A 144,179-nucleotide genomic window follows, 5' to 3' on the forward strand; every position below is an offset into this window, starting at 1 on the left:
TCTACCCTCCCAGTTTTATTGCTGAACATGACATTATATAGAATATAATATCAGTTTGGTCAATTTGTGTCAGCTGTCCTGGCTGTGTTCTCTCACACCCTCTTGTCTACCCCAAAATACTCACTGTAGAGCAGAATAAGAAATCAAGAAAACTAAATTGTCTAAGCACTGTTCAGAAATATCTAAAACATCAGTGTGCTATCACACTGTTTTGGTCACAAATCTAAAACTCAGAACCATATGGGCTGCTATTAAGAAAATTAACTTCATACCAGCCTGACAGTACAATCTCACATGGAAGATAAATGTGCCTTAGATTTGATCAAATATTAGATTTGATTCTTAGGAGATTAGGACCTCAAAAGAAATCCATAGTTCACATCAAAATAAAGTCTAAACAAAGTTAAAATTCCAGCCTCTCCTGGATGTTAATCATAGTAGCTGCCTTGCTATGTGATACTGCAAGTGCTATTAAATATCATTTTGATCTTATGTGGAGGGGAAGGAAAAGTTGTTCTTTGTGGAGGTCTGATCTCAGTGATTAAGATCTATCAGAATTTTCAGTGTATGACATTTTATTTTGCTTTAAAATTTCAGCATCTGTCTAAACACGTGCACTTTTGCAAACAAGAGAAACCTCTATTACTCTGCTTTCCTAGGCCAATTAATAAACATACAGGGAATATGCACAGAGGGAAAATAAAGAAATATTTTTGCAATCCTGACTTTACTTTGTAAATCAACAAAGTCATGCTGTTTAGACAATGCTTAAGAAAGTCCTGAACTAATTTTGATGCACTTTGCAGAAGTTTTGCCAAAAATACCTTCTCCCTCTGGTAAATATTTGCACATTCACAACCTATTCCTTTATTTGCCAAGTTGAGCTTTAACATATTTTTTTAACACATTTTTTTTAACATATTTGCTTATATAGTAGTCTTAATGTGAAAAAAAAAAAAAAAGTTATGTGTATTCATGTATCCAGATCAAATTCAAGTATTTGCATTTGTTGCAAATACCCTGTCCATTTTAGAAACAGAAATAAAAAGCAATCAAACAAACAAAAATCTTTCAACTCTTGTCATGTGTACTAAATGGCATACCTTTTCAATAATTTCTACATGAATCAATCTGTATTCTTGGAAGACAAATCATTTTTCCTTCCATATTATTTTAATGTTTGAATTTTCATTTCACTGAGTTAGGTTTTAGGCAAGTATCACATTCCTTAGGACAGGGATACATTATTATATGAACGCTTTTACAATAATAATATTGAAACTTCCTTTATCATTTTTTTTTTCCTGATACCTATCAAGTTAATATTTTTTGATTTCAGTTTAGTGACTCATCAAACCATCAATCAGTGTAACAAAATCCTTCATGGCTTATGACACCACTTCACAGAACAGATTTCTCTCCTTTCTCATATAATTTTCAGTCACATCTTCAGGCATATATCAAGATGCTATGCAGAATTATTTTTTTTAGATTCATAATATTCCTTATGGCTGCCCTAACTAGACACCCTTCAGTTAACATTTCCTCTCAGATGTTTTAGTCTATAAACAAACTTGAAACAATTTATATTATCACTGAGTTAGGTTTTAGGCAAGTATCACATTCCTTAGGACAGCTTTTTCATAGTTCCTTCCTAGCTAAATGTCTGGCCAGGTCATTTTGGAATCTACAATATGTACATCTGAATAAATGCAATCTTCGATGTCAGCAACATTGACAGTGGTGCTTGTCAAGCTAGAATTAATGTAATGGAGAAGAAGAGGAAGACCTTTTTAACCATATGTTTATTCTGAACATTTACCTTAGGATAAGACAAATAGTTTTCTACAAATACTTATTTTTATTAATGCTGGGAAAGATACATGAACATAAATATGAAATTTGAATATATACAGAATATATTTGGTTACAGAATATATTTGGTCCTGAAGGGCAGAGGGGTCCAGGAAACCTGGACACCCCTCAGAAAGGAAGTCTTAAAGGTGCAGGAGCAGGCTGTCCCTACACGCTCTAAGATGAGCCAGCAGGGAAGAAGACCAGCGTGGCTGAACAATGAACTTTTGCTGAGTGTCCAGGAGAAAAAGAGAGTATGTGTCCTGTGGAAAATGGGACAGGTAACTCAGGAAGTGTACAAGGAAGTTGCCAGCATATGCAGAGAAAAAATCAGGAAGTCCAAAGCCCGGTAAGAGCTCAACCTGGCCAATATGGTTAAGGATAACAAAAAATGTTTTTACAAATATATTAACATCAAGAGGAGGGCCAAGGAGAACCTCCATACTTTACTGGACACAGGGAGGAACATGACTCCTGAGGATAAGGAAAAGGCTGAGGTTCTTAGTGCCTTCTTTATATCTGTTTTTACTAGCCAAACCACTTATCCTTGGAGTACTCAGCCTCCCAGTTTGGAAATCTGTGATGGGGAGTAGAAGAAACCCCCCACAGTTCAGGTGGAAACAGTTAGAGACCTGCTGTTCCACCTGGACTGTCACAAGTCCATGGGGCCGGATGGGATCCACTCGAGGGTGCTGAGGGAGTAGGCAGATATGATTGCTGGGCTGCTTTCCGTCATCTATCAGCAGTCATGGTCATCTGGAGAGGTCACAGGTGACTGAAAAGTTGCAAATGTGGTGCCCATCTATAAGAAGAAGGGTCATAAGGAGGACCTGGGGAACTACAGGCCTGTCAGCCTGACCTCGGTGCCAGGAAAGGTGATGGAACAGGTCATCCTGAATGCAGTCAGGTGGCATATGTGGGACAACTGGGGAATCAGGCCCAGTCAGCATGGGTTCATGAAAGACAGGTTCTACCTGACCAACCTCATCTCCTTCTATGACCAGGAGACCTTCCTGGTGGATGAGGGAAAGCCTGTTGATGTAGTCTACCTAGACTTCAGCAAAACCTTTGTCACAGTCTCCCACAGTATTCTGGAACAGCTGGCAGCCCAAGGGTTGGACAGGTACACTCTTTGCTAGGTTAAAAACTGGCTGGACGACTGGGCCCAGGGAGTAGTGGTAAATGGAGTGAAATCCAGCTGGCAACCGGTCACCAGTGGTGTTCCCCAGTGATTGGTATTGGGGCCCATCTTTATTATCTTTACTGATGATTTGGATGAGGGAATTGAGTTTACCCTCAGTGAGTTTGCAGATGACACCAAGTTGGGGGGAAATGTCGATCTGCCAGAGGGTAGGAAGGCCCTACAGAGGGACCCGGACAGGATGGGTTAATGGGCAAAGGCCAATGGGATGAGGTTCAACATGGCTAAGTGCCAGGTCCTGCACTTTGGCCACAACAACCCCATGCAACACTATAGGCTTGGGGCACAGTGGCTGGAAAGTTGTGCAGAGGAAAAGGATCTGGGGGTGATGACTGGCGCTTGCCTGAACATGAGCCATCAGTGTGCCCAGGTGGCCAAGAAGGCCAAAGGCATACTGGCTTGTATCAGGAATAGTGTAACCAGCAGGACCAGGGAGATGATCGTCCCCTTGTATTCTGCTCTGCTGAGGCCGCACCATGAGTCCTGTGTTCAGTTTTGGGCCCTTCAGTGCAAGAAGGACATCGAGGCACTGGAACATGTCCAGAGAAGGGCTACGAAGCTGATGAAGGGCCTGGAACACAAGTCCTTTGAGGAGTGGCTGAAGGAACTGGGGTTGTTTAGTCTGGAGAAGGCTCAGGGAAGACCTTATTGCTCTCTACAACTACCTGAAAGAAAGTTGTGGGGAGCTGTGGTTTGTCCTCTTCTCACTGATAACTAGTGATAGGATCAGAGGGAATGGCCTTAAGTCGCGCCATGGGAGGTTTAGGTTGGAAATTAGGAGATATTTCTTCTCAGAAAGAGTACTCATGCATTGGAATGGATTGCCCAGAGAGGTGGTGGAGTCTCCGTCCCTGGGGGTGTTTAAGGAAAGGTTTGATGTGGTGCTTAGGGACATGGTTTAGTGGGTGACATTGGAAGTAGGGTGATGGTTGGAACAGACTGTTGGACCAGTATTGGACCTCCAATACTTGGTTGGAACAGACTGTTGGACCAGTATTGGACCTCCAATACTTGGAGGTATTTTCCAACCCTAACGATTTTATGATTCTGTGATTCTATGATTAATAAATTCAGGTGAAATACTCAGATTATGTATCTATGAAATGCTCTAAAAAGATGGGGTAAGACTAAAAAATATATGTGAAAGAGATGAGACTTAAAGAGACAAAGACATAAGCCATTTCTGAACAGAAGGTGTGAAGCATAATGGTGTATGAAATAAATTATAAACTGTAAGAGGAAGATGTTATTTCATTTGTTTAATCTATTTTTCTTTAGTGCATGAGCTATAAAACAAAAATAAGTGAGCCCATGTAAGCTTTCCAAGTTTTCAAATGTATAAATGAAATTATTTTAACATCCTTAACTTGTACAAAATTAAATCAGGTGACAAAAAATTAGTATATAATTAGCATCTCATGTGAGAATCAACCTAATTGTGCTAAAGTATTTGGAATAATTTTATTGAAAATAAATTAGCCAATAAGAACTCTTTACAACCATTTGGTCACGTTGTAACTAAATAATTTTGTTACACTCAGAAAAGTAACCATCTAATTAATTATTTTGTTTACAATTAATGAAAAAACATAGTTTGCCTACTTACTTTAGAGATATCATAAATTATATTTGAACATGTAGTTTGATTTAAACATTAGATCCAGAATGAATTTATGTAGGCATAGTCATTAACTTTTTTTAATTGAACTTTTTTTTCCTTCTTTTCACATATTCATACTTAAAACTCAAAAAAGACAAAGTCACTTCCTTTAAGAAAAATGAGAATCTAACATCTTTGTACAGCAGCCTTTAAACTTTTTTCAACAATCAAATAAAATGCTTGAAATACTCATTCAGGTTGTACATCTACCCCATTATCCAAGTCAGGTCTATCAGATGAATATATAATAATTTATTGCCTTATCTTGCATGAAGAGCTTGATTCTAAACTGACAATGTAACAACAAAGAGAATATAAATTAAACATAGATTGTAAGTCTTTTAGCTTTCCATTGTTTCTTTGGGGTATCAGGAAGTTTCATAATTTAAGCGTACATAGTTTGGAGTGTTATCTATCATTGTATATAATATTTTAACTGGGAGTGATGCAACTGCTTTTATAAATTTGAACAATGTCTGAAGACATTAATTTCTATAGCATATCTTACCCAGTCTTCTGTTGGCTTTTCAGGAGATCTCTCTCTTTTTTAGGATTTATGTTGTGCCTTCCAGTCCCATGTAGATGTCTGAGATACCCTATGACAACTCAAACAAGATATTTAAGCAGGTGAATGATATCCATGATGCGTTTCATGGCTTTAGTCTTAGTCTCAGACCTGTTCTGAGAGCAAGCACAGATCAAGGTATAGAGCCAGGCTACACTGCAGTGAGTTCAAGTGAATAAAGCCAGGCTTAATACAGTAAAAATTGGTCTTTTGTACAGAAGACTTTCTGCAGCAAGTCTGATTTATGAAGCAGTACATTGCATATACCAATTATGAAGTCCCTTTCAAGCTGCAGAGCCTAGATATATTATAGCAGCTTATGCTTAGAACTGCCTTGCTCTTCCTCAAAATACATAAATAAATAAATAATAATAATAATAACCGTACAGTAAACCTCTCAGTCAAAGTCCTGCTGTTAAAAATCTTATATTTATGAATTGTGACATCACAAATTCTGCTTGAGTAATCATGATTAATTCTGTGTGATTATTCTTTTCAGACTGAGGTGGAAATATTGTAGGTAAAATTCATTGGAATTATTTTTGTGGTTTTTTTTTTTGTTAGTTTGTTTTGTTTTGTTTTGTTTTGTTTTGTCTTCTTTTCCCTTTATGAAATTTTATGTTCTTTGTTCAAATATTCTTTAGGTTGTCCAGAAAGGATGCTGTTCATCCCTTCGTGATGTTTTTCATCTTCCTTGGAGACCATAAACAAAATTAAGCCATCAGATTAAAATACTTCAACATTTGTTCTACCTGTGTGGCACTTGATATGCAGACAATTATACTATATTGACTCAATTCTGTTCACAAAGTTTCTCTTTTTAAGACAGATTTCATATTTTGTATCTCCTCTACATTCAAAGGATGTTTGTCTGTGGATGCAAATCTTTAATGCAGAATTTAAATTGCTTTTTTATGTGTTTTTTTTTTTTTTTTTTCCTGTTTTGGCAGTCCATCCTTTCATTTGGCCCAAGAGGATATAACAAAACAGCTTGATTAACGGTGTCATCAAAAAATGTTGGGCCTACATTCATGTGTTAGAAAGAGAACTAATTACAAAAATATGTTACCTAAAAAAGATAGTGAATGAAAACACCAAATCCTGTCTTGAAAAGCAGAAATAAAAAAAAAAAAAAAAAAAAAAAAGTAAACAAGAATTTCTCCAATATGCAGCAATTAACAAAAATATAGCTATACAGTGTGATTCATTCATTGACAATTATAACATTTATTAAACCAGAAGTTTAAGTAAAATAAGAAATGATTTGCTAGAATAATTCTAAAGAGAAATAGTATTGAGAACACTGACTGCCAGCAGTCAGTCAGAGCTTATAAAGCAGACAACCTGCCCTTGACAGATAGCTATTCTAATGTATTTTTCAGTCACATATCCTTAATATTACAAAGGAATTATTTTTGTCTGATTATCATATGTACAAAGTAAAGCATATTTTTATAAGTCAACAACTAAATAAAAATAGTTTCACTTCTTCTTCAATTATTCTGTCATTTAAAAATGCTCTATTCTGTAATACTATAGTAATATGGAGTGATTGAACATCACCAAGAAAAACAATGTTGTATTTTGTATTTTTTTCCCCATAGCACATGACGTTGAACAAAGAACAATAAAACAGAAATATCATAGGAACACTTCTGCAAATGGATTCCTTGTGACAGAACTATTGGGAAATATCTGATCAACACTAGTAGAAGGCACAGCTTTGTAGAATTAACAGGTAACAAAAGAGAGAGCTTTTGATTAGATGGGTGCATGGAAAAAAAACTAATTTGACCTTTGATTAAATGATCTCACTTTCCTGGCACCATCACCTACATCTCAATTATATTCTTCTAGAAGAAAAAGTAAATTTGGCTATTATTTTAACTGACACAAAAGGGCAGAATAGTTTCAGCTTTCAGTAGCTCTTGCAGACAGTGAAATGGGAAAATGAGTGGCCCCTAGAATTTCCAGCCTCTTACTTATTACAGGCTGTGACTACTGCAAGCACAGAGGGGATAATCAGCTTGTCAAGAGCCTGCCACAGAGAAAGCGAACATCTAATCACTTCTACTGCTTGAGAAGACTTCTTAGGAAACTGTGGCACTGCATTTACATTTAAAAAGCCATGTTGTACAATTGTGAAAAGAGTTTATTTCAAAAAATACTGTAAAATAGTTCTTAAAATGATTAATTCATTCTTTCCCATGAATACTGTATAAAGAGACTTAAAAGCTGATACTGTTGTATTGAAACGTTGGGTTAAAATCATTAGACTAGCAAATATTTGCAAGAGATAAAATCCATTCATTGCTGAGTGTTGTTTCTTGCACAGAAGAAAGTCTGTGTTATATTTATGCAACCACAAAGTTCAGCTGAATCAAAACACATGTATATTTTTCAGAACTTCAGAATGCATATAACTATAGCAATTGTTAGCGTCTCTCAATTGTACTTATGCTTTGTTGTGGTGATGAGAACCCCTTAAATCAGAGAAAGCTCTCTTTCACAGACCTAAGCCTTGAACACTACTTGTCTTCAAAGTAGAAACCCTGTAAGAGATATAAAATAAAAGTAAAGGTATGAGGAATGTTATCAGATCATAAGGCCTACAAAGAGGTAGATGCAAAGTTTTAGTAAAAAGTTCCAATAACAATTTGTAAGAAAATATAAAAAGAGAGATCACCGCAAGTTACTGAAACTCCACTGAAATGAACCCAGGATATTACTGGAATTCAAAACAAATATAAAGTCTGTTAAAATTTTGAGGGCAAGTGAAAAAATAATTCTAGGGCTTATTTAAGTAGAAGCCATATAAATTCTGTAGGAAATTCCTGGAACCATTTGGAAAGCATAATCAAAGAAGAGCATTGAGAGGTTAGAAGATATATGAAGGGAATTAGAGTTATGAAATAGGATGCTAATCTGTTTTAGCATCAGCTGCTATATAAAGATTAAAAAGAGGATAAAAAACCTTAAGAAGGATGAACATTGTGAAAACTAAAGGGTGAGATCAAATATTAAACCATGCATGATTAACATGCCTGACCTAAACCATTCAAATGTGAAAGCTAGGAGTAAGTGAATTATAAGCAAATTATCAAAGGACAAGCCAGATGCTGTATTTCCTCAGGAATGCTATTATACCAGAATATAAACTGGCATGCAATTAGTTTGTGCAAGTATTACTTTTCAGTAATTAAATTAAAAAATAATAAAAAAGAGTAAATTTATATCAAAGAAACTGACACATTAAAAGAGATTAAATCTGATATAGAGCAAAGCTTTGTAGCAATAAGGGAAAAAAAAATAACTAGGTCAATCTAGAGCCCTAATTTCAGGTATGTTGTTTTTATTTTTATTTTTTTTATTTTTTTTATTTGTTTAGGTTTTTGTTTAACATTACGAATTTTGCAACAGGGAAAAATCATACATGAAAGAGATATCAACAGCACATGACATTCTCTACAGAGGATGCAATTGGAAATACATATTTAAAATTATGTTGAAAAGAATACCATGATTTCACAAGCTTAAATTGCAAGGAAAAATAATAATAGAAATTATGCTTCAGAATAACTGAAGTTATTGTGATCTTGTCAAATAATACGTTTCTTTTCTAGCTCCATAAATGTATGTATCATGCTCTGTTGCATCTTGGTTTTATTGACTTTGGGTAAATTTCATAAAATCTACACAAGTATCGTAAAGAAGATATCTCCAGAAGCACCTGTAATACTGCATTCAGCTCATCACAAAGATGATCAAAAGTCTGGAGCACCTCTCCCACAAAGACAGGCTGAGGGAGTAGGGGCTACTTCACCTGGAGAAGAGAATGCTCCAAGAAAACCTTGTAGTGGCCTTCCAGTACCTAAGGGGGAACTACAGGAAATCTGGGGAGGGAGTCTTTGTTAGGGATTGTAGTGATAGGACAAGGAGTAATGGCTTTAAACTAAAAGAGGATAGGTTTAGAATAGATATAAGAAAGAAATGTTTTACCATGAGGGTGCTGGAGCACTGGCCCAGGTTGCCCAGAAAAGTTGTGGATGCACCATCACTGGAAGTGTTTAAGGGGAACCTGATCTAGTGAAAGATGTCCTTGCCCATGGCAGGACGGGTGGAATTAGGTGATCTTTAAGGTTCCTTCCAACCCAAATCATTCCATGATTCTAGGAAGATGTTGCAGTGAAGACAAGTAAGTAACTAAGCAGAGCCAGGGGACTGAAAAAAAAAAATCCACCATGCTCAGTTTCAGTCTGGCATAGAAAGGTAAGCAAGGCTAGAAATCAAAGAACACCATTATCATAGAAGTAAATGTTGGAAGTAGAAAATGTATGTGAAGACAGGCAAGACACATTGGTCTGAGCACAAAATCTGCACACCTGTGTCTTTCAGACACAACTGCTTTGTTTGCAAAAACAACCACTTCCATCCCTGGAGGTGTTGAAGGTCAGGTTGGATAAGGTCCTGGGCAACCTGATCTAGGGGGTGACATCCCTTCCCATGTCGGAAGTGTGGAACTAGATGATCTTTAAGGACCCTTCCAACACAAGCCATTCTATGATTCTACGATCACCAATAGATTCCCACAGGAATCCATGTTCTGTTCCATTCAACATGCTTATAAATGATATGGAAAAGGTCCGAAGAATGACGTGATAAAGTTTGTTTACTTTAGTAAGCTATTCGAAGTGATAAAGACAACGGGTGACTAAGAAGAGCTCCAAAAGCACAATATTTTGCTGAATGGTTTGGAGAATAAAGTTGGAGATGAAACAAAGAAAATAGGTACAGTGATGTATATAGGACAAAAACAAAAACAAAACAAACAAACCAACAAAAGAAGACAAAAATAAATTAGCAAAAAGAAGAAAGATAATGCAGTTATAATAATTTCTTTCTTATTTAAAATCATTATTTATTAATGGTAAAGTGCAAAGTAAAATATAATTTTAAGAATTATTAAGAAAAAATAAAAAGAAAAAAAAAAGAAAAAAAAGAAAAGTGAGAAAAGAGCATGCCACTGAATAAGCTTATGGTATACTCACAACTTTAGTAGTATATGAAGTTCTTACCTTAGCATCTGTAAAATTTTAAATGAGAATGAATAGACAGTACATTCCCCTTTATGAGTAGAAGGACATAGGCTTTGTACTGACCTGACCCTTCAGGATCTCAGGATTTGTCTGGGTTTCACTTGACCTAAGTTGGTTTTAACTTGTAATAGTTCCGTACTGGTCAAATGACTATTGCCTGACATGCTGTAGCTGGGAGTACTGCATGTGGCAAAGGTTTGTCACCCCAAGGTAGAAATAGATGGTAGCTCTTTGTGTAAACTGAGTCTGGGGAATGTGCTATGCAACTTTCAAGACCTATTTTTTTTTTTCTCCATAAAAAGAAAATATATTGGATTTCTGTGGCAAGGTTTTAGTAGCTGGGGGCTGCAGGAGTGGCCTCTGTGAGAAGAATTCAGAAGCTGCCCCATGTCAGATATGGTTCATTTCCTGCCAGCTCCAAAGGGACACACCTCTGCCCAGAGCTGAGCCAATAAGTGATATTGTTTGTGCCTCTGTGAGAGCAGATTTGGGGGGGAACCTTCTGCACAACAGCAGCTGGGAGAGCGGTGAGTGAGAAACAGCCTTGCACACACTGAGGTCAGTGAAGAAAGGAGGTGGAGGAGGTGCTCCAGGAACCAGAGCTGAAGATCTTCTGCAGCCCATGGTGTACCATGGCAAAGTGAATTTCCTTCTGCGGCTCATGTGGAGCCCGTGGTGTAGCAGGTGGATCTGACCTGAAGGAGGCTGCAGCCTGTGGAGAACACCCACTGGAGCAAACTCCAGCCTGGACCTTTAGCCTGTGGAGAGGAGCCCACGCAGGAGCATGAGATATGGCAGGAGATGCTGCCCATGGAAGACCCATGTTGGAGCAGTTTGCTCCTGATGGGTGGACCTTATGGTATGGATGCATACTTGGAGCAGTTCTTGAAGAGCTGCTACCTGTGGGATAGCCCACACAAGATGAGTTTGGGAAGGATCACATCTTGTGGGAGGGATCCCACATTGGAGCAGGGGAAGAGTGACTGTGAAGGAGCAGTGGAGACAAAGTGTTAAGGACTGACCACAGCCCCCCTTCCCCTGTGTTCCTCTGGGGGAAGAGGGTGAATGGGGAGAAAGTGTTTTCAGTTTGCTCTCTTTGTTTCTCACTTCTCTAGCTTGTTAGTAATAGGTAATAAATTTCTCTAATCTCCTTATGCTGAGTCTGTTTTGTCCATGACAATAATTGCTCAGTGAACTCCCTGTACTTATTTCAACCCTTGAGCCCTTTCCATCATGTCCCCCCCCTTTCTTTCATATGAAAATGGGAGGGGGGAGTGAAAAAGCAGCTGTGGTAGAGCTCGGCTGGTCAGCTGGGTAAAACCACCACAAAGAGACAAGAAAGCATACAAAAAAATCCATGCATGTATAAAATAGAGGGGCAAAAACTTCCACCTACCAAAACAATACTGTAATCCTCATGGCATAAATTAATAAATATATAAAAATTAAAAAACATATGAATGTTGACAAGTGGTCTCCTTCTTCTTGAGGGAGACTGAAAGTTTCAATTTTTCAGTGATCCACAGCATCATTGGAATGGTGACAATGAAATGAAAGAAAAGAGTTGGTCGCAGTATGGCATTTTTATGTAATGATATGTATTAATGTAATTTTTCTGAATTAATTGGATAATTTAGACTATTAGATGGTTAAAACATTAGTTGGATTAAAATTGATTTCTGTGCTCCATAAATATACTGTGTTCCCTTTTGCCACTAAGAAAATTTTAGGTTTAAGAACAGGGACAAGACAGTAGACACAATCAATTATTAAACAGAGTAGATCATTCTCGTAGAGGAAAAATGAGTGATGGAGAATATAGTGAAAATATACAAAGCAAGTAATGGCAGTGGAGATAAAGACACATTATTTCTTCCCTTTCTTAAGGTAGGAGAGGTCATAAATAAATAAATATAATTATTTATTTATTTAAATGTGGGTATCAGTTTAAAAAAATAAAAATAAAAATAAAACAATCATGTACCTGAGTGGCAAGATAAATTGTCACATGACACTATGGATGCATGGCATATCATAGTGTCATGACACTATGGATGCTCAACCTTCGCATCATCTGAAGAACAAAAAAACTTAGGAAAGAAACACCCTCAAAGACTTTAAATACAAACATATTATTTCTTGTAAAGGAAGTCCAGAGCTACAAAATCTTGTATATATCATGGGGTTGCATGTGTTGCATGCATGGTGACACCACTTAACTTTTTTTTTTTTTTTTTTTTTTTTTTTTGTCATATCTCATCTGTCCTTGGATCCTTGGCACACTGGTACGTAGGCAACTACACCCTATCGGATGGCAGGGGATAGAGAGAGAGAGTTACAAAGAAAATAAAAGAAATGCTCTCTTGGAGCAATGGGGAAGATGTGAGAAGGTCATCTCTTCTTACATATTCATATATGTATTTATTTATTAAAGGAAACTGTTATAAAACTCTACATTTATACACATAGAGAGACAATCCCTGAGGTAACAGTACCAAAAGAAGTCACAGAATCACAGAATCGTAGGGGTTGGAAGGGACCACGAAAGATCATCGGGTCCAACCCCACTGCCAAAGCAGGTTCCCTAGAGCAGGCTGCCAAGGTAGGCATCCAGATGGGCCTTGAATATCTCCAGAGAAGGAGACTCCACAACCTCCCTGGGCAGCCTGTTCCAGTGCTCTGTCACCCTCACTGTGAAGTTCTTTCGTATATTGGTGCGGAACTTCCTGTGATCCATTTTGTGGACATTGCCCCTTGTCCTGTCCCCACAAACCACTGAAAAGAGGTTGGCTATATCCCTCTGTCTCCCACACTTAAGGTATTTATAAATATTAATAAGATCCCCTTTCAGTCTTCTAAATGCTACAGATACATTTTAAGATGAAAACTAGGTGAGAATATAAACACTACATTCACCTCCTCAAATTAACTAATGTTTTTGTGCTAAAACCTTAAATGTCCTTTGATCCCTATAAAGTCTCCATAAAGTAAGAAACAGTTGTCTTTGATGGGTGTATTTCCCCACCTGAATAATCCTGTGAACAGAACCATCTGATCTGACCTATGCATCTCAAAGTCATCAGACTAATCATAAGATGCTCCAGTTATAGTCAACAATAAGAACCATATACTTCCATGACATAGTTATCTCTCAGGTATCTTAAGAAAAGAAAAATTCTCATGACAAGATTTAAGAATTTATATAAGTCAATTCATACTCATGTTTTCTTTCAGACCTATGATTCCTTAGTTCCCTGGGCTTCTTTCCCTTGTGGTTGTCCTATATTTGAAGAATTGGCTACAGGTGTTTACATTCTCCTGTAAGCCCTTCACAAACATTGTTAGACAGATCTCTGATTTGTTATATGCCTAATAAAATCAGATAGCCCTGATGCACAGCTGTCTTTAAAGGTGATTAAAAAAAAAAAAAAAGTGTAATTCTGTAATACACCTACATACCTATCTGTTTTTTGTTTGTTTGTTTGTTTTGATTGTTGAATTTTTATTTTTTACCCAGTATTCCCAGAATATAACTTGCATAAGAGGAAAAATTCAACATTCACCCTACTCTATGCTTTAATAAGAATTTTCCAATTTAAGGAGATTGCTGAAAAGCGGGTACATCTAGGCAGAGATCATTCTGAAGGGTTTAATTTGGAGTAAAGAATGTAATGAACATTTCTAGCTTGCTTAATAATTCACATTTTTTCTTGAAAAAAAAGACACGCAGAGGAGAAAGAAACTGATTATGATATTTCTAAATAAAAATATAATAATTATTACAGTACTGATTTTAAAATAAAAAATATGTCTTTAAGAAACTTTTCTGAAAGGCCATTACTGCTACTCTGTAAGGTAGTTTCTATATGTAGCCTACTCTGTAGACTAGTCTTATATGATATCTTAAAATGAGATAAGGAAAAAAAAAAGATTTTGAAAATTGTAAATTATATATATATTTAAAACAATTGATTTTAACATGTTCAGTCTTTTGACATTACAGAAAGATAATTTTCAGTTTTTTCAAATGATCAAAAATAGTATTATGGGGAGACAGTTTATGATATTATTTATGAAATTCTTTTAGGAACCACGTATACATATCATGAAAGCCCCTGACATTAAATAATATATAAAAAGCAAATACTGTGTGAAAATTATTAAATGGGTGCAACAGAATGTAATAATATAATTTGAATAAAAATATCCTTAGATAAATGTTTCATTTGGGGAGGGGGGAGGGGAGGGGAGAGGAGAGGAGAGGAGAGGAGAGGAGAGGAGAGGAGAGGAGAGGAGAGGAGAGGAGAGGAGAGGAGAGGAGAGGAGAGGAGAGGAGAGGAGAGGAGAGGAGAGGAGAGGAGAATTATTTTTATTTATTTATTTATTTATTTTTGTTAGGTTTTACTAATGTTACACTTTCTCCTTGAATTTCCAGATCAAATTGTAAACAAATTAATAAATAAAAAATAATAAAAAAAAACAATAGGAGAAAAGTAATTAACTAGTAAAAATATATAACTATAATAAATTAAACTGAATGAATATGACATCATTTCACAACACTTTTTACAAATTTCAGCTGTATATTAATACTGAAATTAGCCCAGTCAGATATTTCAATGTAAAACCTATTGAAAATGTTTGTTCTTAGACACACATTTGGGACAGTTTTGCTTTTTTCTTTAAATCACTAACAATCAATTGTAATGCAGTTACTATTGGAGACAGTCAAGTGTAAGGAATGGATTTTGAAAGCAACCATTGAACCTTTACAGTTTAGTAACACCTCAGAAAAAGATTCATAGAACTTCATGAACTTATGCAATCTCTTGTTGTACCTCACCGATTTGCACCTCCCAGGAAATTACATTTATTACTAGACCTTGTAACGTACTTTTAAACTGAAAACAGCAAGTAGGGGTGAAAGAGAAGCCTGAAGCTGATTGAAAATCTTAATGAGTGAAGCCTCCTTGAAAAGACTTTCAGAAAAGATATTAATCATGGAAAGGTCTCATAATAATTATAGTATCTTGAAACATGCAAGTTATCTGGGCAGTAAAATGGGGTCTACACAATCAAATTATTACAGGTATAATATAAAAGTGCCTCCTTTTTGTGCTTTGCTCCCCCTATTAGCACGTTCTCATTAGCCAAGTTAAAGTATTTCATTTCTACAGATTTTATAGTAGATAGGTTTTATATTGTTCTTCAGGGGCTACAGGACTCCTAACATCTCTTCAAAATGCACATTGAACCAGCAGTTTTAAGTACAACATGCATGCATTCCTACATTTTAAGAATATCTTTAAATCAAACACACTTTGAACACATAACCAAGTTTCAGAGATTCCCATTCCACAAAGAAAACATAGCTTTCGATGTGTTCTTCATCTTCTTCTTCTTTTTTCTTTTTTTCTTTTTTTTTCTTTTTTTTTTATTTTTTCGTCATTTCCTTTCCTTTCCTTTCCTTTCCTTTCCTTTCCTTTCCTTTCCTTTCCTTTCCTTTCCTTTCCTTTCCTTTCCTTTCCTTTCCTTTCCTTTCCTTTCCTTCCTCTCCTCTCCTTCTCCTCTCCTCTCCTCTCCTCTCCTCTCCTCTCCTCTCCTCCCTCTCCTCTCCTAGAGTCTCCTCTCCTCTCCTCTCCTCTCCTCTCCTCGAGTCTCCTCTCCTCGAGACTACTCTCCTCTCCTCTTCCTTCCTTCCTTCCTTCCTTCCTTCCTTCCTTCCTTCCTTCCTTCCTTCCTTCCTTCCTTCCTTCCTTTTCTTTTTCAGAAAGAGGAATAAAAGTGCATGTTAACTGGTAAACTAGTGTAAGTGGTTGATATGAGTAGCCCGTAGTAGTACCTTGTGCTTCCTGATTAAAAAACAACAACAAAAAAATGTTAAGTTGATGACTTATCATGATGAAGTCCATATGGAGATTTATGGTCAGATCAGATCACTGCTGTAAGTTTCTCCTTACTATTTCTATGTGGGAAACAGGCAGTTGAAAATACTTTTTGTTGTTGTTGTTTTCCCACAAGCTACTTGTCATACATAAAAGAGTACCTTTTTTGTTCTTTTCCCCAGAAGGTAGGAGTGAAAGTAAAACAAGTTTTAGTTAAGTGAAAATGTGAAACAATTTAGCCAATTTTACTATCAGCTGCAATTTATTCCATTGTTCTCTGTTTATTTTTTCTCCTCCCTGCGATAGCTGCGTATGTTATACTGAATTCTACTTTTTCCCAGCTGTACACCACTTATGCTTAATCAGTCTTCCTTTATCAGAACATTAAAAATGTTCAGAAGGTACTGAAGACAGATTTTTTTTTTTTCCTCAAGCTAGGTCTCAAAATCAGGTTATTTTCTGTAACCAAAAATAACCATTATTTCTAAAAATCTTCTACTGTGATGAAAAATTGCAGAACAACTCTAATAAGGTTTTTATACATTATTGGAAGCTGACAAAGTTTCTTTACTGACCCGTGTATTGCACAATTTCAGAAAAAATAATCAGTTCTAAATTACAATATACCATCATTTGAAAAAAAACTTTCTGTAAGGATGATTTTGTGTTTTGTTTTAATCTCTTATCAATTATGACTAAAATATATTGATTTAGAAACTTGGAAAAATGTCTGTTAAAAATGTATAATATTATGTCTAATGTCATCTGCTATTAATTACTCTTGCTTATTAACCAAAGTTATTTCTGTTCAGTTCTTCTTTTTCAAAGTAAGACCTTACAAAGACCTTTAATCCCCCCGCCCCCACTTTTTTTTTTTTTTTTTTTTTTTTTTTTGTGAGTTTGTATTGGATAGACTGTAAATAAGAACAAGATATTTCAATTCAGTTATAGGTGTTGGGTTTAACTGACTGGGTTTAACTTGTGCTTTAAGGTGAGGCCTTTGGATGGACCATTTTGTTCAAAGTGTGGTAATCACAGTGTAAGTTAGAGCTACAGGTCAATAACTAGTGATATTCTTCAAAAGCATCTAGAACTCCTCTTGCTACAGGGAAAGATAATGTTTAAAACCTTCATTAATAGTCTGGATGATAGGAAGGAAAGCTCTTTCAACAGATTTGTGGATGATAATGAGCTTGGTTGTGGTGGGGGATGCAATTGATATGCTGGAAAGAGGAGCTGCTTTTCAGATAGTCAGGACACAGAACCTCATGATGTTCACAAAGTAAAATGCAGCTGAGACAGAAACATTTCACACAGCAGTATAGGCTGAATACTCACTGGCCAAGCAGGGACAGTGATGGGGTTGGACCCTTTTACTCAGGGTCTAATCCAATCCGGAACTGAAAACCTCTGGGAATGGAGATTGAACAACATTCCTAGGCAACCTGCTGTATTATTTGGTAGTCATCGTGGTCAGCAACTTTTTCCTTATATCCAGTCTGAACTTGTCTTTTTTCAAGTTATGCTTGCTGACTCTCATTCTCCTACCATGCACTCCTGTGAAGTTCCTGGACCCTTCTTCCTGACAACCTCCTCCTAAATACTGTAGGGCTGAAGTTAGCTGCTTCTGAAGCCATCTGTTTTCTAGTTTCACCAAACCCCACTCCTTTATCCTCACAGAACAAATGCTCCAAAACCCAATAATCTTGATGTCCCACTGATGATCTTTCTCCAGTTTGTGAACTTTTTTTTTTTTTTTTTTTGTATTGGAGATGGGTGAAATATCTCAGATGTAATAAGTGCAGAGTAAAAGTTAATAATCACTAAAGTTCACATTAAGTACATGAAGAACATTATGTTCACATTAAGTAGAACAGGTTTCAGGATATACCCCAACTCTGCTACATTTGTTGCCATCCTGCAAGTATGAAATACATGGTATTAGTTACTATGTAGTTACTAAGTATTAGTTACTAAGTAAGTTAGCCACTACTACCATCTGATCCCAGTTTTTCACCCATATAGTTTTCTGCACATTCAGACTCAGACAACCTAACCTGAGTACAGGAATACTATCAGAGATGGTTCAAAAGCCTTGTTAAAGTCAAAGTAAATGTCATCCATTATTTTCTCCTTACCCACAGATCCAGACTATTCATAACAAGAGGCAATTAAGTTGGTAACACATGGTTCACTTTTAGTAAATTCATGCTGTTTTGAACCACCCTTTTTATGTGCCCATTTTAAGAGATCTCAGTCAATGATTTACTCAAGGAACACAGTGAGACTGATCATCCCGTATTTCCCTGTGTTAACCTTTTGGTCTTTTTTGATTATGTGTATAAAATTTGTTTTTGTACAGTCCTTAGGGACCTTTCCTAGTCTCCACAACTTTTCAAAGACATCCTCATAAGGACATTGCAGGTTTTTTTTTTTTTTTTTTTTTTTTTTTTCCCAGCATGCTTGGATGCAACCTGTCAGGTCCCATGGACTTGGGGAGCTGAGCTGCCTTAAGGAATCCTTGATATGATCACCATCCACTGCCATTGATTCTTTTTCATGAATCTTTTCACTAAGTGCAGAGGCCTTGAAGAACTTCCTGGTGAAAGCTGACACAACCAAGGCACTGAGAAGACAGAAAAATTCCAGTTATATTTTTAGGAAACATTGTGCAGTGAATGCAGTCTAACAGGTTTTCCAGAGAAGCAGTGGACGACCGTCTCTTGAAGATATTCAAATCTTAATGTGATAAGAACCTGAGCAATACAATTTGTTTTGCTTGGACCAGATGATCCCCCCTCCAGCTTCAATTGTTCCATGATTTGTGGAGAAGAAAATGAAAAAAGACCTTCCTGTCTTTTAGCTTTTGTTGAGGCCAGATACCTGGAGTTCAAGTTTCTCTTCTGTGCGGATGTGTCTAGAGACACAAGTCCCCTAAAAAAAGACAGCAAATTTATGATGAAAATACACTTTACTTTCCCTATTTTAAGTGACAGCTAATTGTGCTGTAGTGGTTATATGATGACAGAATTACCATTCAAGAACATACTATCATATCCTTGTTTTAGACAGGATAGCGTTAATTTTCCTCCTAGTAGCTGGTGTGGTGCTGTGTTTTGGATTTAGGATGAGAAAAATGTTGATACCATGCTGATGTTTTAATTGTTGCAGAGCAGTGCTTACACCAAGCCAAGGACTTTTCAGCTTCTCGCTCTGTCCTGCCAGCGAGCAGGCTGGGCATGCAGCAGGAGTTGGGAGAGGACAGACCCAGGACAGCTGACCCAAACCGGCCAAAGGGGTATTCCATACCATCTGACGTCATGATGAACAATTAATATGTGGTGGCTGGTCAGGGTAGGGGGGTACCGACTGCTCAGGGATAGACTAGTCATCAGTCAACGGGTGGTGAGCAACTGCCTTATGCATCACTTGTTTTGTACACATTATTATTAGCAGTACTATGATCATCATTATTATTGTTTTCCTTTCTTTTACGTCCTAATAAACTGTCTTTACCTCAACCCACAGGCTTTCATTTTTTTCTGATTCTCTCCCCCATCCCAGAGAGGGAGGGGGGAGGGTGAGTTGTGTGGTGCTTAGCTGCTGGATGGGTTAAACCACAACATATCAGACTTTAAAAAAATAAAAATAAAAATAATATTTTATTTATTTTTGTTTGTTTGTTTTGTTTTCCCAGGTAATTCAATGAAGGTTTTAAGGGAAAGTTCAAAAATGGTTGTTATAGACAAGACAAATGCAATCATATTACAGATTGAATTCTCTCAGAGGATAGGCATTAAGAAATCTGCATCTATCTGTGCATAAATTCACACTAAGTGTATTAAAACATTCCAAAGGGTTTACCAGAATTATTTTGAAATAAACTATTTTACCTCAGAGACAGAAAACTGTGTACTATTCTCTGTCTCCTGGCTTGTTAATTCTGAAGTCAGATTTGTACCTGTTCAAAGTCAGCCAAATTAGAGTTTGTCCCAATGATCCTTATGGTCTCTTCCAACCCAGGAGATTCTAGGATTCTATTAAATATCTAGGAAGATCCTTACAAGAAAGTGGATGTGTGGACAACATGGATTAGATTCTTGTTCAATCTCCTCAGTCAGCTCATTGTCATAAAATATTGTCATAAAATATACATATCTTATATATTTAAAAACACAAATATTTTGCAAATGGAATGTTTAAATGGTGTAGCAATGATACAGAAAACAATTTATTATAGTTATAAGCTAAAAGCTCTGCATTACAGTTCAGAGAAAGATGTCTTTTTAATTAGTGTTTTTTACAGTGTTGAATGAGCTAATGTCTGAACTTAGACACAATCTAGAACCAGTTCGTGCAAACTATTTACTGGATTATAGCTGCTAATGATCTGTAAATGAAAAGTCTATTTACTCCTTGATAGAGATTAGTGTACCAAATGTAGCAAAAAACTATGTGAAATGTGGTATGTTTGTTACTTAGTAGGGAAAAGATACAATTAGTGTGTCCGGTTTCATTTTCTGGGACAAGAAAATAGGTGTGTCTTCTATTAATTTTCAAATCAAAGACACACAAGATATATTTTTCTTGCTGTTTATTAGCGAAAACATTATTTTAAATTATGAATATATTATTCTACATACAATTTCACAGCTCCTTTCAGCTGTATTTCCAACCCTCTAGATCAATATACTATTTAAACGATGAAAAAAATTAGCTACCATGGTTGGAATACCATCAGGCTAGATAATTTTTTTTAAGTACTGATGATATTCCCACATACCTTGATTGGTCTTCATTTTATTTACAATTTTTCTTCACATCTGCTAAGCATACCGTGTTTCTTAGCACTAAAGAGAGAGTCTTGAATTTTTTCTTGCAGTAAATTCAAGAAAAATATATTCTGTGTTTCTCTCTTCTCACATTGTCTAAGTACAGATTTTAATGATTATTTGTTGTTTACTATAAGGGAATCTTGTACTGTCTGGAGATGTGAGGTAGGTGTGATCACAATATTTTCTTCCAGAGAACACTATAAAATATATTAAAACAATGTTTCAATCTTCAAAACTAAGTTTTTGTTTATTTCTTTTTGCTTTTATCGGAGGGAAGGAAGAAAAACACAAGGAAGAAAAAAAAAAAAAGTTTTCAAAATAAAGAAACAGAGTAAAAGGATAAAAGAAAACCCTCACGAAGGGGCCACAAGCCCTGCCTAGCAGACACCTCTACCCAAGACAGATCTTTGGAGACAGATCTCCCAAGGATCGAACAAGCTGCCCAGGCCATCTGTCGCAGGGAATTCCAATAACTGGACGTCCCCCTATCTCCCTAAGGCCTGAAGGCAGAGTTGGAAGTTGTGGGTGCATGTCTGATCAGATAGATACACTCTCTGAGCAAGTTGCCAGGTTTCAAGAGGATCTTGGCAGGCTGTGGTGCCTCCAGGAATCCGAGCAAGAGATCAACATGTGGTATCATGCACTGGTGTGGGCTGAGCAACAGGCTTGCCTTAAGTCCTTGCAAGGGGGTGGTAAAATGACTTCCATCCTGAAACTGCCAGAATTGACAGGCTTGCAAGACAAGGGAGGCTGGACCCTCATGTCTGCTCAGAACAGAGTGAGGACTCTCCCCCTTGACCCTGAAGTGCCCCTACACAACAGATATGATGTTCTGGGGCTCAAAAAATAAAAGGGTGTCAACAACAATAATGGTAGTGGTCAAGACCCAGGAAAGGGCAATGGCAAAAAGGTAGACCATCAAACCACTTGTTTAAGAACCAGGTCCACAAAAAAAGCGTGGAGGGTGTTGGTAATTGGAGATTCCCCTCTGAGAGGCACCGAGGCACTCATTTGCCATCCACACAATCTCTTGAGAGAGGTTTGCTGCCTACCTGGGGCCTATATTAATGACATCATAAAGAGGCTACTGAGCTTGGTCAAGTCAGAGGACTATCACCCATTCCTGCTCTTTCACATAGGGACAACTGAGGATGTGACAAGGAGACTTTGAAACACCAAAAGAGACTTTATGTCCCTCGGAAAGATGCTAAAGAGATCAGGAGCACAGGTAGTGTTCTCCTCAATCTTCCCAGGTGGAGACTGGAACCCAAGGAGGAGGTAACATATGGATCAGGTGAATGACTGACTGCACAGCTGGTGCCATGATCAGAGTTTAAGGTTCTATGATCTCAGGTGTGCTTTTGAGAGAGTGGGTGTGCTGACGTGGGATGGGGAGTGTTTTGGGCAGCAAGCTGGCTGGACTCATTAACAGGGCTTTAAAATAGATTTGGAAGGGAAAGGGATGTATGTACCTGTAAGCAACTCAAAAGAACCCCTGAATGCCAATACTTAAAAAATCAGCAGAGAATAACCTGGGAATAGTCGTTTAGGAATTAGGAAGGACTTCTCTAAAAAGGTGACATGGCCCATAGTCCATATGAAGTACCTCTACACTAATGCATGTAGCATGGGAAACAAGCAGGAGGAGTTGGAAGCCACGGTGCAATTAGAAAACTATGATCTAATTGCTATAATGGAAATGTCGTGGGACGAATCACACAAGTGGAATAGAGGGCTACAAGCTTTACAGGAAGGACAGGCAGGGAAGGAAGTGTGGAGGTGTTGCTCCCTTTATGTTAAGAAATTGAGAGTTTGTGAAGAATTCCCTCTAAGAAACAGCCGAGAGCAGGTTGAAAGCCTGTGGGTAAAAATCAAGGAGTGGACCAAAAAAGGACATCTTGTGGTGTGTGTCCATGGAGGACAACTTCCTCATTCAGGTGTTAGACAAACCAACCAGAGGAGAAGCGTTACTGGACTTGGTGCTCACCAAAGTGGAAGAGCTCATTAAAGAGTTAAAGAATGGAGGAAGCCAGTGATCATGCCCTGGTTGAGTTTGTGATCTCAAGGGATATGGACCTGGCTAAGAGCAAAGTCAGAACCCTGAACTTCAGAAGAATGAACTTCCAGCTGTTCAAAGAATTAGTGGAGGAGATTCCATGGGACATGGTCCTTAGGGACAGAGGGTCTGATCAGAGCTGGCAACTCTTTAAGGACAGAGAGCACAAGAGCTCTATTCCCATATGTAATAAATCAAGCAGGGAAGGTAGGAAACCAGCATGGCTGGACAAAGAACTGGTCAAACTTAGGCAAAAGAAGGAAATGAATCGATGGTGGAAATATGACAATGTGCCCTGGTAAGAGTACAGAAATGTTGCCCTGATGTGCAGGGATAGGATCAGGAAAGCCAAGGCACTGACAGAACTAAACTTGGCAAAGGATGCAAAGAATAACAAGAAGGAGTTCTACAGGTACATTGGCCACAAAAGAAAGACTAAGGAGACTGTATCACTTCTGTCAAATGAAGATGGAGTACTGATAACAATAGATGTGGAAAAGGAGGAGGTACTTAACGACTTGTTTGTCTTGGTCTTCCGTAGTGTTCAGGATTCACACATCTCTTGAATCACCAAACCTCTAGACAGGAGCTGAGGGAACGGAGGCTCTCCCACTGTAAGCGAAGAGCAAGTTTGGGACCTCCTGACACAACAACTAATGCCCTGATGACAACACTAAATGTGTTACTAAATGTAACACCCTGATGACTAACAACTAAATTGCCCTGATGACATGCATCCCAGGGTCCTGGATGAACTCGCTGATGTAGTAGCCAAGCCACTCTTCATCACATCTGAAAAACCATGGCAGTCAGGAAAGTCCCTGGAGACTGGAAAAATGGAAACATCACTCTCAGAAGTGTAGAAAGTAGAAAGGAAGGCCCGGGGAACTACAGACCAGTGAGCCTCACCTCTGTGCCTGACAAGATCATGGAACAAATCCTCCTGGAGGCAATGTTAAGGCACATGCAGGACAAGGAGGTGGTCCGAGACAGCCATCGTTATTTCACCAAGGGTAAATAATGCCTGTCCTATCTGGTGGCCTTCTATGATGGAATGACTGAACCAGTTGACAAGGGAAGACTGACTGATGTTATCTGCTTGGACATCTCTAAGGCTTTTGCCATGGTCCCACACCACATCCTAATCTCTAAATTGGAAAGATATTGGTTTGAAGGGTGGACCATCCAGTGGATAAGGAATTGCCTCAATGGCTGCACGGAGAGAGTAGTGGTCAATGGTTCTATGTCCAGGTGGAGGTCAGTGGCGACTGGTGTTCCTCAGAGTTCTGTCTTGGGACTGGTGCTTTTCAATATCTTCATCAATGACATAGATGATGGGATTGAGTGCACCCTCAGCAAGTTTTCAGATGACACCAAGCTGAATGGTGCAGTCGATACAAGAGAAGGAAGGGGTGCCATTCAAACGGACCTGGACAAACTGGAGAAGTGGGCCTATGTGAACCGCATGAGGTTCAACAAGTCCAAATGCAAAGTGATGAACCTGGGTCAGGATAATTACAGACAGAAGTACAGACTGGGAGAAGAACTCATTGTGAGCAGACCTGTGGAGAAGGACTTGGGGGGTTCTGGTGGACAAAAGGCTCGACATAAGTGTGCGCTTGCAGCCCGAAAGTCCAACTGCTTCCTGAACTGCAACAAAAGATTTGTGACCAGCAGGTCGAAAGAGGTGATTGTCCCTCCCTACCCTGCCCTTAGGAAACCCCACCTGGAGTACTGCATCCAGGTTTGGGGCCCCCAGCACAAGAAACATGTGGACCTTTTAGAGTGAGTCCAGAGAAGAGCTATAAAGACAATCAATGGGCTGGAGCACTTCTGTGAAGAAAGGGTGAGAGAGCTGGGGATGTTCAGCCTGGAGAAGAGGAGGCTCTGGGGAGACCTGATTGTGGCATTTCAGTACTTAAAGGAGTCTTATAAAAAGGATGGAGAGGAACTCTACTTGGGTAGATGATGAGAGGATAAAGGGGAGTGATCTTAAACTAAAAGAGAATAGATTTAGACTAGACATTAGGAGGAAATTCTTCACTGTAAGGTTAGCGAGGCACTGGCACATGTTGCCCAGAGAAGTTGTGGATGCCCCATCCCTGGAGGTGTTGAAGGCCAGGCTGGATGGGACCTTGGCAAAGCTGATCTAGTGGGTGACATCTCTGCCTATGGCAGGGGTGTTGGAGTTAGATGACCTTTAAAGTCCTTTCCAACCCAAGGCATTCTATGATTTTATGATCCTATTCTATGATAAAATAGAGGTTATTTGGGAGACTTTCTTATCTAGCTCACCATGCCAGTCTTGGCAGGATAGATCATTTTCTTCAGTCTAGTATTTGTTAATGGCTTCCTGGGCAGTGGCAAACTCCACATAGATCCTTTGTAAAGACAAACCACATTCTGTGTAAAAGATTATTTTTTTTTCACCTGTCTCCTGTCTCTTTCCATTATTTTTGTGTTTTGACTTTGACTAATGTTTCACGATTTACCTGTCATAGGTTTCGTTTTCATGACTGTCCTATTCTCTACTTCCTCACCTTGATCTTCAGGAGTTTTTTCATGTTGTGTACGCTCATTGTCTATGAAGGAAGGCAAAATTTTTTCATCCAGAATTCAGCCAAGGTAAATCTTCCTCTCCACTGTTGAGTCTATTTTTTATAGAATGCAAAATACATTTCTCAGTATACTGTAGGGAAATAAATAAATCATTTAGTATTCAATGCCAACGTAATTTTTGGAGTTCAGACTTTTTATTTGATATGCTAGTGGTGGAGTGCAAAATGCATTTGTTTCAGATAGACAATGAGATAATGACAGAGTCATTACTTTATGATTCAGTTCAACAGCTGAAAAGGTATATAAAATTAATGGTTAATAATGATGATCAGTACCCCAAAACTTCATATAGTCTTATATCAATGACACCAGATACTCCAAGTTATTCTATACCTTAGTTACTCTATGTCATCTTACAGACTGAGGGAAACTTGACTGAAAGTCAGAGTTCCAGCCTGCTTCCTCCCTGACACCTGAGCTGAAAAGTTTATGTAGTGGAGATGGTGATGCATGTACTTCTTGACAGTTCCAGGCTGAGTGGTGTTCAAGATCACTGTCTACTTGTGCCTGGAACACAGGTGGCCTTGAAATGGTCTATAGATTTTAATAGCAACAACAACAGAAAGAAAATGTATGTGATGACATTAGAACGGTGTAACTGTCTGATATTCTTCATAGCTGAAAGAAATGAGAATTTCACTATAATGTTGATAGAGAGCACAAATTATACCTGTAGTCTGCATTACATACCTCTTAAAATACTTTTTGCATGTGGAATACTAATGATTGACTGCACTAATTTAAGGGATCTTGCATTTTATTTCTGCTTCTTAGGCTTTCAGGGAACAGTTGGCTACTATTATTTTTGACAATTTTCATGACTGTACCATGGAGGTTAACAATTACCTTTCCAAACAGCAAAATATCTGAGCACATGCTTAAATTCAGTAAGTGCTTTGTTTACTTTGTGAAGGAGAAGAAATACTAATGTAATTATATAATTTAGTTGTTAGACCTGTTTCTGTATGTGATATCTGGTGAATTGTCAAAAGGACTATGGAAAAATATGGTGAAGTATGAAGGTTATATTGGTTTATATTTGAAATAATTCCATTTCATAAGAATGATGAAATATATTCACAAATAACTTATGGAATTCCTATCAAGTGATCAACAAAAATATATGCTACGTTATCCTGAAACGTTCTCAAGTCAGAGAAAGCTTATTGTTACATTATTTGTCTGTTAAAATCATAACTGGGAACCTTTTAATCTTCCCTTGCTTTGAAAAAAAGAGTTGTCCAACAGGTGCCATTCATTATGTACATATGGTCATGTAATTCCTACTGAAAATTATTTGGAGTAGCTATTATAAACATTAAATCATCACATCTGAAAATTTCATTATCTTCAGCTTCTCCAGGACTGAAAACAAATAGCTGAATCAGAAAATAAAGCATTTGGTCTTTGTTGGGATTAAGCTGCCGTTTTTTTTTTTTTTTTTTTTTTTTTTTTTTTTTTTTTTTTAATTCCATAGGTGCTGAAATCAATGTTCTGGCTTCAATACTGAATTCTTCTGGGTTCGGAGTGTATTTTATAAACATGCAAGAAGTCTCACCTATGAATTTCATCTAGGTTTACGTTCTGCATTTGCGGATGGGTTGCAGATTTCTTTCCATATCTCAGTAAGGACGTCACAGGATCATGTGGTGTAACAAAACTTCTTTAATAATAATTATAATTATAATATATAATACAACAGAGAAAAAGAGAGAGATACAGATAGCTAGATGTGTAAATGTTTGTTGTGGTTTAACCCAGCTGGCAGCTGAACACTACACAGCCGTTCGCTCACCCTCCCCCCTCCCTCTCTGGGATGGGGGAGACAAACGGGAAAGTGAAGCCTGTGAGTTGAGATAAAGACAGTTTATTAAGACAGGAAAAATAATAACAATAATAATAATAATAATAATAATAGTGTGTACGAAACAAGTGATGCACAATGCAATTGCTCACCACCCGTTGACCGATGCCCAGCCTATCCCCAAGCAGCCGGCCCCCCCACCCCGGCTAGCCACCCCTATATATTGTTCAGCATGACATCAGATGGTATGGAATACCCCTTTGGCCAGTTTGGGTCAGCTGTCCTGGGTCTGTCCCCTCCCAGCTCCTGCTGCATCCCTAGCCTACCTGCTGGCAGGACAGAGCGAGAAGCTGAAAAGTCCTTGGCTTATTGTAAGCACTGCTCTGCAACAATTAAAACATCAGCATGTTATCAGCGCTCTTCTCATCCTAATCCAAAACATAGCACCCTACCAGCTACTAGGAGGAAAATTAACTCTATCTTAACTGAAACCAGGACAATCTTACACATCTTCAGACGCTCAGAACCCCACATGGACAGATCGCAGGTCTGTAACAGCAGGCTGCACAGCTCCCGTCCTTGTGGAGGTTCATCTTCTCCCACGTAGTATGGCTCCTTAAATGAAGTGCTACAAACAAAAATGTATGACTTGTTTTGAGAGGTAGGAATGTCTTTCTTAATGCCAACCAAAGCACACCTAGCTACACTTACCTAGGAAGTATATTCAGGAGCAGTACATATGAAGAACCTTCAAGAATGTTCCCCTTTATTGTTATTTACCTTGGGTTACACAGCGGTCACTCATGCAAACACATAGCTATTTCAAACCTAAACCTTTCAAACAATGTGTATACCAGGGCTTGCTCAAGATCAGTAACTCCTGGAATTCCATGTCTTCTGCAAGACTCCACACAGTCTAACTTTAACTCTGTTCTGCATGTCTTTTATATATATATATAAAGCTGCTGTACCAGCTTTTCACTTTAACATGACATCCAAGAGATTGGATGAGAAATAATGACTGTAGAAATTACTGCATTAAATTAGCTGAAGTTTTAACAGGTTCCAGTGCAGTTTGCAGACAAAATAAAACAAAACAAAACAAAACAAAACAAAACAAAACAAAACAAAACAAAACAAAACAAAAAACTTTTATTAGTCTTTCTGGCTACAGCTTTTGTGTACTGCAATTTATGGGGAATATTTTGCTTTAATATTTCAAAACTGAGCTCTCAGTACTTTTTGTCTCTGGCAGAGAGAGGAGATTTATTCTTGGAGTTTCTCTTCTTAATACGTTCCTTTAGCAAAACTATGGCCTTTCAGCAGACTGATATTGTTTTACAGATCATCATAATTATACCTAAGTTAAACTAGTTTTTTGTTTGTTTGTTTGTTGGGAGGGGGGGATAATTTGGGGCAGAAATGTTCCTTTTACACAGTATTCTATGTTTCATTTGGTTTCCTTTTAATAAATGATGATTTTACGGTCAGTATGAACTGGCCAACATTACTCTATTTCAGTTTTGGAAATTTTAGATGTAGGAAAATGATGTTAAGAGAGTTGTTCCTAGGCCACTTAGGCACACGACAATGTAATTATAAGTAACAATTTAAAAAAAAAAAAAAAAAGTAAATAGCTTTACAAGTTACTACTCAGATATGAAGTACAGAGACATAGATTTTTAACTAGTTTTCTGTAAGTACAGTCTTAGAAACATAAAATTTGCTGGCGTGCTTTTTACATGAGATCACTAGTGCTGGAATTGGTCTCAGTTCTGTCAATTTTATAAATTCTCTAAATCTGATTTAAAATAAGGTCAGAAAAAAACAGAAAAGCAGAGAACATTGAAAAGAATATTACAATATTGTGATGGTCAAAAAAAGTCTATTTGATTCAGTAAGTCAATTGGAGAATCCTCCTGAAAGCTTTTTTTCTGCTAACCAAAATAAATAAATAAATAAATAAAAAATAAAGAAAAAATTGTAAAATTCATTTTCTCTGAAAGTGAATCTTCTCTAGAATCTCCAAGAGTCTCAACTTCATCACCAGGGTCAAATGCCAGTGTGTCAGGGAGCTGCAGGTATAGTCTTCTCCATGAGGGGGGAACAGCCCTAGAGAAGGCCGTGCCCTCACTGACAGAACATAGTCCTACAGGTTTTTATTGAAACATAAGTGGTGATAACAGGGTCCATCAACAGCCCCTGCCGCAGCAGTGTTCTTCCTTCCTTCCTTCCTTCCTTCCTTCCTTCCTTCCTTCCTTCCTTGTTTCCTTCCTTCCCTCCCTCCCTCCCTCCCTCCTTCCCTCTTCCTTTTCATCTTTTCCATCTTTCTTTAAACATAATTTTTTTAATCTATTGAAGTAATAATTCAAATGACTGACAAAAGCTGACACTTTAATGGACATGATCTTCTAATAAAAGTAGAGAAGAGCAATATAATTAACTATTTGTATTAGCGTAAGGTCTTTTGGAAAAATATGACCCTCCTAGATGAAGTTTTCTTGAAGCACTATTTTAAACAGAATGTTAATTAAGAAGTCAGAGTTTAGTGAAATTCAGTGGATGTTTCCATTTGGATTCATTCCTGTAGGGTAATGAATTTCCAATAAATAATAGGAATTGAGGAAATACAGAAACACTCTGGAAATATCAATCATTTTACAGAAAGAAGGTGATACATTGTCTGTTGATGAAGTTCCACTCTGTAGAAACTGATAGGAATAGTGTATGGAAACTGTAATGAGATAATTTTTAATAATTAAAAGAACTTTTTAAAAATTTCTTGAACCATTCATTACTATAAAAGATCAGATTATATATATATATAAAAAAAATGAAACCAGTCTAATGCCTTAAATTTCAATAGTGAAAAAATATTTACTTGTTTCTTAATCACAGAATCACAGAATCACAGAATCGTCTAGGTTGGAAGAGACTTCCAAGATCATCTAGTCCAACCTCTGTCCTAACACTAACAAGACCTCCACTAAACCATATCACTAAGCTCAACATCTAAACGTCTCTTAAAGACCTCCAGGGATGGCGACTCAACCACTTCCCTGGGCAGCCCATTCCAATGCCTAACAACCCTTTCAGTAAAGAAGTTCTTCCTAATATCCAACCTAAACCTCCCCTCGCACAACTTTAGCCCATTCCCCCTCGTCCTGCCACCAGGCACGTGGGAGAATAGACCAACCCCCACCTCTCTACAGCCTCCTTTAAGGTACCTATAGAGAGCGAAAAGGTCTCCCCTGAGCCACCTCTTCTCCAGGCTAAACAACCCCAGCTCCCTCAGCCGCTCCTCGTAAGACTTGTTCTCCAGACCCCACATCAGCTTTGTTGCCCTTCTCTGGACTCTCTCGAGCACCTCCATGTCCTTCTTGTAGCGAGGGGCCCAAAACTGAACACAGTACTCAAGGTGCGGCCTCACCAGAGCCAAGTACAGGGGGACAATCACCTCCCTAGAACTGCTGGCCACGCTGCTTCTTATACAAGCCAGGATGCTGTTGGCCTTCTTGGCCACCTGAGCACACTGCTGGCTCATATTCAGCTGCCTATCAACCAATACTCCCAGGTCCTTCTCGGCCAGGCACCTTTCCAACCACTCGTCTCCCAGCCTGTAGCGCTGCTTGGGGTTGTTGTGCCCCAGATGCAGGACCCTGCACTTGGCCTTGTTGAACTTCATACAATTGACCTCAGCCCGTCGGTCCAGCCTATCCAGATCCTCCTGCAGAGCCTTCCTTCCCTCGGGCAGATCGACACACACACCTAACTTGGTGTCATCTGCAAACTTACTGAGGGTGCACTTCATCCCCTCATCCAGATCATCGATAAAGATATTAAAGAGGACTGGCCCCAGCACTGAGCCCTGGGGGACTCCACTAGTGACCGGCCTCCAACTGGATTTGACTCCATTCACCACAACTCTTTGGGCCTGGCCATCCAGCCAGCTTTTAACCCAATAAAGCGTACGCCAGTCCAAGCCCCGAGCAGCCAGTTTCTTGAGGAGAACATTGTGGGAAATAGTGTCAAAAGCCTTACTGAAGTCAAGGTGGACCACATCCACAGCCTTTCCCTCATCCACCAAGCGCGTCACTTGGTCATAGAAGGAGATCAGGTTTGTCAAGCAGGACCTACCTTTCATAAACCCATGCGGACTGGGCCTGATCGCCTGCTTGCCCTGTAAGTGCCGCGTGATGACCCTCAAGATAATCTGCTCCATGAGCTTCCCTGGCACTGAGGTCAAACTAACAGGCCTTTAGTTCCCCGGGTCTACCCTCCGGCCCTTCTTGTAGATGGGCGTCACATTTGCTAGCCGCCAGTCGACTGGGACCTCTCCTGATAGCCAGGACTGCTGATAAATGATGGAAAGTGGCTTGGCCAGCTCCTCCGCCAGTTCTCTCAGTACCCTCGGGTGGATCCCATCCGGCCCCATCGACTTGCGTACATCCAAGTGCTGTAGCAGGTCTCTAACCATTTCCTTGTGGATAGTGAGGGCCACATCCTGTTCCCCATCCCCTTCCACCAGCTCAGGGTACCGGGTATCCAGAGAACAACTGGTCTTGCCGCTAAAGACTGAGGCAAAGAAGGCATTGAGTACCTCAGCCTTCTCCTCATCTTTTGTAACTAAGTTTCCCCCCGCATCCAGTAAAGGATGGAGATTCTCCTTAGTCCTCCTTTTTGTGTTGATGTGTTTGTAAAAACTATTTTTGTTATCTTTAACGGTAGTAGCCAGATTGAGCTCCAGACGAGCTTTGCCCTTTCTAATTTTGTCCCTGCACAGCCTCACAACATCCTTATAGTCCTCTTGAGTAGCCCGCCCTCTTTCCGAAAGATTATAAACCCTCCTTTTTCTCCTGAGCTTGAGCCACAACTCTCTGTTTAGCCAGGCCAGTCTTCTTCCGCGCCGGCTCGTCTTTGGGCACATGGGGACAGACCGCTCCTGAGCCATTAAGATTTCCTTCTTGAAGAGTGCCCAGCCTTCCTGGACTCCTCTGCCCTTCAGAACCACCTCCCAAGGGACTCTGCCAACCAGCGTCCTGAACAGCTCAAAGTCAGCCCTCCGGAAGTCCAATACAGCGGTTTTACTGGTCCCCTTCCTGGCCTCTCCAAGAATAGAGAACTCTACCATTTTGTGGTCACTCTGCCCAAGACAGCTTCCGACCACCACATCTCCCACCAGTCCTTCTCTGTTTGTGAACAGAAGGTCTAGCGGGGCACCTCCCCTGGTAGGCTCACTAACCAGCTGCGTCAGGAAGCTATCTTCCACGCTCTCCAGAAACCTCCTAGACTGCTTTCTCTGGGCTGTGTTGTGCTTCCAGGATATGTCTGGGAAGTTGCAGTCCCCCACGAGAACAAGCGCTGATGATTTCGCGGCTTCTGCCAGCTGCTTGTAGAACTCCTCATCCGTCTCCTCATCCTGGTTTGGCGGTCTATAACAGACGCCCACCAGGATGCTTGCCTTGTTGGCCTTCCCTCTGATCCTAATCCACAGAGACTCAACCTTATCATTCCCAGCCTCAAGTTCCTCAACATAAAAACACTCTCTAATATAGAGAGCCACACCACCACCCCTTCTGTGCTGCCTGTCTCTTCTGAAGAGCCTATAGTCAGGCATTGCAGCACTCCAGTCATGAGAGTGGTCCCACCACGTTTCTGTGATGGCAACCAAGTCATAGTCTGCCTGCTGCATGATGGCTTCCAGCTCCTCTTGTTTGTTACCCATGCTGCGTGCATTAGTGTAGATGCACTTCAGTTGGGCCATTGCCTTCTTCCCCAGCTTTACCATTGTTCCCCCTGGTACAGCTCCAACAAGCCTAATTTCAGCCCCATCCCCCTTCTTTCCTAGTTTAAAGCCCTCTCAACGAGCTCTGCCAGCTCCTGGGCTAGGATCCGTTTTCCCCTTTGAGATAGGGACCCATCTGCGGTCACCAGGCCGGGTGCCGAGTAAAGCGCCCCATGGTCAAAAAACCCAAAATTTCTGTGTTGGCACCAGCCTCTGAGCCACGTGTTAATCAGGTGGGCTTTCCGTGTCGTCTCGGTACCCCTCCCTGCCACTGCCGGGATGGACAAAAACCCCACCTGTACTCCCGCTCCACCCACTAAACGTCTGTCCTGGTTTCAGTTAGGACAGAGTTAATTTTCTTCCTAGTAGCTGGTAGGGTGCTATGTTTTGGATTAGGATGAGAAGAGCGCTGGTAACATGCTGATATTTTAATTGTTGCAGAGCAGTGCTTACACTAAGCTAAGGACTTTTCAGCTTCTCGCTCTGTCCTGCTAGCGAGCAGGCTAGGGATGCAGCAGGAGCTGGGAGGGGACAGACCCAGGACAGCTGACCCAAACTGGCCAAAGGAGTATTCCATACCATCTGACGTCATGCTGAACAATATATAGGGGTGGCTAGCCGGGGTGGGGGGAGCGGCTGCTCGGGGATAGGCTGGGCATCGGTCAACGGGTGGTGAGCAATTGCATTGTGCATAACTTATTTTGTACACATTATTATTATTAATACTATTATTATTATTATTATTACTGTTATTATTATTTTCCTGTCTTAATAAACTGTCTTTATCTCAACTCACAGGCTTCACTTTCCCGTTTCTCTCCCCTATCCCAGAGAGGGAGGGGGGAGGGTGAGCGAACGGCTGTGTGGTGTTTGGCTGCCAGCCGGGCTAAACCACAACAGTCCTTTTGGTGCCCAACGTGGGGCCCGAAGGGTTGAGATATCGACAGATTTGACCAGAGTGTGTTAAACTAAAATTGGTATAAGTATTCAACCTGCTTAATACTTGCTAGTCACAATGTTGATTGCCTTAATCTCAAGTCTGCTGTGCCTGTTTCCGAAACTGAGTTTTATAGCACGTTACTTTCTGTATGTGCTCCCTGTCGTGCTGTTTATCCTTTCCGGGCCCTGGTTTAAGATTGTTATGGTACTGTGTGGTGTAACGATGGCTTATGAAATGATGAGGTATCTGGTCATGACTCTAACCTGGTATTTGTACTCAGCACTGTCGTCGACTCTATACTTCGGAAACCATATCTCAGAAACGAAGATTCTGACGAGTACTAGAGGGGCCCTGCTTCCAGCCAGGGGGAGGAAAGGGACAATCGAGTTTATTGGACTGTGTGGATTCGATGGCCTGGCACGTCTGACGCACAGAAGTATAAGGCTTTAGTAGACACCGGTGCACAATGTACTCTAATGCCATCAAGCTGTAAAGGGCCAGAGCCCATCTGTATTTATGGCGTGACAGGGGGATCTCAGCAGTTAACTGTGTTGGAAGCTGAAGTGAGTCTAACCGGAAATGAGTGGCAAAAGCACCGTATTGTGACTGGCCCGGATGCTCCGTGCATCCTCGGCATAGACTATCTTAGAAGAGGATATTTCAAGGACCCAAAAGGCTTCCGCTGGGCTTTTGGCATAGCTGCCTTAGAGGACATTAAACAGTTGTCTACCTTGCCCGGTCTCTCAGAGGACCCTTCTGTTGTGGGGTTGCTGAGGGTTGAAGAACAGCAAGTGCCAATCGCTACCACAACTGTGCACCGGCGGCAATATCGCACCAACCGAGACTCCCTGATTCCCATCCACGAGCTAATTCGTCAACTGGAGAGCCAAGGAGTGATCAGCAAGACCCATTCACCTTTTAATAGTCCCATATGGCCAGTGCGAAAGTCTAATGGTGAGTGGAGACTAACAGTGGACTATCGTGGCCTGAACAAAGTCACGCCACCACTGAGTGCCGCAGTGCCGGACATGCTAGAACTCCAGTACGAACTGGAATCAAAGGCAGCCAAGTGGTATGCCACAATTGATATTGCTAATGCATTTTTCTCCATCCCTCTAGCAGCAGAGTGCAGGCCACAGTTTGCTTTCACTTGGAGGGGAGTCCAATATACTTGGAATCGGCTGCCCCAGGGGTGGAAACATAGCCCTACCATTTGCCATGGACTGATCCAGTCTGCGCTGGAGCAGGGGGAGGCTCCTGAACACCTGCAGTACATCGATGACATCATTGTGTGGGGTGACACTGCAGAGGAAGTTTTTGAGAAAGGGAAGAAAATAGTCCAAATCCTTCTGAAGGCCGCTTTTGCCATAAAACAAAATAAAGTTAAAGGACCTGCACGAGAGACCCAGTTTTTAGGAATAAAATGGCAAGATGGACGTCGTCAAATCCCAATGGATGTGATCAACAAAATAACAGCTATGTCTCCACCAACTAGCAAGAAGGAAACACAAACTTTCCTAGGTGTCGTGGGGTTTTGGAGAATGCATATTCCAAATTACAGTCTGATTGTAAACCCGCTCTACCAAGTAACTCGTAAGAAGAATGCTTTTGAATGGGGCCCTGAGCAACGACAAGCCTTTGAACAAATTAAACAGGAAATAGTTCATGCAGTAGCCCTTGGGCCAGTCCGAACAGGACCAGATGTAAAGAATGTGCTCTACACCGCAGCCGGGGAGAATGGTCCCACCTGGAGCCTCTGGCAGAAAGAACCTGGGGAAACTCGAGGTCGACCCCTGGGGTTTTGGAGTCGGGGATACAGAGGATCTGAGGCCCGCTATACTCCAACCAAAAAGGAGATATTGGCAGCATATGAGGGAGTTCGATCTGCTTCGGAAGTGGTCGGTACTGAAGCGCAGCTCCTCCTGGCACCCCGACTGCCGGTACTGGGTTGGATGTTCAAAGGAAGGGTCCCCTCTACACATCATGCAACTGATGCTACATGGAGCAAGTGGGTTGCACTGATTACTCAGCGGGCTCGAATAGGAAACCCCAGTCGCCCAGGAATCCTGGAAGTGATTATGGACTGGCCAGAAGGCAAGTACTTTGGGATATCGTCAGAGGAGGAGGTGGTCCGTGCTGAAGAAGCCCCACTGTACAACAAGCTGCCAGAAAATGAGAAGAAATATGCCCTGTTCACTGATGGGTCCTGTCGTATTGTGGGAAAGCATCGGAGATGGAAAGCTGCTGTATGGAGTCCTACACGACGAGTTGCAGAAGCTGCTGAGGGAGAAGGTGAATCGAGTCAGTTTGCAGAAGTGAAAGCCGTTCAGCTGGCCTTAGATATTGCTGAACGAGAAAAGTGGCCAGTTCTCTATCTCTATACTGATTCATGGATGGTAGCAAATGCCCTGTGGGGGTGGCTACAGCAATGGATGCAGAACAACTGGGAACGCAGGGGCAAACCCATCTGGGCTGCTGCATTGTGGCAAGATATTGCTGCCCGGGTAGGGAACCTGGTTGTAAAGGTACGCCATGTAGATGCTCATGTGCCCAAGAATCGGGCTACTGAAGAACATCAAAACAACCAGCAGGTGGATCAGGCTGCTAAGATTGAAGTGGCTCAGGTGGACCTGGACTGGCAACATAAAGGTGAATTATTTATAAGCCCGATGGGCACATGACACCTCAGGCCATCAAGGTAGAGATGCAACATACAGATGGGCTCGTGATCGAGGGGTGGACCTGACCATGGACACTATAGCACAGGTTATTCATGATTGTGAAACATGTGCTGCAATCAAGCAAGCCAAACGGTCAAAGCCTCTCTGGTATGGAGGACGATGGCTGAAATATAAATATGGAGAGGCCTGGCAGATTGATTACATCACACTCCCTCAAACCCACAATGGCAAGCGCCACGTACTTACAATGGTGGAAGCAACCACCGGATGGCTGGAAACATATCCTGTGCCCCATGCCACCGCCCGGAACACTATCCTGGGCCTTGAAAAGCAAGTCCTATGGCGACATGGCACCCCAGAAAGACTTGAGTCAGACAATGGGACTCATTTCCGAAACAACCTTATAGACACTTGGGCCAAAGAACATGGTATTGAGTGAGTGTATCACATCCCTTATCATGCACCAGCCTCCGGGAAAGTTGAACGATACAATGGACTGTTAAAGACTACACTGAAAGCAATGGGTGCTGGGACATTCAAAAATTGGGAAACACATTTGGCAAAGGTCACCTGGTTAGTCAATACTAGAGGATCTGCCAACCAAGCTGGACCTGCCCAATCAAACCTGTTACGCACTGTAGAAGGGGATAAAGTTCCTGTAATGCACGTAAGAAACATGCTGGGTAAGACAGTCTGGGCTACTCCTGCCTCAGAAAAAGGCAAGCCCATTCATGGGATTGCTTTTGCTCAGGGACCTGGATGCACTTGGTGGGTAATGCAAAAGAATGGGGAGATCTGGTGTGTACCTCAAGGGGACCTAATACTGGGTGAGAATAGCCCATGAGTTGAACTGTAGTATGTTAATTATCACATAATACTGTATATCATCACTACCATGGTTGCTATATATCATAGATGAAAATGGTGATTAATTAGAAGGTATTGAAAAGAGTGTAACCTGAGCATGACATAAATGGTATGGAATAAGGGGTGGATATCTGTCCTGGTTTCAGTTAGGACAGAGTTAATTTTCCTCCTAGTAGCTGGCAGGGTGCTATGTTTTGGATTAGGATGAGAAGAGCGCTGATAACATGCTGATGTTTTAATTGTTGTAGAGCAGTGCTTACGCCAAGCCAAGGACTTTTCAGCTTTTCGCTCTGTCCTGCTAGCGAGCAGGCTGGGGGTGCAGCAGGAGCTGGGAGGGGACAGACCCAGGACAGCTGACTCAAACTGGCCAAAGGGGTGTTCCCTACCATCTGATGTCATGCTGAACAATATATAGGGGTGGCTAGCCGGGGTGGGGGGGCCGGCTGCTCGGGGATAGGCTGGGCATCGGTCAACGGGTGGTGAGCAATTGCATTGTGCATCACTTGTTTCGTACATATTATTATTATTATTATTATTATTATTATTATTATTATTATTATTATTATTCTGTCTTAATAAACTGTCTTTATCTCAACTCACAGGCTTCACTTTCCCGTTTCTCTCCCCCATCCCAGAGAGGGAGGGGGGAGGGTGAGCGAATGGCTGTGTGGTGTTTAGCTGCCAGCCGGGCTAAACCACAACGTCCCAGTCCCCTGAAGTCCCATTTGATAGCCTTCAGGCTTCTCTCTTCAGTATCATCACTGCCAGCCTGGACTATCAAAAGAGGGTAGTAGTCAGAGGGGTGAACCAGGTTGGTAAGCTTTCTGGCAACATCCCTGACCCTGGCCCCAGGGAGGCAGCAGAGTTCCCTATCGGTAGGGTCAGGTCGACAAATAGGGCCCTCTGTTCCCCTGAGAAGGGAGTCACCTACAATGATCACCCTTCTGTCTTTCTTGGTGGAGGCAGTCTTGAGGCGTGGAGTCGGCTTCCTCGCCCTAGGCATCCTCCTGGGTAGACTTTCTACCTCGTCCTCACCCACCGGTCTCTCAAGCTCCAGGGCCTCAAATCTGTTATGTAAGGGCACCTGGGAAGGTGGGGCCAGTGGGGGGGGGCGTTGCCTGCGAGGTGGAGCAGGGACCTGTCTCCATTCCTCCTCAACTCCTAGGTCGCCTCCCTCTGCCCGACAGCGACAGGGCAGGGGGTCCACCCCCATTTGGGGTGTCTTACCCCGGTACCTCTCCTTTAAGCCCTGCGGGGAGTCGCTCCACCAGTCTATCTCCCGCTCACACTCCCTGATAGCCCTCAACCTATCCACCTCCTCTTTGAGTTCTGCCACCAGGCAGACCAGGTCATCCACCTGCTCACACCTCACACACATGGTGCCTCTGCCTCCCTCAGATGGCAGCAACAGGCTCAGACACTCCCTGCACCCAGAGACCTGAACTGCCGCATTGTTGAGCAGGCGGTCAGTCTGGGTGGTTACAGACTTTCTAGAGAGAGCGCTCTGCCTGGTGTAGACCATTGCAGCCTAGTTAGCGGTCGACAGCCGTTAAAGGTGTTGTTCTTATGGGCGGGGGGAAACTCTGCCCTCTCCGCCCTCCCTGCTTGCCTTGCCTGCGCGAACTGCCGCGCAAACTGCCGCACCCCGCCCTTCTGACACGCCACGCCCTGTTTGCCCGCCCTGGTCGCTGCGCTCATGGTCGCTTGCGCTCCCTAGGGGCTGCTTTTGAACAGCCGGGGAGGGGGCGCTGCTGGCTCCGCCTACGCCTCGTCAGCCTCCCTCGCAAGGGCTGCCGGGTCCTGGCGGCTCCCTCGAGTGGCCTCGATGTCAGAAAAAAAGCCCTGCCTGTCCCGATCCCCCGCTCCGCTGCAGAACGCGCCTGCCCCGGAGCCGATCGCCTCATGTTTCAAGTTCTTTAGAAGTAATTCAACAGAAATATATATATATATATATATATATATAAAATAAGGGAAGAGAAAGTAATTTTAATTCATGTAATTATTTTTACTTTTTATAAGCTTTAAACTTCTATCTATATGATGCCATAGATCACAGAATCTCAGAATCACAGAATTGTAGGGGTTGGAAGGGACCTCAAGAGATAATCAGGTCCAACCCCCCTGCCAAAGGAGGTTCCCTAGAGCAGGTTGCCAAGATAGGCATCCAGGCAGGTCTTGAATATCTCCAGAGAAGGAGACTCCACAACCTCCCTGGGCAGCCTGTTCCAATGATCCATCACCCTCACTGTGAAGAAGATATCTGTGAAATAGTAGTAAGACAATCAGGGATACTTTTAACTATTAAACACCCACCTCAAACTGTTGTATTACTGCACTTATTTGAAGATGAAACTAATTTTTTTTTGCAAGATCTTTTTTTTCACACTTATCTCTGTCACATAAATTTCAATTATTTTTTATTATATTTTGAGGGTTGAAAAAAGTAGGAAGCAGAGGTAGAAGACTACTTTCATTGCCAGTAATTTACCTCTTCATGTTCCTAAATCTTGTTGGTGCAGATTATTCATGGACTTTAAAGAATGAAGTTTATGTACTTTATCACTTTTTTTTTTTTTTTTTTATGTATTGTTTCTTATTACTGATTTGCTATTTTAGAAAAATGTTTGTTCATAGATGTTAACTTTACTATTTAATTTCACAGGGTACAGAACCTGAAAAAAAAAATTTAAAAATTTCATTGTCATTATTTTTCTACGTGAACAGCAAAAGGAAGACTAGGGAAAACATAGCCCCACTGCTGAATGGTGAAAAAGGACATGGAAAAGGCCAAAACTCCAAATATGTTCTTAACCTTAGTCTTTGCTGAGAAGGCCAGATTTAAGGGATCACAAGACCCTTTGAAAAGAAGGAAAATCTGGAGCAAAGAAGATGTACCCTTGGTGGGGAAGACGACATTAGGAAGTACCTGAAAATGTCTAGACATATGTAAATTCATGGAGCTAGATGCATTACATCCATGAATCCTGAGGCAGCTGGCCGATGTCATTGCAAGGCTACTCTCTCATGTATGAAAGGTCATGGTGATCAGGTGAGGTCATGGTTCCAAGGATGGAAGAGAAAAAACATCATTTCTATGTTCAAGTAGAGGATAAGCAAGATTCAGAGAACTACTAGAGAACATGGATTTATGATGAGGAAATTATGCTTAACTTGACTTCAATAAAGTTTTTGACACAGAGCACTCCTGTTGACCAACTGATGGAATATGCATAAGTGGATTATGAAGTGGATTGATAACTAACTGAACTACTAGGTCTAAATGATATTTAATGGAATAACCCCCACCTGGAGCTGGTAGGATGGGTCTGATATACCAGGTGGGTGTGCTGCCATTTAGAAGGACCTTGACATTCTGCAGAACTGGACAGAGAGGAGTCTCATGAACTTCAGCAAGGAGAAATTCCAAATCCAGTCCCTGGGGAGGAATAACCCCACACAGCAGTACACATATTATAGGATGATCAACTGGAAAATAGCTATGCACAAATCAATCTGGCTGTCAAGGTGGACAGCCTGTGAACCAGCAATGCATCTTGTGGCATAGAAGACCAACAGCCTCCTGGACTGTGTTGCTAGCAGGCTGAAGGGAGTGATCACTCCTCTTTACTCAGCGCTGGTGAGCCACATCTACAATACTGTGTTCAGTCCTGGACTCACCAGTACAAGGCAGAAATACACGTACTGCAGCAAATCCAGCACAGGGCTTGGACTTTGAGGGAAGTTCCCTGAAGGTGTGGAGCCTTTTTCATATGATAAAAGGTATATATCCCCTGATACATAAGAAAACTATCCCCTGATAGAGCTGGGACTCTTCAGCCTGTAACAGAGAAGGCTCAGGAGTGTGTGTCTTATCAGTGTGTAAAAATACCAGATAAGAAGCAGTGAAGAAGAGGGACCTAGACTTTTCTCAGCCATTCTCAATGACAGGGCAGGAGGTAATGGCACAAATTAAAAAACATGAATTTGCATCTGAACCCAAGATTATTTATGTACTTATATATATATTTATATTATGAGAGTGGTCAAACACTGCAACAGGTTGCTTACAGAGGCTGTGGAGTCTTCATTTAATCCTTTTGTTCCTGATACTATCCAATGTTTTTATAGTACTTATGAGTTTTTGTTTGTTTGTTTAATAAATCTTTGATACAATATAACATTAGGAGAGGAGAGATTCTGTGAGATAAATGGTCTCTAGCAACTTTGCCAATACCTATCAGAATTGTACATCTTTGTGAGTTGCTAAAACAGATTTCTCTGACAAATGGCCCTGACAAAAATACCTTGGTATAGGTCATGTCTTTACAGATAGTTTTCTTTCCCCAAATACCTAGCATGACTTAATTGATAACGTACATTGGAAACAATCTCTAACCTGTTCTGTCACTCAAAATGTTCCTATATTTTATATTATGAGAATGTATGACACTGTGGTCCAGAACCATGGGATTTTTTCTCCTATGAGAACCTAATTTTGAGTAATACTGGATGTTTTCATATCCCACTGATTATATTCTTATTAATCTGTTTTTGTTTGTTTGTTTGTTTGCTTTTATTTTCCATATTCTTGGCTACCCCTCTCTCCAAAATCTCAGTCATCTTTGTAATTATTATTTTTTTTTTTCTGAAATCATAACCTTCTCTGATTTTACACTTTTGAGATAACTAAAACCGCATTAAGTCTTCCAGATGTGACAGCACGAACAATATTTGTTCCTTCTCCATAATCTGCTGTGTTGTGTATTAAGCTTAGAACCAAACCGATATATTCTCTTGCCATGTGACAATGCATAACTGCTGCATACAGGTATGGTAGTAGCAACCCTATGGAAGAGCCATGAAATCTTTTCTAATACCTATGACAGAATATTACTTCAAAAAGACTTTCAGCAACAGACCATAGACAAATAGGTGAAGAAATTCAGACCATGAGTTAGAATTTCCTTTTCAGGAATTATGCAGGAGAAGATAAAATATATTTAAGACCTCATAATAAGACGTTTATGCACAACAACAAAGCAAAATGTTTTTATCCACTTCATTTTAACCTGGAGGTGACTCCCTTAACGTTAAAAGATATTTTTTACTCTTCTATTCATATATGTTTTCATTTATTAGAATTATATTTCTCATCAATAGGAACAGGGAATTTGTAAATTTAATTACTATTAACAGTAATGTCATTTTATACAAGATTCTTCACATGACTCTCAAAGAAATTATAAATTCCAAGGCACTTAAAAATTAGCTAGACATAAGCATTTTTGTATGTGTGGGAAAGACTCGTTTCAACAGAAGAATCATCTTTTTCTTTTTTATTTTTGTTATCGTACTATTGTGTTATTAACTGAGGGGGACAAGCAAACAGACTAGTATCTTATAGTTAATACAGCTGAGATCCAGTTATTAAACTGTGAAGATAGGAACCTAAACAGGAGCGAGAAACATTTTGATTTTGTAGCAGATCCTCTGAATTATTTCTCCTTTCTTCCTTTGTCAATATTTGTTTATTTGAGGCAGTATGTTTCATATATATATATATATATATAATATATATATAATATATTATCTTGTCTTTACATAACATTTGTGGGTTATGCACCCCTCTCTCGCTCTCCTTTTTTTTTTTTTTTTTTTTTTTTTTTTATTTTTTAACATCCATTCAGTTAAACTGAAACAAAAACCTCACTAAACAAAAGTTACACTTCTTCGTTCATTCATCTTCAATCATCAAGATTTCATGAACAGTCCACATTTTCCAGGAAGATCACCAATATCCCTGTGGACTGTGATGGATTTGTATGTATGTGGCATGCATCTTGGTCCATTTTTAGAAATCAATAAGTCATTTCATAAAACCATACAAAAGCCATCAAATGATAAATATGAAACTGAGATAGGTTTTTACAAGTTTAAAACAGAAGATAAAATGTTTGATACCCTTGTCTTTTGAAAATCATGACACAGTTAATAAGATTTTTAGTCGGTACTTTCCACAGTTGATTTGAGATCAATAGCATTTTTTTTTTCTCTCTAGAAATGTTTTTGAGGAGTTTAAAACATGGGAATTATTGTATATTATAGAGATAAATTGCAGTTATGTCTTCACTATAAGTAGTCTACAACTAAATAATTTGTAGTGCCAAAGACTTCCAATGTCTTCATGTTCAGATTTGCAATGTATATATTTGCAAAATATATATCTTTACATGTTTAGCTATTGAATTTTGAAGATATAATTTCTATTTATCTGTATGGTATTACTAACACTCTCAGACATATGATTTCATTTTCAGGTATTCCTGTGTAGAGCCAGGAGTTGGACTCAAGGATCCTTGTATGTTCCAGCTCAGGATATTCTATAATTCTATGATTCTATGATTCTTTTTCTCTTTCTAGTATGCTTTGACTTAAAATCAAATGTGGCAGAAGTTGCAAAGTGCTCTGCAAATTACATTCATTACTATTAAATTATTATTAACCTTTATATGCATGGAATAAGTGAAGAACTTAGGAAATTGTTCACCGGGAGTGGGGTGGGGGCAGACGGGGGAATCTGAGTAGAACAGTAATGATTTTTTAGGATACTAGAAAATATTTAGTCAAAGCCTGCCTCTTTGAGAGACTGAGAGGCCAAATCAAATGGTTTATTACTATTTTAATATTCAGAATTAAAATTTTCTACTTTACTTTCAGCTGAATTTTCAGTGTTGCTCACTTAGTAAATCCAAGATCCCCAGTTCTGAGAACTCAAAATTCTGAAACACCCAAAGTGTTATGTTGTAGTATAGCAAAGCCAGTTAATTTCTTTGGGCACCATTATTCAAAAGACAGTGGACTACAGGGTAATGATGGTGGCAGGTTGGAGGCAAATTCATCTACTTAGAATGTCTGGACTGAAAAGTAGCATATAAAGATGCTAGAAATTGATAAAACCTGTTCTTTTTATTCAAATTCAACCACATGAGCTAAGGAGACAGGATACATCTGCCTCCTCCTAGGAGACTCTTATGGTTAAAAATAAAACAGCCTTGTACCTCCATTCTAGAATAAAACAGGACACATTGAATGAATAAAGATTCTTCAATCAGAGTGACTTAAGCAGTAGGCTTTCAAGTCATGCTTCATTTAGCATGATTTTCTTTAGATCAATTCCTGACAATGTTCAAATTAATAGAAAAATATGTTGGGAACACTATCTTCTCCAATTTTGTTGTGACAAAAGCCCTTTCATGAGGTGTTCTTGTAAGCAGCAAAATAAGCCTTTCAGAAGATGTAGAAATTGGGAACGTCAGAATGAAATCCAACTTGATTCAAATTTTTATGAGTAGGTTTTAGACATCACATTTGAACTAGTCAATAAATAAACATTTCCAATGCATGCCATGTGACTTCCCCCCCCCCCCCCCTTCCCCCCCCAATAGACAATAATTACATATATTCACTGGAATATTTCTCCCCACCAGTTTGGATCTTACTCTGGACCCATCTGTATTTAATTACTGTGTGTGAAGTGGAAATTCTTTAGAGAAAATTTTTTCCTAAATTAGTAAATAGTCCAGGGATTGCTATGTTCTTAAATGTAGAAATTGTGTACTCTAGTATCACCAGCAGAGGTGAGATTTTAAAATTATATCTCCAGCATTTCATGGAATGTTCCAGTCTTTTGTAAAATAGAGAGAGGCACTAACTTAAAACCCTAGCCTTGGGCTTCCCAAAAAATGGTTAAACAAGATCTAATAATATTATCTAATAACATCTCTCATGTAAGGTATACAGGGGAATATTTATTTTGTGGATCTTTCCTGATTAGTCTTGCAACTGAATTGGTGAATTTTTTGACATTGTCACTACACATTGTCCAGTTCTGTAGATGTGCATAATACTTGTGTATTTTTTTTGCTGATTTTTATGCAGCTGCTATTGACTCTTTCCTCCTCCGATGCTAGGCAGTAGATGAAAAGGAAAGGTTTTGAAAATTTAAATTTCTTTTAAAGATAGTTCTTTCTCACTTTTCTTGTATATTGTGTAATTTCAATGAATTGCAACCAATAACAAAAGGACTTGGAAACAAACCAGTTACCTGTCACCTACAATAGCTATCTTATTAAGATAGCTTTTAATTAAGGTCTTAATTTCATTTAGAAGAAAATAATCAGCTATCATTTTATGATATTGTTGAAAGTTTGTAAACATTTTAGTTATCATCTTTTCTGCTACTTCCAGCCCAGATTACTAACAGAGTTTCACACTTATATTTGCCACTAACAAACTCATGAACTGTCATCCCATTAACAGATTATTTTGACCACAATGAAAATGAACCACAAAGTAACATAGATTTCTGAAAATATATCCTGTCTTCTGTCACTGTGTTCAGCTGTATATGTGATTTTCTAATTCAAGAGTAGAACAGTCATTAGAAATTAAGTCAATATATAGATGATACAGACATGAACATTTACCTTCCAAATCCGAGTCACAAGACAGCCTAGGTAGAGTCTTTTTTCATTCATGGGTTTTCCAACTTCTATTAAATAATTACCCAGTTCTTTGGGTAATGGAATGAAGGGAAACAGTCATTACTACAAACATCGTGTGTTAGAACATAGTATGCTATTTTGGGAACTACTACTACTTTAGCAATGAACAAAGATTTGATTTCTATCTATAAATATATTAGATGGCAAATACAGGCTATGAATAAATTAAAGTGTATCTTTAACTATTCATGTGGTGAGGGTGCAATCATAGACACAAGGTGAGAAAGCCCAAACAAATTTAGATTATGATCTGTAAATTTTTGCAGATCAATTTCTGACTTTATGTAGTAGGAGAATAGATTAGGTAAATGGGAAAATACTTTCCAGTCTTTGCTCCTGAAAATACAGTTTCACTTCAAGGATAATGAACTCATGATGTTTAAGTAGTCTTTTTCCTTATTTAATGTTGCTGTTGGTTTGATAAGTCATACTTTCTTATATAAGAACTAACAGATTCTGGCCTCAGGTCACATATTTATTCTAGGATATTTTATATATATATATATATATATATAAATGAATATGCTAATCTATTAGCTAAAATACTTAAACCAGGAACATATTTTGGAAATTGAGTTTGCATAGCAGAAACTACATAGACTGAACTATATTCTACAGAACCTTATGAACAGGACTGTCAGATCATGTTCTAGACAAACAGCAATATCCTTTAATGGGTCAAGAAAGAAGAGTGCATCTAGGTAGAGTGTATCTTCCTCTTATCTTTTGTTATTTGTTCTTTGAATTTGGATGGAGGCAGGACATGCATTATTCAGTAACTCCTAACTGAAGTAGCAGGATTAACCTGCAGCAAAAACAATCAAAAAGTCAAGTTTACATCTTAACTTATGAAATAAGAAACAGAGGTAACATTTTATATTAGAGATAGAATACAAAAGACAAGACTTCTAGTCAAAGGAGAAGCATTATCACTCTACAGCCATGACAACTACACAGACCAAGAAGTTCCGAAGTAATAACAGATTCCTGGTTCTCTGGTTAAGATCTATGCAGGGAAATTGATAAGGAAATGGATTCATTTCATCATGATGGCATCTGGGAGTTTTAGAACACTCTAGTCCATTAGTCAGGTTTGTTCTTTTAATCATGTGAGACATTGACCGAGCTTCATTTAGTTCAAAGTGCCTTTCAGAAGCCTGAGCAGACTCAGAATAGTGTGAAACTTCTTTATCTTTTCTCACTGAAACATATATTTGTGATTTATATGAAAAAAAAAAAAACAACTTATTTTAAAATATATTTAAAAAAATGAAATTTTGGTGCTTAACATGTTGACAAATTGTATTACTCATCATTATTAATAATTTAAATTCATGTTATTTTTTTACACTTGTAATGTTTTGCATTATTTTTGCACATATATTTAATTTACAAAATTATTTCAGCACCATGAGCATCTTTTCTGCCTGAATATCAGGAGTTTCCAATACCACATCTACATAAAAACAGTCTTGGAGGAGTATATTTTGATTTCAGAAAGACTGTTTTATAATCAAATGAATGAACAGCTTTTAGACTTTTGCTAACATGAATTTGAATAACTGAGTTACAAAGATATCAAATCCTCATGCAAAATCCAGAGGCATTTTTTTACTGAACATGCAATTTTGTTAATATATCATATTTCAAAGGAACCAGAGGGATGTTTTGTCATTCAGAGGGACCTCAAAAGACTGGAGATATGGGATTATGTGAACCTCTAGAAATACAACAAGGAGACTTGCAAAGTCCTGCATCTGAAGAAGAACAATCCCAGGCACCTGGAAGGCAGATTGGCAGAAAAAGACCTGTGAGTCCTGATAGACACCGATTTGAGCATGAGTCAGCATTATTCCATTGCTATAAAGAAGGCTAATAGTATCCTGGGCTGCACTAGGCAAGGTGTAGCCAACAGGTCAAGGAAGTGTCCATAGAATCATTTAGGTTGAAAAGACCTTCAAAATCATCAAATACAACTGTCAACCTGACCTATTGAGACCCATTACTAAACCATGGTCCTCAGTGGCACATCCATATGTCCCTTAAATACCTCCAGGGGTGGGACTCCGCCACCTCTCTGGTTAACACACTCCAGTGTCTGACCAGCCTCTCCTTGAAGAAATTCTTCCTTATGCCCAATCTAAACCTTTCCTATCAGAACTGTTTCCTTATGTCCTACCACTTGTCATTTGAGAAAACAGACCAACACACTCTTCACTGAAACCTCCTTTTAGGTAGTTATAGAGATCAATGGAGTCTCCCCTCAGCCTCCTCATCTCCAAAGTAAACAACCCCAGTTCCCTCAGCTACACCTCCATATATCTTGTTTTCTAGTCCCTTCACCATCTTTGTTCCTCTTGCCTACATCTTCTTGAGCAACTGAATATCCTTCTTGTAGCAAAGGGCCCAAAACTGAACACAATATTCAAGGTACGGCCTCATTAGTGTCAAGTACAAAGGGACAATAATTTCTCTAGTCCTGGAGAGAGTCTAGCACAGGGCCACCAAGATAATTAAGGGACTGGAGCTTCTGTCTAATGAGGAAAGGCTGAGAGAGGTAGGACTGTTTAGCTTGGAGTAGAAAAGGGTCAGGAGGATCTTATCAATTTATATAAATATCTGAAGGGAGGGTACAAAGCGGGTTGGAGCCAGGCTCAATTCACTGGTGCCCAGTGACAGGATAAGAGGTAATGGGCACAAACTGAAACACAAGAGATTCCCTTTGAACATCAAGAAACATTTTTTTACTATATGGGTGACTGAGCACAGGTGCAAGTTGCTGAGAGAGGCTGTGGAATCTTCTTCCTTGCAAACATTCTTAAGCTATATGGGCATGGTCCTGGGAAAACAGTTCCATCCGGCCATGTTTGAACAAGGAGGTTGGGCCAAATGACCTCCAGTGGTACCTTCCAACCTCAACCATTCTGTGAAAAAGAGTTTATGGGTTAGGTTTAAAGGGAGGACAGGGACAGGTGGCATTGTAGTGCGGGTTTACTACAGGCCACCTGACCAGAAATACCAAGCAGACAATATCCTCTGCAGACAGATAGAGGCAGCCTCATTTACATGAGCCCTGGTCCTCATGGGGGACTTCAACCACCCCAGTATCTGTTAGAAGGACAACACTGAAGCATATAAGCGATCTAAGAGGTTGCTGTAATGCGCTGATGAAAAATTCCTTCTCCAGGTGATAGAGGAACCAGTGAGGAGAGGTGTTATAATGGACCTTGTTCTTACAAACAAGGAGGGTTTGGTGAGGAATGTGAAGGTCAAAGGGAGCCTTGGATGCACTGACCATGATATGGAAAAATTAAAGATCCTTAAGGCAGCAAGGAGGGCAAGCAGCAAGCTTCCCTAGACTTCAGGAGAGCAGATTTATCCTCCTCAGGGATCTGCTTCATAAGATGAAGTGTGATAAAGCTTTGGAGAGAAGAAGGGCCCAAGAAAACTGTTTAATATTCAAGGATCACCTCTTTCAACCTCAGAAGTAATGTAACCTAACAAAAAAGGAAGTCGGTCAAAAATGCCAGGAAGCCTGTGTGGATGAACAAGGAGATCCAGGCCAAACTCAGTCATGAAAAGGAAGCCTACAGAGGGTGAAAACAAGGGCAGGTAGCTGGGAGGAATACAGAGATATTCTCCGAGCAACCAGGGAACTGGTAAGGAAAGTAAGGCCCTGTTATAATTAAATATGTCCAGGAACATCAAAGGCATCAGGAAAGTCTTCTATAGGTACATAAGGGGAAGACTGGTGAAGTTGTGGACATTCTCCCGAAGAAAACAGGAGACCTGGTTACCCAGGATATGGAAAAGGCTGAGGTACTTAATGACTTTTTTGCCTCAGTCTTCACCTGAAAGTGCTCTAGCCACACAGCCCAAGTCACAGAAGGCAAAGGTAAGGACAGTGAAAATCCCTTCTGCTGCCCACTATAGGAGAAGACAAAATTTGAGACACTGTAAGGAGCCTGAATATGTACAAGTCCATGGAACCTGATGAAATGCATCTGACAGTCCTGAGGGAAATATCAGGTGAAGTTGGTAAGCCACTATCCATCATATCTGAGAAGCTGTAGCAATCTGGTGAAGTTCCCGTTGACTGGAGGGTGGGGGGGGGGTGGGGGGTGGGGGGTGATTACTCTTTTATTTTTGTATTTATTTTATTTTATTTTATTTTATTTTATTTTATTTTATTTTATTTTATTTTAATTTATTTTATTTTATTTTTGTTTTTGTAAGGGTAAAACGACCCAGGGAACAAAAAGCCAGTCAGTCTCACCTTTGTGCTGGGTGAGATCATGGTAGAGATTGTTGTGGTTTAGCCCGGCTGGCAGTCAAACACCACACAGCCGTTCGCTCACCCTCCCCCCTCCCTCTCCGGGATGGGGGAGAGAAACGGGAAAGTGAAGTCTGTGAGTTGAGATAAAGACAGTTATTAAGACAGGGAAAAGAATAACAATAATAATAATAATAATAATAATAGTATTAGTAGTAATAATGTGTACAAAATAAGTGATGCACAATGCAATTGCTCACCACCCGTTGACCGATGCCCAGCCTATCCCCGAGCAGCCGGCCCCCCCCTCCACCCCGGCTAGCCACCCCTATATATTGTTCAGCATGACGTCAGATGGTATGGAATACCCCTTTGGCCACTTTGGGTCAGCTGTCCTGGGTCTGTCCCCTCCCAGCTCCTGCTGCATCCCTAGCCTGCTCGCTAGCAGGACAGAGAGAGGCTGAAAAGTCCTTGGCTTGGTGTAAGCACTGCTCTACAACAATTAAAACATCAGCATGTTATCAGCGCTCTTCTCATTCTAATCCAAAACATAGCACCCTGCCAGCTACTAGGAGGAAAATTAACTCTGTCCTAACTGAAACCAGGACAGATATCCACCCCTTATTCCATACCATTTATGTCATGCTCAGGTTACACTCTTTCCAATACCTTCTAATTAATCACCATTTTCATCTATGATATATAGCAACCATGGTAGCGATGACATACAGTGTTATATGATAATTAACATACTATAATTCAACTCATGGGCTATTCTCACCCAGTATTAGGTCCCCTTGAGGTACACACCGGACCTCCCCATTCTTTTGCATTACCCACCAAGTGCATCCAGGTCCCTGAGCAAAAGCAATCCCATGAATGGGCTTGCCTTTTCCTGAGGCAGGAGTAGCCCAGATTGTCTTACCCAGCATGTTTCTTACGTGCACTACAGGAACTTTATCCCCTTCTACCGTGCGTAACAGGTTTGATTGGGCAGGTCCAGCTTGGTTGGCAGATCCTCTAGTATTGCCTAACCAGGTAGCCTTTGCCAAATGTGTTTCCCAATTTTTGAATGTCCCAGCACCCATTGCTTTCAGTGTAGTCTTTAACAGTCCATTGTATCGTTCAACTTTCCCGGAGGCTGGTGCATGATAGGGGATGTGATACACCCACTCAATACCATGTTCTTTGGCCCAAGTGTCTATAAGGTTGTTTCGGAAATGAGTCCCATTGTCTGACTCAATTCTTTCTGGGGTGCCATGTCGCCATAGGACTTGCTTTTCAAGGCCCAGGATAGTGTTCCGGGCGGTGGCATGGGGCACAGGATAAGTTTCCAGCCATCCGGTGGTTGCTTCCACCATTGTAAGTACGTGGCGCTTGCCGTTGCGGGTTTGGGGGAGTGTGATGTAATCAATCTGCCAGGCCTCTCCATATTTGTATTTCAGCCATCGTCCTCCATACCAGAGAGGCTTTGACCGTTTGGCTTGTTTAATTGCAGCACATGTTTCACAATCATGAATAACCTGTGCTATAGTGTCCATGGTCAGGTCCACCCCTCGGTCACGAGCCCATCTGTATGTTGCATCTCTACCTTGATGGCCTGAGGTGTCATGGGCCCATCGGGCTTATAAATAATTCACCTTTATGTTGCCAGTCCAGGTCCACCTGAGCCACTTCAATCTTAGCAGCCTGATCCACCTGCTGGTTGTTTTGATGTTCTTCAGTAGCCCGATTCTTGGGCACATGAGCATCTACATGGCGTACCTTTACAACCAGGTTCTCTACCCGGGCAGCAATATCTTGCCACAATGCAGCAGCCCAGATGGGTTTGCCCCTGCGTTCCCAGTTGTTCTGCTTCCATTGCTGTAGCCACCCCCACAGGGCATTTGCTACCATCCATGAATCAGTATAGAGATAGAGAACTGGCCACTTTTCTCGTTCAGCAATATCTAAGGCCAGCTGAACGGCTTTCACTTCTGCAAACTGACTCGATTCACCTTCTCCCTCGGCAGCTTCTGCAACTTGTCGTGTAGGACTCCATACAGCAGCTTTCCATCTCCGATGCTTTCCCACAATACTACAGGACCCATCAGTGAACAGGGCATATTTCTTCTCATTTTCTGGTAGCTTGTTGTACAGTGGGGCTTCTTCAGCACGGACCACCTCCTCCTCTGATGATATCCCAAAGTACTTGCCTTCTGGCCAGTCCATAATCACTTCCAGGATTCCTGGGCGACTGGGGTTTCCTATTCGAGCCCGCTGAGTAATCAGTGCAACCCACTTGCTCCATGTAGCATCAGTTGCATGATGTGTAGAGGGGACCCTTCCTTTGAACATCCAACCCAGTACCGGCAGTCGGGGTGCCAGGAGGAGCTGCGCTTCAGTACCGACCACTTCCGAAGCAGATCGAACTCCCTCATATGCTGCCAATATCTCCTTTTCGGTTGGAGTATAGCGGGCCTCAGATCCTCTGTATCCCTGACTCCAAAACCCCAGGGGTCGACCTCGAGTTTCCCCAGGTTCTTTCTGCCAGAGGCTCCAGGTGGGACCATTCTCCCCGGCTGCGGTGTAGAGCACATTCTTTACATCTGGTCCTGTTCGGACTGGCCCAAGGGCTACTGCATGAACTATTTCCTGTTTAATTTGTTCAAAGGCTTGTCGTTGCTCAGGGCCCCATTCAAAAGCATTCTTCTTACGAGTTACTTGGTAGAGCGGGTTTACAATCAGACTGTAATTTGGAATATGCATTCTCCAAAACCCCACGACACCTAGGAAAGTTTGTGTTTCCTTCTTGCTAGTTGGTGGAGACATAGCTGTTATTTTGTTGATCACATCCATTGGGATTTGACGACGTCCATCTTGCCATTTTATTCCTAAAAACTGGATCTCTCGTGCAGGTCCTTTAACTTTATTTTGTTTTATGGCAAAAGCGGCCTTCAGAAGGATTTGGACTATTTTCTTCCCTTTCTCAAAAACTTCCTCTGCAGTGTCACCCCACACAATGATGTCATCGATGTACTGCAGGTGTTCAGGAGCCTCCCCCTGCTCCAGCGCAGACTGGATCAGTCCATGGCAAATGGTAGGGCTATGTTTCCACCCCTGGGGCAGCCGATTCCAAGTATATTGGACTCCCCTCCAAGTGAAAGCAAACTGTGGCCTGCACTCTGCTGCTAGAGGGATGGAGAAAAATGCATTAGCAATATCAGTTGTGGCATACCACTTGGCTGCCTTTGATTCCAGTTCGTACTGGAGTTCTAGCATGTCCGGCACTGCGGCACTCAGTGGTGGCGTGACTTCGTTCAGGCCACGATAGTCCACTGTTAGTCTCCACTCACCATTAGACTTTCGCACTGGCCATATGGGACTATTAAAAGGTGAATGGGTCTTGCTGATCACTCCTTGGCTCTCCAGTTGACGAATTAGCTCGTGGATGGGAATCAGGGAGTCTCGGTTGGTGCGATATTGCCGCCGGTGCACAGTTGTGGTAGCGATTGGCACTTGCTGTTCTTCAACCCTCAGCAACCCCACAACAGAAGGGTCCTCTGAGAGACCGGGCAAGGTAGACAACTGTTTAATGTCCTCTGTCTCTAAGGCAGCTATGCCAAAAGCCCAGCGGAAGCCTTTTGGGTCCTTGAAATATCCTCTTCTAAGATAGTCTATGCCGAGGATGCACAGAGCTTCCGGGCCAGTCACAATACGGTACTTTTGCCACTCATTTCCGGTTAGACTCACTTCAGCTTCCAATACAGTTAACTGCTGAGATCCCCCTGTCACGCCATAAATACAGATGGGCTCTGGCCCTTTACAGCTTGATGGCATTAGAGTACATTGTGCACCGGTGTCTACTAGAGCCTTATACCTCTGTGCGTCAGACGTGCCAGGCCATCGAATCCACACAGTCCAATAAACTCGGTTGTCCCTTTCCTCCCCCTGGCTGGAGGCAGGGCCCCTCTAGTCCTGGTCAGAATCTTCATTTCTGTGTTTAAAAGACTGCCTGCTAGAAGTTGGAGCAGCAAACTTTTCAGAGAACCCCTTTCTCCCAATTGTTTTCTTTTGCAACTCACGTACCCGTGCCTCTAGGGTCTCAGTAGATTTTCCATCCCATTTTCTCATGTCCTCTCCATGGTCACGTAGGTAAAAGCACAGGGTGGTGCGGGGTGTGTACCCACCATATTGTCTTCTTTGCACGGATGCACGTTTACCCCTAATAGCCGAGACGCTGGTTTGTACAGGTGGGGAAGAAAATACACTCTCTTTAAGTTGGTGGATCTCTTCAAAAAGTTTCTCCAAAGTATTCTCTTTTAGTTGGTGGCCACTGGTTTGTTCAGGTGGGGGGGAAGATAAATCCTCTTTAAGTTGGTGGAACTGTTCAGAGAGTTTCTCCACAGCCGAGACGCAGGCCTGTAGGGAAGAGGAGAGATTTCCTTCGTACTCCCGGAGTTGTTTAGCCATGTCACCCACTGTGGGATCTTCGCCGTTTTTCCAGGTTATTATTGCCAATGTGCTGGCCCATGTTGATGGTGCATTCCGTACAAACTTCCGCCATATGGGTCGAGTACACTGGACTTCATCTGGATCTGTGGATGTTTGTGCATCGTCTAAATCCTTATAAATTACTTCCCGTACAGCTAATTCCCTCAGGTACTGAATTCCCTTCTCCATTGTGGTCCACTTGACTGGTACACATACAAGTTCTTCCTTGTAGGGATACCTTCCCTTCACAGCTAACAGGAGACGCCTCCAGAGGCTGTGAGATCGTGCTCCATCTCCAATTGCTTTGTCAATGCTTGCATCTCTAGCAAGGGATCCCAACCGCTTGGCTTCCCTGCCCTCTAATTTCACACCATTGGCTCCAGTGTCCCAGCACCGGAGCAGCCAGGTGACAAGCTGTTCACCTATACAGCGACCAAAATCTTTTCGCACATCTCGTAGCTCACGCTGGTATAGGGTTCGGGTAGTTACTGTTGACTTACTGACATCCTCATCCTCATCTTCATCCTCCTGCACACTTGATGGCCCAGCCTCGTCTTCTCCACACCCAGACTTAGCAGAAGACTTTCTGCGTTCTAAACAACCTGAGTCTCTATACCATTTTTTCACCTTTTCTACAGGGGCAACTTGCACTGCTACAGCTTGCCTCTCCGACCCAGCCACAGGGTCTGCCACAGGGGTTGGAATACCCTCTGCAGGGTCAACTTGCACTGCTACAGTTCGTTTCTCCGACCCAGCCACAGGGTCTGCCACAGGGGTTGGAGTACCCTCTGCAGGGGCAACTTGCACTGCTACAGTTTGTTTCTCTGACTCAGCCACAGGAGTGGGAACGGCTGCGGGAGCTGGAACGGCTGTGGGAGCCGGAACGGCTGCGGGAGCTGGAGCCGGGACGGCTGCGGGAGCTGGAACGGCTGCGGGAGCTGGAGCCGGGACGGCTGCGGGAGCTCAAGTCGGGACGGCTGCGGGAGCTGGAGCCGGAACGGCTGCGGAAGCTGGAGCCGGGACGGCTGCAGGAGCTGGAACGGCTGCGGGAGCTGGAGCCAGGACGGCTGCAGGAGCTGGAACGGCTGCGGGAGCTGGAGCCGGGACGGCTGCGGGAGCTGGAGCTGGAACGGCTGCAGGAGCTGGAACGGCTGCGGGAGCTGGAGCCGGGACGGCTGCGGGAGCTGGAGCCGGAATGGCTGTGGGAGCTAGAGCCGGGACGGCTGCAGGAGCTGGAACGGCTGCGGGAGCTGGAGCCGGGACAGCTGCGGGAGCTGGAGCCAGAACGGCTGCGGGAGCTGGAGCCGGGACGGCTGCGGGAGCTGGAGCTGGAGTGGCTGCAGGAGCCGGGACTGGAACGGCCGCAGGGTCTGTCACTAGGTTGATAGTAGCATCAATTGCAGCTCGATAGGCACAAGCCAGACCCCAGCACGCCACAGTGATTTGTGTCACTTTGGAACTGCCAGAGTCATGACACCTTTTTTTCAAGCATTCTACCAGTTTTTTAGGATTTTGCAGTTGTTCAGGGGTGAATGTCCAAAACACTGGAGGTGCCCACTGCCCTAGAAACCTGCTCATATCCTCCCACACTCCCTGCCACTCGCAACTATCCCACCTCAAGACAGATCTCCGGATGAGATTCCTAAGTAGTTGTTTGACCTTAAACAAAACCTGAAGCGCATTCAGGAGACATAACAACAAGAACATGCTGGTCTGAGTATCCCAAGGATATTCAACATCTTGGAGAGCTACCGTAACTAGCTCGGGGGATAAGAGGGTGGTGAAGGAGGAAGGGAGAGTGAACAGGTAGGAAAAAATATCTTCTCCTGTCCCCTCCAGAGACTGACTCCCTGATGAAAAAAGGCAATAGGTGTAATTGCTAACAGTTTCTGAGATATGGTTTCCGAAGTATAGAGTCGACGACAGTGCTGAGTACAAATACCAGGTTAGAGTCATGACCAGATACCTCATCATTTCATAAGCCATCGTTACACCACACAGTACCATAACAATCTTAAACCAGGGCCCGGAAAGGATAAACAGCACGACAGGGAGCACATACAGAAAGTAACTTGCTATAAAACTCAATTTGGGAAACAGGCACAGCAGACTTGAGATTAAGGCAATCAACATTGTGACTAGCAACTATTAAGCAGGTCGAATACTTATACCAATTTTAGTTTAACACACTCTGGTCAAATCTGTCGATATCTCAACCCTTCGAGCCCCACGTTGGGTGCCAAAATGGACTGTTGTGGTTTAGCCCGGCTGGCAGTCAAACACCACACAGCCGTTCGCTCACCCTCCCCCCTCCCTCTCTGGGATAGGGGAGAGAAACGGGAAAGTGAAGTCTGTGAGTTGAGATAAAGACAGTTTATTAAGACAGGGAAAAGAATAACAATAATAATAATAATAATAATAGTATTAGTAGTAATAATGTGTACAAAATAAGTGATGCACAATGCAATTGCTCACCACCCGTTGACCGATGCCCAGCCTATCCCCGAGCAGCCGGCCCCCTCCTCCACCCCGGCTAGCCACCCCTATATATTGTTCAGCATGACGTCAGATGGTATGGAATACCCCTTTGGCCACTTTGGGTCAGCTGTCCTGGGTCTGTCCCCTCCCAGCTCCTGCTGCATCCCTAGCCTGCTCGCTAGCAGGACAGAGAGAGGCTGAAAAGTCCTTGGCTTGGTGTAAGCACTGCTCTACAACAATTAAAACATCAGCATGTTATCAGTGCTCTTCTCATTCTAATCCAAAACATAGCACCCTGCCAGCTACTAGGAGGAAAATTAACTCTGTCCTAACTGAAACCAGGACAAGATCCTCCTTGAAACTATGCAGAGGCACACAAAGAACAGAAAGGTGGTTGGTGACAGCCAACATGGCTTCACTAAAGGCAAATTGTGCCTTACAAATTTGGTGGCTTTCTACAACAGGGTTACAGCATTGGAGGATAGGAGAAGAACAACTGACACCATCTACTTGTATTTGTGCAAAACATTTGACACTGTCCTGCACAACATCCTTTTCTACAAAATGGATAGGCATGGATCTGATGGATGGACCACCTGGTAGATAAGGAATTGTCTGGATGGTCACACAGAAAGTTTGATCTCCATGTGGAGTCTAGTGACGTGTAGTATTCCTCATGGGTTGGTTTTAGAACCAGTATTATTTATGATCATTGACTTGGACAGTGGGACTGAGTGCACCCGGAGCAAGTGTGTGGATAACACCAAGCTGAGTGGTGTGGTCAATATACTGCAGAGAAGGGATGCCATCCAGATGGACCTTGACAAGCAGTAGAGGTGGGCCTATGCAAACCTCATGAAGTTCAACAAGGCCAAGCACAAGGTGTTGCACATCACTCAGAGCAATCACAAATATGAGTACAGGCTAGGCAATGGATGGATAGAGAGCAACCATAAGAAGAAGGTGGTTGTAAATCTCAACATGAGCTAGCCAAATGCAAATTCATAATGCACTCAAAAAAAAAGGTCTGACACATACTAATGGTACTGGACTCTGCCATTAAGCAGTAATCAGTGTTATTTCTTTTATTCTTTGAAGAAAGAAAAACAAACAAACAAACAAAAAAATGTTGTTGTTGTTGCTGTTGTTTTCTATAAAATGCTTATAGAACTTAACCAAAATACAGAAGTACCAGTGTCAATTCTTATTCTTATGTAAGGGTGTTCAAAACCAAAATCTTTTTTAAAACTGTCCTTTCTACCAAATAGTGTAATTTTTTTGGAGGTATCTGAAAGCTCCCATCTTTCCAACATTTCCATCATGTGTAAAACAAATCAAAAAGAATTCAAGAAATTTGGGGGAGAGAAATAAATTCTGAAATGGTTACAAAATTTTACCACAGCTTTTTGTTTGTTTGTTTAATTGGAAAAGTTTATTTATTTTTTTTTTTTTTTTTGTCATGCTGTTCACTTAAACTCATTCAGAAGAAATATATTTTCAATGTAATATGTCATAAGTAAATTAGATTGTAGAGTTTTGGTTAAAAAGATTCTGAGAATAGTTTTATAGCTGTAGGGGTTCTGATATCTAACATTCAATTCTCAGTACATAAATTAACTACAGTGAAACTTAAGTGAGTGCTTTAAGTGTGCTGTATCTGAGATAGGTAAAAAATTACAATAAAAATTACAATAAAAAAAATTACAATAGTCTATGAAACACAGAAATGCGAAGTCCATATATTCATTTTAATTTTACTGGTCTCAATATTTAAAAATCAACCTATACTATAAAGAGAGAGATTATTATTATTATTATTATTATTATTTTATTTTATTTTATTAACCATATGTGAAGTAGTTTTGGGTAAAATACTACAAAACTATTTTCTCATTGGGCTGAAGGAGGTCATAATTATTTTAATGTGTTTTCAATAAGAATTTTTTTCTTCATGTAATGTATTTCCTTAAGGGGAAAAGTACATTGTGGTTATTACAAAGCCATAACAATAACAAAACAAAAATGAGTTAGTTTTCATTTGTTTCTTTGTTTTGCTAAAATATTACAAACTTTCTATTCAAATAGTCTCTTGTCTAACTACTAGATGAATTTTAGGCATTTTAAAATTGCAAATGGAAACGTTCCTGTCTATTTCACCCTGGTGAGGATCTTCTTCTGGTAAATGGCTTTTTCAACCATTAACTGCTCAGAAATGACCTACTTTCCATTCATTGTCTAATTAGTCCAGTTCCAATTCAGTCCACATTTAGGTAAATGGCTTCAGCGAAAGCTGGGTCAAACTGTTGTTTGTTTGTTTGTTTGTTTGTTTGTTTTTTCTATGTTTGATGTGATTGTCCTGCCACATTCACAGAAATACATAAAAACTGAAAGCCTTTCTCTCCTACTAAGAAATCTTCAATAATATGTGTAACATTATATTTTCATAAAGAACAATCAACAGTTTCACATTTAAACTGGTCTGTCTATGACTTCTGAGGCCATGTTAGTGATCACTTCTCCAGCACAGATTGCTTTTTTAAATGGTGATTCTGTCATCTTGTCTTATCTTTTGTATTAGGGCATTAGCCAGGTTGTAAAGAGTACTTCAAAGCACGTATCTGCATAACAACAACAACCACCTACGTCATTGGTTCTTGTTCATATCTTCTGCAGATGTGCACAATTTTAACACCTTACTAAATTTAAAATCTATTGCTGCTTCTGGTAGATACCAGAAATGGGATTTCTTTCAATTAACTAAAGACATGAATAATGTAGCCAAATTTAAAGATGAAATTTAAATTTCAGCTAAAATGTAAACTATATTGGGATTCAGTCGTGTGATCATGGATGAAGCCTTCTTAGATGTCATAGAATGTCACAGATAAATTCCAAGTGCTGCTTTAAAAGTGGACAGTTCTCCCACTGATTTTCCTTTATGTCTCCTAGACACATGTATTCCATGATATCACTGTCTCTAAATTGGAGAGACATGGATTTGATGGATGGACTACTTGGTGGGTAAGGAGTTGGATGGATGTTCACACTCAACCAATTCGCACTCCTCCATTAGTGCAGGTCCACCTGCTTTATCATGGTCTCCTCCACAGGCTGCAGAGTGGAACCCTGCTCCACCGTGGTACTCCATGGGCTGCAGGGGCTGCTTCACCATGGTCCCCTCCACAGGCCACAGGGGACTTCTGCTCCAGCACCTGGAGCACCTCTCCCCCTCCTTCTTCACTGACCTTGGAGCATGCAAGGCTGTTCTCACTCCTCTCACTCTCCCAGCAGCTGTGTGTCGTAGCACTTTTTTCTTTCTTTTTTTTTTTTTTTCTCTGTCTTAAATATGCTTTCACAGAGGTGCAAACAACATCGCTTATTGGCTTGGCTCTGGTCAGCAGCGGGGCCCTTACCTAACATGGGGCAGCTTCTAGATTCTTCTCACAGAAGCCACCCCTATGGCCCCCTGCTACCAAAACCTTGCCACATAAACCCACTACACACCCTACCAGCTATGAGGATGAAAATTAACTCTATCCTAGCCAAAACCAGGACACTGGTTTAAAATTTCTTAATGGTCCCACAATGCTACTGTTACTTAAATCTATATGCATATGAATAATTTCTTTCTATTATCTATCCATTTATTAATATAAATACATACAGAGAAGATGCATAAGTTCCTGAATGGAAGGTGTAAAGAAAACAACCATACTCTTTAAATGATGACGAGTGACAGGACAGGAGGCAATGGGCAAAAACTGAAACACAAGAGTTACCATTTAAATATCAAGAAACACTTTGGTGCACGGGTGACAGAGCACGGGAATAGGTTTCTCAGAGACGTTATGGAGTCTCCCTCCTCGGAAATCTTCAAAAAACACCTGGACATTTTCCTGGGCAACCTGTTTTAAATATTCTTGCCTGAAAAGGGGGTTGGACCAGATGACTTCCAGAGGTCCCTTTTAACCTATTCTGTGATTCTTTAATCACGATAGATAAGATTTTAAATCTTTTGTATACCAAATATATATATTTTTTGAAATATTTCATATGTGATTATTGTTCATACATATTATTTGTATCATAAATTTCTGAACTATTTCATAGAATGGATTGTGGCAAAGTTAGGTAATTAAAAATGCTTGTTATATATCAATTCTATTTCTAAAATTCTTTTATATTCTTACATGTATCTAGTTGGTCTCTTTACTGTAAAGTAAATTTCAGACCTAACAATGTGTTAAGAACCTCAAAGAAACAATGTGTTTTACATGTTGATCTGATGAAACTGAAAAGTGTTAGAGAGGATCTCCTTTTGAAAAATATCCTCTATGATGTCACACTTATTGTTCTGCTATTATTATCATTGTCTGTATAACTTGTAAGAGAAACTTAGAAGAAGCATTAATTGACTTTGCTAAGGAGACTGAAATCTTACTGTCATTCTGCTATGTAATTTTGTCAAATTACTAATTCTAAATATAGAAACAGGATAATAGTGATTGGAAGGGAACTTAAAGATTACCTAGTGAGACAGGGAACAAGATAAAGGATGTTGATTCTGTAGGTCTTAGCTAGCACAATTGTATGTTAACAACCCCAAAGATAAGGGAGTAAAAGACTGCATGCATAGATAATGGAACCAGCAAGAACTGGCTTGACTGCTGAAGTCTGTTAAAGAAAGGAAAGGTCATAAGTTTAGCAGCAAGGAAGACCTCTGGCCTTCATCAAAAGATCACCAGAGTACACCAGACGACCACCCAAGGACTCCAGTATGCATGCAAATAGGGGCAGGAACCTATGTTAATGATTATTCGGAGATCTGCTAAATATGCAAAAGACTTAGGGAAAATGAAATGAATATGTATATATTGTACTAATATAAGTATACTGCCAGTAATCCTTGGTGTGTGTGTTAGGTGGAGCGACCCCCCACGCACGCAGCACCGTAATAAGGAATACCTACTTAATAACTTTGATTATTGAGTTTTCACTGCATCATTAGTTCCAACATGCCTGCCATGGTAAGAGACACCTTCCACTAGGACAGATTGCCCAAAGCCCCATCCAATCTAGCCTTCAATGTCTCAAGGCATGGGACATCCACAGCTTCTCTGGGCTACATGTTCCAGTGCATAACCACCATAGTAGTAAAGGCATCCTAACATCTAATCTAAACCTCCTCTCTTTAATTTAAAACCATTACCTCTTGTCCTATCACTGCTGTCCCTGACAAACTGTCATTCTCCAGCTTTCTTGTAGACTCAGTTCAAGAATACTGGAAGGCCTCTATAAGGCCTCCTTGGAACCTTCTTTTCTCTAAACTTAATAACCCCAGACACCATACATTCCAATATTTCATCTCTTCAGTTTTGATGGACACAAACCTCACTACAGCAAGTGTTTTCAACGCCTGAAATAAGATGTCTTCAAGGAATCAGCATTAATTTATTGGAATAATGGATCATCTATGGATGCTAGAGTGAGCCACTGTGGAATACATGGAAAAAAAAAAAAAAAAAAAAAGAGCACTGAGATAATTACATGAGAGAACATAGAACCATGTTTAAAATTTCTCATTTTTCTGAAAATTTACAGAAAAAATCGTCACTGATACTATCAAGAACAGGGCACTTTAGGGATCCTTGGCCCAATGAGGACTGACCACAGGACTGTGGTTATAATTAGAGATTTAGTATTACATACACACACACACACACACACACAAAATAAATCAATCAGTGTAACTTATTATCTACAATTTCTAGCACTTAGCTTAGCTTAGCTTATATTTACACAGAATTTCTAGAATTCTCCGTTTTACAGGCTTTTCAGTCATGCGGGTCAATCCTCTGCATATCAGGTAAAATTGTTATCAATCAGTATGTCACACACTTATAACCTAGACTTGGGCTTTATATAAAAGAACTTGTGTCATTCACCCAATCCTAGGAGAAAGAAGATGATGCTGGACGTGTTCTTGGCCACCAAAAGATAACGAGATTTTCTTGTCTAACAGCAGTTTCTGTCTCAGTCCCCCTTACTGCTTGCTGCTGCTTGATTTTATAGATAGAGTTCCCTGTGCTGATAGGCTTTCCTGCTCCGGGCAAATGTCACAATCTCCTGGCAACCTAGCACCTGGCTACTGAAAACAACAATGGACTTAATCATCTTGTCAATCAACGCTCCCAATATATTCCTGTTGATCCAACACCTGGGTCTTAATAACACTATTGCTCTTAATCACCCCGACTATGGATGACCCCATACCCTGGGGCCAGAAAGGGAGAAAGAGAAGGGGGCAGGAGGTAACATTAACAGCCTGCTTACATATTATGGATATTTGTGTTATGGTTGGTTATGTTAACCATACTGCCAGAGATTAGGAGCAGGGGGGTACCAGTCATATCAATTTTCCAAGAGGTGCTTTTATTACAAGGAAGGACAACAAGCTCTGTCCTTTCCTGATCACAAGCCCTCCAAAAATGAATTCACAGAGTATTTTACAGGAAATTATAGTCATGAACTTTGGTTAACTTTCAAGGCAATGATTCTCCTTGAACACTGTTGAAAAATATTTTTCATCCTAAGTATAGAATAAGCAAAGGATGACAAGCTCAGTCCATCTCTCATTTGTCTAACAGAGACACAGTCTAAAGCACCTCCCTAAGGAATCTGATTTTAGTTCACAGTGGGGAAATATTTTTTTCAGGCACTCCAATCCCTTTCTCACCATCACCAGCTTGATCGAGGTTTCTCTGTTTAGACTTGTGTTGTAGGTGCAGATGTTTTTGATACTGAGTCAGAAGGACATATAGTTCTCTCCCTGATAGAATAATAGAGCCAGATCTGAAAGGTTTTATGAACAGGTAGGAAAAACTTTTAATATTTTAGTTAGATAGAAGAGGGTTTAGAAAAAATGTATGTGTAAATAATGACCCAAGCCTGGAGGATGTGTTTGAAAAGATTAGGTGAGGAACTCATAGTATGCATATGTCCTTGGATGTTTAAATGACTTAGCTTAGTATGCATACCTAAACTGGTTATCAACAAACATTGGAAGAACCTGAAAGACCACCGGGAGAAATAAACATGCATATTCTGAGATCCCAGAAATAGTGTGGATATATTAATTATCTTTTTTTTTTTTTTTTTTTAATTTTTTAGTTGAATGAATGCATACGTTTTGATTGTACATAACCTCTGTGGCTTGAACAATTCAGCATGCTCTCTAGGTAGAGTGATCCCCTGTGCGTATGACACTACAATTAAAGAATGCCTGCTTTCTGAAACTCCAGATTGAGTCTTAGAGCGTTTCTTTGACTGAATTTTACGGTAGCATTTTAGTCTTCTAATATATCAAAAGTATGTTACAATGTGTGGTTTGTAAGGCCACCATAAGCAGACTGTTGTGGGTCAAAAGCTGTAATAAGCCTAATACAAAGACCACAGAAACTGTTGAACTTCAACAGCAGTGATGAAAACAGATGATTTTTTCTTTTTTCAGAAAGTTCAAGCAATAATCTAGATGATTAAAGCCATATTGGGGGAGACAGTAAAAGCTGTTTTCTAGTTGTGAGTCAAAACAGACAGAGGTGTCTAATTGCAGATTTCAGTTAAGTGACAAAACCCACCTGAGAGTGTTGATAAATGATGATTTTTTTAGGGTACTACTCAGTAGTCTAGTTCATGTGAACCACAGCCTAAGTGTGCATATATTCATACTTAAACATTTAGAGAATTAAGGCAGTATGCACAGCACTAAGAACTATTCTACTGAAGCTGAGACCAAGCTTTTTCAGGCAGTTTATTCCTAAACAGATGAAATTCTGTTCATTGGATCTGTCTCCAAATCCGTTTTAGGAGAGAAATAACATTCTTAATTGTCTTAATCATAGGATCATAGAATTATCATAGAATCATAGATTGGCTCAGGTTGGACGGGACCTTAAAGACTATCTAGTTCCAACACCCCTGACGTGGGCAGGGATTCCACACACTAGATCAGGCTGACCAAATCCAACAAGGTACCTTGAACACCTCCAGGGATGGGGCACCCACAACTTCTATGGGCAGCTTGTTCCAGTGTCTCACCACCCTTTGAGTGAAGAATTTCCTCCTAACCTCTAACTTAAATCTCCTCTCTTCTAGTTTAAAACCATTTCCCATTCTCCTGTCATTATCTGACTGAGTAAAAAGTTGCTCTCCATCTTTTTCATAAGCCCCCTTTAAGTATTGAAAGATTGCAATGAGCTTCCCCTGGAGCCTTCTCTTCTTTGGGCTATACAGACCCAGCTCTCTAAGCCTTTCTTCATAGGAGAGGTGCTCCAGCCCTCTGATCATCTTTGTGGCCCTCCTCTAGGCCTATTCTTATCCTCAGCCTTCTTGTGCTGGGTACTCCAGACCTGGATGCAGTACTCCAAGTGGGGCCCTACAAGGGCAGCGTAAAAGAGGACAATCACCTCCCTCGACCTCTTGGCCACTCTGCTTATGCAGCCCAGGATGCAGTTGGCCTTGTGGCCTGCAAGTGTGCACTGCCAGCTCATGTCAAACCTTTTGTCCACAAGAAGCCCTAAGTCCCCAGGGATGTTCTCAATTAGTTCTTCTCTCAGTCTGTACTCATGATGTTTAGGGACTCGGCTTAGTGGGTGACATTGGTAGTACGGTGATGGCTGGACCAGATGATCTTGAAGGTCTTTTCCAACCTTAATGATTCTACATATGAGCCTGTCAGTCTCACGTCAGTGCCTGGTAAAATTATGGAGAAGATTATCCTTGAAGTTATTGAAGCGCACCTGGGGGAAAATGCAGTCATTGGTCCCAGCCAACATGGGTTCATGAGGGGTAGGTCCTGCCTAATAAATTTGATTTCCTTTTATGATAAGATCACCCATCTAGTAATCAAGCAAAACCAGCTGATGTGATCTTTTTGGATTTCAGTAATGTTTTTGACACAGTTTCCCATAGGATCCTACTGGACAAAATGTCCAGCATACAGCTAAATAAAAACATCATACGATGGGCGAGCAATTGGCTGATAGGCAGGGCTCAAAGTGTTGTGGTAAATGGGGCCACATCAGGCTGGCGGATGGTCACTAGTGGGGTCCGCAAGGTTCCATTTTAGGGCCAGTCCTCTTCAATGTTTTTATAAATGATTTGGATGTAGGACTAGAAGGTGTTTTGAGCAAATTTGCTGATGATAATAACTTGGAGGAGTTGTGGACTCTGTTGAGGGTGGAAAGGCCTTGCAGAGAGATCTAGACAGATTGGAGAGCTGGGCGATCACCAACCGCGTGAAGTTTCACAAGAGCAAGTTCCGGGTCCTGCACCTGGAAGGGGCAACCCTGGCTATACGTACAGACTGGCTGACGAGACGCTGGAAAACAGCCCCGCAGAGAGGGATCTGGGTGTTCTAGTTGACAGCAAGTTGATATGAGCCAGCAGTGTGCCGTGGCAGCCAGGAGGGCCAACCGTATCCTGGAGTGCATCAAGCATGGCATTGCTAGCTGGTCGAGGGAAGTGATTGTCCCCCTCTACTCTGCGCTGGTGCGGCCTCACCTCGAGTACTGTGTGCAGTTCTGGGCACCACAGTACAAAAAGGATGTAAAGCTATTAGAGAGTGTCCAGAGAAGGGCTACGAAGATGGCAAAGGGCCTAGAGGGGAAGACATATGAGGAGAGGCTGAGGTCACTTGGTTTGTTCAGCCGGAAAAGAGGAGGCTGAGGGGAGACTTCATCGCAGTCTACAGATTCCTCACAAGGGGGAGTGGAGGGGAAGGCGCTGATCTATTCTCTTTAATGGCAAGCAATAGAACTCTAGGGAAGGAGTCAAGCTGAAGCAGGGGAGGTTTAGGCTAGACATCAAGAAGAGGTTCTTCATTGAGAGGATTGTTGCACAGGTTCCCCAGGGAAGTAGTCACTGCACAAGTATGTTGGAGTTAAGAAGCATTTGGACTGTGCGCTTAGTCACATGGTCTGCATTTTTGGGTGGACCTGTGTGGTGCCAGGAGCTGGACTCAATGATCCTTATGGGTCCCTTCAACTCAGGATATTCTATGATCTATGTCTGGGATTGCCCTGACCCAGGTGCAGGACCTTGCACTTGGGCTTGTTGAACCTCTTTAGGTTCACATGGGCCCAATTCTCAAGCTTGTCCAGATCTCTTTAGATGGCTTCCCTTCCTTCTGCTGTATCAACTGCACCACTCAGCTTGGTGTCATCTGCAAACTTGATGAGAGTGCACTCAATCCCACTGCCTATGTCATTGATAAAGATATTAAACAGTACTAGTTCCAGGACAGAACCCTGAGGGTCACCACTTGTCACTGGCTTTCACCCGGACATAGAGCCACATAGAGCTACTCCACCACTTTCTGGGTGCAACCTTCAAACCAGCTCCTTATCCACTGACTGTTCCACCCATCAAATCCATTTCTCTCCAATTTGGAGATAATGACGTCATGTGGGACTGTGTCAAAGGCCTTACAGATGTCCAGGTAGTTATATCAGTCGGTTTTCCCCTGTCAACCAATGCAGTCACTCCATCATAAAAGGCTACCCAATTGGTCAGGCACGATTTGCCCTTGGTGAAACCATGATGGCTGTCTCAGATCACCTCTTTGTCTTGCATGTGCCTTGACATTGCTTCCAGGAGGATCTTTTCCGTGATCTTGCCAGACACAGAGTGGATGCTCAGCAGCCCTGTAGCTCTCTAGGTCCTCCTTTCTACCCTTTTTAAAAATGAGAGTGATGTTTCCCCTTTTCCAGTCACCAGGGACTTCACCTGACTGCCAGGACTTTTCAGATATGATGGAGAGAGGCTTGGCAACTACATCAGTCAATTCATTCCGGACCCTGAGGTGTCATGTCTTCAGGTCCCATAGACTTGTATCTGCCTCAATTCATCAGGTGATCTTGAACCTGTTCTTCATTTAAGTTGGAGGGATTTTCTCCCCCAGCCCTCCATCTACAGTTTCAGGGTAACTAAAGGTTTGGGAAGCCCGGCTGCAGTGAAGACTGAGGCTAAGAAGTTGTTGAGTAGCTCAGCCTTCTCCATGTCTGTTATTACCTGTTCACCCTTCTTATCCCTCAGAGGGGGGTACATGCTCATTGGCCTTTCTTTCTGGACAATGCACCTTTAGAATCCCTTCCTGTTATTTTTTGCATCACTTGCCAAGCTTCCATCTGTGCCTTGCCTTTCTTGATCCCATCCCCTGCATCCTTGTACACTTCCCTGGCCACATGTCCCTGCTTCAACTGCCTGTGCATTTCCTTCCTGTGCCTCAGTCTGACCAGCAGGTCCTTGCTCAACCTTGCCGTTGTCTGCCCTCCCTGCCTGCTTCTTCCCTGGAGATGGAGAGATTTTTGTGCTCTAAGGAAAACATTGTTACAGAGTTAATTATGTTCAGCTCCTTTGTCCCTGAGGACAGTGTTCCAGTGGATCTCATCCACTAGGTCTTTAAATAGCCAGAATTTTTCTCTTCTGAACTGCAGGGTCCTGATTTTAGCCAGGCCTGTAGTCCTCAAGGATCACAAACTCAACAGGGCGTGGTCACTACAGCCCAGACTGCCTCCAGTCTTGACCTCTTTAATGAGTCTCTGCACTGATGAGCACCAGGTCAAGTAACGCTTCTCCTCTGGGTTGGTTTGTCTAATACCTGGACCAGGAAGTCATCCCAATGCAGTCTAGGAATCTGCTGCATTGCTTGCAGCCTGCTGCGTGCAGTTTTCCCAGTAGACATCCTGGTGATTAAAGTCCCCCATCAGTATGAGACAGTGTGAGTGTGACACCTTCTGCAGTTGAAGCAAGAAGCCTCATCCACAGGCTCGCCTTGATCAGGCAGCCTGTAGAAAACCCCAGTCAGAACTTGTCCTTTATTAGTGCGTTCCTTAACTATCACACACAAGAGAGTGGTTGTTTCCATGCTGTTTGCATTGGTGTAGAGGCATTTTCAGCTGGGCTATTCGTTAGTATTGTGTTTCCAGAACCCCACCCAGTCAGTTGCACCCCATCTGGCGTCAGAATGCCCGTTCCCTCAAAAAGTGTGTCCAAGGTTGTAGAAACCCAAACCCTGGGCATAGCACCAGCCTTGCAGCCAATCATTCACATTGTCCTTTTGTCTCCTTCTTCTTGGGTCCCAGCCACCAACTGGGAGGACAGAGGAGAACACTACTTGTGCTCCTGATCCCTTCAAGACTTTTCCAAGGGACATAAAATCATTTTTCACATTTTGGAGTTTCCTTGTCCAAGCATCGTTTGATCATACTTGAAAAAGTAGGAAGGGGTGGTAGCCTTTGGGATCCAAGCCACTGTAGATCTAGTCTGTACAGTCATGGATATCTATGGAGCAATTTGGTCAGTCATTTTAGGAAGTCAGAAATCAGTTCAGTTGCCTGAATACAGTATTTTTGAGACATCTTAAGTTATCCGAAAGATTCCTGAACAGTTGACAGATATGATTCTGGACGACAGGGACCTTTCTGCAGTGGCAGCTGGAAGCCAGTTGGGGTACTTTAGGATGTCTCAGAAGACATTTGGTAGGAAATACATGGGCAACTGAACTGAGGCAATAATGTCTGTATCACTTTAGTAAAATTTTATTTTAACACATTTAATATGTAATTAAAACAAACAAAACCTGTGATAGTGACAAATCTTTCTGAACATCTACCATTACAATATCTTGACTTTATTATCATATGTACAATATGCAGTTTTTCAAAGTTGGTTAATAATTTAAAAAGAATAATGGTAGAGAGGGAGACAAAATAAGAACTGTCAAGGAAGAAAAGTATGTTTGAAATATGAAATGAGATGCTGAGACATTGAAGCAGAGAAACAAAGAAAAGTTGCTCTAAATGACAGTAGCTACAAAACTTCCAATACCTGTAATGTTAAGCACAGATAGGAGGATATAAGCAGAGTAGATTACCAATGTGGGAAAAGAGAGATGGAAAAAGAGAGGGAGAGAAAGAGAGAAGAAAACTTCAAAAGTATACATAGGAGAAGACTGATAGAGATCTTTAAAACATTGACTGCATCTACTTATCCAGTGATTACTCTTCCTATGATAACAGAAGTATCTTTCATGCTTTCCTCTTTCTTCCCCAGACACCCAGTGGTATTCTGGGCTAAATGGACCTTTGGTTGACTCAGTACAACCAGTATTCTATTCTTTATGTCACAGTAACCAACAAATGTATCATTATGTAATGTCGAATTCCACCCTATCTAAAGTAGACTACCTTAATTGCACATAATGTTTCCTTCAGAAAAGAGGTCCTAGCCATATAATCGTAATCACAATTTGTATATGATCACCTTCTAGCTGTACAGTGTACAAATTTTGAGGTTTATTATGGTCCCAGCAAGAAGGTTGATATACAATTAACTGTATGAATAGTTCTAAAACATTTAACTGGGATTACTGTGTCTCCTGGAAAAAGTACTAAAGTACTTTCATGGCAAATGGGAGATGTGGATGCAAGTGGTACATATGGATGTACCCTGAGAATGTGGAAGCAGTTCAACCACAACCAAGATTGGTATGATTTGTATATAGTCCATCTCAGAACACAAAACAAATATTATTGTAAAAAGTACCACATTTCTTTTAAAAAGGCACCTAATAGAATTAAATATATACAACTGATAGTGTCTTAACAAAGTCACAATACTTGGAGACAGGGAAGAACTGATGTGTGAAAAGAGTAAGTGTTGCAAAACTAATTTAAGTTATAGCAATGGTGTGACATTGGCTTAGAACTGGTTTAATCCCAATTTTTTTGGCTGCTTATAGTATTGGGGAATTTCTCTTAGTGCCATGATTAAGGTTAAAAGAGGGACTGGATAGGGTCGTTTTCCAGTTGATCCCATCTATATTTCAGTCTCAAGAGGAATGATGGAATTTGCTTATATAGAAACTGGTGTAATCATATATGTGAAAAAAAGGAATATGTGGCACTACTTAGCAGAGAGAAATCTTTGTGGAAATATCAAATCATGTTTCTTAAGTTTAATGGTATTTTCAGAAGTACCCTTGGGAAAAGCATCTGTGAGTATTGTAAGCATTCTGTGTATTTCCTGGGAGACTGTTCCTTCAGACAGCCATCTGGGTTTTGTTCAGCTTCCAAAGTATTTTGCAGGAAAACAGAATAATTTTTCACTGTATAGAGAGTTGCAAAGAGAGAATATGCAGGGGGAAAAAAAAAAAAAAAAAAAAAAAAAAAACAGGAGGGAAGGGGAGGTGGGGGATATGAGGGATACAAAGTTTCTAAATGCAAACATCAAGAAATCTTGTAGTACAGCCCAGTCACATCAGAAAAAATCTAATGGTAAATTCTATATTATGAGAGTAACACACCTGAGAGAAATAAATGTTCCAGGAGAACTTGCGCAGCTTAAGAAGCACTCAGTAAAGATCCCTAAGGATCTTTACCCTAAGGAAAAAAAAAAATATATATATATATATATATGTGTGTGTGTGTATATAGATACACACAATCTTAAGAACCTAAAAAACTGAAGGAACTAATTCTTGAAATCCTTAAGGCAATATGACACCAAATCCAACTGTCTGTGGCTGTCTTCAAGGAACATATTACCCCTAAACTCCTACAACTCCATGAGCAAAACGCTAGATTGCTGTTTTGTACATTGACGAAAATGATAATAACAATAACAATAACAACAACAACAACAACAACAACAATAATAATAATAATAATAATAATAATAATAATAATAATAACAATAAACATCCTCATCTTTCATTTCCACTGAAGAAAAATATTCAATTTTGTATATGTTATTACTAAATAAAGTACTCTGTACTTTAGGGAGTACAGAGTGTCTAGGTTTACTAACTCTGACACATACATTTCAGGAGAAAAACAACATAATATGCATCTGGTTACACATTATGCAGAAGGATGATATGCTTTATAATGAATATAACACTTTTCCTGCTTATTTCTTAATTTGAAACAATATACTTTTAAGGAAAAATTATCTAAGGAAACATTATCTAAACAAAAAACTAATTAATCAATCAAACAACAAAAAACAGAAAATGCTAAATAATAATAATATAATAATAATACATTCTAAATAGTCACCATTTTATTTTTTCTTTTCCAGATATAAATAGACTATGATCTAATATAATTCTGTATCATATGGTTATTTGGAAAAAAATATATAGTTGTTGATATATCATTTAGATATTTAACTATATATGTATTTTGGTATTGCAGTATATTAATGTTCAGAAGATTTTTCTAGATTTACAAGCATAAAATGCTTTGGAGTTGTACTTTTCAGATTTTGCAAAAGTGAATGTATTTCAGACCCCAAAGTATGGGTTTCTTCATTTAATATAATTTTGTACTTTGTCGTGTTCATCTGTAATCATCAAAAACTTCTTACATTTTCTTTCATTTGTTTGTTTTCCTTCAGTCTTAAGGTACCAGATAGCATTCACATTTCCTTTTAGCAACTGTTATTTTTGAGGGCTATCTTGAAGAATAGTTATAACCACAATATAACAGATGTCTCATAAAATTAACTTCAATTGCTTCTATATGACCTTTGCCGAGGAAATAAGACTCAAATTGAAGTCAGCAAGAGCAGCTGTAGATTCTGCTGTTAGATAACAGTGACCTGCATTGCCAAGGGTACTACCAATGAATAAGAGAACTGTGGTCTTGCAAACAGTAAATGAGATTAATGCCAGAATGACTTAGCAAGCACAGCTTCAGCCACAGTGATGTGACATCTTGGGGTCAGAAAGAATAGATTCAGTAACAAAATTAAAACATGTCTACTAGATAAGCAAATTTCAGCTAGACTCAGGAAATTTACTGAGGTTAATGTTCTCATATTTGTATTTTTTCCACAACAACAACAACAAAAAAACACCGTTGTTTATTTATTTTTCTTTATTTCTCTTCCATTTCTTAAGTTTTTTTTTCTCTCTCTCTCTATATATATATAAAATTATGTTTTATTAGAGTCTACATTTTAGCAGCATCAGCATATAGTTATCTATAAATATACCAGTTCAGGTATCTACAGAGTAATGTAAAATTAATAATAATAATAGTAATAATATAATAAAGTGAGAACAGATCTCACTCTTGTCTCTTTTTTACAGAATTAATCTAAAAGAAATCTGATGACAGAGAAGCAGATACAATGGAAATCACTAGAAAGCATATTAATAAATATAATTATGGCAAAATGGATCTGGTATGTATTAATTATTCAGTTATTTACTTGTCAGCTTGAACAGATTTTGCAGCTCTCAAGGTCTCTATGTTTTGCCATTACGTATCTCAATATATGTACATATTAGCTCATGTGACAGAACAGTAAATGCTCAGCCTTTTGAGGTCCAGCGAATCATAAGAATACAAGTGTGTTGCTGAGATAACATTCAGATTTAGTTGAAGTGATATTGTATTTTCATACTGTTAAGATATCCAAGACTGCTATCCTCCTTTTGATAGTTTGCAATCAGTTTGGTGACCATTATTTTTTTTAGGTGGAGTAAGCCAGACACACTTACACTTGTCTCCATGACTGTATCACAACTTTGTGCAACTTTTTAGAAAAGTATTTTTTTAAACAGCACAGATTGAACTGTTTCATCCACACAGTTTGTTTGTTTCCACTTCTAAATGAGTTCAAATCCAACTACTCTCATTTTGAAGTAGCACCAATACTTTTTTTTTTTTTAATTTGTAAAATCATCTACTTGGTGTCAGATATTAAACAATTCCACAGACTATGTCGAAATCCTCAACTCTTAGAAGCAACCATGGTTTTATTTAAAACAAATAATAATAATAACAATAAGCAAACAAAGAAATGCTGTTGTACATTCTTTGTGCTTTACTTTAGCATCTCATCAATTTTTATTAGTTACTTGTAATTCTTTGTCTTTCTTAGGAACAGAAAAGTATATGTACTTATCCCTGAAACGACCAGGGTAAATTATGGCAAAGAATTCAGACCGATGAACTCTTCCAGAATAGACTATTCAACATCAGAATCTGTCATGTTTCAAAGTTCTCCAATGACATTTTAAGAAACCACAACTTCACTGTGAATTTGGACTGGTTGTACCATGCATGTACATCCTCCAGACATGAAAATCAGTATCTTGCCCATTATAATGAATCATTTTTGAAAAGTATATTATTATAAGTAATTATATATATATATATATATATATATATATATAAAAGTAATTATGTTATTGGTCTAAAAGTTGACATGCAGAAATACAACATCCAATTTCTATAATAAATAGAATAAAACTAAATAGTAAATAGTGTTATGTGCTATAAGCAACTTTAATCCATAAGCCCATAAGTAGAGAGAGCAACATGATGTGGTACAAGTGTAGCCCCATAGTCTGATATAAGTATAATATTGTCACTGCTAGTAGCTGTGACTGTTTTTTTTTTTTTTTTGGTTATCAGTTTATTTCCTATCTAAGTCTATTAATACAAAATGTAGAAGTTTTCCATATAATTTTAGATGTATTTTGAATATTGTTCTATGGACATGTGAACAGAAAAAAAATGTCATCTTTCTTCTCTATAGTCTCTTTTCTGTGCTTCAAAGGTATTACTTAAGAATAGTTATTAACATTTGTCTACCTTTCTTCACAGAAATTAAAATATTGGAGCAAGAATTGCTTTTTAAAGCATATGAACTAAACCCAAAAAAAAAAAAAAAAACAAAACAAACAAAAAAAAAAAAACAGAAGAAAATTAATCTTACTTGAGGTTAAACTAGTAGTTTTACTGATTGATATGTTGTTTATTGATTGATTAAAAGTACCTTACTAAGTATACAAGGATTAATTACCCACATTAGATGTTTTCCACACTCTCCAATAAGAAAAGTGGAATATATCATTTATTAAAGGAGCAGAACGTCAGGAACTGGTCAAATAATGTAAGTTATAATGCATATGCATCTATTTTCACTCCTCGCCTTTTTAATTCGTGTAAATGAAATCCAATATCTTAACTAAGGACAGTATTCCTTTTTCTTTTGTTTCATTTTCCTAAATTTATCTATTCTTTATATACATTTTTGTTGTCATTTTTAGATAAATATGAATGTTTTATATTGAAGTTATGACCCTCTAGGTTATGATTTTATACATTCAAAATACTGTATAGAACAAATGTAATTAAATTCTGTTAAAGTATACACACACGTCTAAATTGAATGCCTGATGATTTCAAAATGTGAAGTGCACAGTAAATTATCTTCAAAAGAGTTTGATTTGTATGTATGCTTACCTAAACTGAACTTCAGAATTTTGAGAATAAATGTCTGAAATATATAATTTCAAAACGATGTGAGGCAGACTCAGTCATAGCTATGCAATATAATCAGGCTGGCATTTTAACTGTTGTCTCCCCATTCAGAATATCTATGAAGTAGTGGGTTTATTTTTATGACATATAAATGGGTTATTCATGTTTGGGGATGAATTTGTAAAAAATATCAAATGACAATTATTGTAATATTGTTTTTCAAAATTGATGTATTACTATAATTATTTATAAGCTAAAAAGTGTAGTTTACTATGGCTTATAAAAGATAACAATGGAAATGTAATATTATGTATGAATTCTAAAACCAATCCAGATGAAATAAATTTAGAAAATAACAAAGCCTTGATAAACAATTTTAAAAGTATTATGATGGAAACTTGGCTTAAAATGGAAAACTCTATTCTGCAAAATTATGCACAGTCTCTAACACAAAAAGCTCATTATCTTCCTGGATTTTAATGGATGGAAATGAGCTGGCTATTTTCAACATACTCAACTCTTCAGTATTGGGAGGCTTTTTTGACAGAAATTTTTTACAGTGGCTGACATTTAGGGTATCTTATCAATGTTTACAAATATCTCAAGTGTGGGAGACAGTGGGATTTGGCCAACCTCTTTTCAGTGGTTTGTGGGGATAGGACAAGGGGAAATGGAGCACAGGAAGTTCCACACCAACATGCAAAAGTTCTTCACGATGACGGAGCAATGACAGGCTGTGGCTGCCCAGGGAGGTTGTGGAGTCTCCTTCTCTGAAGATATTCAAGGCTCATCTGGATGCCTACCTGGGCATCCTGCTCTAGGGAATCTGCTTTGGCAGGGGGGTTGAACCCAATGCTCTCTTGAGGTCCCTTCCAACCCCTACAATTCTGTGATTTTGTGATTCTGTGATTCCAAACTTTAAAAGATTTTCTAAATCTTTCTTCTCTGTTTTTCCATTATCTCTTTTAAAAATTATTATTATTATTTCATTAGTTTAACAGGTCCATCTCATGATGTTTGTTTAATTCTTAATATAGAGATAAGTGTATATGTTTATTTGAAATTTAGACTGAGTATAATTTTTTTGTTGGATAATTTACTTGGCAAAATTGATTCTAGTCACCTTGAAATTCAGGTCAAGTTTAACAAGCCATTCTGTCAGACATGTTATATTCTGTTAGACTCAAAGTTTAAAAAAAAGTTATTTCACACCTATTTCACTGCGTTAAATAGGATATTTTCATGTGTTCTCAGAAAGCGTTATCTCTAATTACTCTTGCCTAGTCATGAGGAAAGTACAGTACTCTTTAAGATGTTTAAGTTGAACTGGGCTACATAATAACGATACATTACTCTCTATCTTTTAGTCTTTACTCTCTATCTTTATTTTTAATCTTTCTCTGTCTCCGGAAAAGCTGATTACCTGAGCTCTCTGATTGCTAAATTGGCTTCTGAGATAACAGGTGAGGAGGACATTTTGGAATGTAAGTCTATGTCAGATATCATTATTTTTTTAATTCTTCTTTCACAGAAGCAGCCTGTTACTGCCTTTTATGCTCACCAGCTGTTAAAATAGAATTTGTAGAAAGTAGAAAGAAGCTGTCATTCATGAAAAATCTAGAAAGGAGTATACAAAGGGTATACAAAAATATATATAAAATATTTTGGAGCTTTATATATATGTGAATGTGATATTTTTATATATATGTATAATATAGATATTGTTATAATACATTATATTATATTTATATATATTATAATATTTTGAAACTTTTTTTAAAAAAATATATAAATATTAACCTAGAAATAAAGAGGGAAACAAGAAAAGTTGGGTTTTTGTATTTTTGTTTGTTTGTTTGTTTATTTTTTTCACAGATATAATTTCAAAAAAAAAAAAAGGGAACCTTTTTAAAACTATTATGTAATTTAAATTTTATTTTCCCTCCCATATTCCATAGTAAGATTTTTTCTTTTGATGAGTTAGGAGACAGTATTATTATTAGTGCAACTTATTAATTCAACTATAGTTCTCTTGGAACAATGCACTTGTAGCTTTTAGTTAACAAAAATATTTAATTATTATTATTAAAAAAAAAAAATAATATGGATTCAACATGACTTTTTTTTTTCATTACATTCTAATTTTATACTTTTTTTCCTGAATGTACTTTTTTGTACTTTTTTTTTTTTTTTCCAGTGACAGGATCACTGTGTTTGTATATAATTTCTGCAAAGGGACACAACATAGGTAAAAGTCTCTACTTGTGAGTCTTGGTGTATACATTTATGCAGTTGTAAAATACTTTGTGTGAGTGTGAAAAAATAAATACATTTTCAATACTGTACAAGATAATATGTCTTTGACAGGTCTTAGTTCCTCTAGAACTGACACGTCAGACAAAATGGGTGTGGTTTGGGGGGGGGAACTTAATTATATACTAAATTTTCTCTAATCTAAGTTCTTGTATGTTACTGAGTCTGAATGACAATCTCCATGTAATACTCTGCTAACACTCTGCTCATCTGAATTGTGGACTTTCCTTAGGGAATGACAATATTCAATATCATGGTTTAACCTGGAAGACAATTAAACACACAATCCATTCCCCACCCCTGCCCCACCCTGCAATAGGATGGGTGACAAATTGAAAGAAGATTGAAAGAACTCATAGTCTGAGATAAGGACAGAGAAAGAGAAAGAGATTGAGATTGAAAGAGAAGAGAAGAGAAAGAGGAGAAGGGAGAAAGAAAGAGCGAGAGTGAGGAGAGTGAGATGGAGAGAGAAAGACAGAAAGAAAGATAGAGAGAAAGAAAGAAAGAAAGAAAGAAAGAAAGAAAGAAAGAAAGAAAGAAAGAAAGAAAGAAAGGAAAAGAAAAGAAAGAAGGAAGGAGAGAAGAAAGGAAGGAAGACAGGATGGAAGATAGGTAGGTAGAAGTGGAAGGAAGGAAGGAAGTAAAGAAGAAAGGAAGGAAGGAAGGAAGGAAGGAAGGAAGGAAGGAAGGAAGGAAGGAAGGAAGGAAGAGGAAGGAAGGAAGGAAGGAAGGAAGGAAAGGAAGGAAGGAAGAGCCATAAAAATACCACAGCTAATTTTTTTTTTTCCTAAATTCTGAGGATTTGAATTTGGTTCATTACCAGAAGTGTGAGGGCCTATTGCCTTAATATTTTTCACTTTCTTTGCAATAATTCTACTTGTTCTCATTATGTATGCAAACATATCGTCTTTTCTTGAGCTTTGAGATACCTTGCGTTTAATTATCATTATATTTAACATTTCAGTATAATATTTCACTTTGAATACAGATGCATTAGTTTTTATATAAAGTCCTTAAATATTCTGGACAACAACCAGGTTTGCCAGCAGAATATTTTATTTAAAAAAATAATAGTAATAAAAATAAAAAAAAAAATAAAAAAAAAAAAAAAAGAGAGAGAAAATACTATGGAAATATAAATCTGGAAAGATACTTTGATTTGCTAAGTGAAATATTTGCAGTATTATCTTCATCTTTAAAATAAATAATTAGGAAATAAGATGTAAGTAACACTGAGATTCATCTCCCTTATATGTGTATATTTAAAAGTTACACTGCTAGTGTATACCAAACATTCCTGTTACCTACAGGATCATAGACAAGAAGTGATTCAACTTTCTTCTCTGTTACCCATGTTTAGAATACGTTACATTTGTGAGATGTCTCTTTCCATTGACTGTAGAGGACATTTAGATAAATAACTTACATTATATGTCCAGTTTTTAGACAACATCTAAGTAGGTGAACGTCACTTTATTCATCTAATCAATATTAAACATTCTCACTTACTATGTGTTTATGAAATAATATTTGATACAGTCAAATGCTTTGAAACCACAGTATGATGACAAAAAAATTTGTAAGGGTGTGAAATTTCCTTTTCGTGTAAGAATGCTTGTCAAAGTTGTGGTGCCATCATACAAATTTTATTGTAAAAACATTTGAACTGTATTTTATTGTTAATTCCAACCACTGGAAGTGAGGTTGGATGACTTGGAAGGACTACAGAGAAGCTGTTCGCCATTGCAGGAAGAGAATTTGTGTGGTCAAATATCAATTACAGTTGGAGCTGTCCAGTACTGTGGGACCCAATTAAAAAGTTTTTTGTTTGTTTGTTTTTTTTTTTTTAATATTTTCACAGCAAAAGAGGGAGCAGAAAAAACATTGGTCCTTTCCTTAATGAGGGTGGCCACCTCACAGACAGGAATATAGACAAAGCAGGGCTGTTTAATGTCTTTTTTGCCTCTGTCTTCATCACAAATGATGGGCTCTGTGACCACAGGTATCCTGAGTTGGAGGACTGTGATTGTGGGAATGATGAACTCCCACCCAACTGTGAAATTGTGCAGGATTTCTTGCTCCAGCTGGATGTGTATAAGTATATGGGGCCCAATGGGATTCATACATGGGTACTCAAAGAGCTGGCTCTTTGTGAGTCCTCCCTCTACTATTTTTCAAGTCTTGAGTATCTGGAGAGATCCCAGTCAACTGGAAGCTGGCAAACGTTGTCCCAGTTTTCAAGAAGGTCAAGAAAGAAGACCCTGGTAAGTCTCACTTCAGTGCAGTTATAATTTATGGAGAAAGTTATTCTGGGAGTTATTGAAAAACTCCTGAAAGACAATGGGGTCCTTGGTCATAGCCAATATGGTTTCACAAGGGGAAGGTTCTGCTTAATGAACTTAATTTCCTTTTATGACAAGGTTACTGATCTAGTTGATCATGATCAATTCATGTAATCTCTTCTGGATTTCAGTAAAGCTTTTGATATTGTTTCTCACAGTAACCTTCTGGACAAAATGCCCAGCATACATCTAGATAAAACATAATATGATGAGTAAAGAGTTGGCTGATGGGTCAGTCTTAAAAGGTTATAGTAAATGGGGTTACTTCAGACTGGCAGCCAGTCTCTAGTGGGATTCTTCAGAGCTCCATTTTAGGGCCAGTTCTCTTTGATGTTTTCATAAATTACTTGGACACAGGACTTGAAGGTACACTGAGTAAATTTGTGGATGACACTAAATTGGGAGGAACTGCTGACTCCCTCATATGTAGAGGGTTTTGCAGATACATTTTAGTCATTTAAACATCATCAGTAAAAGGCAAACAGTAAAGAAACTGGCATGCAATACATATTTAGTATGATTTTTGTGAAATATTGAATAGATTATATACGAGTTCATACACTGATGTTTTAAGTAATGCAGTTTTCTCCTTGTTCCTAGAAATGAATGAGTTACTCAAGGAAAGGCTCTATTAGTAAGGTATTTCATTTATTTGAAAAAGTGAAGTTCCAGTTTGCTATTGTTCAGAGCTGATTTAAGTACATATTTGCAATAAAAGAAGAGCATCTCTAATTCCTTTTCAATCTTATTATAATATTGCTCATGGTAGAAAAAAAAAAAAAAAAAAAAAAAAAAGGTTTTAAAAGTGGACAGCAATTAAAACTATATTCTAGCCTTCCAAAAGCATTTTCTCATGAAGGCATGCAGTCTCCTCATGTTTTATTTCCTTTTCCATCCCCTTCTCAAGAAAAAAACAGTGGAGTTGTATTATTTTCCAGTCAATAAGCAGAAGGCTAAAGTGCTGAAAAGTTAATTTGCTTTGAGCTAGACAGATAAATAAAAAGAGATTTTTTATACATTGTTGCCATTAAAGCTGTTGTTACTATTATGACCACTAAGATTTACATAGCAATAAAAAATGTCATTATAAAAATTCTAGGTTTTCTAAAATTAATTAAACTTTTCAATTATAATGATGTCCACATAAAAGCACTAAGTACTCACATACAAATATCATATGCATCTGAGAAAGAGCCACAGACAGGTTGAGAGCTTGTGGGTGAAAGTTAAGGACCACAGCAATGAAGGACGCCTTGTGGTTGGGGTCTACTATAGGCTGCCCTATCAAGGGGAGCCTGTGGATGAGGCATTCTTTCTTCAACTGCAAGAAGTGTCACATTCACACACTCTCATCCTGATGGGGGACTTCATCCACCAGCATGCCTCCTGGAAAAGCTACGCAGCAGTCTGTAAGCAATCCAGAATATTCCTAGATTGAGCACTGGAGGTGTCCAAGGCCAGGTTAGATGAGGCTCTGGCCAACCTGATCTAGTGGGTGGCATCTCTGCCCATGGCAGAGGTGTTGGAACCAGATGATTTTTAAGATCCCTTCCAACCCAAGACATTCTATGATTCGTTCTGTGATTCATTCCATGGCTAAAATGAGATTTAAGTTCCCTAACACATGTGAGGACTTCCAGATGTAAGTTTCTAAGTAGAGATGAATTGGAACTGAATCAGACCAATGGCACATTTTGTATGCTTAAGAAAGGTTTGTAATTTTTGAGAAATTAAAATAAAATAAATAAATAAATAAACAAATATTCATTATTTATTTTACATGAAGTAACTCTATATCTATAAGATGGCCTTGGCTCACCTTCTATGTTATGACTTTCCCAATGTCTTTTTTCCTGCCTGACGCTCCAAGTGATGTGTATGGAGTAGGTCTTTCCTAGTTCGTCATTCTTGACAAAGAGATGTCTCAGGTTAGAGGAGCTTCAAAAGACTTCCAGATGGCTATCTGGTGTTTATAAGACAACTGTGACTGCTTTACGCATCTAATTTAGTCGTCAGAGTTTGGAGGAGTTTTCTCAGTTCCACTATGGTCAGATTTTTTTCTTGTATACATTCTCTGTTTTCAAGTTTACTGTCTTTACTAGATTTACTCTAGAAAGGTCTTTTTTTTTTCTTTTTACTTTTTTATTTTTTTTTCTTTTTTTTCCTTTTGTTTTTTTTTTCCTTTTTTTTTTCTCTTCCAAGCGTTCTACCTTTGAGTCTTTTTGTCTTTCTTATATCACTGATTTCATCTTGTACTAGTGCTATTCACTGGTGTATTACAAAATGTTGATATTACACTGTTAAAAGAACACCTCAAGCTACCTTTATAACTAGCACAGGAAAAATACTTCTATGGTTTGTCTTAGACAACCATACACAGGCTAAATAGGTGAATGATATAGATCCTTGAATTTTTCTCTGACGCTATTATTACATCTTTTGAATTACTACAGGTTTTCATCTTTGTATTTGGATTCTGTAATAAACAACAAAAAAATATATTGTGCTCAACTTCAATTTTCCTTTCATATCCAATCTAATTATGAAGAAAATATAATATTATGATCTGACTACAGAAGAAGGACTAAGATTTTGGCAAATTTCTTTGAGTTATTAAGCATCTACTGAGGCTTAGAAGTATTTGAAGGGAAAAGAAAGAAAACACTCTTCATTACTTATTTGTGAATTCAGATAAAATCTTTTCCACATGGGCCTCAACTGTGTTGGAAAATATTGTGATTTTCTTATGAAAAGAGTCACAGAATCATAGAATCACAGAACGGCTGAGGTTGGAAGGGACCTCTGAAGATCATCTAGTCCAACCCCACTGCCGAGCAGGATCACCTAGAGCACTTTGGGCAGGATGGCATCCAGGCGGCTTTTGCGTATCTCCAGAGAATAGACTCCCCAGCCTCTCTGGGCAACCTGTTCCAGTGCTCCCTCACCCTTACAGTAAAGAATGCCCACCCATAGTCATGTGTAACTTCTTGTGCTTCTGCTTGTGCCCAATGCCTCTCAACCTGTCGCTGAGAACAACTGAAAAGAGACTAGCTCCATCCTCTTGGCACCCTCCCCTCAGATATTTATACACATTGATGATCCCTTCATCTTCTCTTTTCCAGGCTATCCAGGCCCAGTTCTCTCAGCCTGTCCTCATATGAAAGGTGCTCCATTCCTCTAATCATCTTTGTAGCTCTCCTCTGGACTCGCTCCAGTAGTTTCTATGTCCCTTTTGTACTGGGGAGCCCAGAACTGGACACAATACTCCAGGTGTGACCTCTCCAGGGCTGAGTAGAGGGGGAGGATCACCTCTCTTGGCCGAATTCACTCCAGGATACCATTGGCCTTCTTGGCCACAAGGGCTCAATTCTGACTCCTGTTCAGCCTGCTGTCCACCAGGACTTCCAGGTCCCTCTCTGCAGTGCTGCTCTCCAGAAGGTCACCCCCAGCCTGTACTGGTGCTTGGGGTTATTCTCCTTAGGTGCATGACCCTGCACTTGCCTTTTTTGAACTTTATGAGGTTGCTCTCCGCCATCCCTCCAGCCTGTCATGGTTCCTCTGAATAGCAGCACAGCCCTCTATGGTATCAGCCAATCCTCCAAGTTTTGTGTCATCAGCAAAACTTGCTGAGGGTTCCATCATCCAAGTCACTGATGAATATGTTGAACAACACTGAACCTGGTACTGAATGCTGGGAGGCACTATTAGCTACAGGCCTTCAACTAGACTTCACACCGCTGAGCACAACCCTCTGCCATCCAGCCAATTATCAATCCACCTGTGGTGGTTTACTTGGGTGGGCAGCTGAGCTCCACCACAACTGCTCTCTCACTCCCCCCCCCCCTCAAACAGGAGGCGGGAGAAAATACAACACAAAGAGCTCGAGGTTGAGATGAGAATGATTTAATCAAAGGGAGAGGGAATGGGGAGAAAAAAGAAACAAAAGAAACAATAAGGCCACACGGAAGCACGAGAGAAAGAACAAAAGTTATTCTCTACTTCCCATCAACGAGCGATGTTCGGCCACATCCTGGGAATCAGGGCCTCAAAACGCGTAGCGGTTGTTCAGAGGACAGCCCCCTCCCCCACGAGAGCCCCCCTTTTTATTGCTGAGTGTGACATCGGGTGTTATGGAATATCCCTTTGGTTAGTTTAGGTCAGGCTGCCCTGGCGATGTCCTCCCCATCACCTGCCCACCCCCAGCCTGCTGGCTCTTGGGGGCTTGGAGGGAGTCCTGATGCTGTGCCAGCACTATGCAGCAATAGACACAACACTGGAGTGATACCAGTGCTGTTCCAGCTACGAGTGCAGAGCACAGCACTGATGTGGGCTGCTGCAGGGAAAGGTGACTCCATCCTAGACAGACCCAACACACCACTTCACTGACCACTCATCTAGGCCACACTTCCTGAGATCGTCTATGAGTCTGTTATGGGAGACAGTGTCAAAAGCCTTGCTGAAGTCAAGGTAGACCACATCCACTGCTCTCTCCTCATCCACCCAGCTAGCCATCTCATCATAGAAGGATATCAGATTTGTCAAACATGACTTCCCCGTGATGAATCCATGCTGACTGTTCATGATCACCTTCTTATCCTCCACATGCTGGAGATGACCTCCAGGATGAGCTTCACATCACCTTTCCAGGGACGGAGTTGAGGCTGACTGTCCTGTAGTTGCCTGGTCCTCCTTCTTTCTCTTTTGAAGAATGGGGTGACATGGGCTTTCATCCAGTACTTAGACGACCTCGCCTGTCCTCCTTGACCTTTCAAAGATGATAGAGAGTGGCCTAGCAATAACACCTTCCAGCTTCCTCAGTACTTGTGGATGCATTCCATTGGGCTCATGGATTTGTAGATGTCAGGTTTGCCTAAGTGATCTCTAACCCAGTCCTCCATGACCAAGGAAAAGTCTTCCCTTCTCTGTACTTCCTCTCTTGTCTCCAGGGTCTGAGATTTCTGAGGGCTGATCTTAGCAGTAAAGACTGAAGCGAAAAAGGCATACAGCAAGTCTGCATTCTCTGTATCCTCTGTCTTGAGGGGACCCGCCCCATTCAGCAGTGGGTCAACATTTTCCACTATCTTCCTGTTTCTACTAATGTATTTGAAGTAGCCCTTCTTACTGTCCTTTATGTCCCTTGACAGATTTCATTCTAAATGGGCCTTGGCCTTCCTTGTTGCATCCCTGCACAATGTGACAGTGTCCCTATATTTCTCCCAAGTGGCCTGACCCTTTTTCCACGTGCTGTAAACTTCCATCTTCTGTTTGAGCTTTGCTAGGAGCTCATTCATGCAGGTCTCCTGCCCTTTTTTCTTGCCTTCTTAAAGGCATGTATGTCAGGTATGTATGCATAAAACACTGTCCAGGTTTAAGCTTTAAACAATAGTTTATATATAAGGACATACATCCTACTTCTTCTGAAACAACACTTTCTTATGAAACAGCTTGTGCTACAACAAAGTAATATTCTAGGTGTTTTACATGTTCACTATTAATTCGTCAGTATTTCTTCTCTTACTCTATCTTTAGGTAAACTGTACATTTAGTGGTAAACAGAGTAGAAAATAAGTTACTGATGAAAATGCTGTTGCTAATGATATGATTTGCTTTCAGTCTTATTATTTTCAGAATAATAATGACAGATAATTTAAACTTAATACATATGCAATTTCTTAGAATATCCATGCCAACAGCTTCAGAAAGATGATGATGCTAAGACTGAGTTGAGAAAATGAAGAACAATTTAGCAGATTCTCAGCTCACTGAGCAAAGATAAAAATTGTTCTGTAAGTTGTTGTGCTGCAAACGCAAAATTATTCACTATTCACCAAACATACAAGCTCTTCATGGATTCATCGTAATTCCAGAATATTGTTCTATTAAATTTACTCTATACCACTAGGAAAACAGTGTTTTTTATATGCTTGAAAATGTTACAATTATGTAAATCTGTACTTGGATTAAATCATCATTTGTCATGTAACTAAAAAAAAAAAAAAAAAGTCAGGAAAGGCAGACTATAGTGAAAACAAATTAATTACTAAGTAGCTATTAACTTCTCTATATTGAGCTTTTTATAGAAAATAAAATAGTATTTTTATTTTTTCTTTATGATATTTCTTATTTTTTCAATAATGATGTCTCAAGATTAACCATCAGATATTCTGAATCTTGTATTCCTTACCGTAACATAAATCAAGAGTAGCATTGATGAATGTAATAAAACTAGAGAGTTTCAAAAAAAGGACAATTGAGAAGTATATACTATAATAAATTAATATAGTAACCTGTTTTTTTCATCATTTTCTGCTGTTGTGTTTTTTCTAGAAGTAGTATCACTATATAAACTAGGGTCAAATAAACACACAGACACATTTTCTTTGCATTTTTCTGTGCTACAAAAGACGAGGGTGGTATTAAAGGTAGTTCATGTTTTCTGGTGAGGATCATGGTAAAGAAGGCCAGCAAGTAGGGATTGGCAGCTAAACATGCTTTATTTGTTATTTAAAAAAAAAAAAAAAAAGTTTTCTGCTTCTCCTGTTTCTTGATAAAGATGTGCCTACACCTTCAGCTTCTCCTGTTAATTGATTAGGTAATACCAAGCTCTTAGGCAACAATTTTTGGGAAGCACTGGTTTAGCTATTGCTGTGGAGTGACAACAAAGATCAATGTGTCAACCAGGATGAATGAATGAGGCATTGACACTGAATGCAGAAGAACACATTGAAGAGATCCTAGAGGAGCTGCTCAGACAGCTTAGGACTGTTAGTGGCACTGCAACCAAGGCAATGACTTTCTGAAGAGTACAGTCCCTTGCACCATCTTGACAGTGTCTCTCTTCAACTTAAAGACCTCATCACTAGTGAAAGTGCTGAGGAAGCATATTATCTGCTCAAGCTTTTGATTTGAGGAAGCATATGATCTGTTCAAGCTTCTGATTGCAAGAAATATCCTGTATTTCTGTAGCTGAGGACACCTGCTCCCACAGGAAAAAAAAAAAAAAAAAAAGTCACCTTTCAGAGGTGATCAGAGACGGGGGAGGAATAAAGGACGTAAATTATTATGAATTAAATTCTGATTATATATATATATATATAAATTCTCAGTGAAGCTTATCAAATATTGGTACAAGTTGACTACAGAGGCTACAGAATCTCTGCCCTTGGAATGTTCAAAACTCAGCTGGATAAAGTCAGAAACAACGTTATCTACCTTCAAAGCTGATCCTACCAGAGCAGGAATTGGACCAAGTGATTTTCAGGGATCACCTTGAACATAAGTAATGCTGTGGTTATGGATGATGATTTTCCAGGGCAGTCTTCTTACAAATTCATATAGGAACTTCAAATATATATATTTTTTTCATTTTTCATCTTCAGATGGAGTTCTGCTAAGACTCTCTGTCACTATAAACCTAAGCAGCCAGATTATTGTTAGATTATTTTTTTTTTAATTTACTCTCATTGTTATTAATTATATTATATATACTAGTAAAATAACCAAAACTGATTTGATGTATTTACATAGTAAATCATAACAGAACAGAGATATTCTGTCTCATAAGCTACCCCTACAGCTTTAACACATTAAATTCATATGATTATTGAACTGAAGACCAGCAACTATATATATGTATCTGAAAGTCCTACAACAGAAAAAGACCAGAATATTAATCATGTGGTTATAGAACTATGGTTTAGAAGCATCTTTCCTGGAACCAAAGAAAGGAGAATGCCTTGAGCTCTAATTTGTAAGACACAACCACAACTGCAGAGTGAATTATATGGGAGAAAAGAGGGAGAGAAAAAATTTTTTTTAAAAAGCATTTTAATCAAAAATCAGCACTTGAATGTAAACTGAAATCCAGAGAAGAAAATGAAGCATATGAAACATTTTTATATTCTTGATATTTTATTAAAAATAAAATAAAATAAAAATCTGCATGTTAACATTAAGTTCCACTAAATAAAATTATTCCAGAGTAAAGTGTATAAAATCTGTACTACTGCAAATGAAAAGTATGTTGATAGCCACCTCTGAAGGAAATCTGTATTGTTTTCTTTCTAGCTAAAGATGACTGAAAGTATTTCTGGTCACTTCACCTTCCAGGAAACGTACTGTTGGAACAACAAAAACAACAAAATTACAGTCATGGTTTTCCTTAAAGCACCCTTTAACACAGCAAAGAATAACAGCTTCTGGCAATATCTTATTATATTTTGATTTCCTAGTAGGCAATTGTTAGATAATTTGCACTTACAGAAAACAGTCTAACTCTAACTCTTTACTAGAAACTAGGTCCTTGGGAAAATCACATTATTAAGGTTTGCTAAAATGGAAATGTAAAGCTGAATACTGATTAAAGGTTGTTATGAAAATCACCTGTTCTGACAGAAATTGAGCTGATAGTCCGAACCAGGAATGACATGAAGATCAGAAATTGAAAAGAAGCTTTCTTATGCATATAGAAAAGACAAATGTAATGTAATGTAATGTAATAAAACAAAACAAAACAAAATAATAAAATAAAATAAAATAAAATAAAATAAAATAAAATAAAATAAATAATGAACAATTAAGTAGAAAATAAAAGTATGGAATGAAGATTTAAGTGGAAAATGAAAGATTTAAGTGGGTGTAAAGAAGTTGCACTAAGTAACAATTAACACAAAGGTATCACCTGATTATCAATTTAATGACAAAGAGGTGTGATCAGAGATTTCAGAATATTTTTCTTATGTTGATCTCAAAATATTTTGAAAGAATGGACTAGACATTTGCCTCATATTGCAGCTGGCAATAAAGAAATAATGATAACAAAAATCAGTTACCCATTGCCATCCAAAAGACTGTCAATATGGTGAAAAAAGGAGTGCAGGAAATCCTGAGTGACTTTCTTGTGTCAGGATGCCAGAACTGCATCTGGCCCATACTTGTCTTGGTCTGGTCCACATAGTTGGATTATACAAGTTTCACTGGTGATAATCCAAAAGACTTTAGGGCTATAAAAATCTTAGAACATAGATGCTGGTTGATTTTATATCTGTTGTTTTTCTGTTCTGAGGTTTCCAGTTATTATGATGACTTCTTCTCACTTGGATGGCTGGGAATTGGCCTCTAGCAAGGGGAAATCTCAACTGCTTACCAGATTCCTGTTCAGCATTTTGACTGTATGCTATTCTTAGATATTTATGATTTTTTTTTTCCCGTACAAATGAATGATAGAGTCTCAGAGTATGGTATTTACATATGTGATAGAAAACATCTGGATTCACAACACTGTTATAAAGGCACTTGTACAATTTGCAAAGTAAGAAGGTACTCTTGTTGAAATAGAGGATACAAAATACAATTCTGATAAAATGATTAAAATTTTACCATATTTCAGTATATGTATTAGAAAATGAGTTAGATTTTATGTGTGCCGAAGTTCTACAAAATCACCAAGATTTGAAACAGTTTCAAACCCCATAGAAATCAAACCTCTTTATACTATATATTTATATATATAAAAGTGATGAATATAGAAATATAAATTTATGTTTCTGAGATACACTATTTCAAAAAGATGGAGGTTTATTGAAGATTATTGAAATATTAAATATTGAAATATTTTTATTTTTAATAATATTAGTCTGTTATTTAAATTATTAATGGCATGAAGGAACAACTCTTTGGTTAAATTTCCTTTGAGGCAACAGCTGTATGAGTAACCAGGATGAAGGATATTGAAGCATAGTATGTCACTCGAATTGCTGCAGGTCTGCCAAGAAAAGCTGCTAGCGTAGTTTTAAATTTGTACAGGCTGGAAGTACCAATTTTGCATGCATTGCAGTACATTTTCACATATGAATGTGTTTATTTATTTATGACTTTTTATTACTGGTATTTTTGAGTGAGTGCAGTCTGTCTCCTGTACTCTAATGCTATGTGAAAATGACATGCAAGGTTCTCGTACTTTTCCAAAGTGTAAATCTTATGACTGTTTATGAAAAGGTGCTGCTTGCTACACTCCAAGGAAATCCCATAACAAGACTATTCCAGTCATGTACTGCAGTACCTTAGACACACTTCTGGAACTGGAATTCAGTGGAGTTGGTTACCAACGTTCCTGTAACGTATGTATGCTTCGCATTAGAAATTCATCAGATCAGCATGTTTTATGTACCATATAATCACTCCCAATCTGACCTGGTCCAGATGAACTCCTGTACTACAGTGAAGTAAGCAACTCTCATCTTCCCAGGAAGATACTGTGGAAAATGTAGCCCAGTGAGTATGATTTTTTCACTAGAAGGATAGTGCATGCTGACAGTGCAGGGAGTCAACAATGCACCAGGACTTATGCTGGCCTGATCTTGTTTTAGCTTGTTTTGGCTGTCATAACTGTTCCTTAGCAGTCAGCTGACTATTCCCTAACCTGTCGTGGCTGATGCCCTGGGAAAAAATATATATAGTAAGGTAAAGGAAAAACTTAAGTAGCCACTTCACAACTAACAGTAGCCCTTTGTGTCAGCTGAAACTGGGGGAAGCTATTTTGCAGCTCTCAAACCTCAGCTGGACACCAATAGGAAGGAAGTGTACTGTGACAAGAAAATATAAAAATAAATCCAAATATGTCTAAGTCTGAGGAAGAAATTATTACCATAAAAGAACTCAAGTGAAGACAACACAATGTAACCCTGCTCTACAGGGAGACTGCTATTGTCAGTCTCAGGTGGGGCACAGAAGGACACTGACATTGTGAGCATAACACCAGGGAAAAGGAATTAATACTTGAGAGGCATTTTCTAAGGAAAAAACAAACAAACAAACAAAAAAAAACAACACTCTTTAACTAATTTTAATGAGACTTTTTTCTGAATTTATTAGGTAATATGGGTTATTAGACTATTAAATCGTTAAATGAAGTTCCTAGTTCTAGGTTCCACATATATGGTGTGTTCTCTTACCCTGTAATATTTGTGAGTGGAACAGTAGAAATATCAAAAAGAAGCAAAAACTCCATATTTTGCATTTCATTTTATTCCTCACAGATTATATTCATTTTCATAGAATGCTATTTAATTGACAGACTAGACTCTTTTTTTTTTTTTTTTTTTTTTTTTTTTTTTTTTTTAAGAGATGCATTAGAGAGTGTTTTGCTCTGTTTTATTTCTAGATCATTTTATTTTTGGATTAAAAAGAAATGTATGCATAGATTTTTTTTTCCTCCTACATAAATGTTAAATTATTTAATAAACATTATTACACCTAATCTGTTTGCAAACTCTTTTTAATAGCAAGCAAATGATGAATACTAAAAATCATAGATGAGGGAAGAATTCTAATAGTATCAGTGAAAACTGGGACTAGAATTCTTTTATCACAACTTTACTAATGTCAGTACCTAACTGACATAACCTAATTATGTGACTAACATAATTCCCAATAATGTACATGGAATATTCATTATTTTATGATATTATGATTATTTATTTTATATATATTATGATTATTTAAAACCTAAGTTACAGGTAGAAAATGGTCTACTTCTATTGACATTAAATAAAGATTAACCTCTGGTATTATCAATGAACTCTGGCAAAGCAAACAATTTTTATTTTTTTTTTTTTCACTTCCATAATTGTTCAACTAAAACAACGATTATTATTGTATTATTAACAATAATGATAATAATTATATTTTATCTTTAAGATACTGTTAATTTCAGTGAACATTAGACTCACAGACATTTCTGAAAATCCCTGTTCAGTCTGTCTACTGTGGTACCTGAACAAATTTCTGTGAGATTGCACTTGAGGAATACTGGGTTCTGATCTGTTCTCCTTGTAATGTACATACATTTATCATTAGAAATTCATTAAACAAAATACATGCTTAGCAATGCCAACTGTGATAAGAACCATGTCCTACACGAGTTCTCACAGTAACAAACTCATTGGTGTAGTAAAAATCAGACAACACCATGTTTTCCCTCTCTGTGGTCTTGGCTTCATTTCTGCAGAGGGAGATATCTTCATTTAACCATTTTACCATGTTTCGGATAACTTGGGAATATTCAACACAAACACCTTAATCACTGTATAAGAAAACAAGATAGAGAAGGAAAAGAAGGAGAAACCAACATGAACTCATGACCTGTTAAATGATTCACAAGTGACATATATATTCGTAATTTTTATATATAAAATATATAAAACAGATCTGCACCTGAGTGTCTCAGATAGGACAGTTGGCAGGACAGCTTTAAAGTGACTCTGACACCAGCTTTACAGGAATTATAGTATAGCATACCATAAAAAACACCCTTTGCATATATTATAATTGGCAATAGGAAGATGTCTTTCAGTGTTTATGTGCACACCTAAATATCTTTTAAGATCTACCTCTGTACATCTTTATTCTGTGAATGATTATGATGTAATACTACTCTTAGGGAGAATAAGTGTTTACAGGAACAGTACCAATGTTATTAGCGAAGCTATCAGCAAGAAAAGATGCCATCTACAACACTGCAGAAAAATGGTCATGTTATAAATGTCTGTAGATTTTTTTTTTTGAGGGGGGGTGAAAGGATGTTTGTTTGTTAACATAACAATTATTATTGTTATTATTTTCCCCAAAAGACTGTTTTTGACTGACAAAGTTAGGAACTATTACTTAAAATCCTTCATACCTCACAAGAAAAATAATAATCTGAAAAATGCTATGTAATAATTCTGTAATGTGATTGTAGTAGTTGATTACAATCCTAAGAAAATTATATTATTATATTTATATTTATGAATAAACTTTTAATCCCTACTGAATTACTGTATGCAGAGTTAATAGCATAAATTATCAATAGTTTTTATGTCAACTATCTAGAAATCTGGGCAGCTTGTTACAACCAAACTTTCCTTTAAATTATTCATTACCACTTACCTTTCTTCACTTAGAGCAGTCGCTGAAACCTCATCACTACCTATAATATTGTAAAAAGATCTAAAAAAAAAAAAAAAAAAAAAAAAAAAAAAAAAAAAAAAGTAGTTCTATATCTAACTGGAACAATTAATAAAATATTTATTTTTCACAAATTAACAAATTAAGCAATGTTGTCAAAAAGTGAAGACAAGTTAAAGAAAAAAAAAATAAAGAAAAAATGATATCCTTAAGGAGGAATATTTGAATTTCAGTTTCCATAATATTTTAAATCTACATTAGATTAAAATGAATTGTTTTAGTTAAATATTCAAGGATTGTGATTTTGAAGAAAGTGTACTATTCGTAGACTCAATGCATCATCAAAATAATAGAGATAAGTTTTAATATTGACATGCAGACATACTTTAACGTTAAGCTATTTTTGCCATCTCTATTTGTGTAAGAATGTTACTATCATAGGTAAGAGTACTAAGAAAGGAGTTACTTGGAGATACAGACTGGATACAGCGTTAGACATAAAACTCGGGGGGGGGGGGGGGGGGAGGAATAAAATAAAAAAAAGAAGAGTACCAACCAAATCCAAGATATGGATTTCTAAAAGTGAGTCACAAAGACATATTGTTGTATTTTTGTTTGCTACTTCAGAGAAATCCTTGATCTGAGTTAGATACATGGCCTTAATTGAGTGCATAGTTTTTATTTTTGATATATAGGACATATTTCAAACAAAAGTATGTTCATTTCATTGTAATCTTTATGTTCAGAATATTAGCATGAGGAAAGTACTCTGAAAACAAAGCTAAGAGGTTTCAGAGTAGATTGGATTACTTCTGACCAACGTGGGACAGGACCTGAGTAAAAGTGTCCATGTTGTTAACTATAAAGTGCTATAATCTGCAATTCATAAAACATATTCACTAATGTTGTTTCCTAATTCATACCACATACAAGGAAATGCACCCAGATGATTCCTAAGGATAGAGAAATTATTGGAAAAGAAAGAGCATTTCTTATTGGATCAGAAAGAGAAGGAGAAATTTTGAGTGAATGTTATAGTAGGTACTTATTCGTACCTATCCCAAAGACTTTGACTTTAACATGCAAAGTTAAACAAGAAGACCTAGCAGGAAATGACTAGGATTTCTTTGCAACGGGTGACTTCCTGTGGTGGTTTTACTCGGGTGGGCGGCCGAGCTCCATCACAACTGCTCTCTCCCTCCCCCTCCTGAAAGAGGAAGGGGGAGAAAATACGATGAAAAGGGCTCAAGAGTTGAGATAAGGATGAGGAGATCGCGCAGTAATTGTTGTGACGGGCAAAACAGACTCTGCGTAGGGAGATAGTAAGATTTACTGCCTATTACTAACAAGCTAGAGAAGCGAGAAACAAAGGAAAGAAACCAAAAGCACCTTCCCCCCCATCCACCCTCTTCCACCTCCTCCCCCCGAGCGGCGCAGGGGAACGGGGGAATGGGGGTTATGGTCAGTCTATAGCGCTTCTTCTCCGCTGCTCCTTCTCGGTCACTCTCGTCCCCTGTGCTGTGGGGTCCCTCCCACGGGATGCAGTCCTTGCTGAACTGATCTGGCATGGGCTTCCCACAGGCAGCAGCTATTCAAGAACTGCTCCAGATATGGGTCCATACCACGGGGTCCATCCCCCAGGAGCGAACTGCTCCAACCTGGATCCCCCACAGGCAGCAGCTCCTGCCAGGTCACCTGCTCCTGCGTGGGCTCCTCTCCATGGGCTACAGGTCTGGCCCGGAATCTGCTCCGGCAGGGGTCTTCCACAGGCCGCAGCCTCCGTCGGTGCAGGTCCACCTGCTCCACTGTGGTCTCCTCCACGGGCTGCAGCGTGGAACCCTGCTCTACCGTGGTACTCCATGGGCTGCAGGGGGACAACCTGCTTCACCATGGTCCTCACCACAGGCCGCAGGGGACTCCTGCTCTGGTGCCTGGAGCACCTCTCCCCCTCCTTCTTCACTGACCTTGGCGCCTGCAAGGCTGTTCCTCACTCCTCTCACTCTCCCAGCTGCTGTGTGTGGCACAGCGTTTTTTTCCCTGTCTTAAATATGCTCTCACAGAGGCGCAAAACAACATCACTTATTGGCTCAGCTCTGGTCAGCAGTGGGGCCCTTACCAAACATGGGGCAGCTTCCAGATCCTTCTCACAGAAGCCACCCCTATGGCCCCCTGCTACCAAAACCTTGCCACATAAACCCACTACACTTCCTTAACAAATAGACCGTAGAATAATGTACTCCTCATGTTCCATTTTAAGCCCTTCTGGACAATGTCTTAGACTCAGTAAAATAGGTGAAAGTACTCTCAGTTCCTGTGAATTGCCTCTACTCTGGAAGGTTAGTGATGCAGTGAGCTACAGCTAGTGACAGAGAAAAGAACTGTATACAGATTAATTGTTTGATCATTGAGCTCTGAGCACCACGGCTGTCATGTATACATATACGTATACATATACACAAACACATACATATACACGTTTTTAGGTGAAGTCCTCTGTATTTCACAGGGATCCCAATAAAGCCCCTCACAGGATTCAGGTAAAAGTGTAATTGAGTATAGCTTAGCATCAAGATCCTTAGTCCTGTTAAAACTGCAAAAAAGCCAACCAAGAATATGCAGACAGCTGTGAACAGGAGAATAGACAAATGATGTTTGAGACCTTACAAATTCATATCACTTAAGCCCCATTTCCTGTATCTCTTTTTTAACTAGATCCTACCCCAAGGCATATCATTATCTATCCCCTGATGTCAAAGTTTCTTTTCAAATTTCTACAATTCTTTCTACTTTCTGCTTTACATTTGCTTTAACTGATTTAAAAGTAGAGAAACCATTTTAGGGATGAGATAATGCATATGGAATCAGTGCATATGAAATCAATTGGCATAAAACATGGAAATGATGACACATTCCTTAGAGGGGCTGAAGGTTAATAGCTAAATTAAACATATTTTTTCTTGTCATAGTAACATGGGGAAAAGAAGGCAGTGCCAAAAACTGGATAAAAATCAATGACAGCATCTTTTACTGAGATAGCCAGAATCTTCCCTGAACATTTATTATTATTATTATTATTATTATTATTATTATTATTATTATTATTATTAAAAAGAGAAGCAGATATTTATATTATATGTTGAGGGAGAATCAAAGTATTCTCAGTGCTCTGTTATAACATCATAATTATGATTGACAATGAATTTCTTAACCATGGTAGTCAAAACCTTACCTCCCCTGCCCCCCCCCCCCCAAAAAAAAAAAAAAGTAATAATAGTTAAAAAAAATCAGATAAAGATATTTTATATATGATGATAATATAGAAGAAGACCCTTACCCATGCCTCTTCTGGATTCCAGTATATGGTCCTCAACTACTGTGATGTCTGCAAGAAACATCAAATACAGTAGTGAACCTATAACCTGTTATGTGCAGGTACCAACAATGGAATATTGTTTTCAGCTAAACTACCTGCATGTGCCAAAATATGTCTTCCTTGAATACAAAAATATAGTTTTTGTCATAGGTAGAAATAGCAATATATATGCATACATTTATTCATTGATTTAAAAAAAAAAAATCTGACTCATAATATTTTATCTGTGAAAATAGTTATATGCCTTAGTACTGGAAAATTGCCTCATTACATTTCAGTCAGTGTGGCTTTTTCTGAGAATAAAGTTTGAGGAAAAAAATTGTTTTAGATATTTGAAAAGTACTCATGTTTGTTGCTTTGTAAGAGGTAGTCCAAGTTTTAAAATAAAGACAAGATATATGTCCTAAATTTGGCCTCTAAAAGTTTGCCATTCAATTGTGTTCAGTAGAAATTTTACACTGCTTTCTTGACAGTTGAAAAATAAATTGATGAGAAAGTATATTCTAATAAGTAATAGAGATTTCAACAAGTAATAAGTAGTAGAGATAATCCTTAATTCTAAAAATAAACAAACAAACAAATAAATAAATAAATAAGTTTAAAGGTAAATGTATTAGGACATGACGGCCTGCTTAGTGGACAAAGGAAAGGCTGTGGATATTGTTTACTTGAATTTTACCAAGATATTTGACAGTGTTTCCCATAGCCTTCTCCTGGAGAAACCAGATGCTCATGGCTTGGATGGATGTACTGTTCACTTGGTAAAAAACTGGCTAAGTGGCTGGGCCCAGACAGTTGCTGTAAATGGAATTAAATGTAAACAGTGGATGGTCACTAGTGGTGTTCCTCAAGGATCAGTATTGGGGGCAGTCTTGTTTAATGTCTTGGTCAATAATATTGTTGAGGGCATTGAGTGCACCCTCAGTAAGTTTGTAGATGATACCAAGTAGGGTGGGAGTGTTGATCTGCTTGAGGGTAGGAGGACCCTGCAGAGGGTTCTGGACAGTCTGGATTGGTGGACCACGTCCAATCACATGGCGTTCAACAAGGCTAAGTGCTAGGTCCCGCCCTTCAGCGTAGCAGCCCTGTGCAGCAGTATAGCCTTGGGGAAGAGTAGGTGGAAAGTTGCCCAGCAGAAAAGGACCTCATCAACAGCCAGCTGACCACGAGCCAGCAGTATGCCCAGGCGACCAAGAAGGCCAATGTCATCCCGGTTTGCATCAGAAATAGCATGGCCAACAGGACTAGGGAAATGATTGTCCTCTTGTACTGGTGAGAACACACCTTGAGTACTGAATTCAGTTTTGGGCCCCTCACTACAACAAGGATACTGAGTTGCTCAAGTGCGTGCATAGAAGAGCAACAAAACTGGTGAAGGGACTAGAAAACAAGATAAGTGAGAAATGTCTGAGGGAACTGGGGTTGTTTAATTCAGAGAAAAGAAGTCTGAGGGGAGACATCATCAGCGTCCTCATCTTTCAACCTCTGGAAAGGAGGTTGCAACAAGGAAGGTTTTGGTCTCTTTTCTCATGTGACAAGTGATGGAGTGTGAAATAACCATCTCAAGTTGTGCTAGGGTATGGAATAATGCCAGGCTTGTTGGTGCTGAAATACCGAGTGACTGTAAATCAGCAGAGGATTGCTGAGACTGGGCTTGAGCAGGAATGTGACTTAAATAACATGCAGATCTTGCTCGTCTGGCCAAACTACAGGACAGTTGTTGGACAATGGGCCCGAGAACTACAACAAATAAGTGATATCTGGGATTAGATGAAAGCCTCACAGCCTGATGTTGTTTCAAGTAAAGCCAGGAAAACAACCTGTCTCTTTATTGAACATTGGTCTCACCTACCCCTTCCTCTTTACCAAACAATGCAACAAGCCTTGCTGAGAGCCAGTCACATTATAACTGACTCAGTTCCTCCTCTCTCAAAGTATAAATCTGGTATTCAGAAACCTCACTTGGGGGGATGTAGAGGATGAGAACTCCAGTTATCAGACAGGTCAATGGGCCTGGACCTCTCTCCTTTCCAAGCAGGGATTCCTCTTGGTAAGATTTTTGCCTCCAACTCTGTCAGATGTTACCTGGGCAAATATTGATAACTAAAGCACTAAACTATTAACTTGAGCTCAATTATTGCAGTAAGTTAATTTATCAATGGCAATTCCAGATCTGTGATATCTGTCCCCTTAATAAATTACCTACCTTTTCAACTTTGCAAAACTGTCTTGGTGAAAGTCCTTGGCAGGGCTCTGAAACAGGCAAATGTTGACTCTAATAGTGGCTATATTCATAATCCTTTAGACATAAAGCGTTGACCAAGTCTGGGACTAGGACTGGATCCAGCCTTACCTAGGCTCCGCTCTGAGAAGGAGTTTAGAAAGCAAGGGGGTCCTTTCTGAACCTCGTGACTCAATGGGAGGTCCTCCCTCAACCACATATCCTTAACATGACACAGGAGTTTTAGATTGGATATCAGGAAGAATTTATTCACAAAGAGGGTTTTTAGGCATTGGAAAGGGCTGCCGAGGGAGGTGATGGAGATGGAGGCCCCATTCCTGGAGGTATTTGAGACGTGTGGATGTGGCACTAAGGGACATGATTTAGTGGTGGATTTGTAGTCTTAGGTCAATGGATAACCTTGAAGGTTTTTTCCAACCTAAGTGGTTCTATGATTTTATTTGTGGTCCTATGTAGTAGGGAAGTTTGGTAAGTAAGAGCATAGAGCGACAGGAAAAGAGAGACAGAATGGCAAATTTTTGTAGAGAAAGAAGTTGATTATGGAAGAGGATGGTCAATGACAACAGTGAAGATGGCAAGCAGGCACTAAAATAAGCATGGGCAGGAGCTGGTAAATACATAATAGAAATCATGAAGCAAGTGGACCAAGCATGACACCGTGGAAATATCAATAAAGAATCAAAACTGAAATGAACACTGAGAATAGAGAACTGCTATCCAAAGACAGATGACAGCAATAAGGAGAGTGGCAGTCTATCACATCAAACTTCTCTCAAGACCATCAATTGGAAAATATTGTTCCTAAATTCAATGTTTCTTTTTAATTCTAAAAAGTAATTGTGAAACTCACAACTCTGAGTGTGTCTCCTTCCTTCTGTAATGTTAGTCCAATGGAGAAGTTAACAGCCAATTTATTGCTATAATTTTCTTAATTAGTTCATATGATAAGAGAACTGAAATGCTTATAAAGATTTTAAGTCTGTTGATTACTTTAGAGGGAGATTGCTATTTTTCTATGCTATGATTTTCCTCTATTTTTATGCATAAAAAATATACATTAATGAATATTGAAGTTGCAAAGTAATCAGATATAAGGAATAGAAGAATTAAAGGCTGCCTATCCTATAGGAAAAGAAAACAAAACAAAAACACAAAAACCAACAGCATAATAGTACTACTATGCCACGTTACATGATGTTTATCTTTCTGGGGGCTGAATTATATTTGCATGTGCAGCTTTTAGTCTTACATTTCCTAGGTATTGTAACGATTAATATTTCAACTTTTGAATTCCTTTAACATGCATACCTACATGGACATACCCTTAACATGCACATATAAAAACATAATTACTTCAGCTTTAGGCCATTCTCACTGCGCATTAAAATTACTCATCACTACAATGAATTGTTGACATTTAGAGTAATACTATAACTCAAGAAAAGTAGTACTATAACATCCTGAGTACAGAAATATAACCATAGAGTCACAGCTTATCAGAACTTTTAATATGATCATTTAAATGTTGTTCTTATACTCTCAGAAAGTCTCTATTTATTTCTAATGTTTTTCCAATACAAGTTTTTTTTTGTTTTTGTTTTTTTTCTAATTTATAAGGAGTTTATTAATTTATTGGAGATCATATTAATTACCTATATACGCCTTGAGAACGACATATATAAATGTTTTCTATGTGCATGGAAAAGTTCATAAAATGTTGCTAATATTTTTCACCACAATAACAATAAACACTGCTGGTAAAGCAGCTAATGAACAAAGAAACCACACAACTAAATACAATGGTCTTTTGTTACTATACTCTCTTTTGTAATTGTAAAGTCTATGTACATTTAGACTTTTATTCCTTGTTCTTTGGAAACTGTTATAGTTTAGTAGGAAATAGCTTTAAATACATTTTGTTCTTTGTACAAGTACTAAAGCTGAGAAAGTTCATATCACTTCCACTTGAGAACTGCATGACTGAATCAGCTATTTTCTGCATGAAGTTTTTACCTAAAGCATAAGTTCCTTTGTTTCATCTGATTTCCTGAGTGAATTAAAAGTCTTCAATTATACAAACTGTAAAGAATAGGGTAGAGAAAATTACCTCAGACAGAAATAGATGTATTTTCTAACATAGAGGACTATGTTGCAAATATAAAACGTATAGTGGCACAATACTGGCAGCTGCTGAAACACACGTAGTTGTAAATTATATATGAGCTTGCTTGAAGACTTATTTTGGTCTTCATCTATAATCAGTAACTGTCTGAAAAAGATCACATCAAATGTGCATATTTTATGAAATAAATACTACAGATGTGAGGCTAAAGTGTTTTTTGTTAGTTTGTTTGAATGCTGTTTATTTTTCTACAGTTAGAAATGAACGAAGACAGGAATCCCTGCTTTTTTATTATTATCATTACTATCATTATTCTTTTACAAGGTATCAAAGTTATGTTACTTTATTACTATTTAATAAGGAAAACTATCAAATTATGAAGGTATTTATACTGCTTAATGTGAAATTTTAATTCTTTATGAAACCATACAGAATATAATCCACATTTCTGTTACGCAGTACATTTTCTTCCTTTGCTAGTTTGTTTAATTCTCAAATAGCAAGAAAGTTTAAATTAGTTTGTTTCATTCTCAAATAGCAAGAAAGTAGGTGTCACATAGGAAGACTTACCTAGCCCAAATGGTTAGTCTTCCAGAGCTTCCAGAACATACCGAGGAACACGTGAAGACTTCTCATTCTGGGAAATCCATGCTATATTAAATAAACTAGGCAGCTGTAAATTTTTGATTACTGTAATGTAGCGGCAGAAAGTTTTTTATTCAACCTGTACCCAATTAATTTATTCCTAATCATGATTTAATCTTGTATTCATATTATCTCAAAACAAGTGTATCTTTAAAGTTACACTTATCTAATTGGTCATAGTTTTGTTATTAAAATGATACTTAGAAAATCCTCATCTGGGAGCCTGGCTTATGTTCTCTGTATGAAGAACGTACACAGGTTTCTTAAACAATGTCATAGCCAAGGAGATAGGAGTAATGGGAGAGGGAAGAATGATTGAAAGGGATTACTTTTTTCTTTTTTTTTTTTGGGGGGGGGGGAAATGAGATAAATTTTAGTTATTACCGTTGTGCTGCTGATGCTAATATATATATATATGTATATATATATATACACACACATAATTCCATAGTTTACTAACATTTCCATTCACCATCACAAATCCTTCTCCTACTCTGGGACCAACATTCAAATTATTTGGGAAGCAGCATCATGTGCACATGAAAAACAGTTATTCTTGTGGAAATGTTCTCCATAATAACCTCCATTACTGGACAGAGACTCATTCAAATGTTATTCAAGAGCTTATTTTTACATGTTCTGAATCCATCCCTAGAGCAGTTGACCTCTCTCCACTGACTGTAGAGGCGACAAGCTTCTCTAGTAAACTTTTGTGAATACCTTTCATCTCCTGAAGACACAAGTAAAAATCTAAGGCTTTAGATCTGAAATTCAGCATTTCAGTACTTCACAGAATCACAGAATCATCTAGGTTGGAAGAGACCACCAAGATCACTGAGTCCAACCTCTGACCTAACACTAACAAGTCCTCCACTAAACCATGTCACTAAGCTCTACATCTAAACGTCTTTTGAAGACCTCCAGGGATGGTGACTCAACCACAGAATCACAGAATCACAGAATCGTCTAGGTTGGAAGAGACCTCCAAGATCACCCAGTCCAACCTCTGACCTGTCACTAACAAGTCCACCACTAAACTATATCACTAAGCTCTATATCTAAACATCTCTTAAAGACCTCCAGGGATGGTGACTCAACCACTTCCCTGGGCAGCCCATTCCAATGCCTAACAACCCTTTCAGTAAAGAAGTTCTTCCTAATATCCAAACTAAACTTCCCCTGGTGCAACTTTAGCCCATTCCCCCTCGTCCTACCACCGGGCACATGGGAGAATAGACCAATCCCCACCTCCCTACAGCCTCCTTTAAGGTACCTGTAGAGAGTGATAGGATTGCCCCCGAGCCTTCTCTTCTGCAGGCTGAACTGTCCCAGCTCCCTCAGCTGCTCCTCATAAGGCTTCTTCTTCAGACCCCTCACCAGCTTTGTTGCCCTTCTCTGGACTCGTTCGAGCACCTCCATGTCCTTCTTGTAGTGAGGGGCCAAAACTGATCACAGTGCTCGAGGTGCGGCCTCACCAGAGCCTCGTACAAGGGGGACAATCAATTCCCTAGACCTGCTGGCCACACTGCTTCTTATACAAGCCAGGATGCTGTCGGCATTCTTGGCCACCTGAGCACACTGCTGGCTCATATTCAGCCAACTATCAACCAATACTCCCAGGTCCTTCTCTGCCAGGCACCTTTCTAACCACTCATCTCCCAGCCTGCAGTGCTTCTTGGGGTTGTTGTGCCCCATGTGCAGGACCCGGCACTTGGCCTTGTTGAACTTCATACAGTAGACCTCAGCCCATCGGTCCAGCCTATCCAGATCCTCCTGCAGAGCCTTCCTTCCCTCGGGCAGATCGACACACACACCTAACTTGGTGTCATCTGCAAACTTACTGAGGGTGCACTCAGTCCCCTCATCCAGATCATCGATAAAGATATTGAAGAGAACTGGCCCCAGTACTGAGCCCTGGGGGACTCCACTAGTGACCGGCCTCCAACTGGATTTGACTCCATTCACCACAACTCTTTGGGCCTGGCCATCCAGCCAGTTTTTAACCCAACAAAGTGTATGCCAGTCCAAGCCATGAGCAGCCAGTTTCTTGAGGAGAATGTTGTGGGAAATAGTGTCAAAAGCCTTACTGAAGTCAAGGTAGACCACATCCACAGCCTTTCCCTCATCCACCAAGCGTGTCACTTTGTCATAGAAGGAGACCAGGTTTGTCAAGCAGGACCTGCCTTTCATAAACCCATGCGGACTGGGCCTGATCGCCTGCTTGCCCTGTAAGTGCCGCGTGATGACCCTCAAGATAATCTGCTCCATGAGCTTCCCTGGCACTGAGGTCAAACTGACAGGCCTATAGTTCCCCGGGTCTACCCTCCGGCCCTTCTTGTAGATGGGCATCACATTTGCTAGCCACCAGTCGACTGGGACCTCTCCTGATAGCCAGGACTGCTGATAAATGATGGAAAGTGGCTTGGCCAGCTCCTCCGCCAGTTCTCTCAGTACCCTCGGGTGGATCCCATCCGGCCCCATCGACTTGCGTACATCCAAGTGCTGTAGCAGGTCGCCAACCATTTCCTTGTGGATAGTGAGGGCCACATTCTGCTCCCCATCCCCTTCCACCAGCTCAGGGTACTGGGTATCCAGAGAACAACTGGTTTTGCTGCTAAAGACTGAGGCAAAGAAGTCATTAAGCACCTCAGCCTTTTCTTCATCTTTTGTAACTAAGTTTCCCCCCGCATCCAGTAAAGGATGAAGATTCTCCTTAGTCCTCCTTTTCACGTTAATGTATTTGTAAAAACGTTTTTTGTTATTTTTAACAGCAGTAGCCAGATTGAGCTCCAGGTGAGCTTTGGCCTTTCTAATTTTGTCCCTACACATCCTTACAACATCCTTATAATCCAGATAAACAGACTTAAGTCTGTTGTGCCCAGATTTCAGTCACCTTTCTACAAATATTCACAGTACAGAGGCTGGTACCTGGATTAATTATAAAATTATCTGTAAAGGTTTTCTCATAGTTAACATGAGCCCTCTAACTTGTACTGTAATTGTACATTAACTGTATTAATGTACTTTGCCTGTTGAAAATGATCCAGCTCCTGCCTAGTGTACATATAGTGATCTTCATGTGGAACTTTACTAAGAATGCGGTCTTAGTGAGCCTGTAAAAGGTTTGATTGAGCTGGAGCTAGTTCATAGGTAATTCATAATTGTAGGTAATTCATAACTAATTTCTAATACAACCCTATGCCACGTCAACAGACAGATGTATTACAAATGCTATATATGTATATTTGATTATGTGAAGGGTGTCACAAGATAGTGAAAAGATAATGTTATTCTATTAAAATCACTGGCTATGGACCAACTAACCAATTTTGAAGCTTTCCAGAGCATCTGATGGTCATATATGCACCAAATCACTGCCATTCAGAGCAGGACAATAAACCTCGTGTTCTGACCATACCAGTGGTTCTACTAAAACTGTGGTTTCAAGCAAGATGAAACAGTGAGCTTAAATAAAAATAAGTGGGATCATAGATGAAAGATGACAAGGAGGATATTAAAAATGAGTGTTTCCAGTGTTTTGGATTCTGTGATGCTTTATTAAGTTTAGGCATGATATCATACTCAGGTTAATTTTCAGTACACAAGCTGTGCTTTACCCATTGTGGGACTCCCAGAACCCTGTGCATAACATAGAATAAGACTGTTTAATATTCCTGATGAAAAAAAGTCTTAGCTGGAATTTGGTGCATGTACTCCCAGTACAGGCTATGTGACATCTACCAGAATGCACTGAATTCCTCTTATCCATAAAGGTAATTTAAGAACATCTGAAACGTCTTCACAGTTAAGTGTTAGTTTGGACTGAAAAACCCAACACAGTGGGTATTAAGTTCAAACAAGGGATGTTCAGTCCTGTGTTTTTTCCTTGAATCTTAGGCACGATGAATTCATGATGGAGTACAAAAATAGATTGTCTCTATGAACTTCATTTTCTTGTGCTGCCTATAAGTCTCAGTCTCTTTCTCTCCTAAAGAGAGAACAAGGACAATCTACAAGGACTTTTCTCCAGGTCACAAAGTTTTTGTGATGACAAACTTTTGAGTTTTCTTGACAAACCTGACAATCTTACCCTGAGATGGAAATGCTTTTGCATTCTGTGATCTTTCACTCTACTAAACTCCCAGAAAACATTCTTTATCTTGCCATCAATTTCCTCTTTCTTATCTTATTTATTTCTACCTTTCATTTCCAAAGACTGAATCCATTTCTAGTGAGTGCTTATTGCTATTAGGCTTTGCTTTCTGATTTTTTTCTCCCTTTTTTTTTTTTTTTTTTTCTAATGCATAATGTTCATATCCTCTTTTTAAAATATAGATAACATGCAAACAGATAATCTAGGCAAAAATTCTTGGACATTGACTCTAATATTCTTTCTTCTAGGAATACTTGAACACAAAATATGATGTCCACCAAAGAGAGAGAAAGGAACAAAGAAAGAATTTAAGGTAAGAAGCCTATAATACAGTTTTCAAATCCAACTTGCAGAGGCAGGGGATCGTCCCTCATATTTGTAGGCAGACAGATTTTTTTTTTTTTTTTCTGCAGTTTGTCAACATTTTTCTTCTCATTGTTACTTTTCTTTTCCTTTTTGCGGTCTTTATTTTTTTCATTAAATTTCCCTTTTTCCTTATTTTTTCTTTGATTTTTTTTTCCTTTCATCTTATATCTTTTCCATTAAGCTCATTTTGCTGTATCTCCAGTCCTCTAATCTATAATTTCATTCATGGAAGTTCCACGCTGATAATACCTTTCCTCCCAGTTCATCTGTCTACTAGAGCATATATATCTCATTGATTTCCCAGCCATAAGGCTCCCAGTCTGTATTGGGCTCATATGGAAAGCTTTTGGTGTTGAGGGGGCTATAGGGGCATAGCACCTACTAGAAGAGTTCAGAAACTGTCCCATGTTAGATAAGAGCCAGCTCCAGATAGCTTGAAGAGGGACCTGCTGCTGGACCAAGGTGAGCCAATGAGTGGCACTGGTTGTGCTTCCGTGAGGGCAGACTTAAGAAAGGGAAAAAACTGCTGTGCAACAGCAGCTGTGTGAGAGGAATGAGAAAATGTAGAAAGAAACAACCCTGCAGATATCAAGGTCAGAGAAGAAGTGGAAGGGGAGGAGGTGCTCCAGGCACCAGAACAGAAGTTCCTCTGTGGCCAGTGGAGCAGGCCTTCAGCCCATGGTGTACCACAGTGGAGCAAATCTCCACAGTGCAGATCATGGAGGAGCTCACTGTGCAGTAGGTGGATCTAGCCTGAGGAAAGTGGCAGCCCATGGAGAGGCCCTGCAGGAGCAGACTCCAGTCAGTAACTGCAGCCTGTGCAGAGGATCCGATGGTGGAACAGCTGATCTAGCAGGAAATGTTGCTGATGTGGAACCCATGCTGGAAAAGTCCATTCCTGAAGGATGGACCCCATGGTAGATATCCATATTAGAAGAGTGCTCGAAGAACTGCAGTCATGGGAAATCCGTGTTGGATCAGTTTGGGAAGGATGGCATCCCATGGGAGGGACTCCACAAAGGAGCAGGGAAGAGAGTGATAAGGAAGGAGTGGCAGACATGAGTTTTTAGGAATCGACCATCATCCCAATTCCCCATTCCCTGGTGCTGCTTGCAGGGAGGAGGAAGGATAAGGTGGATGAGGGGGAAGGTGTTTTTATTTTGCTTTTAGCTTCTCACTTCTCTAGTCTGTTATTAGCCATAGGCAATATATTACATTAACCTCCCCATGCTGAATCTGTTTTCCCCATGACTGCAATTGGTGAGCGATGTCCCTGTCCTTATCTCAACCTTTGAGACCTTTTTCATCATATTTTCTTCCCCTTTGCCTTTGAGGAGGGGGAATGAGAGAGCAGTGTGGTGGAGCTTACCTTGCCATCAATGTGAAACCACTACATGATCCAATCAGCACAACCTTAGAAACTCTCTGAGAGGTTAGTTAGTGACAGAAGTTACCCCCACCTCACACCAAACCCCATCAAAGCAGTAGCTTTGATTCATTGTTTCCTTTCATGTACCAGTCTACAACATGTACCATTTTGGGTTCAGCAGTCCTAGAAACATGCTGATAAACTGGAAACAGTTCAGAGAAAAGCAATAAAACTATCCAAGTACTGTAAGATGTGATTTATTAGATTCACTAAGTGATTTACTAGAAAAACAAATAAATAAATAAATAAATATTTGCAGACTAACTGTTGACTAAATCAGGATATGATAGGTCTATAAATGTTTGAAGGCCAAGTATGGAAAGAAATTATTATGCCTGGAACACATTTATGTATGTGTATGTTATCAACTAACCTTTTAAATTATCTTCAAAACCAATGATACTTCTCAATATCAGTCCATTGTTTAAGCCTCTTTTCTGTCTATAAGGGTTTGTGAAGATTTAAAATTGCTGCTTAAAATCCCAGTCATCAGTCTCCCCTCATACACTGGAAAACCTTATTTCTCCCTAGGTGACCTTTTTCCTGGTCTTTTAAAGGTGTCTTATACAATCTCTCATATTTATAAGAGCATTAATACATCTTATTCTCCTGACAACATGAAATTACCTTTGTTTAACACTAGCTTTTGTGAAGACATTTACTTTTCTTCAAACTTTAATTAAAACAGTATAAAACTACTTTTTATTTATTCCCTGTGAATTCTTGGGTATTTCTTCGCTGTACTGTGAGTAGTAATATAGTCATTGGAGCTGTAACTAAAGCTCAGGTCTCACCTTAGCAGGTAAGTAAAACAAACAAATAAACAAATAAACAAACAAACAAAAAATAAAAGACTGCAGAACACAACACATTCAGATGATATAGAGAGCAGTCATATGTGAAATATGTCTCTTAGACAGAAGAAAGTACTGAATATGAGATACAGAATTCCTGGGCTGAGGCCTCTAACCAGTGAACTAAAACATGGAAAAGATAGGAAATACACTGTATTGTTTTGGTAAAGAACATGTACATACCTTATTCACAATGAATACTGAGGGTAATTTGGAGGTTAGGTTTCTGAGCTCTGAGCAAAGAATCATGGGGATTGTGCCATCCTTTCCAGATAGTTAACTGCCTGTCATTCTAGATAAAGAGCTATTACCCTGATTTTTTACGTGTTTATTCTAAGTTAATCACTTAGGTTTCATTCATTCAGGAATAAGAAATATAGATACAGCCTGGGTGATTCATCCAATCTTTAAATAACTGTGTAAAACAGATTAAAAGAAGCACAGCTTGGATGAAGACTCATACAATAGAGAGTTTAGAAAACTACTTTATACAAGCTATTTCACTTGTAAATGGCTGAAGTTAGATGAGTTGAATTCTAAACAGAGACATTTTTTACATGATTTTACAGTCAATAGAGAGAAAAAGAAAAAAAAAAAAGAAAATTATGTAGTATAACTTGTCTCATTTTGAAATAAGTTATTAGAATTTGTGAGATTAAAAATGTCACAACAGTACCTATTTCTTTTGACTGGGAGAACTAAGAAGGGAGTCAAGGTTAATTAGCTTGGATGTAGATGGTTACTCCACAGACATCTCCAATTTCTTATGATATACTCTGCCCTAAAAGACTTCTGATTTAGCAAGAGATGAGATTAGGTTTGAATCTAGCAAAGTTTGTAATGATGATAATAATATTTATGTAAGTGTTACTGAATATTATGTAGTTTTGGAAGGTTTACCACATCTGTTGTGTAGCATGATGTTAATTGAATCTCTTTAATTCCTGTGAGCGAAGTTGATTATTTTGTGAATTTCTATGCAAACCTGACATTTGTGCTGATCAACTCCTCTAAAGACATTATTTATATCGACATTTTGTATGAAATGTGATCTCCTCTACAGCATGATGGGTCTAGAGATCTAGGTCTAGAGATGGGTCTAGAGATCTAGTGATCTGCACTTCTCCATAATGATAGAATGAAGCATAATGAGTTCATTAATTACTTTTACTGGTGGCTTTTGCTGATATTTTTGCTGCTCTTGTCTACCAGTATTTGTGTTTTTGTGATTGTTTCTTTGTTCATTTTCTGAAATTAGTGCAATTAAATGATAAAATAAACAAATAATAAATATTAGACTGAGCAGCACCACCGCAGATGATGAAGAGATCGACAGCAGTTTCACAGAGATACTGCAGAGATGAGATTCTGACATCCCCCCTCACCCCCACGCCCCACCCCCCGCCTCTCTGCCTGGCAAGATCATGGAAAAGATCCTCCTGGAAGCAATATTAAGGCACATGCAAGACAAAGAGGTGATCCGAGACACACAGAATGGCTTCCCCAAGGGCATATCATGGGTGGCTTGTTATGATGGAGTAACTGCATCGGTTGACAGGGGAAGACCAACCGATGTAATCTACCTGGACATCCGTAAGGCCTTTAACATGGTCCCTCAGTTACAAATCCTACCTATACATAAAGTTCCCCAAATAACTGGTAACCAACATGAGGAGGGACTGTCACTCTCTATGTCAATGGAGTGAATTGAGCTCTGCCTGGGGATGGATGAGGAGCTGACCAAGCGTTTAAGGGTTAGGATTAAAGAGAAACCAGGGCTAGGTGACATTGTAGTGTGGGGCCTGCTACGGGCCACCAGACCAGGAAGAAAAATTGGATGAGGCCCTCTACAGACAGATTAGAGAAGCCTCATATTTACAAGCCTTGGTGTTCATGGAGGACATCAACCACTCTGATATCGGTTGAAGGAAAACACAGTAGGGCATAAGCAAACCAAGAAGTTCCTGAAATGTGTTTATGATAACATCCTTCTCCAAGTGATAGAGGAGTATCCTGGTTTTAGCTGGGATAGAGTTAATTTTCTTCATAAGGGCTAGCATATGTTACATTTAAGATTTAAAATAAGAATAATTCTGATAATACACCAATGTTTTAGTTGTTGCAGAACAGTGCTTACACAAAGCCAAGGACTTTTCAGCTTCTCATGCTGCCCTATCAGCAAGGAGACTGGGCGTGCACAAGGAGCTGGGAGGGGACAGAACCAGGACAGCCGACCCAAACTGTCCAAAGGGATATTCCATAACATATGACATTATGTAGAACAGTAAAAACTGTGAGGGTTGGCCAGAACAGGTGGCCACTGCACAGGGATAGGCTGGGCATCAGTCAGCAGGTGGTAAGAAATTGTGTTGTACATTGCTTGTCTTTAATATATATATTATTACTAATAATATTTTCCCCTTCTTTTTCTGTCCTATTTAACCATCTTTATCTCAACCCATGAGCTCTTATTTTTTTATTTCCTGATTCTCTTCCCCATCACACTGTGTTTGATCAGGGTGGAGGGGAGTGATCAAACAGCTGTGTCGTGATTGGCTGCCTGCTGGGTTAAACTACAAGAAGCCATCAAGGAGAGGTGCTATGCTGGACCTCATTCTCACTGACAAGGGCCTTGTTTGGAAGGTAAAGGCCAAATGCAGCCTTGGTTGCTCTGACCATGAAAGGATGGAGATCCTGAGGGCAGCAAGGATCATGCACAGTAAGCTCTCAACCCTGGAATTCAGGAGAGCAGATTTTGGACTTTTCAAGTATCTGCTCCATAGAGTACAGTGGGATAAGACCCTGGAGGGAGGAGGGCAGTAATAAATCCAGTTAATATCCAAGAATCACTTCCTTCAAGCTTAAGAGAGGCTCATCTCCATGAATTAGAAGTCTGTTAAAAATGACAGGAAGCTTGCAAGGCTGAACAGGGAGCTCCTGACCCAAAAAGGAGGCCTACAGTTAGTGGAAGCAAGGAAAGGTAACCAGGGAGGAAGGAATACAGACACTTTGTCTGAGCAGCTGGTGTTCAAGTTAAGAAATCTAAAGCCCAAATAGAATTGAACTTGTCCACAGATGACAAAGCCAACAAGAAGGGCTTCTACAAGTACATCAATCACAAAAGAAAGACTAGGGAAGATCTGGGCCCATGGCTGAATGAGATGGTATCCCTGGTTACACAGGACAGGGAAAAGGCTGAGATACTGAAGGCCTTCTTTGCCTCAGTCTTTACAACCAAGACTGTCCTTCAGGAATCCCAGTTCCCAGAGATCAGACTGAAAGGCTGGAGCAAGGAAACTACTCTTCAGTGCAATGCACATCAGGTCAGGGAATAGTTGAACAAACTGGATGTTCATAAGTTCATGATTGCAGGGCCACACTCTATAATAATTACTTTACTGTTTAATAATGATTATATAATTAATATATTCATTTAATATACTTATGTAATATAATATAATGGAAACAGGGAGAAGTGCCCAAAGACTGGAAGAAAACAAATGTTACTCCTGTCTTCAAGAAAAGAAAGGAAGAGGATGCAGGGATCCACAGTCTGGTCAACTTCATCCTATACGCTTTGAAGGTGATGGAGCATCTAACCCTGGAAACTATTTCCAGGTATATGAAAGACATGAAACTCATCAGGAGTAGTCAGCATGTATTCTCCAAGAAGAAGTCATTCTTGAACAACTTGATAAGCTTCTGAAATGATCAACCTGATGTATGAGTAGTGGATATTATCTTCCTGAAATTCTGTAAGGCCTCTGACAATGTCCCCAATAAGATCCTCATAGACAAGCTGTTGATGTATGAGCTGAATGGGAAGACAATGAGGAGGAGTAAAAACTGGTTGAATGATCAAGCCTTAAAGATGGTAACCAGTGTTGTAAAGTCTAGCTGGAGGCAGTAATAAGCAATGAATCCCTGGTGTCAGTAGTGGACCCAGTTGTATTTCACATCCTCATTAATGATTTGGATGATGGGACAGAGAGTACCCTCAGCAAGTTTTCACGAGACAAAAGTGGGAGGAGTGGTGGATAGACCAAAGGGTTGTGATGTCATCCAGAGTAACCTTGACAACCTTGCCTGGAGAGGCGGGCTGACAAGGATGTCATGAAGGAGAGTAAAAAGGAGAAGAGCAAAGTCCTTCACCTGTGGAGGAACAACCCCAGACACTAGTACATGCTAGGGACCATCTAACTGGAAAGTAGCTTTACGAAAAAGGCTTTGGGAATCCTGGTAGACACCAAGATGAACATGTACCTGCAATGTGCCGTTGCCACAAAGAGGGGTTATGGTATTATTGACTGAATTAGGCAAAGTATTGCCAGCATGTGTGGTGGTTTTACTTGGGTAGGCAACCAAGATCCACCTTAGCTGCTTTGGGGGGGGGGGGGGGGGGGGGGGGGCACACAAGAGATTGGGAAGGGACACAGCCAGGACACTTGACCCAAACTGAGCAAAGGGACATAACACATGACTTCATGATCAGCAATAAAAGTTGAAATAGCTGAACATCTGCCTGTCAATGGGAAGTAGTGAATTAATTTCCTGTTTTTCTTTGCTTGCGAGTGAAGCTTTTGTTTTACCTTTTCTACTGTCTTTATCTCAACCCGTGAGTTTTCTCACTTTTGTTTTTCCAGTTCTCTCCCCCATCCCACAGCTGAGGGAGTGAGTGAGGGGCTGTATGGCAATTAAATGCCTGCTGGAGTTAAACCACAACACCATTAAGCAAGTCTTTCCTGCTAAAGCCTTTCCACAATCAGCATCCCAATGTAACAATCCAAGCAGCCATGGACTAATGATCTTCCTTCCTTTCAGCTCATCCTTATTGATTTCTATATCTTTTCAAAATATTCTTTTAATTAATCCAGTAAAATTACATGCTTTTTTAATTCTTTGTAATGTCACTACTTACTGTGTTTTATGTTAATAATTGATCACAATGAAACTTTTAAAGAAATATCAAAGTGCCCACTGATGAAGTTTCCAAAAACTCAGATATACACGTTTACACATAATGACCTTCTGATCTCTAAGACAATTTAGCATGATGTTAAACAGCAATGCATTATTAAAAGTTGAATTTACATTTCATTTAACTTATTACATAGAAATTAAAAACTCTGTTAATAGTTTATAACCTTTTTCTTAATACCAGTCAATTTCCATCTCTCATCAGTCACAACTGCATATTGACAAGCTCATGATAAAATACAGTCAATACAATTCTAAATTTGTGGTATTCAGGGTATTAAAGAATATGATGAAATTAATTAAAATACATTAACCCATATATTGCCTGAAGTCCTTGAGATATTACCTGGAAACAGGCTTAGATTTTGGTATGCAAAATCTTCTATCTAGCAGTTAAATTAGACAATATAAGGTGGAATTAAAAATTCATCTTTTTTTTTTTTTTTCTCCCAAAATTCCATTAATAGAAATAGGTTCTATTTTGTGCGTGTGTGTGTGTGTGTGTGTTTGTGTTAATAATTATAGATGAAACTATTTTGTGTGTGTGTGTGTGTGTGTGTTTGTGTTAATAATTATAGATGAAAGCAGAATACTTTAAATTTTCAATCTCTCCCTCTCCCTCTTCCTCTCTCTCTCTCTGAAGGCTATCATCTGCAAATCTTCTAACAGCATTACTGAAAAAATTCTCCTCTTCCTCATCCATCTTTGATTTTTTTTTTTTTTTTCTGTAGGGATAAAAGAAAGGTTTTCATAAGGCTGATGATATCAACAAAAACCTTTATTTGTGCTTACACTATTTTAAATTGTCTCTGAAAATAACTTTCTGAAAAATTATGAGACCAATCCCAGTAGTTTAAGATATTTTAATAATTTTCCTTAGAAGAATGCAGATGTGATGATGAGATTGCAACTTTTCCTGAATAGATTGTTGTAGTTTAATTCTAGAGAAGGGAAAAGAATTTCAGAATCCTAAATTTCATTGTTAAATGTGTCCATTATGCCCCATGAACATTCAGCAAGTCATAGACTTGAATTTATTAGGTGGGGGTGCATCAATATAGGAATTTAAATTCACTTCCTGAAAGTAAATTAAATGGCCAGATATATGACTACACATAGTAACATCAGATTTTGATTTTAAAGGGCAGGATTTCCTATCAGCTACTACTAAAATGCTGTACAAATTGCATCACATTTTAAGAAAGGAAAATAATTCCATAGGCTCCAGGAGTACCAGCAGCATCTAATACAGCTAATAGACATATTAAAAGTATTGGAACTGAAATGTACTCATGTTTCTATAGATTACCAAGGCAGCAAATCAGTTCTAGACATATGGGACAGACATGCAGTGTAATTTTGAGATTCCCTAACTTGTCTGAAACATCTACTTGAAATGGACAGATATAATGCAGGATCCATGACAGCTGTGCATGCCATAGATTGGCAGGTTAGTAGCCCAAGTATTGTGTTGTGCTTATGTAAATAAGCTGAATCATGTCTTTAATATCCTTTTAAGTGTAATGGAATATTGTCCCTGTCATTCCACAGTCCATCTTGTCTTTTGTCAAGTCTGTGTGCCCCGGACAGGTGACTTAGATTCTGTTTATTACTTGGCTTCCAGCTTTTACTCCAGAAAAGCACAGGTGTTTCATAACCACATCATACCTGCCATCTCTGTATAAATGAGATATCCTATATTGTCTTAAGTGGCACTAGATGTGTATGTGGAGGCAGCTGAATATCATCCGGGTTTCTGCATATCTGATGGTTACAGATGTCATCCCAGGGAGAGCTGAAAATCCTTTCTGACTTCCATGATTTCATTGAATACCTCACAATGCCTGTAATGGGTGTTAGAAAAAAAAGCTAGATTGCATACAAATATTATGGCTTGAGTCTTTTGATCATATATAGATGGCATGGTTTAAGATTCTGGTCTGAGGTATTGTAGGAGTGTACTGCCCTTGCCCCCCCTAACCTGACCTTTCACTCATAACCCTGCTTGGGCACTAACCATCAGTGGGAACCATGATAAATGCATCTGGTCATTATAGCTGAACCAGGGTCAAGGTAGATTTAGGGGAGATAGCACCAAAAGCTAACAGAGCATGCACCAACAAAATATGCTGGTATGCAAATATGACTAGTAGTCAATCATCTTACAACATAAATAGGGAACATCCCAGAGCCCATTGAGCTCTCCTGTATTTCCTGTATAAGGATCTTACCCTTGAGCAGGAACACCTCTCAAGGTTACTCCTCAAGGTCTAGAGATTCCTTACCTGAGACAGATACTTGATAAAAGCCAGATTGGATAGGGCCTTGGCCAACCTGATCTAGTGGGTGGCATCCCTGCTTATCGCAGGAGGGTTGGAACGAGATGATCTTTAAAGTCCCTTCCAACCCAAACCATTCTATGATTCTATGATTCTATAAGTGACTAAGAGTTAGCTGGTTGAAACTTCTCAAGTAATTTGCTAAGCATACTGAAACTTTGTAATCTTAAGTAAGTGATATAAAGGATTGACTGTGCATATAATCCTTTAGGCATAAACCCTGAAGTCTGGGATAGGATACAGGGATTGGGATAAGATTTGGTTGTGTATAGACTTCTCGGAGCTTGCATGGCAAAAAGAACACCATTCTGAACCTTGTGACTCAATGTGAGGGTCTCCCTGATGTTTTATAATACAGTAAATAATTGAGTGAATTTACCATCACAAATCCTGTTAATGTCCCGTTTGCCATTATAATTTTGTTAAATCATTGTCTTATTCATTATTAAACCCTGCTAAATCACTATTTTCATCAAAAAAAAAAAATATTATTGTTGCTTCCCTGTTATGAAGTGAAGTGCATAATTCCTTTCACAACAGTTACATCACTTTACTTCTGACTGCTGGGACCAAGAGGACATAAATCTCTCAAGGATATTATGTTATCTCTGTTGTATTTGAATGCCCTTCATGAATGCTGTGGTCTCCTTAGAGTATCTTATGCAGTACTAGATACCTATTTGTGTCCAACTGAATTGACTGTTATATTTGGATAATACTTAGGTGACTGTAACTTGTAGCTGTATATAATCTGTATATTATTCTATTTGTTTAAATCACAAGTTCAACTTCCTTTTTTTACCAGGCAGAGAAATATTTACAAGAATTCAATACAATGTTCAAACCACTGTTTATATTTAATATTAAAAAAGTGCTGTTTTGATTTAGTATTGTAACATACACCTTCTTCTGATCAAATTGTACAGCAGCAAAATAAGTAGTGTAACAAAAATATACCCATAGAACAATTTTGTTAAACATTTACAGCTATTTTTAATTGTCATTTGGAAAAACAAACAACTTGAAATTCTGAAATCATAAACTTTAGGTGATGCAGATGGCGTCAAATTTCCATTTTCTTTATGGCAAAAAGCTCAATGTAAGAGAGAAAATACTGCCATTTCTCTGCATTATACCAACATTCTCAAAGCTTTTAAACTAACATTTCTTTAATAATTCAAATACAGGATCTCACCACTTCACATTTTTGAAGATATGATATGTTGAGTATGAATTTTAATGGTATTATAGCGAGAATCCAAAGCACAAATTTCTTAGCTTTTGTCATCTTGATGGGCACAACTATTTTCCACAGATGAGGGAAAAAAAATAAAAATAAAAAAAAATATGTTTTCTATCAATAGAAAAGGGAGATTCAATTTATTTATTGCTGACTCTGATGACTGCAACAATGCATGAACTATTGTTTATAGCATGCTGTTTATAGCATAGTATATATTTGTTTAAAGATGCAGTTTTAAGGCTTTTTGCATCAAAACACAAGTGAAAATATGTCAGAGGATATAAAAATATAAATGGTTAATTTTCACAATGGGTTTCAGAAAAGTAAATAAAATTACAATAACAAGGTAAACAGAGTAAGTTAAAATCTTAGACATTTTTTTTTCAGATCCCATCTGTCATTCTACTTTTTTTTATTACAGGAGGTCAGTGTATCCTTGGCACTTATGTTTATTTACACACATAAATATCCAGAGTAACTCCATCAAAATCAAATGTACTACTGTTGTAAAATTTAATTGAAACATACTATATCCCATACAAATATTTTACTTTATACATGGGGCTCAAGCAGTTAAACAGACCATTATATTAATTTGTTAGGATGCCCTGTAGAAGAAAACAAGACGAATTTTTCACTGCCACTGGTAGAAGAGATTCACTGATTATTTCAGACATGGCAAGTCTATCTAGAGTTTTGTGTATTATGTCATATACAAAGAGGAGATCACATGTATAACTCTCAGTTCTGTTAGAGAGCTGGGAACAGAGCAATGAGGCAGATGCATGTGTCTGGTGTGTACATTCTAAAATGTCTAAAGCAATGAAATATATAGCTTTCTAAGAGAGAGAGGAGTAAATCAAATCTCTGGGCTACCAGCTACCAGCAGGGAAATGCATAATTTTGGGTTCTGCTGTCATTTATACTGTACTTCACAGATGTTGAGTAAGCAGTATTTTACCAAAACTTCAAGGGAAACTAAGACACACACACACACACACAAAAAAAAAAAAAAAAAAAAAAAAAAAAAAAAAAAAAAAAGCATAGCTATAATGCACACTAGAGCTATGACCTGAGTGCAGAATTTTGCTTTGAATAATCTAATAAATCATGCTGTTCTGTATGTTATTTAGGTGTCAGTAGATCTTCTCGGAAAGGTACAGTGTTCTGCCAGACTTGGCTATAACACTAGACTTACTAGCAACAGCCTTAGCAACATTGCCACCTACATCAATGAACTGATCTGGGGGATTTCCAAAAAACAAATCAACCTCTGTCACTTTTTTTCTTAGACCCTGAGGAACAGATCAAAGCTAACATTAGAGAAAAAACATGAGAATGGGAAATGTGACTAATATCTGGTTGTTATTGAAAAGAGATTTTGAACAGTGATATTGATCTGTATGTTCAGTTTTTCTTCACGTGAAAGATAAGATGAGATTGGTCTTGACATTTCTAGGTCCACAAAATTAATCACATTCAAAACAAAATAAAACAAAACAAACAAAGCAAAAGGATAATGATAGAGTACAGCTGAGAATAGAAACTTGGTCATTAATTTATCCCTTAAGTTTTAGTTTGTAAGATAATGTCTAGGCTTGTTATTTAAACTACCACACAATTAAAGAGTTATATAGTATACATAAGTGTAGTCAGTACATACAACTTACATTTAGACGGAAAAATAAGTAAAGTCATTGCTTATTTTGTAACTGGACTCTTATGTTAATAAGACTTATTTATAGCAAACGTGTAAAGGAGCAACACATAAAAAGATGTTACCAACTAATTAAAACTTAACTCCAGCTCTCAAAATATTAAAAGAATGTATGTTTCTGAATGCATTAAACATTGTTCTCATTTTGTAGTTATGATGGGTTTTACCCCAAGGTCTAGTCCTTGTTATAGTACTGAATTCTATCAGAGGAACCACCAATATTCACTGTGAAATTCATGCCAAGAAGAGGTGAACTTATGTTTTCATAAAATTTAGTCATTCTTAAGGATTCTCGCAAGAACTACTGAGTGAAATGTTTAGTGAGGTACTTCTGAAATAACAAATTAAATACTTAAAAACACATATAATAGCCAAGAAAAAACAAACAAACAAAACAAAACAACAACATGATATCAAAGGCATCGTATTGCTGTCAGTAGCATAATACTTTTCTTATTATACAAAATAAGTGCATAGAAGAACAACATTAAGTGAATGTTGAATTGCTGCTGGACCTAATACTAACAAACAGAGATGACCTAGTTGGAAATGTGAAGGTTGAGAGCAGTTTTGGCTACAGTGATCAAGAGATATTGGAGTTCTTGATCCTGTGAGGAGAAAGCAGGGCAAAAAAGTAGGATTGCAACCCTGGATTTCAAGAGAGAGAACTTTCACCGCTTCACAGACCTAATTGGAGGAATCCCCTGGGCCCTAGAGGGAAGTGGGCCCTAGTGGGGCCCAGGAGAGTTGGCTAATATTCAGGATCTGTGCTCAGGATCTGTGCATCCCTACAAGAAAGAAATCAAGCAAGGGAGACAGGAGACCTGCGTGGATGGGAAAGGAGCTCTTGGGAAAACTTAAACAGAAGAAAAAATCATACTTGATGTGGAAGAAGGGACAGACCACTTGGGTGGAATATGGGAACATTGTTAGAGAATGCAGGGATGCAATGAGGAAGGCCAAGGCCCATTTAGAATGAAATATGGCAAGGGTTGTGAAGAACAACATGAGGGGCTTCTCCAAATACATCAGCAGCAAAAGGAAGGCTAAGGAAAATTATTTAGACAAACTAGCCACCCACAAATCTACAGATCCTGATGGGTGCTGAAGGAGCTGGTGGATGTGACTTGCTGGGCCAATTTCCATCATTTATCTGTGGTCAGGGTCATCCAGAGAGGTCCCTGATGACTGGAGACCTGCTAATGTGACACTCATCTATAAGAAATGTCATACGGAGGACCCAGAAAACTACAGGCTTGTCAGCCTAACCTTGGTGCCAAGCAAGGAGATGGAACAGGTCATCCTGAATGCAATCACACAGCATATGTGAGACAGACCAGGGGATCAGGCCCAGTCAGAATGGGTTCATGAAAGGCAAGTCCTGCCTGATCAATCTCATCCACTTCTATGACCAGGTAACCCCTCTGGTGGACGAGGGAATTGCTGTTGATGTAGTCTACCTAGACTTCAGCAAAGTCTTTGACACAGTCTTCCACAGTATTCTCCTGGAGAAGCTGGCAGCCCATGGCTTGGACAGGTACACTCTTTGCTAGGCTAAAAACTGGCTGGACAACCAGGCCAGGAGAGTAGTGGTGAAATCCATCTGGCAACTGATCACCAGTGGTGTTCCCCAGGGGTCGGTGTTGGGGCCCATCCTCTTTAATATGTACTGATGATTTGGATGAGTAAATTGAGTGCACCCTCAGTAAGCTCACAGATGACACCAATTTGGGGGAAGTGTTGATCTACTGGAGGTTAAGAAGGCCCTGCAGAGGGACCTGGACATGTTGGATCAATGGGCAGAGGCCAATGGACTGAGGCTCAACATGGCTAAGTGCAGGATCCTGCAGTTTGGCCACAATAACCCCATGCAACACTACAGGCTTGGGGCAGAGTGGCTGGAAAGCTGTGCAGAGGAAAAGGACCTGGGGGTGCTGATTGATGCTCGGCTGAACATGAGCTGGCAGTGTGCCCAGGTGGCCAAGAAGGTCAACGGCATCCTGGCTTGTATCAGAAATAGCGTAACCAGTAGGACCATGGAGGTGATTGTCCTCCTTTACTCTTCTCTGGTGAGGCCTCACCTCTCGTACTGTTTTTGGTTTGGGGCAGAATAGAGGGGAATTATCACCTTCCTTTTCTTGCTGGGGGTATGTTGCCTGATGCAGCCCAGGATATCATTAACCTTGTTTGCACTGTGAACACAATGCTGACTCATGCATTTTGTGTATACCAAGACCTTCAGGTCCTTTTCTACCAGGCTGCTATCCATCTGTGTTGACCCAAATATGTACTGGTGCCTGGGGTTGTTCCTCTGCAGGTGAAGGACTTTGCAAGTCTCGTTGAACTTCATGAGGTTCCATTTTTCCATTCTGTTGAAGTCTCTCTGGATGGCAGCACAACCCTTTGATGTATCTGTCTCTCCTTTTTTTGTGTCATCTGCAGTCTTGCTGAGGGTATGTCATCCAGATCAATAACAAAGGCATTGAACAGGATTGGACTTGGTATTGACCCCTGGGTTACACCATACAATTCAATGATCACAACGTAGACTGCTAATTGTACTTGAGATATTTTAAGGTACTCAAGTCATGTACGTGGAAATGACAAATGTGACCCATGATTCAGGGATATACTGCCCCTACTGTAGTATTGGCTGAAAGCCAGGTGAGATAACACTGATTATTTCAAATGATTCTAGACACTAATGGCTGTGCAACTAAGACCCAACTGTGTCTTGAATGTTGGTCTGGATTCAGACCCAGACTATAGATGTGTAAAATTAGTCATTCACGTTTAAAAGTTATCTTTTAAAAGATAGAGATATGTTTTTAAATGTCCATTATATTCAATGGAGGCCTAGTTGTGGATTCAGTTGCTTAAATATAGTCATTTTTATAATATGGTATGACTTAGTGTGTCCTGTTGGACTCTCAGATACTTGACCAGAAGAGTGAATATCTGCCATAAATCCTGTGACATAAATGCCAGGCTTAAGGACTGTGGTGGTTTTTACCTTGCTGGACAGCTGAACTCCACCACAGCCACTCTCTCATTCCCCCTCCTTAGAAGAAGATCCCATAGGCTGCTGCAGGGAAAATTAACTCCATCCCAGCTAGACCCAGCACTGGTACATATCTCAAAAACTTAGAAAGCTGAAATAGCACTTTAAATAGCACTTTTTGTTGTTGGTGGTGGTTTGTTTGTTTGTTTTTGTTTTGGTTTGTTTGTTTAGGCAATTGAATCCCACTTTATATAACCACAGTGTGTAGTAGGGTCTTAGACACTTTGCTTGCCTGGGGAAAAAAAAAAAAAAAAAAAAAAAAAAAAAAAAAGCAATATTAGTTTTGATTTTTGATTCAATATTTCTACAATCTAGAGCTGAATTTAATTCCCCATAAAGTTCATATTCCTCCTTAAAATCTCACTCTTCCAGATCAATATACATCTCAGGTTTAATCACTGATTACTCTTTCATAATATCTTTTGCACCAGGCTATTTTATTGTGAAAGGCATAATTAATGTGTTAATGAAAGTGATTCTATAATGAGAATTAGCATGAATTAGTTTATGAACTAGACAATGAAGACTTAGGAAGATATTGACAAGAGACAGTAACGATGAGACCAGGAATTTATACCGGATTCCACACATGGAATCCTTAACTTTATCAAACTAAATGTTTAGCAAAACAGTCAATAAGTTTAGCTGGGCAAAATACTTATGAAATGCTGAAAAAATGCTGCGGAAACATTATATCTATAAACTGGCTGAAATATTAAAAATTTAGCTATGCTTCCACTCAGGTGTATGAATCCTTAATGTAAGTGCATGAAATTAAGGATCCTGTTTGCTCAAATCATAGAATCATAGAATAGTTTGGATTGGAAAGGACCCTAAAAGATCATCTAGTTCATAAAAGATCATCTAGTTCCAATCCCTGCATGATGGGCAGGGGCACCTCCCACTAGAATAGACTGCTCAAAGTCCCATCCAGCCTGGCCTTAGACACTTCCAGGGATGGGGTACGCACAACTTCTGTGGGCCTCACCACCCTCATAGTAAAGAATTTCTTCCTCTTATCTAATCAAATCTACATTTTTTATTTTTTTTAAATATATATATATATACAAAATCATAGAATGTTTGATGTTGGAAGGGACCTCTGGAGATCATCTAGTCCAACCCCACTGCTCAAGCAGGGTCACCTAAAGCACATTGCATAGGATCATTTCCAGGTAGATTTTGAATATCTCGAGAGAAGGAGACTCCACAGCCTCTCTCAGCAACCTGCTCCAGTGCTCGGTCACCCTCACAATGAAGAAGTGTTTTCTCATATTCAGCTGGAATTTCCTGTGTTTCAGTTTGCACCAGAGTCCTTTTGTCTTGTCACAGGGCACCACTGAAAAGAGTCTTGATATCCTCCCTTAAGATATTTATATAAGTTGATAAGATCCCCCTCTCATCCTTTTCTTCTCCAGGCTGAGCAGGACCAGCTTTCTCAGCCTCTCCTCACATGGAGCTCCAGTCCCCCTAACTATTTTTGTAGCCCTCCAATAGATTCTCCTCAGTAGTTCTATGTCCCTCTTGTACTGGGGAGCCCAGGAATGGGCACAGTACTCCAAATGTCACCTCAGCAGGGCTAAGTAGAGGGGGAGGACAACCATTTTTGACCTGCCAGCACCTCTCTTCCTAATGCAGCCCAGGATACTATTGGTCCTGCACCTGGGGCACAACAACCCCGAGAAGCACTGCAGGCTGGGAGATGAGTGGTTAGATAGCTGCCTGGCAGAGAAGGACCTGGGAGTATTGGTTGATAGTCAGCTGAACATGAGCCAGCAGTGTGCTCAGGTGGCCAAGAAGGCCAACAGCATCCTGGCTTGTATAAGAAGCAGTGTGGCCAGCAGGTCTAGGGAAGTGATTGTCCCCCTTGTACGAGGCTCTGGTGAGGCCGCACCTCGAGTACTGTGTTCAGCTTTGGGCCCCTCACTACAAGAAGGACATGGAGGTGCTCGAACGAGTCCAGAGGAGGGCAACAAAGGTGGTGAGGGGTCTGGAGAACAAGTCTTACGGGAGCAGCTGAGGGAGCTGGGATAGTTCAGCCTGGAAAAGAGAAGGCTCAGGGGCAACCTTAGCGCACTCTACAGGTACCTTAAAGGAGGCTGTAGCGAGGTAGGGGTTTGGTCTATTCTCCCATGTGCCTGGTGACAGGACAAGGGGGAATGGGCTAAAGTTGTGCGGGGGGAGGTTTAGGTTGGATATTAGGAAGAACTTTACTGAAAGGGTTGTTAGGCATTGGAATAGGCTGCCCAGGGAGGTGGTGGAGTCACCATCCCCGGAGGTCTTCAAAAGACGTTTAGATCTAGAGCTTAGTGACATGGTTTAGTGGAGGGCTTGTTAGTGTTAGGTCAGAGGCTGGACTCGGTGATCTTGGAGGTCTCTTCCAACCTAGATGATTTCGTGATTTTGTGATTCTTGGCCACAAAGGCCCATTGCCAGCTTATGGTTAACTGCTGTCCACCAGGACTCCAAGGTCCTTGTCTGCAGAGCTTCTTTCAGTCAGAAAAGCCCAAAACCTGTATTGGTGTATGGGGTTATTCCTCCTAGGTGTGGGACCCTGTATTTTCCTTTGTCGAACTTCATGAGGTTCCTCTCCTCGCAGCTATCCAGCATGTCCAGGTCTCTCTGAATGCAGCCTTCTGGTTTATCAGTGACTCCTCACAGTTTTCTATCATTAGCAAACTTGCTTAGGGTGTGCTCTCCGTTCATCCAGGTCATTGATAGATAAGTTGAACAAGACTGGACCCAGTACTGACATCTGGCCTTAGCAGTAAAGACTGAAGCAAGGAAAGCATTCAGTAATTCTGCCTTCTCTGTATCCTTCTTCCCAGGGCACCCACCTCATTAAGCAGAAGGCCCATGTTTTCCCTAGTCTTTCTTTTACTTCTGATGTATTTGAAGAAGCCCTTCTTGATGTCCTTGACATTCCTTGCCAGATTTAATTCCCAATGGACCTTAACCTTCCTTGTCACATTCCAGCATGCTCTGATAACATTCCTATATTCCTCCCCAGTGTTCTGTCTCTTTTTCTACGTTCTGTAAGCTTTCTTCCTCTTCTATTTGCATTTTTCCAGGAGCTTCTTCCTTATCTATGCAGATCTTCTGTCCTCTTTGGTTGATTTCTTACCCATAGATATGCACTGATCTTAATCTTGGAGGAAGTGATGCTTGAATATTAACCAGCTTTTTTTGACCCCCATTCCTTCTAGGGTCCTAACCCTTGGGATTTCTCCAAGTAGGCCCTTGAAGAAACCACAGTTTGCTCTCCTGAAGTCCAGCGTTGCAATCCTACATATTGTCCTGCTTCCTCCATGCAGGATCCTGAGCTCTACCAGCTCAAGGCCACTGTAGTCAAGGCCGCCCTCAGCCTTCACATCTCCAACTGGTCTTTCTTTGTTTGTTAGTACAAGGTCTAGCAGAACACCTCTCATTTTTAGCTCCACCACCACTTGTATCAAAAAGTTATCATCAGTGCTCTTCAGGAATCTTCTGGACTGTTTGTGTCTAGCTGTGTTGTCTTTCCACCAGATATCAGGGTGGTTGAAGTACCCCATGGGAACCAGGGTCTCTGATCATGAGGCTGCTTACAGCTCTCTGTAGAACGCCTCATTGCCTTCTTCTTCCCGATCAGGTGGCCCATAGTAAACACCCACAACTGTGTCACAAATATTAGCCTGCTGTTTAATCCTTACCTATAACCTCATGACTTGCTCTTCATCCACCCCAGGGCACAGGGAGAGGGAAAAACAAACAAACAAACAACCAACAACAACAACAACAACAACAAATTGGTGGCTTAAGATAAGGGCAGGGAGATCACTCACCAATTACTTTCATGGGTAAAACAGCCTCTGCATAGGGAAGATTAATTTAATTTATTTTCAATTTATAGTAGTATATGGTAATGAGAACTAAAAGCAAACTAAAACCACCCTCTCTCCATCCACCTCTTCCCGTGAGCAGTTCAGGGGGATGGAGAATAGGGTTGTGATCAGTCCATAATACTTCATCTCTTTTGTTCCTTCATCCTCACTCTCTTCCTTTACTCCACTGTGGTGTTCCATCCCATAGGATACAATCCTTCAGGAATTGATCCAGCTTGGGCTTCTTAAGGGCTGCAGTTCCTCAAGAACTGTTCCATCATGGGTCCATACCATGTGGTGCAATCTACAAGGACAGACTGGGTCCTTCCTGCGCTGCAACTCCTGCTGGGCCTGCAGCTCCATCATAGGCTACTGTCCATGGGCTGCAGTTCCATCCAGGAAACAGTTCCACAGTGGGCTCCTCCACGGACTGTAGCAAGGATATCTGCTCTGGCATGGTACACAATGGGCTATAGGGGAACAGCCTGCTCCACCATGGTCCTCTCCATGGGCTTCAGGAGAACTCCTGCTTGCCTGGAACAAGTGCCTGGAACACCTCCTCCCCCTCCTTCTTCACTGAACTTAGCGTATGCAGGGTTATTTTTCTCAACATTTTCTCACTCCTCTCTCCCAGATGCTGTTACACAGCATTTTTGCTTTCTTAAATATGTTAAACATCATAAAGACACAAACTAGCATCACTCATTGGCTGAGCTTTTGCCACCCGTGGGTCCATTTTGAAGCTGACTGCAACTGGCTCTTATCTAACTTGGGGCAACTTCTGGACTTTTCTCATAGAAGTCACCCTGCAGCTCCCCTGGTACCAAAACCTTAACACGAGAATCCAATGCAACATGAAATACTTTGAGTTTGGTTTTCAGCCCACTTTGAATTCTGAGTGACTAAATTTTCACATTCTGAGTTGTCTTGGTTTTGCTGTTTAACAAACATGGACAGTGTCCCACAAGATAGACTCTAGTTTACAACCAAATCCCATAGAAACTGTTGTGGTTTAGCCCGGCTGGCAGCCAAACACCACACAGCCGTTCACTCACCCCCCCCCCCTCCCTCTCCGGGATGGGGGAGAGAAACGGGAAAGTGAAGTCTGTGAGTTGAGATAAAGACAGTTTATTAAGAAAAGGAAAAGAAAAGAATAACAACAACAACAATAATAATAATAATAATAATAATAGTATTAATAGTAATAATGTGTACGAAATAAGTGATGCACAATGCAATTGCTCACCACCCGTTGACCGATGCCCAGCCTATCCCTGAGCAGCCGGCCCCCCCTCCACCCCGGCTAGCCACCCCTATATATTGTTCAGCATGACGTCAGATGGTATGGAATACCCCTTTGGCCACTTTGGGTCAGCTGTCCTGGGTCTGTCCCCTCCCAGCTCCTCGCTAGCAGGACAGAGAGAGGCTGAAAAGTCCTTGGCTTGGTGTAAGCACTGCTCTACAACAATTAAAACATCAGCATGTTATCAGCGCTCTTCTCATTCTAATCCAAAACATAGCACCCTGCCAGCTACTAGGAGGAAAATTAACTCTGTCCTACCTGAAACCAGGACAAAATACTTTTTTAAATTGTCAGAAGTAGAAAAAAATGAGACAGTATCTGGATGAGTGACAGGGTTTCACCATTTGTTTCTTTGTACTTGAAGATCTTTTATCCTCTAGCCACAGCAAGAATATTTTTTTTTCTTCCTTTCACAGGTCTTTTATTTTCTGTCTCCTTTTACTGCTTATATATTACAACACTAGTCTGCTAAAGAAAAATAACAAATCTAGAAATATCCCAGTAGGAAAGATCAGTGAGTACCACTCTCAATCAGTAGGGGTATCTTAAAGGACATGATTTGTTCATGGCAACTAGCCATTCCCCAAGAGTGATGCTTAACTGTATGCAGGAACTACACGTTTGATGCAACAGATTTTACAGTTATACTACCAGAGAAAGTATTTTTACCTATTGAAGTTATAGAGGGCAAATCAGAGTAAAGTGATGATGATTTTGTTCCTGAATACCTAGAACTGAAAATTCAGATGAAAAATTAAAAGAAATTCCACATGGTGCATAAAACTCTGTTCATGGTACTACTGCTGATGGTGCTGAGAGCCTCCATTTGCTTTGCAATATCTGACTCTCCCAAGCCATTAGTCCACTGGTAAAAGAACTGGTGTCTAGCCCCACGACAGTGTCTTTCAGAACACTTATTTCTTTGTGAGAAAGAAGAAGTAAAAGCTTAAGAGCTTGGGTTGGAAGGGACATTAAAGATCATCTAAATTCCTTCCACACACACACATCATAGGCACTAGATCAGGCTGGCCAAGACCATATCCTGCCTGGCCTTGACCATCTTCAGGGATGGGGCACCTACAAACTCTCTGGGCAACCTTCTTCCAGTGTCTCACCACCCTCTGAGTAAAGAATTTCTTCCTAACATCCAGTCTAAATCTCCCTTCTTTCATTTTAAAACCATTCCCCCTTGTCCTATCATTATCTACTAGAGTAAAGAGTCCTTCTCCACCCTTTTTATAAGAACCCTTTAAGCACTGAAAGGCCACAATGAGGTCTCCACAGAGCCTTCTCTTCTCTAGGTTGAACATCCCCAGCTGTCTCAGACTTTCTTCATAGGAGAGGTGTTACAGCCTTCTCATCATTTTTGTAGCCCTACTCTGGACTTCCTCTAACAGGTCCACATCCTTCTTGTGCTGGGGTCCCCAGACCTGGGTGCAGTATTCCAGGTGGGTCCTCATGAGAGCAGAGTAGAGGGGGACAATCATCTCCCTCGACCTGCTGGTCACACCTCTTTTGATGCAGCCCAGGATGTAGTTGGCTTTCTGGGCTGCAAGTGTGCACTGCCAGCTCATGTTGAGTGTTTTGTCCACTAGAACCCACAAGTCCTTCTTTGCAGGACTGCTCTCAATGAGTTTTTCTCCCAGTCTGTACTGTCTGGGATTGCCCCTACTCAGGTACAGCACCTTGCACTTGGGCTTGTTGAACCTCATGCGGTTCACATGGGGCCACTTCTCCAGCCTGTCCTGGCCCCTTTGAATAGCATCCCTTCCTTCTGTTGTATCAACTGCACCATTCAGCTTGGTGTCATCTGAAAACTTGCTGAGGGTGCACTCAATCCCATCATTTATGTCATTAATAAAAATATTGAAAAGCACTAATCCTAAAACAGAATACTAAGGAATACCACTTGTCACCAGCCTCCAAATGGACATAGAACCATTGAGCACTGATCTCTGGGTGAAGCCATTGAGCCAATTACTTATCCACTAGATGGTCCACCCTATCTTTCCAATTTAGAGATTAGGATGTCATGTGGGACTGTGTCAAAGGCCTTATAAAGTCCAAATAGATGACATCAGTCAGTCTTCCCTTGTTGATTGATGCAGTCACTCCATCATAGAAGGCCACCAGATTGGTCAGGCATGATTTACCGTTGGTAAAGCCATGCTGGATGTCTCAGATCACCTCCTTTTCCTGCATGTGCCTTAACATTGTCTCCAGGAAGATTCGTTCCATGATCTTGCCAGGCACAGAGGTGAGGCTCACCAGTCTGTAGTTCCCCGGGCCTTCCTTTCTGCCCTATTTAAAAATGGGAGTGATGTTTCATTTTTTCCAGTCACCAGGGACTTCATCTGACTGTCATGATTTTTCAGATATGATGGAGAGTGGATTGGTGACTACATTAGCCAATTCATTCAGGTCCCTGGGATGCATGTCATCAGGGCCCATAGACTTGTAGTTATTAAGTTGTGTCAGGAGGTCACAAACATGTTCTTCACTTACAGTAGGAGGGCCTCCAATCCCCTGCCCCTGCCTAGAGGTTAGGGGACACAAGAGATGTGGGAAGCCTGACTACTAGTGAAGACCGAGGCAAAGAATTTAAGTACTTCTGCTTTCTCCACATCTGCCATTACCTGTTCTCCATCGTTATTTGTCAGAGGCACTACACTCTCCCTAATTTTAATTTCGAGGCCAATGTAACTGTAGAACCCCTTCTTCTTATTCTTTGCATCCTTTGCCAAGCTGAGTTCCATCTGTGCCTTGGTTTTCCTGATCCCATTCCTGCACATCAGGACAACATTTCTGTACTCTTCCGCGGGCACATGGCACTGTTTCTACCATCTGTGCATTTCCTTCTTTTGCTTAAGTTTGACCAGCAGATCCTTATTCAACCAAGCTGGTTTCCTACCTTCCCTGCTTGATTTATTGCATATGGGAATAGAGAGCTCTTGCACTCAAAGGAAAATATCCTTAAAGTGTTGCCAGCTCTGATCAGATCCTCTGTCCCTAAGGACCGTGTCCCATGTGATCTCCTCCACTAATTCTTTGAACAGATTGAATTTGACTCTTCTGAAGTTCAGGGTCCTGACTTTGTTCTTAGTCAGGCCCATGTCCCTTGAGATCACAAACTCAACCAGGGTGTGGTCACTGCAACCTAGGTTTCCTCCATTTTTAAACTCTTTAATGAGCTCTTCTGCATTGGTGAGCACCAGGCCCAGAAACACTTCTTCTCTGGTTGGTTTGTCTAATACCTGAATGAGGAAGCTGTCCTCAGTGGACTCTAGCAGTCTCCTGGGTTGCTTATTGCCTGCCATGTGGCTTTCCCAGCAAACATATGGGTGGCTGAAATCACCCAGGAGGATGAGAGCATGTGAGTGCAGTGGTTCCTGTAGATGGAACAAGAAGGCCTCATCAACAGGCTTCTCTTGATCAGGTATCTTGCAGTAGACCCCAACCACAAGATCTCCTTTGTTGGTTCAGTCCTTAAATTTTACCCACAGGCGCTCAAGTGGCTCTTGGCTGTTTCTTAAAAATAATAAATGCAAATAAAAGAAAGAAAGAAAGAAAGAAAGAAAGAAAGAAAGAAAGAAAGAAAGAAAGAAAGAAAGAACCAAACATAATTAAATAAAAATAATTATGACCCTTAAATGTAGGAAACAATGTAGAGTTTCTAACACAATTGAATTGATCTTATAATCAACGCCTTATTTCCACTCTGAGTGTCAGTTTATGCATTTTTAATGACTTACACTTACAGCAGTATCTGTTAAACTGAAGAGACCTATGTTATGAAAAATGTTATTCTTTTTTCTGACTGTAGAATATGATCTAATCACCCCTTATTTTTTTCTTTGATGATCTAAATATTTTCTAAATAGAAAACACTTATTTTCTGGTCCTTTCTTCTGGACCACTGAGACAGGTCTTCTTTCATCTTCCCCTCAAAAACAAAACAAAACAAAAAAACCTTCAGAGCTATGTGTTGATACTTCAGAAACAATTCCTCAAACATTGAAAAGAGAGGCAATATGATCTTTGTCCAATTATGCATTGTTTTTGTCTTTAGTTTCTGTTTCAATCACATCACACAATAGCCATATAAGCTCAGACAACTAAAAGCTGGGATCTCAAGAGCTTTTTCATAACCACTCTTCTTACATGAATGATATTACATTAGTTGCATCCAAATGTGTGACATGTTTTTACATTAATTTTAAAAAGTAAAAAGAGATGATGAGATGCAGACGTGTGTAGGGGCGGAATTAGAACATTATTTTTGTTGTGTGTGTCTGTGTGTGTGTCACTCCAGACAAAATTATGAGGATGTAAAAGTCAGATAACAGTTAAGCAAATTAGTTGTGGGAAACTCTGTATCCATGATTGTTTCAAAGCCTAATTTTCCTACAATCTCTCAAAGTGAAGCCATAACAATAACTTCTCTTAAATGATTCTTAATCACTTCACAACCACTTTCACCTAGGTCTATTGATATACATAAAGACAATGAATAATATAGACTATTTTTTAATAAAACTATTCTTTTTATTCTAATTAATTAAAAGTCAAGGGAAACAAATTTAAAGCACAATTCACATAAAGCAAAGCATATACTCAAGAATATTTTAGAGTAGGATTTCCCATGCATCACAATACTTTTTACTGTGTGTATCTGGGGAGAAAAAAATATTCTACATTAGATGGTAAACTTATGGAGATGATTAAATAAGAAATCTAGTATGTTTCATATGTATTCTTCCTTTCTGAAACCCTATCTAAATTATTTTGAAGCAAACAAGCTCAGTAATTAAAGTGACTCCTCAAATGTACTCTTTAAGTGAAAATTATTCTCTTTGTAACTACTTGCATTTGGCAACTCACTGAATGTCATTAATTTGTTAATGTATTTGTCTTGAAATACGACTTGTTGAGTAAGTAAGAATATCTTATAAGTGTATATATTGGCATTATCTTTTATCTGCTACCAGTAACTCTTAAGCAATTTGAGTTTTGCTGATCTTTTCTGAATTCTAGAAAAATAGCCTTCTCAAATATTTGATCCATCAAGTTATTGTTATCTATGTCACTAAGAATCACATATTTCTGCTCTAAGTGAAAAACAGGGAGAGCTTTTGAAGCTAATTTCAATGAGGCGTACACAAAAGCAGAACTCTAGCTGGAAACTTCTAACATATGCATCTATTATTCAGTCAAAAACAACAGAGATCAATGGAAACATAAGCTTCTATAAGGAAAAAGAATAAAATAAAATAAAAATAAAATAAAATAAAATAAAATAAGAACAGAGGAACTTTGAGAATGTCCATTATAAGATATTGATGTTAACCACATTTAAATCAGTAAAAAAAAAAAAAACATTATAAATTTATGGAGAGGGTGTTGATAATCAAAGGTTGGTAATGCATTCTGCTACTTCGAAAATGAATGGAATTCTGAAAAGAAGAACTGCTACAAGGCAAGATTATGAATTTATCATTCCTTTGTGTGTACTCAACTATGAACAGTTCTTATGATATATATTCCTTCAATAGCATTTATTTCCTGCACATACACAAGAACAGATCTGTGGATCTCTGGCATCGCTAGTGAGCATCTGTGCTCTAAAGCAACGCTAATGAGCTATCTACTGAATCAGTAAATCTGATTATTCATGCAAAATGGATTGTTCATGCAAATTGATCAAGATAAGGAAGTTACTTCTATTTTGGCTGTATGAATGACAGCAGATATAAAAGGATAATACTAAATACAACATCCAAGAAACTAGGGTACAAACTAACCACTAATGAGACTGAAAGCAATGTAAAATACAATATGACCTTTCTCTGTTGAGGGTGGTAAGGCCTTGCAGAGAGATCTAGACAAATTAGAGAGCTGGGCAATCACCAACAACATGGAGTTTAACAAGAGCAAGTGATGGATTCTACACCTGAGAAGGGGCAACCCTGTTTACACGTACAGACTGGGGGGTGAGAGGCTGGAGATCAGCCCTGAAGAAAGGGACCTGAGCGTTTTGATTGACAGCAAGCTGAACATGAGCCAGCAGTGTGCCTTGGCAGCCAGGAGGGCAGATGGTATCCTGGGGTTCATCAAGCAGAGAAATGGTAGCTGGTCAAGGGAAGTGATTGTCCCGCTCTACTCTTTGCTGGTGTGGCCTTACCATGAGTACTGTGTGCAGTTTGAGGCACCATAATATAAGAAAGATATAAACTCTTAGAGAGTGTTCAAAGGATGTCTATGAGATGGTGAAGGGTCAGGAGGGGAAGACATATGAGGAGCAGCTGAAGTCACTTGGATTGTTCCGCCTGGAAAGGGAGAGATGGAGGGAACTGGAAACTATTGTGTGCCAGGCAAACTATCACTTGGTTGTCATCAATGAAATGTGGTGGGACCACTCCCATGACTGGAGGGCTGCAATGAGTTTTTATAAGCTCTTCAGAAGGAACACACAACAAAGGAGGGGTGGTGGCATGGCTCCCTATATTAGAGAGCATTTCAGTGTAGTTGAGCTCAGGGTTGGGAATGATAAAGTGAGGTCCCTATGGGTAAGGATCAGGGGGAAGGCCAGCAAGGCAGACATCCTGGTGGGTGTCTGTTATAGACCTCCAAACCAGGATGAAGATATGGATGAGGCATTTTACAACAGTTGGCAGAAGTCACACAATTGCCCGGGCTTGTTCCCATGGGGTACTTTAACTTCCCAGACATAAGCTGCATATACAAAACAGTCCTGAGGAAGCAGTCTAGAAGGTTCCTGGAGTGCGTGGAAGACAGTTTCCTGACCCAACTGGTTAGTGAGCCTACCAGAAAGTGTGCCCCATTAGACCTGCTGCTCATAAACAGAGAAGGACTGGTGGGAGATGTGGGGATTGGGCGTTTTCTTGGGCAGAGTGACCACGAAATAGTAGAGTTCTCTATTTATGGTGAAGTCAGGAAGGGGGCATTAACACTGCTACTTTGGACTTCCGGAGGGCAGACTTTGAACTGTTCAGGACACTGGTAGGGAGAGTCCCTTGCGAGTCAGTCCTGAAGGGCAGAGAGGTTCAGGAAGGCTGGACACTCCCCAGGAAGGAAGTCTTAAAGGTGCAGGAGCAGGCTGTCCCTGTGTGCCATAAAATGAGACAGTGGGGAAGATTGGCATGGCAGAACACTGAACTTCTGCTGAGTGTCTGGGAGAAAAAAAGAGTTTATGTCCTGTGGAAGAAGGGACAGGCAACTCAGGGAGAGTACAAAGAAGTTGCCAGCATATGCAGAGAAAAAATCAGGAAGGCCAAAGCCCAGCATGAACTCAACCTGGTCACTATGGTTGAGGAAAATGCTCTTACAAATATATTACCAGTAAGAGGAGGGGCAAGGAGAATCTTCATCCTTTACTGGACAAAGGGAGGAACATAACTACTAAGGATCAGGAAAAAGCTGAGGTTCTTAATACATTCTTTATATCTGTATTTACTAGCCAAACCATTTATCCTCTGAGTACTCAGCCTCTTCACCTGGAAGTCTGGGACAGGGAGCAGAAGAACCCCCCCACAGTTCAGGTGGAAACAGTTAGAGACCTGCTGCTCCACCTGGACTGTCACAAGTCCATGGGACCAGATGGGATCCACCTGAGAGTGCTGAAGGAGTTGGCAGATGTGATTCGTGGGCCAATTTCCAACATCTGTCAGCAGTCATGGTCATCCAGAGAGGTCCCAGATGACTAGAGACTGGCTAATGTGATGCCCATCTATAACAAGGGTCACAAGGAGGACCGAAGAAACTACAGGCCTGTCAGCCTAACCTTGGTGCCAAGAAAGGAGATGGAACAGGTCATCTTGAATGTAATCACACAGCATATACGGGATGGCCAGGCGATCAGGCCCAGTCAGCATGGGTTCATGAAAGGCAAGTTCTACCTGATGAACCTCATCTCCTTCTACGACCAGGTGACATGCCTTGTGGATGAGGGAAATGTTGTTGATGTAGTCTACCTAGACTTCAGCAAAGCCTTTGACACAGTCTCCCACAGCATTTTCCTGAAGAAGCTGGCAGCCCATGGCTTGGACATGTGCACTCTTTGCAGGCTAAATAACTGGCTGGACGATCATGCCCAGAGAGTAGCTGTGAAAGAAGTGAAATCCTCCTGGCAACTGGTCACCAGTGGTGTTCCCCAGGGGTCGGTGTTGGGGCCCATCCTCTTTAATATCTATTGATGATTTGGATTAGGGAACTGAGTTTACCCTCAGTAAATTCACAGATGACACTAAGCTGGGGGAAAGTGTTGATCTACTGAAGGGTAAGAAGGCCCTGCAGAGGGACCTGGACATGTTGGATCAATTGGCAGAGGCCAACTGGATGAGATTCAACATGGCTAAGTGCCGGGTCCTGCACTTTGGTCACAACAAACTCATGCAGTGTTACAGGCTTGGAGTAGAGCGGCTGGAAAGCTGTGCAGAGGAAAAGGACTTGGGAGTGCTGATTGATGCTCGCCTGAACATGAGCCAGCAGTGTACGCAGGTGGCCAAGAAGGCCAAGAGCATCTTGGCTTGTATCAGAAATAGTGTAACCATCAGGACTTGGGAGGTGATCATCCCCCTGTACTCTTCTCTGGTGAGGCTATACCTTGAGTACTGTGTTCAGTTTTGGGCCCCTCACTACAAGAAAGACATTGAGTCCCTGCAGCATGTCCAGAGACAGGCTACAAAGCTGATGAAGGGCCTGGAACACAAGTCTTATGAGAAGCAACTGAGGGAACTGGGGTTGTTTAGTCTGGAGAAGAGGAGGCTCAAGGGAGACCTTATTGCTCTCTACAACTCCCTGAAAGGAAGCTGTGGGGAGCTGGGGGCTGGCCTTTTCTCCCAGATAACAAGTGAAATGACTGGAGGGAATGGCCTCAAGATGCACCAGGGAAGGCTTAGGTTGGAAATTAGGAGACATTTCTTCTCAGAAAGAGTGGTCAGGCATTGGAACGGGTTTGCCCAGGGAAGTGGTAGAGTCACCATCCCTGGGGTTGTTTAAGGAAAGGTTGGATGTGGTGCTTAGGGACATTGTTTAATGGGCGATATTGGTGGTAGGCAGATGGTTGGACCAGATGATCTTGGAAGTCTTTTTCTACCTTAATGATTCTATGATTCTAATTCAACATTGCTTTAATATACCAGTTTCAGTATCTGAATATGTATGAGGTTTTCACATCTACTGTTACTGTCTTTCAAACTATGATTGTGACAGAAGTTTTGGCCCTCTTTTGAATGCATGAAGCTTTTATTCTTTTAGAAATTAATTAGAAACCTTCAGAAACTACAATATGAGTAAAGTTCTTTGTCTCCAATTCAAAAATAACAGTTTTATTTTATAGGAATTAATTCATTCCTGCATTAAATGTATTGAAATTTATAATTGCAATGGGTGGAAGTAAAATACATTTTTTGTCATAATGTATACAATGTAAATAGTCGGTATTTGGATATTGTTCCTGCCCCCCTCCCCGCTCCATGAACTAAACTTAGAGAAAAAAATCTCCCTCCCTGTTTTCTGAAAGTAGAAGAGAAATTCAACAGGAAACACATTCTATACAGGTAGGTAAGAAAGCAATTTAAGAAAGCTACTGAAAATAATTTTAAATTATGCCTCATATATTACTTCCAATTTGTTTCACAGAAGAAAAAAAAAATGCTGCACTGACTGGAAATAGATTTTCCAATGCCTCATAAATCTGAAGTCGTTGAGTTAGTTATTTTAGTAACTTTTATTGTTATGTGTAACATCTATTTATATTTTCAAATTGTATATGTAAAAATGTTGCTTTATTTTTGTTTTCATTTTTGACCCTGCTCAGAGTCCACAAGCTTGTTTGTTTTAGTCATCCAGCTGTTTCTTGGGAGATCACTTTTCCTCAAGTTTCCTTTCTAATGTGAAGAGCAAGATCTCTGATATAGAGGGAGAATGAAACGGGGGGAAAAAAAAAGAAAAAAGAAAAAAAAACAGTTGATAGAAATGATAAGAGAGAGATATGACATAAACTAAGTGAATCTATTTTTATCTGTTGTGTAATGGTTGAAGAGTTTCACCCAAAACTCATAAATAGGCTTTATGCCTCCTGTCTGCAACTCTGAGTAAAGGCTGGAATATAACACGAAATATATATGTAAACTGTGTATATATCTTTTCTGAAACAAATGGTTATGACTACACTTTATTTACCAAGTGGAGTATCATTCTGGTGCCATGCAATTAGTACACTTGCTCAGAGAGCATTTGAGATGTATTGCTAATTAATTGTTAATAACCTGCTGGGAACATAACCAAGACAGTCACTAAACAGCAAAGCTGGTTATCGGGAGATGTAGAGAAAATGATTTAAAGGTTTTAATCAGAATTCTGTATACAGCTTTTTTCCTCTCTATACAACATGTAAGTATATCATAAAATATTAACAAATTTGTGTCCATAATGGGAATTCTATCTGAAAAGGTTTATGCTACAAGTACTGTAAAGCACTTATGATTATGCTTAGTAACCAAGAGAGAAAATTATTTATAGATAGAGATTATTAACAACAAACTTGAAGTAGAAATCAGTCACAGTCAGAAAGTCTGTCAGAAATACACTGATTAGTAAGATCACTATACTCTGTAAGGAGGAATAGTGAGTTAATGAAGATAAAGACAAAGAATCATAATAATTTTGAAATAATTTATAAGCATTTCTTGAACTATTCTTGAATTTAAGAATATTTTCATGGTAAAGGAATATTTCTTCTCCTGCATTTTACGTTATTGCTAACCCTCAATCTTTTACTGTTGAAAGGTATTGTCGTAAATCAAATGCCTTTAATAGAAGAATGAAGTATCTATAAAGTGCAACAGATATCCAGGACTGGAAATAGATTATTGCCTATCTGCAGAAATTATTTACATGCAATAAAGTGATTATAGCCCTTTGAAAATGTTGATTTTAATAAATGAAAGCATCAACTCTAGAGAGGTTAAGAAATAATAGAACTAGTTGGAGGCAGTTAGGATTTTTGTTCTGGTTCTGCTCTGTAAAATAACAAACAGGGAAAGAATGAGAGAGGAAAAAAAAAAGAGAAAGAAAGAGAAAGGGAAAGGGACCAGAGGCTCCTGGATGGTTGCCCAACCCTTAGACGCAGAGTTCCACCATCAGCTCAAGCACCTACAGGGGGTCAGATGTTCATGTTAGATGTCTTCCCCAATCAGGCACTATTGTCTTCACTACTTAGTGCCTAATTAGGCACTAGTTTCTAATTTAGTTGATTAGATGAAGATGACTTCACTGATCCCATCATTCCATCAAAATCACTCTTTGATTTTCTCCATATCTAAAACCCGCTTCCTAAGTTGTTCCTGTGATTCTTATTACCCACTGGTCTCCCTCCACAATCATGTGGAACTAAAGTTGTTAATGGTTCATCTATACTAATTTCCCTTCTTCCCCCCCCCCCCCCCCCCCCCCCCCCCCCCCATGCACATACCTAAACTACCAATAATGCAGGGCAGATGTAGTTGATGTAGTTGAGAACTCACTGTCAGTGCTTTCAGATAGGTTTCACCATAAGAAGTGTCTGTGTTTGTCTTGTTTTTCCAATGCATACCAGAATCCTCTACTGGGGTAGAGCTGGACAGATATACTCTCTGGATGTCTATCTGCTTCTGTCATCAACAGAAAATTCATGATGTCAATCTGTTGATTCAGATAAAAGTCTGAGATTCTACAAGATAAAAGTAATTTACTGTGTGTAAACTTGAATCAAACATGTAAAATCCAAGGGAACAAGGTACTGTGTATCATCCAAGTTTTGTTAACTCCTGAGTTGCTTCAGTCTTTTTCTACTTGGACCTGTGGGAGTGTGCCTACTACCCTCCTTATCTTGTGAATGCTGTCCAGTCTTCCCACATCTTATGATACAGCAATACTGCACTTCACTTTAGACTGTGTTTGTATCTTCTCTGTTGTGTTGAATCTAATTTAGGTTATCTGGGATATTTTCTTCAATTCCAGTTTTCATTTTTAATTTCAACCCCCGTGTTAGGTATTTAACTTTGGTCATCTGGATCTTGTACATTTAGTTTTTTTTAGAAATATCTGTTATATTTATATAAGTGAGAATGGTCACTGAAATCTAAAAATTGATTTAATGTCAGAGTAGAAAATTCTTCTCAGAACTTTATTATATCCCCAGAAGCTATTTTCTCAACCCCATTAGCTATTTGCTAAAATAGCCCAAAGGAAATGAAATAGTCCTAACTCATTTATTCCTGATTAATCCAGAGAGATTGATGGCTAGAGATACAGTAACTGGAGTTAAAGCACTAAAGAGTAGTAATAATTGCAGAATCATACCTGGAAATCTTTTGGAAATAATAATACTAAAAAAATGGTACTGTGACTCTACTTAGACTTAAAAAAAAAAAAAAAAAAGACAAGAAAAAAAAAAGACATTTTCATTTTCTGATATAAAAAGGATTACTATTTATAGTAAGACATGACATTCTGTATTCAGTATCTAGACAAATGAAGTCTTCAGATACATGAGATCTGTAACAGGAAGAAAAAGGAAATCTAAATTTTTATTTTTGGAGTGAATGTCACAAATTAGAACAGAGTCATGGGAGATATGCAGTTAAGTAAACATCCGGTCTCCCTCCAAAACATGAGGAGGAGAGAAAATAATTATATCTTCAATGTACATGGATTACTTGAGCAAATCATCTCTGATTCAAAGACTAGATTCAAAGTTAATTTAAAAAAATAAAGTCAGATTTTCTACTTGAAATAAGAATGTACTTTAGAAATTACAAAAGTGTTTACTTCAAATAACAAAATAATTTGAAAAAATATTTAAAATCATTGATTATAATTGTCAGAAAGTTCTCCATCATTTGCATTGGGGCAAATTCTATCTTTTTTCTTTTTCCATTGGACAGTATCAACTTGAGAGGGACAGTCAAGACTAAATAAACTAAGCTAAACCACATTAGCAAGATATGAGAAACATGTAGATCTCACATGACTGATAAAGACAAGAACGTCTACAATAAAATAAAAATAATTTTAGCTGGTCAGATATATTTCTGAGCTTAAGTTAATTGTAGTCATTAATGAAAAAAAAAGATTAGCTTGTGTTTTAGATAAATTTATTTCGATATTTAATAAATATTCCTGTGAACAAGGTTACAATAGATTTTTCTCTGAATTGCTATATTCACAGAATCACAGAATTGTAGGGGTTGGATGGGACCTCAAGAGATCATCGAGTCCAACCCAGCTGCCAAAGCAGATTCCCTAGAGCAGGCTGCCCAGGTAGGCGACCAGACGGGCCTTGAATATCTCCAGAGAAGGAGACTCCACAACCTCCCCGGGCAGCCTGTTCCAGTGCTCTGTCACCCTTACCGTGAAGATTATGTAATATGAAAAAGAATATTATAAATAAAAACTACTACATTTAACTCATAAAAGAGAGCATGTGGAGTTAACATCCTAAATTCATTATTATAGTATGAAATGCCTCAAATTTTAAAGACAATATATTAATGATGGAATAAAATGAACATAAAAGATAATACGATATAATATTCAGTATTTCTATATTGCTGAAAACAAATGGATGCAGATCCTATATATAACAATATATTTCAAGCAAAATTTCAACCTTGACAGGAAAAAGAAAATTTGATTATAAGCATTATATTCTTCTCACATAACATCAATTTCTTTTATCCTTTATTCAAGCTGTTTAATATTCTTTTTTTTTTTTTGAGCTATAGTTTTGAACTAGATGTATTGCTCAACTGATGAACTAAAGTAACTTTTGTATTTTTTTATATTTGTATTTTTGTATTTTTTATATTTTGTATTTTTGTATGTATATATGTATATATGTAATATATATATATATATATTTGCCTCATCTCCATAACAAATTCCATTTTTTTCCCCCCTGGAAAAGCCCATGTTTTAGAGGTAGATAGAAGTTTTTTGGAAATGTAAACATTCAAGGAGAAAACACTCTAACCAATACAATTTTGCAAGTTAAAGATATTTGTGCCAGTAATTCATTAGGTTTATACTTACAAAAGGTTTAACACTGACTCTATCCTCTATCACCTTCCAAAGTGTTAAGTTTTTCAAGGTTCCCAAGGTTGAAGTGATTTAATTCCTCTATTGTTTCTTAGCATGTACAATATGTTTGGCCTAAATACCTGTCATATCCAATGAAATGTATTTCTGACCTGGAAGAAGAAAAAAAGGAGCTCTTTCTGCAAACAAGAGAGAGTGTTAAATAGAAAAAAAATAAAATAAAATAAAATAAAACTTAAAAATTGCTCTGGTGAGATAATATTCACATAATAGGATTTGGCAAAGCTCTAAAAGATTGTAAGAGAATTCCTTGTGTACCTGAGAGAAATAGCAAAGATTCTGTTGAGTTCAGTGTGTCCAATATGTTCCTTACTACTAAGAAAATCTTTGGACTATGAGTAATCTAATTCTTTAATTGTTTTAACTGTAGTAATTTTTAAGGTCCATGTGTTTATTGTAGACTTTTTCATTACTTGTTTGTAAATATTCACTCTATTTTTTCATATGTATATATATATATGTAAATTTCAGAACCCTGATATCTGTATGTCCATCTGTAACGTGGATGAACATACTAGAACACATTTATTCTAACAGTAATAAACAGATTTATACTAGAAAACACATCTATGCAAATTCTTTTTCCAGGCACTAACCTGTCGTTTTAGAAGACAAACATAGACCTGAAAATAATGTTATCTGGTGTCTTCAAGGAAATAGCCAAATATTTCAAGAGAGTCATAGCTTGTCAGCGAGACAGCCCCCCAAACAGTCGGGGTCTTGCCTTTTTTAAGTTTTAATTACTTAATTAAAACTTCAATTAAGTTTGGACAAGGCTGTTCTTTATTAACCTCCCACACTAAACTTTCTTCTGATATGCTCTGGTGATTGAAATCAGAACATTCAGCTGTCTTTTTCATAAAAATTTTGTTTGTTTGTTTTTCCTAAATACTATAGTTATTCATTTGTAGTAATCCTAGAAATAGTAGAAAGCTATTTTTTAAAAAAAGTTTATCTACTATTTATGACTATTTTTTCTTATCTTTTCTTATAGAATTTAATGGAATATAAGTTAATTTCACACGTATAAAATTTACCTGTTTAAGAAGATCAAAATATATATTTTAAATCTAAACATTAGAAAATGCACATACTTTTTAGAAAATATTTAAAAAAAAAAAACTTTCTGGAATTATATATGGAAAATTCATGCAGAAAGGAAATTTTATTTCCATTCTAAAGATTAACTATGTAAAAAAATGATCCATTTATAGGTCTACTATTTTTATTTGTACTAAATAATGACCTATCCTTTCTGTGTTCTCAGTCACTTTTTTGTCATTTTAATATTAAAAATACGTTTTTCTTCTGCTTGCTCCTCAGAGACAATGAAGCTCAAAGCAATGAGACAGTTGCCTGGTATCAAGCAGAATCACGCTTGCAGAACCAACACACCTATAAACGTAAGTCTTTATTTACTGAAATCAATAACAATTCAGAAGTGTTGCTGAGGACTGAAACTTTCTTGCACCATCTTCATCATCTTATAGCATTTTCTTCATCAAGAAAAAATAGACTTCTGAACTCTCATTCAAAAAATGACATTGTACATGATTATCAACGGTATATTACTTTCAGGTTTTGACTAAGTTAAAACAATATTTTCAATGCATTAAATTGAAGAGCAGAAGGTGTAAAAATAGAATTCTCGAAAGACATGTTAAATGATAGGATATCTAAACTAAGCTACAACAGGAAACAGAAAAGATTTCCTGCATTTGCTCCTAGATCATGGCCACTATCTCCAGCATAGTGTCAGCTGGTTTAACTTGAGGCTAGAAAACAGTATGAAACCACTTCCTAAGTGTAGATTTTTTTTTTAATGTCTGTTGTTGTTGTTGTTGATGTTTTTGTTGAAGCTCTAATGATCATACTTTGCCTCAATTGCAACAGATGAAACAAACCCTTTTAAACACATTTCTTTCTGGATGAATTAATAAATAGTGATGTAAGTCCAAAGTCTAGCACGTGATATCAATGAGAAACATTTATGAATGGTAAAAAGCAAGCTCCTGCAAGTAATTCAAAATGTACTTATATGTATACCTAAAAATCTATCCATTCTCTCATCAACATTTTTTTTTCCTTTGGTTTTAATATTGATTTCATTGGGAAATTTTCTTTTTATATAGGATCTATTTTCACCAGGCACTAATGTCAATAGAACATTTTGGTGCCAGAGTAATACAGAGCAGCTTTCAAATTACGTATATGTAAGTTAGCTATAGTCAATGGAGAGCAGAAATATGATTTTGGAAATTTCTTCTTCCACATACAAAGGTGGGATCATTCTGACAAACAAAAATCCATCGGTACTAGAGGGGGGAAGTCACAAGTTTCTTGGCTTTCTTCCACATTGTAATAAGTTGTTGTACATTCCTTTGTGATGATGAAGTGCAATAAAATCAATGAGATTGGAGAGCACTCAGAGTACGACTAAAACTGCAGAGCCAGCCTTTTACCTCTTTATCTTTTCCCCTATATAAACGTAATAATTTGCTCAAGGTTTTGGTTTGGAATACTTTAAATGTTTCAAAATCTTAGAATTTCTTTTATAATTACTATTTAGAAAATATGATATCTGAATTTCAATTTGTTCATACGTTATTGAAACTGACATCCTCAAATGTGTAATTCATAATTTTTAAAGTTATTAAGAGAAAGGTTGCACAACAAGATGTTACTGGCAGTGCTATGTACTTTGTAAATCAATTTTAATATGTTAGTGTCATTACTGTGATATTCAGAATTTACTTTG

This window comes from Cygnus olor, chromosome 1 (genome assembly GCF_009769625.2).
Source record: "Cygnus olor isolate bCygOlo1 chromosome 1, bCygOlo1.pri.v2, whole genome shotgun sequence".
Classification (NCBI taxonomy): Eukaryota; Metazoa; Chordata; class Aves; order Anseriformes; family Anatidae; genus Cygnus; species Cygnus olor.